Source organism: Medicago sativa, chromosome 4 (genome assembly GCF_051527215.1).
Source record: "Medicago sativa cultivar Bolivia chromosome 4, Bolivia_mono, whole genome shotgun sequence".
NCBI lineage: Eukaryota > Viridiplantae > Streptophyta > Magnoliopsida > Fabales > Fabaceae > Medicago > Medicago sativa.
Genome location: NC_140752.1, coordinates 11,582,195 through 11,708,522, shown reverse-complemented (window position 1 = coordinate 11,708,522; position 126,328 = coordinate 11,582,195). Strand labels below are relative to the sequence as shown.

Below are 126,328 nucleotides of genomic sequence, written 5' to 3'. Positions count from 1 at the left end.
GAGCACATGTTTCTGCGACATCTTCCCAAAACTTGAGATTTCTCTCTCTGGTGCCAATTTGAGGGGGTTAGTTTAGCTTCTTCAAAAAAACAAGCTCGATCAACGACTTGAGCACATGTTTCTGCGACATCTTCCCAAAACTTGAGATTTCTATTCTTGTGAGAGTTGATGTAAATCAATTGACTTTGCGGTGTTTTTCTTGCATAAACAATACTCAAAACAACTATACCAATAATCAGTAGACAAATGCGTTATGAAAATATAACTGAAAAAAATAAAATCTAAAAAACTAAGGAAACAAAACAAAAATATTCACAAACTTTGATTAATTCACTGGCCATAAAAAGTTATGCTTAGCGAATCGTTGAGAAAAGAAACCTAATAAAATCTAAAAAACTAAGGAAACAAAACAAAAATATTCACAAACTTTGATTAATTCACTGGCCATAAAAAGTTATGCTTAGCGAATCGTTGAGAAAAGAAACCTATATATATATATATATATGTATGTGTGTATGTATGTATGTATGTATGTATGTATGTATGTATGTATGTAGCTTATGTATAGCTCGTTGGGAACATGGGTGTGCTTAGCGAAAATCACAGAACAAAATTGAACATAAACTATGTTTCTACAAACTAAAATTAAACAAATTAGATGCACTCCCGACAACGACGCCATTTTGATAAAGGATTAAACTAGGTGGTTTCTCCAGCATAGTGGTAAGTTTGCCAATTTTATCAAACAAATAAAATATTGTATCTATAGAGACCGTGATTAGCTAGTTTAAGTTCATATTGACAAATTTTATGATTAGATTGTTTATAAAAGTGTTTGAGTGGTTTTAATCAAAGTAATATTGAATCAATATATAGATAGAGTTGTGTTGGGATTGAGTTTCAATAACTATTACTCATATGTTTCTTCTTAATCGGTTGAATATTTGTTATGCCTCAGATATAACTCCACCTTTTCCCCATCGTACGTCTCCGGCTAATGTTAACGACACCACATAACATAGAAACAACTGATTTACACGAAGGAAAAATAGTCGATTTTTTCTATGGCATTTGACCGGAAAGTTATACACGAATATAGACCTACCCGTGATCTATTGGGTGATAACACCTATACATAATCTAAACCATGTCCTTTATATAGCCAATCTTACTAGGGCCTGACTATATCAAAAGATCAATTGAGGAACCCTACATCATCGGCAAAGTATTGAGAATGGATTTAGACTAAAATTATATTGAAAACATAAATCATATACAACCAGCCAAATTAAAAGTACTACATAGATTCGAAGCTACTTACATCCAATCCCAACACAAGAGAGATTTTAGTTATCCATGATATGCATAACTATCAAAGATGAGTTGATGAATGTCAGACAAACATCAATAAGCTTGTCTCCAAGCTTCCTTAGCCCTCCAATGGCTTCAGTTACTCTCTGCCCTATTCCCCCCCCCCCCCCCCCCCCCCCCCCCCCCCCCCACAAAAAAAAATTGAGTTTTTTATGATAGATTTATTGCAAAATAATTCAATAAGAATCATTTTGCTCTCTGTAAGCGATGAATTAAATCATGCAAAATAGAGATTAAAGGGAGAAAAATGATTCGAATCATAATTTATATGGTATTATCTGATTCAAATCAAACATGTAAAGTTGAAGATTTTAAGAATCATTTTGACACTAACTTATTCCCATATTACAAATACCATAAAACATCATTGAAAACATTCTAAAATAAACTAATCAACCTAAGGAGCAACTTTAGTTTGTCACTATTTTTAGATAACAATGACCAACCCATATTTTTTTTTAAGCAACAAGAATCAATATACTTAGATCTATTTTGCACTATATAAGTAATGATTCTCTTTGAGTTTTTGGTGTTTCTTTTTTTAGGAGCCCAATTTTTTATTTATATTTGAACGTTTGGTGGTTAGTGAAGCTAAACAAAAGTTAGTTAGTTACTCGTAAACTTACTTTTTAGTTAATTTATAGGGATGTCTATTTTTTTAAAAAAATTGTGTGTTTTTTAATTAGAGATCCATTTTTTTTATATTTGAGTAGAACCTCCGATTTAATTGGACCGGCCCCGATTATATTTATAAGCTAAACAAGTTGAAACATAGTAACAATCTTACTTTGAATAGAATCTGTTATGTAGGATCGTGCTATTGTGTCTTTAATTTATTTGTAGATAGAAATTAAAAAAAAAAAAAAAAAAAGGAGTTGAAACATAGTAACTTCGGAAAATTAACTTACTTTTTTTCAAGCCCAAACAAGTCGTAAAGTTCTCAACTCTCAAGTGAATCCTTGGGAACTAGGGAACCCAAATAAAAAGCAGACACCGAGTAAAGAAAGAACTCACACTACAACACAAGGAGCTAAAATTTTAATTTCTCATTATCATTTCAAACACGAGTCTTGAACTGAATGACAACTAAGTTCAAGTAGAGAAGTCAACTGCGCAGTACGTTGTTCCTTTTCATTTTGTGCGACAACATTTATTTTTATCATATAGTATTATATTGTTAAAATTATAAATTAAATTGAAATTAGAAATAAAACTATAACTGTAATGCGGAAATCGAACTCTTGTTTGAGTGATAGCTTGCTGAGACAGGGATATTCACTAGCCTAGTGCATTATCAGTTCTCTAAAATTGTTCATCATAGACCGTCGATGGATACAGTCGAGATAGAGGCGGTGGTTAAGGGCCGAAATGGCAATAAAAGCTCCGGACCAGATGAATTTAATTTTTCCTTTTTTAAAAGATTCCGATCCCTTCTCCATCTTTAGGTAGGGGTAATGTTGAACAATTTTACACTCATGCTAGTCTTCCTAGGACCTTCGCTCCTTGCTTTAATTTGTTACTCTAATTCCTAAGGTGGGTTCCCTGATGCACCTAGGTGAGCTCTGCTCGATTTCTCGTTTTGGATCGCTGTATAAACTAGTGGCTAAGGTGTTGGCTGTTAGGTTGGCAGTAGTTATGGATAAGATTATTTCATCTAACCAATTAATCTGCTTTTAACAAAGGGAGACACCTATCAGTAGATGGAGCTGTGGCTTTGAGTGAAGTTATTGATCTGGCCTGAAAGACTATGAAAGATTGTCTAAATTCTAAGGTGGATTTTAAAAAGGCATGTATGATTCAGTAAGTTTGGCTTTCTTAGACATGTGGAAGTCTTGGATTCATGCTTGTATGTTCACTTGAAAGCTTTCAGTTTTGGTTGATGGTTGTCCGGCTCATGAGATACACTATAATTTAAAGTATATATTTTAAATATGTTTTTGTAACTTATAAATATTCTTACTTTTCATTTTAGCTTATTTCAAATAAAAAAACTTTCCGTTTTAGCTATCATAAATTTTTTTCTGACTTTTAGTCTTTCCAAAATTTTATGTCCACGATTTTCCTCCTTACTTTTAAGTCAAGTTATGTGTATCTCAAATTTTTTAATGTGTTACTGTAAAATTGTTTAGAATATTTATATGAATCTTTCCAAATTAATTAGAATTTTTTACCAAAACTTAGATAAAATTTTTGGTGAACTACAAGTAGAAGAATTTTTTTAGATGAATTAAAACAAAAAACGAAAATATTTATAGGGACATAAAACATATGTAATCCATCACCTTACATTTTATATGGGGAGAGAAATCTAATCTACACTATATATATAAAGAGAATACTTAGATTTGAGTTGACTTTTTCACTTCCAATTGTACGCTTAAACATCTTTGCATATAAGAATGTTATATTTGTGGTGTCATTCAAAAATATAAGAATTTATATGATATTTGCTATATTGTTAGTGACATTGCAAAAGATAAGTATTGTTTGTTATAATATAAAAATGAAAAATATATATACTTAGACTTTTAATCAAATTCAAAATAATATTAATTAAAATCAAAATTTCATAAAAACTATTGTTCATAATTTATACGTATTTGCACAATTAAAAAAGAGGGGATAGATGGGCACAGAGTGGTGGTCTGAACGTTAGTTATAAAAAAAGTAGATAAGAGGAGTGATATTTGAACAACCATTTGAGACAACTTTTGTGACAACTTTTTCTTTCCTCTCTTTTTCATTGGTAAAAAATAATAGAGAGATAAAAGAGAAGTGAGAGAATAAGAACATAAATGTGAGTATGAGAAAGTGCTGTCAAAAAGTGTCACAAAGTGGTTGTACAAATATCATCTCTTTTATAAAATAAAGTAGATAATGGTCGTCTGAATGTTAGTTATAAGAACGTTGGTTATAAAAAATAAATAAATTGCTAACTTTTGTCTCATCTCATGGACAAGTCCTGGTTTTCCTATATATATCTCTTTTATCTTGGAAGACTATCAAGCTCCATATTTGTTTCCATTTATAATTTAGCATAGTCGACATTTCATAAGGGCATGGCATTCATTTCCTCTGTGCCAACAATGGCTGCAGTTGTTACTCCTACTCCTAAAACACTTGTTCACCGCTCTTCTCTAATCCGCAGAAATTTTTCCACAGGTTTCATTATTAACTCCACACCTGCTAAAGCTTTTAGGCATCCCAAAACATATTTATTTTTCATGTATTAACAAATTTCATAAAGTTATAGATATTTTTTTTTTATGTATTAAAAAAGTCTCAATAAATAAAAAAGTAGAAGTATAACAAATGAAATATATCGCAAGTATATAAACATATACCAATTGACATGCCTGATTAAAATACTTTGAATCTCAGAATAAACAAGAACCATAAAATTTAATTAAAAAATGACAATAAAATACTATTATTAACATTAAAAAGATCTTTTTTCACTTAATAATTTTTTTTTATGTTTATTTTAGGCATCAATAAGGGTTGGGCGGGTTCTCGCTTCTGTGTTCCAATAACGGCTGCAGCTGTTATTAGTACGACATATGATGACAGTTCTGAGCTAAGTCGGAGCAGTTTTCCGGAAGGTTTTGTTTTTGGTACTGGCTCCTCCAATTACCAGGTACGTTTTGTAACATTGTGTATGTTACTATGCATGTGCAAATATGAATAATCATTGTTTAACAATTTTATTTGATTATCCTAAAGGCTAAGACAGCTCTCTCTCCATCTTCATTCTTTTGATCTCTTCCAATTTGGACAAAAATATGAAGTAATAGAAATAAAATTCATTTAATGTATGCTTTGGATTTTTGTAACGGCCATGCAAAGAAAAAATATGCTTAATGCCTAATGCTATAATATTTGACCCAAGAAAAACAAGTCTTAAAAAGAATGCTTGAAAGACCGAAAATTAAGAGAAACAGAAAGTAATATTTGATTATGTATGGGTTAAGAATTGGAGGTTAATCTGTCAACGGTATAATTTTTTTCGTGTTTTTTGTGTTGATAATGTAGTATGAAGGTGCTGTAAATGAAGGCGGAAGAGGAAAAGGTACATGGGATATAGCTTCTCATACACCAGGTATATATTATGTTTTTTTTTTTCCTTTGATAATTATAGTTTGGGTTAAGAGGGTTTCACCTCCCTGTTATTTGGGCGAAATTTGGTTTACCCTATAAAAAATTTAAATTAAGAGAGAGAAGAGAGGAGAGAAAAGAAGGATGATTATTTTTATTTTTAATGTTTTAAATTTTAAATTAATTAAATTAAGTCTTTAATAAAAAATTCCAGATGGAATAAAAAAATAGAAAAGAATTAAAAAAATTCCAACTCAGCGTGCCAAATCATCAGTTTTACACAATCATCACACCACGTAAGCATATTTGCACAGTCAGATAGACTCATGGGTGAAAATCAAAGAATCGTGAAATTGCCTATATGGCAGAGGGTAAACACCTATTAACCCTTATAGTTTTATTGATACGATCTATCCAAAAACCTAGATGGTGGATAGGCTACAAAGCGCCTTACAAATCATGACCACCCCAAAAACCACTTTATAAATCTATGGATTTTACTCAAGAAGCCAAATAAAAATGTTATTTTGAAAATAGTGTACTCTTAAGTCTTAATCACTTAAAAAAAACAAAAAACTTCTTTCAAGGGACTTAAAAGTTAATAAATTATGGTTATAACATAAAATTTCTACTATCTTATTCTTTAAAATGTTTACTTAAAGCATATGTTTTTTTAAGGAAAGAACTTAAAGCATATGTTAGCAAAACCGAGTAAAGATCCTCTCCATTTATTCAAAATAAATGGATAATGCCATTTGGTAAGAGATAAATACAAAAAAGTAGGTAGTGGATCCTACAACTAAGTGGATCCCACCACTATTAATTACTTTCAAATTTCTCTGTGTCTTTATATCTCCAAAGGAAAATGTTACTTCTCAAGAAAAATAGCTTCAAGATTTTTTCAAGTAATAGTTGGCAAATTTTAATTGGATGATTTATTTGTCCACTTCCTATTTTTCAGCCACACCTCCTTGAATTGTGGCAAATAGTGCATTGTGATTGGCTATTCTTTATTCTTGAAGAATTCTTGATGTTATTTTTCTAGAGATATAGCATTGCTCATCTCCAAATGGTAGAAATGAAGAAACTAATAAATGGAAATATCTTAACCCAACAAAACCTTATCTTTATATGGGAGTCAATATCTTCTCCATTTTGTATCCTCTCCATTTCTCCATTTGGAGAGATATAGACTCAAAAAAATTTGGAAAAAGTAAAAAACAATTAATGATGGTGGGACCCACTTAGTGATAGGACCCACTATCTATTTTATGTGTTTATCTCTCTCCAAATTGTGTCCTTCCATTTATTTTATCAAATGGAGAGGATCCTAACCCCTTTATATGGTGAACAAATTTACACGATATGTTTTAGGCTAAATGCATATTGATCTTGTAGTCTTAAGTGTTAGATGTTTCTAACAAGTTAAGCATTTAATTTCTTTTGTCAAACAAATTAATCATTTTAGTCTATAAAAGTATACATCATTACCCTTTAAAACAATATCTTACAAAAAAGTTTATGTGTATCCCATCTATCACTATGTAGATTATATCAAAAAATAGGTAGACAAATACTATGATCGGTGTTATTTTTTTTAATGATAAATGTTAGTATTTAGTTGTTAAATTAATATTTACTATTTCGTCTTGGGTTTAACCCAAGATCTCCAATTCCCTATTCCTTTGATCAAACATGTTGAGGCTACCAAATCCCCTAATACTATAACCGATCTACATGAAGAAGAATGTGTCGTGAGACAAGTTATAGGGCGTCATAGGGTTCCAAGAAGCCCTATAACTTGTTTGTAAATTATATATTAATCTGTATATTATCTATTTATATAAAACATGAAGCCCTATTTAATCTATTTATCTAAATGTTAGCAATAATTTTGATAAAACAATAATATTATTTTAAAAAAAATTAAAATGAAAAATATAATGTTACAAAAAATTTCTAAAACAAGGGACTCAAAAAGGATTGAAATATTTAATTTGATTTATAATGATTACATTGGGTAACTAAGGTGAAATGGGATGTGCCTGTCAGCGAGAAATATGTAAAATTGAACACGTACTAAAATTCAACAACATATACAGAGTGGGGTTCTTCTTTTGTCACTGTGTAAGGGAAACGTCATTTTAGAATATTATATCTACACATAGAAAAACAGCTCTTCCATGCACAGTGTAGTTATTATTACTATGGTTAGTTAATTTGCTGGAGTTCACCCTAGTAATAATTACTCCTTTTTTATTTTAGTCTTCAATAAATGGATATGCTAACATGTATTTCAACGGTATGTAAAGCTACACATCCATTTTCCAAAGATTTTTATTTTTTTCTTATTAATAAAACGCACAACTAAATCAAAACACTTCTCTCTCGCGCGAAACAAATAAGTGCAACACATTTATTCTGGTTTATAAGCTTTTGAAATTTGCTTTGCTCTTATGGATAGCAATTGTAAATGTTGAAGGTGTTTTTTCAGCCATACATAGTCTAAATGTCTACATCCTGCTACGGGGCAGAGTCATTTTTTTTGTCTCTAATGTAGTAATTGGTGTAACTGCACACAGGGCGTGTAAAGGATGGAAAGAATGCAGATGTAGCTATTGATCACTATCATCGTTACAAGGTATCTCCAAAGAGATTTAAAATTTCAGATTAATTGATACACATTGTTACTGTAAATCAAATAATTTTAGCTCTTCAAAAATATCAATTAATTTTGGTGATCAAAAGGTTATAATTAGTTGACGACGTAAAAAAGAAAGTTTACATGTTTAAACATGATATAAATTATACATCCATTGATGTTTTATGTTTAATCGTTAACTATCAGTTCAAAAAACATAATATAAATTATAAATATTATCAGTTCAAAAAACATAATACAGATTTTACTTTATGAATCTCTAATATTTTGTTACCAATTTTTTTGTCTAGTATATATGTGTTAACCATTTTTACATCTTAATAGGAAGATGTTGCAATCATGAAGTATATGAATACAGATGCATACAGATTCTCCATATCTTGGCCAAGGATATTGCCAAGTAATAGCAAATGTTTAATTTAGTTACATCATTAATGAGTTTTAACTAGTTTTATCTTCCATATACAATGACAACTCTAACAAATATGCAGATGGAAAACTAAGTGGCGGTATAAACCAAGAAGGAATCAGATTTTACAACAACCTAATCAATGAGCTACTTGCTAATGGTAATACATAATAATCCATACTTTATTAGTACATCATATTCGAGCAGTACTGCTATTTGCAGCGGAATATATTATCACGTACCTGTCCTGAATTCCTTGCCACCATTGGATTTAGTTTGGCGAAAAGATATGGGAATGGTTGGATAAATAGATGAGAACATGCTACTGTAAAAACTTAACACTTACAAGGCAGTCGTGAGGTTCTCGGGATAAACTATTTCGCGAGAAGTAGCATTATCCATCATATTCATGATGTTCAAGTTTATAATAATATAAATTGATAGAATTATTGATCCAGGTCAAATACCATATGTAACCCTTTTTCATTGGGATCTTCCCCAGACCTTACAAGAGGAGTACGAAGGCTTCTGCAGCCCGTATATTATGTAAGTATTGTGTCACATATTTTCATTCAAGAAATAATAAATTGATGATAGAGCATTATGACATTTTTTTATCCATAGAGTTGATACCTCCAAGTGGTATAAGGTTTGATTGTTTAATTTCTATGTGCAGAAATGATTTTAAGGACTTTGTGGAGATATGCTTCCAAGAATTTGGAGATAGAGTAAAGCATTGGGTTACTTTTAATGAGCCATTCTCTTACTGTTTGAGTACATCACATCGTTACAAAGCCACACACAACCAACTTCTTTCTCATGCAGCTGTTGTCGAATTGTATAAAACCAAATATCAGGTGTAACACTAAAAATTAGTAATAGATAACTTTTTTTTTGTTATGATTGTTCAAAAATTTACTTATCTTAAATTAATGGGAGCAGGATTCTCAAAACGGTGTAATAGGCATTGGATTAAACTCTCACTGGTTTAAACCATACTCAACAGACCCATTAGATCAACAAGCCACCGAACGCGCCCTTGATTTCATGTTTGGATGGTAATGACTATACTTTTTACCGTTTCTACGACAACCATGGATCACGACAAAATTGTGACGGTAATGTAAAATATTCTTTATCTGTTTGCAGGTTTATACAGCCACTGACAACAGGAGAGTATCCAGCAAGCATGGTGTCTTACGTGAAAGATTTACCAAAGTTCACTCAAGAGCAATCTAAAAGTCTTATAGGGTCATATGATTTTATTGGAATCAATTACTACACCACCATGTATGCTGCCAATGCAACGCAGGCATTGATTTTAAAAACTAAATCTAAATCGGGCGGCGCCGCCGGCGTCAATAGTGTTTTCAAAAGTTTTAACGTCGTTTTAACAGGTAAGATAACTATGAGTTATATAAAATGAAAATGGCATAAAACCATTGATTGAAAAAAAAAAAATTTGAACAAGCATTGAATGAAAAATTAATGTGTGATACTTGATTTTTTATTTCAAAATGAGAAGATAATTCCTTTGGTTGATATAAATTGTTTTCTGCTATGATTCATGACAGATGAGAATCATGATGGGACACCCGTTGGACCAAGGGTGAGTAAGACTCTTGCAATTATTGTTATATATGTGCATGTGAGTGAATGCCTGCATATTTATTTGATTGATGAATAACTAAACAATATGTGCAGGCTGCAACTTGGCTATATGTTTGTCCAAAAGGGATTCAGGACCTACTGTTGTACACAAAGGAAAAGTATAACAATCCTACCATTATCATAACAGAAAATGGTAATATTTATATTACACTCTTTTATTTTTTTGGTTCTTTCCTAATCAAATCAAGAGTCTAATAAACTAAAATTTGAAAATTCTAATAAATTTAAATCGTAGGTATGAACGAGGACAATGATTCAACGTTGTCACTAGAAGAGGCGCTCATGGATACTAACAGAATTGATTACTATTATCGTCATCTATATTATGTTTCGTCTGCAATCAGGTAGCACCCTTTTACTTGAATCAGAATCAATTACATTATTTTCTCATTCTAATTTTTTAGTTTTATGCATTTTAACTCTACTATTTTTTGTTGGTTTTTTGTGTGCAGGCGTGGTGTGAATGTGCAAGGATATTTTGCATGGTCCCTTTTAGACAACTTTGAATGGAGTGATGGATACACTGTGCGTTTTGGAATTAACTTTGTTGATTATGAGAATGGTCTTAAAAGACACCCTAAGCTCTCTGCCCGTTGGTTTAGGAAGTTTCTTGCAAAAAATTAGAATTAGAGCTTGATGTATGTCATCATGACCACCAATAATACTATATGAGCTTGGTCATTAATCAAGAGCAACTTTAATGTTGAATTGGTTTTCTTAATTAACAAAAGTATCTATCTATATGTTGCGTTCATTTTTAATCATGATATGTTTTGAAAAATGTAATTTAGATTTGTTTTATAAGCAAATATTTATTGATCACGAGAAGAGTAGCACAAAAAGTGCAAAGACATTCCACAATAGTGTACAAACCATATGGTATCATAAGATCATACCACAACATCAACGGAAAAAAGAAACAAAGCAGTACCTCATACCAAATAAGATATAACACCCTACCAAAACAACCCCCAACACAAGATAAAACAAAAACAAAAAGCAAAATTCCACTCCACATATGTTTTTGAGTCTTTTTCTTGATAAATCATGTAATTCGGAAAATCAAGATTTCTCATAGTTATGGAAGCAAGAGAATGAAGAATGATATGGTTTATATGATGGTAATGTTATGAATCTAATGAATTTGGGAGGAATAGATTCCCTCAAATACTTTGCGTACGGAAACATGATTTTTCATAAATCGTATGTAAAATAGTTAACTATTAAAATTCTGACATATGCTACAAAGAATATTGATTCAAACAATATAATCACTCGAAACCAATATTGGAGTTAGCCCTTTGAGGGTTAACTCAAAGAAACATAAGTTTTGTTTTTGTGGTGTCTTCTGGGTGCTTTCCTTAACGTGTTTTGGGCTGGGGGTTATCCCTTTGAGGGTTTTCTTTTGGAGCATCTCTTGGCGGCTCTTTCGGTGTATCTTGTACCTTTCTCTTTTTATATATATATTTTGACATTAAAAAAAAAAAAAACTCCAACAGAAAGTTATGTCTACATATTAATTTTAGAGCACTGCTATTTATCTAGAGAGTTTTTATCAAGAATTTATCAAGAAAATGTCTCAACCAATTAAATTTGTTATTTGGCGGAAATCAAGGGAGGTAATTGTGTGTAATTAAGGAAGGGTTTTAGCAAATACACTGTCTTGAAATTTTCTTGATAAATTTTGTCACTGTATCTATCATTTCCCTTAATTTTAATTAATTAGTTCATTGCAAATGACATACTTACATAAAGCTGTTTTTGTTAGCAAAACAAACTCTTACAAAAAGTCGTGTCTGCATATGAAAAGATGTTTTTGTTTTGATTGTTCTCATGATTAGATTATCAATTAATAGAAACAACTATAGCCTATTTCTTATATTTGATGGTTCATATATATGATTAGTCTATGGTGGTAGTTTTTTTTTTTTTTTGACGTTAGTCTATGGTGGTAGTTGCTGCTACGTTATTGGTAAATGAAAAAATTTAACCACCTACCATCCAACACCAAAATGTCCAAATCAATTCCCTTGCTTCAAACAAAAATGATCGCTATGGCCTATTTGGTTGTAAAAACAATAGCCAATTTGAATCACACCCTCCATGTGACATGATAGTTGAAAATTGGTTGTTTGTACAAATATGAGATAAAAAAGAATGAATACTTAGATTATATAAAATCAATCACTATATATAGAATAACAATTCCCAAAATAAACCATGGTTGTGCACATAAGAATCATAATACACATTTTCTAATAGAGGAAACAACCAAGAGATAAAGCATCAATAATTAGAACCTATTCAAAATTAACATTTTCTAATATGCCAATAACACATCTCATGATTCAAAAATAAAAACTAAAAGTATATCAATCAACTGCAGCAAACAAAAAGTACCAGAAACCAAATAAATCAGAATTTAAAAGGCAATGATACAAATTCGAAGTACTCCATTACATTACATGCCAAATAAAACAAAATAAGCTCAAGTAGAAATGTTTAATATATTAGCTCTTTCCCCTGCTCTATTGCATATTCAAAGCCTTTCACTTAGACACATTTCACCATCTCGATACCAAAATAGTTGCAAATGAACATCCGAGCAAAGAAAGTCATACGAGATACTCTTCAAGAACAAAAGTCATCTATGGAGTCTAATATAGAATTTTCTTCAATACTCTAATCTCTCTAGCTATACACATTATCGAAATTATGGGATATTTTGTACATTTATTGCATTTTTACCAAAATAATATATGGTTTATATTCTCAAACACACATTTCATCAATGCAAATGTACTTTCACTGAAATATTATTTGGTGTAACTTCTCAAACACACGCTATCAATGCAAACAAACATTTTGTACTATTCACATATATTTTTATCATTATTTCTCAATACACTCATTTTTCCCCTCCCCTTCTCACTCTTACACAGTAAGACAAAAGAAAAAATTGGTACAATAACATTTTCTCCATTTCCATCTCGTCCTCTGGCGAATGTTTCATTTTATTACTCAAGTTTCATTTTTATTCCTTTATTCCACTTAGGGTTGGAAATGAGTCGAGCCGAATCGAACTTGTCTGAGCTCGACTCGACTCGTTAAGAATTGGCTCGGCTCGAAACTCGACTCGAGTTCGATACGAACCTTTTTTTAGCTCGAGTTCGGCTCGTTAAAAGTTCACTAACCACTCGGTTCGGCTAGTTAGGTTCAACTCAATTGACAAAAGTTTTTTTTTGTCAAAATGTATAGATTGACCTTTTAATTAATTTAAAAAAAAACAAAATTGAACTAAATAAAATAAAACTACAGACCATTGCTGGTCATGGTCTTAAGACTACTTAGGAAAAAAGTAGTACAACGCACATATGTGTTTAGTTCAAGACCTCTTTAACACTATCAAAAAAAAAAAAAAAGGTTCAAGACCTCTTTTTATATCAACTCCTCCTGTCTGATGTTTTCGATCACCCCGATGTGGGACTAATTTTAGTGCACATATTAGTTTTTTTTTCTTTCTCTTTTTTATTATAATTATTGTTAATTAAATTAGTAATAATTCCTCTAAAAACAAGTACTTAAATATTAGAGGAATCTTGTAATAAACTACATATTTCGTCTTTTAATATTGGGTTAATTATGTTTCTAGTCCTTATAAAATAGCGACCTTGTAAGTTTAGTCCCTACTTAATTTTAATAGCATTTTTAGTCCCTATAAAAAAAAATTTACTTATAATTTTAGTCCCTGCTAAAACAAAGTTTGATTAATTATCCTTAAACTCTTAAATTTTTGAACGATTTTTTTGAGACAAGATTAGAACACTATGAAAGGTTCGTTTACTAAAATTTAGAATTTTCTGACATGAAATGAATTAAATATGAATTTTTTAAAACGACAAAAGTTAAAGATAAAAAGTAATAAAATCTGGATGTAGAAATCAAATTTTGCGATAATTTTTTGCGGACGAACTTTTAGTAATGTTCTAAACATGTCTGCAAAAAATTGTTCAAAAATTTAAGAGTTTAAGCATAAATTAAACAAATTTGAATTGAGTAGGGACTAATACTCAGTGCAGAAAAACAAAATTAGGGACTAAAAATGCTATTAAAATTAAGTAGGGACTAAACTTACAAGGTCGCTATTTTATAGGGACTAGAAACATAATTAAGCTTGTACTCTATTAATTTTTATTAAACTACCACACACACACACACACACAGATATATACATATATACATATATATATATATATATATATATATATATATATATACATATATATAAACATATACATATATATAAACATATACATATATATATATATATATACATATATATATATATACATATATATATATATACATATATATATATATATATATATATATATATATATATATGTATATGTATATATGTGTGTGGAGGACATATCAAGTGAGAGGACATTTTATTGTGAGAGATGAGAGGATTGAATCCTAGCCCTTGGATTAATCTTTAGCATGATACTGAATTTTAATAACAGCATCATAACTTCTAGTCACCCTCATCTACTTGTGCGACCTTTCCTTTCTTCATTAAAAAAAAAAAAGCCATTTTGCATCTTCTCTCTTGCGTGTTGTTGCTGCAATATTCTCTTTCAATTTTAACTTTTCCAGTTCTTGGGAGAGGCTTGTTTGCTGAATCAACTATAATTGTTTTAATTAAAATGAATCAAAAGTTTATTATTTACACACCTAACCTTTCTTCATCACTGTCACAAGTAGCCATTATTGACCTCGCAATTATCGTATTCTTTTCAATCTCAAAAATAACAATTAGTGGATAGAAATTCAATCTCAGATGTTGGATCAATTTAAATCTTGAACAAAAAAATAATTTAACTCATCCCATTAAAATTTGAATCGATATACAGTTCTTTTGGCATTGAAAGAAAACTTACAAGAGTTATTAATTATCTATCGGCTTGAAAAAGCTATGGAAAAAATGGGATTTTCATGAGATACAATACAAATAATTGGGTGAGTTACGAAATACGAAACAGAAGAGAAGGAGCAAAGCATTGGGCGGCTAAACAGAGAAGAAGATAGTACTGTGAGAGAAATATTTAATACGCTCAACAGTTCCTGAAACATATTAAATCTGAACCGTTGCTGTGAATCCAAGGGTTAAGATTTAACCCTCTCATCTCTCACAATAAGAGTCCTCTCATTTGAAATGCCCTCTATGTGTGTGTATATACATATATATATCTATATATATATATATATATATATATATGTGTGTGTGTGTGTGTGTGTGTGTGTGTGTATATACATATACATATATATATATATATATGTGTGTGTGTGTATATATATATATATATATATATATATATATATATATATATATATATATATATATATATATATATATATGTGTGTGTGTATATACATATATATATATAGGGTTATGTTACAAGCCACCCTTTGGTGGTGTCTTTTATCAAGTCACACCTCAAGGTGTGATTTTCACTTTTTAGTTATAACTTTGATAAAAGACACCTTCATAAAAAGTAGTTGGTGTCTTTTAACAAATGCTCATAGAGTAACTTGATAAAAGACACCTTCATAAAAGGTGTCTTCTATCATAACCCATATATATATATATATATGTGTGTGTGTGTGTGTGTGTGTGTGTGTGTATATATGTATATATGTGTGTGTGTGTGTGTGTGTGTGTGTGTGTGTGTATATATATATATATATATATATATATATATATATATATATTCTATCGAGCTATCTCATGAACCAATCGAGTCAAACTATATACAACTCAAGTCCAACTCATTTATTTAACGAGCTTGATTTTGTGCTCAAGTTTAGCTCATTTGGTTCATGAACCAAGTTCAACGAGATAATTGTCGAATATATCGAGTTTCAAATTATTGTCGAGTTGGTTCGGTTCATTGCCAGCTCTATGACCACTATTTACACGAGTAAATATATAAAAAGAAATGGTTTGCTTTTCTCTTTCACAAAAATTTATCACTGATACTTAAATAAATTGCAGAACAAATTATTGAAATTGAGAAATATAAAAAAAGATGTGATGCATATTAAATAAAAATGTAATACTTTGTTAAAAATATGTCATTAATCAATATACATGACCTATATTTTTTTTTTGACAAAATGACCTATATTTTTATACATATATTAATACGGATCCCTATTTTTTGTTGTAATTTATACAAATGCCTATATTTTTTCTCACATGACGTTACAGTGACCTTTTTTTTTTTTAAATTTTTTACACGTGACTATGTTTTTACTCTTATTTACTCCTCCGTCTGACAATATTAGTTGTTTAAGATTTGTGTATGATTATTAAGGAAATGATTAATTGTGTTGATTTCAATGGTAAAATTAGTAGCATTTACTAAAACACCCTATTATAGCGTAATTTATGAAGTGTGTATGTATGTATGTGTGTGTGTATATATATATTTAAAAGGAAGGCAATGGAGACTTATGAAGAAAAAGGAAATTGCACTTAAGGTACATTGCACCGAAGAAACGGTACAGAAACAGCTGGAAGGAATAGATTTTTATTTTTAAAGAACGGAAGGCAATAGATATATTATCACAATGAAAAAAAATTATTATAAGTTCCAATCATAAAAAAAAAACAATGGAAAGCATATATATATATATATATATATATATATATATATATATATATATATATATGGGTTATGATAGAAGACACCTTTTATAAAGGTGTCTTTTATCAAGTTACTCTATGAGCATTTGCGAAAAGACACCAACTTACTTTTAGGAAGGTGTCTTTTATCAAAGTTATAACTAAAAAGTGAAAATCACACCTTAAGGTGTGACTTGATAAAAGACACCACCAAAGGGTGGCTTGTAACATAACCATATATATATATATATATATATATATATATAGAGAAAAAAAATCTTTCATTAAAAAATAAAGTTTCATATATGCCTATTTAAAACATGAATTTTACTATGTAATATAATAAATGATAAAGGGTGAAAATGGAATTTAGTTAGACTAATAAGGGTAAAAATGGAATAAAAGATGATAAGCTATAAGTTCAAACGCTACTTGGAATAGCGTCTGAAAAATAGCTTATAAGCCCGTGGTGAAAAAACATTACCAAACAGAGCTTTTTTTTAGTCAAACGAGCTTATAAGCCATTCGCTATTCGCTATAAGCTCGTTTTTTGGTCTTACCAAACAGACCCTAAATGATTGAAAAATATCCTCTTTTAACTTAAGTACCGTCTTTACGCCATTCTTCACGTATAAAATAATGATTGGTTGTGCTCCACTTAGCATTTAATGATAGACTGGAAAATAAAATTATGTAGCTGATGAAGAATAATATGGAAGCCTCTAGATTAATAAAGAATAATGTGGAAGTCTCTAGAACATCAAAGAATAATAGGGAAGTCTCTAGAATACTAGAGAATAATAAGGAAGCTACTAAATACTCTACTAAATAAAATAAAATTAAGCACTAGGAAAAATCTTAATGTTTCTAGATCCTTCTAGTCATATGTATTAGAATATTCATATCTCTAGACATTTCTTTGTTTCTAGATATTTCTAGTTTGAAATGGAGAGCCTTCCTAGAGTAGTATAAATAAGGCTCACCACCAAGTGTCTTTATATACTCAAGCATTGAAGCATTCGAATAATATAAACTTTTCTTTGAGAATATTAGAGAGTTTCTCTATTCTCTCTACTTTACCTTTTGACAAGAGACGACCTTTATGAGTAGATAGTTATGCCTTTCGGGTTATCAAATGCTCCGAGTACATTTATGCGGCTAATGAATTAGGTACTTCGACCCTTTATTGGTAACTTTATTGTTGTGTATTTCGATGATATTTTTATCTATATATAGCAAAAGCAAAGAAAACATTTATGGCATATCCGACAAGTGCTCCAAACTCTTCGTGGGCAAAAACTTTATGCCAACCTCAAGAAATGCTCATTCTTGACCGATGAAGTAAATTTTCTTGGGTGCATCATCACTGCTGGAGGAATAAAAGTTGACCCAAGCAAGATTGAAGCTATCAACAGCTGGCCAACTGCAAAGTCTGTCTATGATATAAGGAGTTTTCACGGCTTAGCTTCATTCTACCGAAGGTTCATTAACAACTTTAGCTCGGTTGCCGCCCCTCTTACAGAATGCATCAAAGGAGAGAAATTTAGGTGGTATAAAGAAGCTGATAAGAGCTTTAAGGAACTTAAAAAGCATTTGACTAAGGCACCCTCGCTAGCCCTTCCTTACTTTGACCAAGTATTTGAAGTTAGTTGTGATGCTTCGAACACTGGAATTGGAGCTGTTCTCAGCCAAGAGGGACATCCTATAGCCTTTTTCAGTAAGAAACTCAACAATGGGAAGCTCAGGTACTCTACATACGACAAGGAGTTTTATGCAGTTGCTCGTGCTCTTCAACATTGGAGCCACTACTTGTTGAATAAAGAGTTTGTTCTCTACTCTGATCATGAAGCCCTCAAGCAGTTGAACTCTCAATAAAAGATCAGCCGTAGACACGCTGCTTGGAGTGAGTTTCTGCAATCTTATCCTTTTCTACTCAAGCACAAGGCAGGAGTCCAAAATGTTGTAGTAGATGCCCTCAGCTGACGTCATAGTCTACTTACTACTCTTCAAACTAAAGTTATCGGATTTGAGATTATCAAGGAGATGTATCCCGATGATCCCGACTTTGGTAAAGTTTGGAGTTCCACTAATCCTAGTTATCATAAGGTTATTACAAACATGACGGATTCTTGTTCAAAGGAAAAGCTATATGCATTCCCAAATTCTCTCTAAGGGAAGCAATTATTTGGGAGGCTCACGATGGGGGACTAGCAGGACATTTTGGGCAAGACAAAACAGTAGCCTTAGTCAAGGAGAATTTCCATTGGCCTAAGTTGGAAAGAGATGTCAATAGACACATCCAAAGGTGCAAAATTTGTCACTTGACCAAATTCAAAAGTCAAAACACAGGGTTATATACGCCACTTCCAGTTCCTAAAGCACCTTGGGAAGATGTTAGTATGGATTTTGTCGTTGGACTACCTCGAACTCAGCGACAAAAGGATTCCATAATGGTAGTCGTCGACAGGTTTTCTAAAATGGCCCATTTCATACCATGTCAGAAGATTAATGATGTTGTCCAAGTTGCAGACTTGTACTTCAAGGAAATTATTCATATTTATGGCATCCCAAAAACTATCACTTCCGATCGAGATGTTAAATTCATAAGCCACTTTTGGATAACATTGTGGAAGAAGATGAGTACTAAACTCCAATTCAGCAGTGCTAGTCACCCTCAAACAGATGGGCAAACAGAAGCAATTAATAGACTTCTGGGGAACTTACTTAGAAGTTTTGTGGGAAAGAATTTGAGGCAATGGGATCTTTTCCTTGCATAGGTTGAATTTGCCTATAATAACTCCACCAATCAGCGAGATAAGCATCGCAAGTTGCACACATTCAATGAAGGAGACTTGGTATGGATCCACTTGTGAAAGGAACGATTTCTTAACAAACCAAATGCCAAGTTATCTTCAAGGGCTGAGGGTCGTTTTAGAGTTACACAGAAAATCAATGATATTGCCTACAAAATAGAACTACCAGCTAAAGTAAAAAATGTTGTAGTGCAGGTGACTATGGAGTCTTTACTACCTTCAATGTTGCTGATCTTTCACCATACTTTGGCGGTGACGAAGACTTTCGACTCGAGGACAAGTCTTCTCCAACCCGGGGAGAATGATGAAGAATAATATGGAAGCCTCTAGAATAATAAAGAATAATGTGGAAGTATCTAGAACATCAAAGAATAATAGGGAAGTCCTAGAATACTAGAAAATAATAAGGAAGCTACTAGATATTCTACTAAATAAAATTAAGCACTAGGAAAAATCTTAATGTTTCTAGATCCTTCTAGTCATATGTACTAGAATATTCATATCTCTAGCATTTCTTTGTTTCTAGATATTTCTAGTTTGTAATGGAGAGCCTTCCTAGAGTAGTATAAATAAGGCTTACCACCAAGTGTCTTGATATACTCAAGCATTGAAGCATTCGAATAATATAAACTTTTCTTTGAGAATATTATAGAGTTTCTCTATTTTCTCTACTTTACCTTTTGTACTTGAGCCAATATCGGTGTGAAGTTATTATGTGGTTGGGTTGGTTGTGTAAACCTAAGGTCTAAATGTTCTTGGGAGGGGGGTTCAGTTTGTGTAGAAGGTTTGGGGGGTTTGGTTTTTGTAGAAGCTTTGGGGGTTTTGGTTTGTGATAAATTTTCTGGATCTTGATATAGGTGTATAAGCTTACACCGAGCATTGCATGAACAAACTTTAAGCCAAACTGATTAAATCCCAAACTCATAAAGTCAATCAGTTTGATCGAGAAATGCATACTTTTTCTGTCGCGATACTGTCGACCACAAGGAGTGAAGGCTAAAGGAAACCTTCAAGGTCGACCTGCAGGCAGAGTGGTTTGATTGTGGGAAATTTTAGGCTTTTCATGTGCCTTGATCACATGTCATAGCCGCATGTTCCAGTTTTAATCATGACTACCAACGACATATCCATCAAGTTTACCATAGTGATAGTGTATTTAATGTCTACAATACCAGGTTCGAAGTAATTCAAAACCCTTCATATCGAATCCAATACGAAGGGAAAGTTCTTTGCCATGATGAGACAATGCGAAGACCAAAAAAGGGTCGTCCAAATAGTACTCTTGTTATGAACAAAATGGATGTGGTCATTAGGGAAGGCACACTCGTGGCCACGTCATCAACGTGTGCCCAAATGAAATGGCACTCCTATTAGCCAATCAAAAGTGAGGCATTTTGGTATTTTATTTTTCAAGTAGGGCAGTTTGATATATAAATACCACAATAGAGGCAGTTTGGAAAGAAAAAAAGACTCAAATAAGGGTAACTACTTTACTGTATGCATTTGCATAAGTACACCAAACCAGCGTATTTTGGTTAAATAAAGTGCATAGGTTAAATTTTCACGCCCTTGGAAATACTCATCTATGAATAAGTTTCAGAATAAATATTAAAACAATTTCTATTAATAAATTGCATGACACAAACATTCTGATACACAGTAATGCTACGTTAACAGCTCACTGAATTTGAATCTATTGAATTTCCAAAAATACACAGTAAGTTATAACTAGAAACACTAAATAGCCACACCAAAACAAACAAAAGGGAGCAACAAGAGACCAATAACAAGTAAAGTAGTTATTAAATGAAACATTTTGATGAAAACTCCTATATTCCAATAACAAAGTTCAAAAGAAAACAAATTAGCCACTGCGGGATGAGTAATATGTTTGCACGATGGTGAGAACCACGAGCAAAGCAGCTGCGACAATTCCTATGAATTTCCAAACTGTAGGTATATAGTACACGAAAATTTCACAAATTTGCCTACATTGATGCCAAGCACGTATAGGAAATTTTCGCAACACTTTTGTGACTTTAATCCCCATGTAGTCATACACATTCAACCTTGCACAAATCTCACTATAACTCAAATCCATTTGCTCGGCTCCTTTGGCAATCGTTCGAAATAATATCAACAATTTTTCATTGCTCATTTTCAACTCATTTACAATAACCCCTTTTTTCTGAAGCAATTCAATGTCATGTTCACAACATATCAAAGCATTAAAGAAAAGTGCATAGGATGTGTATTTGCATCTAATCCAAATTTTGCTTTGCTCCCAAGCAATCAAATTCCTCCACCTCACTTCCGTTGTTTCTTTAATATATAGCGGTGGAATATTCAACTCTCCATAATCACTAAAACTTATATCAAAATCAAATATATCCACCAACTCATGTTGATTTTGATTTGTGATATTTAATTTAGCAGCTCGAATCGTTACCCCAGAAGCACGAAGCCTTGTAGCACAATATAACAATTCTAGCTTTGCTTTTTTTTCCTTCATATTTTTTGTTTTGTTCAACTGTAGATATGTGCATCAAATTAAGTATATGAGCACCTCCACAACTATTCGTCAAAGGGTAACCAAAGGCTAAACGAACTAAATTAGTAGCACGATGATCGTCTTTGCGTTCACTACCATCAGGAAATACCTTCCTAAATATCTTCTTGAGAACAATGAAGGGAATTTGGTTCTCAAGCATTGTGACATCGTTTAAAACAGATAACATTAACACCTTATCATCTGCTTTAAAGATTGAATCATTGTTATAATAATATTCGTCTTCCATGTACTTTTCAAGCTCAAAAAGAAACTCCAACAAAAAACAACCATCCACCATCATTATTTTGGCTAATTCTTGTGATTCTGTTGTTTCGCAGATGTTGTTGTTGCTCCCACCATAGCTAGCACAAATCACTTTATCTAACCTGAGAATGTCATCGCCACATTCTTTTAACCTTATCGCTGATGTTCTATTTTGTTCTTGTACTGGTGATTGCCGGTTAAGAAGTTCGTACATGTAATTCCATTTGGGTTCTTCCATTAATTGAAGGTGTCTGGTGGCTCCTCTATGTAAGGGTCCTATGGAGATATTTTTTGGTTTGTAAGCATCTTCATTTGCTTCTTGACGTTTTTCTGGAACGTTGGAAATGCTACATAATTGAACTTCTGCGTGATTGAGACAACCCAACATCACTTCAATGGGAACTATCCAACTAGAATCAGAATCAGATTGCATCTTCAATACCAAAAATAAGAATAACAAAAATTGGGTGGAGAAATGTGCTAAGCACTAGAATAGGAATTTGGAAATAAATTTCAAATGATTAATTAAAAAGATTGGATGGAATGAAGAGAAATAATTGATTAAAAACTAAACAATCAGTGTAGCTTTCCACTCTTCTTGTTTCGTTGACGACAAAGCTATTAAAATAAGTAACCAAAAAGAACCACCAACCACAACTTAAAATAAGGTCATGGATTATTAGCATTTGAATAAACATGTTTCCCTCTTGCACACAAAACAACAACTTCATAATATACAACTATTTTTATAAATTATAAATTTGATGACTAAGCTGCGAGAACAAGTCTATGAAAAATTAATATTTATGTAAAACCATGTGATCAACTTAAACTAAGGTCCCGAATTCTTATCCGGTCCGTTTTTATGATTTTGGTGGTTTAAGAGCGAATTTATAATGTGAGCCCTAATTAATAAGTTTATATAAAAATGAATTTTTAAAGTATGATTTGTTTTTTTTATATGAAGAGGCTAAAATGAAATATATTACCACGACAGTTGGCCCTCCTAGCACAAGATGTACTTAGGAGGAAACACCAAAAAATACAAAGAGAGTGTCAAATAATATTTACAAGGCGCAACACCGAGTGCCAAAAACAAAAGCAAAAACGAAAGAAAACAAATATTAGCCTATACTGAGGATGGTAAATGGACTGAGCCACCAACCATGATTATTGAAGGGAAGAGTAACGAGTTTCACCTTCAACCACCTAAAGGTTACTAACTTGATCTTGTCCACCACCTGAGAAATAGAACTTTCCATAGCATTAAAAATTCTGTTATTTCTTTCTTTCCATAATTCCCACGTTGTTGCAAACCACCTGTAATATCGATCTCCTCGTCTTAGTAGCACCACCAATATGACTAAAACGAATAAAATGATCTGCCACAGTAGTAGGCATGACCGCAGATACACCTATCCACCGATAAATATGGTTCCAAACAGAGCCAAATGAATTACAATGTAAAAATAAGTGAGAAGATGTTTTCACCAACTCCTACACAAGATTGAGCGTCTATGTCAATAACTCGACGACGCAAAGAGGTTGTCCTTGGTAGAGAGTCTATCACGAAACAAACGCCACACAAACAGCACCACCTTCAAAGGAACATCCTTGATGATAGTTTTATTATGTTAAGAAACAAACTAATAAAGACACTAAACTTCATTCATACTAAAAACAATGATTTTTTTATATTTAATATCCAAACGTTCATACAAAACAATTTTATGGAACATTTCTAGATATGCAAAGTCACTAATAAATTTGTGTACATCAATATATTCTATCATATCTTTTCGAATATGTAAAATGGATATCTTTCAATATTGGTGATATATTCAACACTACTATCATGTTCTTCGAGTTTCTCACTTAAATGTTTTCATTCACTCACTCCGTCATTTACTAAATGACTCATGTGATTGCTGTTTTGAGAAGTCAACAATTTGCAACAAAAAAAATAATATACCTTATCTACATGTTTAGTGTAAACAAACCATTTTCTTTCAAATAGGCCAATAGGAATATGAAAACAAACCATTTTCTTTCAAATACCTTTATCTACTCAATTTTCTGAACAAAATATGAATATGAAAAATGCGTAGAAAGCCTGTCTATATGAAATGTGAGATTCAATTCTCTAACAGGCCATTTTTCAATTAAAATGTATCTAGTATTGGCATCAAGAATACCCCAATTTCTAGGATCGTAGAGATCTAAATATGGGAGTGATCAACGAACCCTACATCAACATTTGATGCATCAAGAACATTATCATTGTCATTGATGAGATTGTCATTATTCAATTTTTCATTAGATTGTTCTAGATTATCTTCTTCTACGACCAATCCATCATTATTCGAAGGCTCGTCTACTCATTTACAAACAAATATATCTATTGCTCCTTTTTGTGATTTATGTTAATTTTAACACTCAATTTTTCTTCCTTTATTCACTACCAGATGCTTGTTTTCACGATAACACTATACGATAAATTAATGAAACAAAACAAATAGATCATAGCACTTGAATCGTGCTCACAATTGAAGTTGCCGCCAGAACCCTTTTCTTCTTTCCCTTTAAGCTACCGTTGCAATTTTGTCTTTCCCTTGTGTGCCTTTCTATTTTGGTATACAATATTGTTATTGCAAATTAGGGATTTGATCTCCCAATAGTTCGGTTGAATAAACAAGCTTTTTCCCCTTCCACATAACAACAACTTTATAATATAGAAATGGTTTGTCCCTTCGGAAACAATATAGAAACGTTTTATATAAATAATTAAAAAAAAAATATGATTAAGCTGCAAGATCGGGTCTATGACAAATATATATTTAAATCAAACCATGTGCTGGGCAAGAACAGGTTGTGAGCACAATAATTTCTGTAAGATTATTGCTTCTCTGTTCTTGTTTTGAACCTTTATTGGGCTAACATGTCGGTAGCATCTGAATTAACTTGTAAGTTGTGTTGGCGTATTAGAACATTACCATTTTGCATCTAAGCATATATAGTGTTAGTGTGCTATTAATAAAAGTTTCTTACAAAAAATAATAAAAATACATATTGAAATGAAGTCCATTAAGTCTATCTGGAGCTACATAATTTATAAGATTTATTTAAATTTTAACTAATTAAATAGTGTGTTTACAACACTTCTCTTATACAATGTTCAGGTGCATGTGTCGCACATACCATTTGCAAATGGAAATTATATATTTGTTTTTTTAGCGCAAAAGACTTTCAATAGATAACTAGGACTCATCTTTTTTATTAAAAAAAAAAATTAATTAAGTAAATGGTCCCTATAAATATTCAGAATTTTGATTTTAGTCCCTACAAATAAAATCACACTTTTTAGTCTCTGTGACATTATCCTTTAGCATTTTAGGGACTGAAAATGCTGATGTAAAATTTTTATAAGGACTAAAAATGTTGATGAAATTTTTTAGACACTAAAAATGTTGACGAAATTTTTTAAAGGAATAAAAAGTACGATTTTATTTTGCAGAGACTAAAAATAAAATTCTAAATATTTATAGGGACCATTTACTTAATTAACAAAAAAAACAAGGAGTCTTTTTTTACTAATAAAGAGAAATATTTGGAATCTTTTCAATATGAATATAAAATGTTTATTGTTAGCCAGTGTAGATGGTAATGTATCTATACTATACTAGCGTTCGTGTCCGTCTGTTCGCTTTTTCTACTGCGTTAATGTTATATTTTTTTTTGTTTTTTTATAAATTAATATATCGTATGTCATACACAAATATTATTTATTTAAAACTATATAAAAGAGTAAAATTTAAAGCTTATATAATAGAGAATAAAGGATATGCTCTGACAGTGTAAACCCAACTTTACACAGTCATCCAATCAAAATCCATAATTTTTCCATGTAATATTAAACTGATTTAATATAAATTAAAAAATCCATAATTAATCAAAACAGCAATGAACGTGGGTCTCTTCGTTGCTTCCACACACCATATTTTCATCTTAGTGTCGTAAAAGCAACACGTCGCTGTTAAGGTGAAAATATGAAGCAACCGTTTAGCAATTTTTGGAATTAAAGGTAGCTGTTAAGGGTAAATGTGAAAATAAAATAGGCCACACCAAACAAAAGTATTCCCTTTATAATAAGTATAGATGGATAGATATAAAGAAAATATATAAATTTGGGTTGTTTTTTTCCTTTCTAATTTTACCCTTTCATTAAAAGTATTTTATTAACTCTTTTATCCTTTATACAATATTACTTATATTTTTAATTTAAAAATAGTTAAATGTCATTAAAATAGGAACAACTTCACTACAATAAGAACAATATTATCTATAAAAAGTATAAATAAAGTAGGAGATTTTGGGTTAGACTATTTATTGTTCCAATTGTACCTTTAAGCAAATTTTTCCTATAATATTGCTATATTTTGGACATTATTGAAAAAGATAAAATTTTATATTATATTTGTTATATCATTGGTGTAATTTAAAAAGATAAACATGTTATTTCAATTTGAAATCACATACATTTATATATATAATTTTAATCAAAATATAATTAATTCTATACAAAAATATTATTCATAATTTACAACAATTAGCACAATAAAAAGAGCAGACAACGGCTGAACGCTAGTGTTGGCTAAAGAAATTTACACATACACATGTAATCATCTCATGGTCGTTGGTGCGCAACGGTTGGTAAGATATAAAGTATTATGATAAAGATTTAATTTTTTTTTTTAAGAACGAAAAAGATTTAATATAAACATGATAAACAATTATAATATCATTTGTTCGATACACTCATGATAATATTATTTTATCATATTATATTTTTGATACAGACATCATAATAATATGATAGAATGTATATCATATATAAATTGCGAAATTAACCTTGTTAAATGATTTTGAATACCAAATGAAAGGAACTTGGCTGCCCCCAGAAAAATAGAAGAGCGGAAGAGAAGGACTCTATAGGATTGCCACCTCTTGACATAAACGTCACCGATTGGAAGAATCTTCATGTTAGGCAGAGTACTCACTATGAACAACCGGGTTATACCCAACTCTACCCGACACGCCTCACCACCCCTGAGACTGGTGCGTGAAACATAATTCAAGTTGACTCAAGAATGTGTAGAATTTATCAAAACAACGAGAAAGTGGAATGAGGGGTATAGTGAACAATAGACCCCCTTCTACGACTGGACCATAGAAGTGAGGTAGTAAGTTGGAAACACGTCTACCCTAAACCAAGCCTTATCTTGGGGCATGAAAGGGAAGTTAAACTTTTGCTGATCATGCTTCCTAATGACATCCAAAAATGCCCCAACAGCTAAAAGAGGATGAGAAACTAAACCTCCTCCTTCTCGACGGATTCGGTAACTCTGCCTCGTCCCCGCGATGAAATAAAAAAAAATTAATAAAAAAGAAGTTTGTTAATGCCCAAACCCACAATTTTCCCAAACCCAAACAATACGGGAAATTAATTTCCACCATGTGTATTTTTCAATTGCAAAACAGGGAAAGGGAAATGTTCACAATGATTAAAAGTTAAAAAAATCTCAAAAGGAAAGATGACATTTAGAGGCTTGCATATTACATGTCAATAATTCTCTAAATTTGGGAAAGGTTCGGGGTCAATACCTATATACTCTTAGAAATGGTGGTTGAGTCTAACACAACCCCACAAAACTGGCTTGTGAGGTGATGATTGCCTCCACTTATAAATACATTGTCAAACCATCACCTATCTGATGTGAGACTCTTAACATATACTTGTTATTCGCCTCGTACTCGTATTTTAAAATCTGGGAAAGCTCAAACTCATACCCAAACTCAATCAAAGCGGGAAAAAACCTGTCAAACCAAGGTGGATTCAGGTGGATACCAACGAGTACGGGTTTCGTTTCGATGCCTAATCAAAACGGTGCCAGATAGTCTTAGATTTGGTCGAGAACTAAGGTGTGACTCAATTATTCACAATGCTTGTTCCCAATGAATTATACTTAGTTATTTTCACAACATATGATAAAATTGGAATGTGCACCAAACTTTTCGATGTAATAAAGTTCTAAGTTATCATCTCCATATGGATTGTTGTATTTGACTCGACATTTTAAATAGCAAATTGGAGGGTTTTCAAGATTGGTTCTTTTGCAAATAAAAAGTAACGGTTGAAATAAAGTGATGGCGGCGATTAAGATTCTTCGATTCCCCTTTTATGTATTTATTTGATTGAACATGTTCCTAGATCATGTACGTACTATTTATGAGTTCTGATCACGACACCTAATGAAGTAAGACCTTTTACAGCTACGGTTATATAGGCCCCTTTATGCAATATTGCTCTTCTAGGGCTAATAGGGACTTAAATTCTCACGAGTGTTTGGGAACGTTACGCATAGTCATACAAGATAAATTCCTGATCTCTTGGCAAACTGACCTAGATAATAATATATTGGTCGTTCCAGGTTGAAAGGTGAACTTAATCAAAATTCAAAGCTAGGTTCGATTCAATCTCAAAGGAACTAAAAATTCATAACGATATATATTGAATAAGTATAATTCAAATGGTATAAAGGGGATCATGAAATAATGAGTGTTCTCTTTCTATGGAGTCTTCAGAGGATGTTTGGGGTGCAAGGACCGAAGAAAAAACCATTTTTTTCTTCATGTGATTTTCATCGATCCTTGACATGAACTTGGGACTAGGGACATAATTTGCCCAAATTATTTTGTCTTAAAATCTTCATTGTACTTGATCCATTCGTTTTAATAACTTCCATGATATTTCTTAATTGGCCGAATTACATATTTTTTATGTTAGTAAAAAAAATCAAAATACCTATATGGAGTTGTTTGGTTATGGAAAAAAAAAAAATTACAAAGACTCAAATCAAGCCATTAAAAAACATTTCCCAAATCATTAGTAAGTCACACTAAATCCTCTAGAAAGTTAAACTTAAACTCTTGCTTGTCCTTAATTAACAAAATAACTAGATGCTAGAATTTTCAATTTTAAAATCACATACCTTTTTGAGAGGGTGATCAGATCCTCATTTTGTCCCACTTATGACTTTGAATAACTTACCACATTCATTTAATAGGAACAAAATTAGAGAAGATAGTTCATGCTCTCACCCATATTCAACCCGCTAATCTCTTCCTCACCAAATCTCATAGGAAGTAGTGTTGGTCATGGCAGGTGTTATTCACTGAATTAAAATGTTAATGCATTTCGCCATAACAATCATACACACTTTAGCGGTATTTCAAGGCTCTAATGTGGTTTACTTTAAAGTGGAATATATTTGATAAAGGGGAATGCTACAACACACCCACTCACTTTTGTGAAGGTGTGTTTTAGCAAGGTACACCTTCTTGAGTTGGACAAAAACACCATTATTTTTAAATTAAAAATAAATAAAACTGGGGATAAAAATGTCATTTTACTTTGTTGTTTCCTCTCTCCTCTCTCCATCTTCCTCAACAGAACGAACACTGTGAGCTTGTGAAGAATGAAGAAAATGCATTTGGTCATGAAACATCTCAGGGATATTACCTTACGAGAAATACAAAATCAAAGAAACCCCAATTCATATTATGAATTAAAAACGAGAAATTAAATTAAAAAATTTGTTTCGTTTTTAAAAGAACACTAATTAAAAAATCTGAATCTTTTTTTATAACAGAAATCTGAATTGGTGTGTTTTATGACTTCTCAATCGACTTCTGCTATTCTTGAAACAACATCGGTGTAGATGACGCCGAATCAAAAACCAGTGTGACGAAGTGTGAGCATGCGGTAGAGAAACTCGAAGTTCTGGTAGCGAAGATTGCTCCGGGGAAGAGGATCAAAGGGAGTTCGGTCGTCTCAATTGGTGTGGTGCTTCTCCAGGAAATATGAATTGCACATCGGAGAAGGGAAAAATGGTGGAGAACATTAAAATGTTGGGCGGCGTGTTTAACTAACGAGGAAGATGGAGAGAGGTGAGAGGAAACAAAAAGTGAAATGACATTTTTATCCCCGGTTTTATTTATTTTTAATCTAAATATAATGGTGTTTTTGTCCAACTCAAGAAGGTGTACCTTGCTAAAACACACCTTCACAAAAGTGAGTGGGTGTGTTGTAGCATTCCCCTAAACATAAAAAATAACTAACCTTCAAATTATTTGCCATAACAATGTGGGGTACTAATAGGATTAATTATTTACTTTCTAAAGAGACCAACTATTTTATTGATTGACTCTTGTATTTTTTAGACCAATTTTTTATGGCTAGTCCACATTTTTCTTTGATTTTTTTATAGCAACAAAGTGCTACTAGTACCCCCTCCTCAAACTTAAGATGATTTTAATTCAAAAGAGAAACCTCAAACTTTGTTTCAAACCAATACCAAGTAAAATGATTATCTTATCTAACTCTATAGAAATAAAATACATATAATATTTTAGGTTCAACAACTTGTAACATGGTACTCCATCAAAATAAAGAATATTGTATGGAGGCTCAATGTGGGTTAGCAAAGGATAAAATATAATAAGGGTGGCTTGATCGAAGTATTAGATTACTATATTCGTCCTTATATATAAGACTCTTTTGTCAAAATTATGTGAATTAAGAAAGTTGATATTTGTATTAAAGTTGTTTGTAATCAGTATTGTTTTTACAATTTATTAATTTATGTTTTCAACATGGTATTTATTATTAATTGAAGAAATATGGATATGTAGATAAAGAAATAATTAATCTAGTGGGAAATAGCAAAAGGGTCCAATAAAAAGGGACAAAAAAATCTCAAAAGGATCTTATAATTAAGGACATAGGTAATATCAAACAATGTGCCACATGTGTGTACACATACAACCAATAGTCTATAGAGAAGAAATGCAAGCTCGAGCAAGATAAACATTCATACATGGAAACTTATATGAAAAGTAATACGATAAAAAGAGAAAAATATTTGGCTCAAAATCTCATTGATTAAGTTATAGAGAAAATAGATGGAAATCATGATGAATATCTCTTCGGCAGCATCCCCCTCAATTATAATTCTCTTGAACTTATTGAAGTAGGTTAGCCATCTACCGGAAAATACTTGGGTGACATAATGTCACCGTGACATTAAATCTGGGCCACACAAATGTACTTATGGATGTGTTGTGTGGCCCAGATGCAAATGGCAATGTGTGTTGTGTGGCCCATATTTAATGTCACGGTGACATTATGTCACCCAAGTGTTGTCCCCATCTACCTTGGCGATAAGAACAACTTTTTTTATACAAAAATAGTTTCAAACTTTTGAATTTGAAATATATACAAATAAAGAAGGCAACGTTAAAAGCAACAAACAATAAATTATCGCATGATATTTGTCTAAGACTCATTAAAGATTGAAAATTGTCTAGAAAAAAGACTCATGGTGGGTTGCCTCTAGGCATTGTTTTTTAACATTTCTTGTTGTTACACTACGAGAAGGAGGGGGGCGATTATTCTCGTTTCCTCCCGTAATCAACTTGACACTAGTCACCCCCTTATTCTTTTTCTTGGTATGCTCCTAGAAAACGGGATCCTTCCCATTATTCCTATTGAATGGAGTACTTCCCCGAGAAGGTTGTTGGGCTGACACATTCAATATTCCTCTAGTTAAGGTTATATGGGCTTGATCCACAATGTTGGTCGTGATGACTTCTTTCACCGTGGATGGAAGCATCAGAGCGTCAGATCGGAGAGAGAACGATTTCCCGGGACAGCAAGGGAAGGAGTTCCCTTCCCTAATGCATTCCTCGTATCGACTAGCTTGTCAAGGAAATTCATGCGTTGTGAATTCGATGAAAACTCACACCAATAACAAACTTGATGTGTGGAGCAAGTGATAATCAAGCAAACCAATACAAGTGGGTAACAGTTATAATCACAAGCCAAAAGTAGAAAACAGCGAGAGAAAAGAAGAGAGAACACAAAAGAATCTGTTTACCCAGTTCGGTCCAAATTGACCTAGTCTGGGGGAGAGAGCAGCCCTCCATTTCACTATAATGATGAGTAACTTTACAAAAGAGATATCAATGTGTTACAAGAATAAGTCTCCCGCCTAATTCTACCTAAAGCCCCAATCTCTTCTCATAACCAAGAGACTCAATCCTAATAGTGTTTCCCAAGGTGAATCAACCCTCAAACCCTAGTGTTTGTTCCAAAGAGACAAACTCTATACAAACCCTAGTTTTGTTGTTGTCTTTCTAAACCTTTGTTTCCGCCCCCTCTATCTCAAGGTTTACTCTGATACAAAGTCTATATTTATAGTAAAAGAATCATCAATAAAATTGGAACAAATCTAGGCTCGAAAATACGTTTCTGTTTTATTTCCTACTGTCAAAATCGGCCACCGAATTGCACCATTCGGCCACCGATTTTTGCCGAACCAAAGGCCAAAAACCAGAGTGCAAAATCGGCCACCGAGCCCTGCAAAATTTGCTTATACAGAATATGTATGTATTTGTAGACCACTTTGCTTTTAATGCAATGCATTTTACATTTCCTTTAAGTTTATGCATTTAAACTTTTACCCTTTCCTTTAATTTTATCTTGCTTTTACTTGCAATCTCAAATCTATCGAGAGACAGTGCCTTTTTTACTCTCAAACCCGACCTACTCTCTAAGTAACCTGAGTGCATTTCGTGGCCTTTTTCAAACCGTTTTCGATCAAAACCTTTGCACAACATGTCCTGAGATTTCTAGTTCGGTCTCGCTTGTAATAATCAGAACTAGCCCGCAGTTTGCCGAAAACACTGACAAACACTATGATTCGAAAAATTTGCTGATTAATTTTTTTAAAATGGAAGTTTTGGCAATTTATTTTGGGACTGTTGTGAAAGTGACTCAAAATTGGAGTTTGGAGGCCAAAAATTGATGTTTGCTGAAAGTACAAATCGGGGCCCGAATGGCAAAAATCGGGGCCCGATTTTGGCTGTCTTTGGGAACAGTTTGGTACTGGAAAAATCGGCGCCCGAATGGTAAAAATCGGGGCCCGATTTTACGTGCTGTTATTTTTCAGAAACGTATTTTTTGGGCCAGATTTGGTACAATTTTATGGGAGTTTCTTTTACTATAAATATAGGCATTGTATCAGTGTAAACCTTGAGAGAGAGAGGGGGCTGAAACAAGGGTTTAGAAAGGCAACAACAAAACTAAGGTTTGTATAGAGTTTGTCTCTTTGGAACAAACACTAGGTTTTGAGGGTTGATTCACCTTGGGAAACACTATTAGGATTGAGTCTCTTGGTTACGGGAAGAGGCTGGGATTTGGGTAGAATTAGGCGGGAGACTTATTCTTGTAATCCATCTCTTTTGTAACGTTACTCATCATATAGTGGAACGGAGGGCTGCTCTCTCCCCCAGACTAGGTCAATTTGGACCGAACTGGGTAAACAAATTCTTTTGTGTTCTCTCTTCCTTTTCTCTCGCTGTTGTTTTCTACTTTTGGCTTGTGATTATAATTGTTCCATACACTTTGATTTTGGTTGCTTAATTATCCCTTGCTCCACACATCAAGTTGTTATTGGTGTGAGTTTTTCATCGAATCCGCAACAATTGGCGCCCACCGTGGGGCAAGGTCAAAGGATAATCTAGTACCATGGGTTCGAAGTGGGATATTGAGAAGTTTACCGGAGATAACGATTTTGGGTTATGGAAGGTAAAGATGGAAGCGGTGTTAATACAGCAAAAGTGTGAGAAAGCTTTGAAGGGTGAAGGTGCGTTACCGGTCACCATGTCACGTGCGGAGAAGACCGAGATGGTGGACAAGGCCAGGAGTGCCATTGTCTTGTGCCTCAGAGATAAAGTTTTGAGAGAAGTAGCAAAGGAACCAACCGCGGCATCGATGTGGGCAAAGTTGGAATCTTTGTATATGACAAAGTCTTTGGCTCGTCGGCAATCCCTAAAGCAACAACTTTACTTATTCATGATGGTAAAGTTAAAGGCCGTCATGGAGCTACTTGTGGAGTTCAACAAAATCATTGGTGATTTGGAGAACATTGAGGTGCGTCTTAGGGATGCGGGTGCTCTGATGGTGTGGTGTTCTTTGGAGGATGAAGGTGATGTTGGTCACCTTGGGATTGATGCCTAGTGGAGCGGTGTTCGTCTGGAGAGACGTTAAACACTCAACATCAGCCTGGAGAGGCGGTGGTAAGAATACTCATGATCTACCTGTTGAGGTGGAGCTGCAAGGTTGAAGACATAGTGGGATGTACGCATTTGCTAGTTGAGGTAGAGTACGCTCAGCTTGAGGTGGAGTTGAACACACCGGTAATGGTACGGCTATGGAGGACCTTGGGTGCTATGCTCTATGGTGAGCAAGGGATTTCTTCATAAGGTTGAAGAATGTACTGCACAGCTTGCGGGATTACCCTAAAAAAAGGCCAAGGGTGATTGGATGCAAGGAGACCTTCAAGGAAGCGGGAGATGTCCTGTGTTGAAGATGTCATGGTGAATGCTTGTGGGACTACCTAAAATACCTAGCGTAGTTAGACTGCAAGGACCTTCGAGAAGGCGGAAGACATTCCGAGGGCTGAAGGGATGGGAGGTGTATACTTGTGGATTACTCTAAAAGCCAAGGGTGATTGGGAACAAGTAGATCTTCAAGGAAGCGGGAGATGTCTCGTATTGAAGAGGTATGGTAAAGGCTTGTGGAACTACCTAAAATTCCTGGCGTAGTTGGACTGCAAGTACCTTCGAGAAGGCGGAAGACATTCCGATGGCTGAAGGGATTAGGGTGCAAACTTGTGGAGCTACTTGGTGTAGTGGGAACAAGGGAAAGAGCAGCAAGGTGTTGATGTTAAATGGGCATCATCACTAATTTGGAGTCAAGGTGGAGATTGTTGTGAAAGTGACTCAAAATTGGAGTTTGGAGGCCAAAAATTGATGTTTGCTGAAAGTACAAATCGGGGCCCGAATGGCAAAAATCGGGGCCCGATTTTGGCTGTCTTTGGGAACAGTTTGGTACTGGAAAAATCGGCGCCCGAATGGTAAAAATCGGGGCCCGATTTTACGTGCTGTTATTTTTCAGAAACGTATTTTTGGGCCAGATTTGGTACAATTTTATGGGAGTTTCTTTTACTATAAATATAGGCATTGTATCAGTGTAAACCTTGAGAGAGAGAGGGGGCTGAAACAAGGGTTTAGAAAGGCAACAACAAAACTAGGGTTTGTATAGAGTTTGTCTCTTTGGAACAAACACTAGGTTTTGAGGGTTGATTCACCTTGGGAAACACTATTAGGATTGAGTCTCTTGGTTACGGGAAGAGGCTGGGATTTGGGTAGAATTAGGCGGGAGACTTATTCTTGTAATCCATCTCTTTTGTAACGTTACTCATCATATAGTGGAACGGAGGGCTGCTCTCTCCCCCAGACTAGGTCAATTTGGACCGAACTGGGTAAACAAATTCTTTTGTGTTCTCTCTTCCTTTTCTCTCGCAGTTGTTTTCTACTTTTGGCTTGTGATTATAATTGTTCCATACACTTTGATTTTGGTTGCTTAATTATCCCTTGCTCCACACATCAAGTTGTTATTGGTGTGAGTTTTTCATCGAATCCGCAACAGGGACAAACCCAGTTTTGCCTTCCTATTATGTTGTCCTTAGTTGGGTCTAAACATCAACATGTTTAATCGGGTTCATGGACAAGTTTGGATCACATACAACTCGTCCTTTGTACACCCCTAGTCAATACAATTACATAGATACTTTTTTTAAAAAAAAAAAATTCTAATGTTATTTTTTGACAAATTAATTCTCATATTATCGTTTTATCAATAGAACTTAATTCATCCCTTAAAAAAAAAGAATTTAATTCATATACCATATCGGTGTTAGATATTTTTTCTACCGTCCATCAATCATAACAGTTAGATCATTAAAAGAGTTAAACTTTTATCATAAACATTTTTAAAGTCGCACACATATTTAGTTGTGATGTATTAACAATTTAATTTTTTTACACCAACGCTGCATCAAAATTAAACTCTTCCTAATAATTTGTTTGTGGGGGAGTTTAAGCAAGTGAACAACAATGATGGCAATTCATAATAGATAGAAAGTCAACTTAGAATAAATGAATCACAGTTCACAACAAGACAATATCTCTCCAACGTTACTTATATTTTAAATTACAACACAACTTGTTTCTCAAACTGATATTAAGTTATTAATTAATTAATCATGATCAATTAGTCAATTACGTGTTCTTTTGACTATAGCCGCGAAGTTGCCTCCATCCGCGCTATTGTGAAGCCCCATGTTATTATAAAACCTTCAAATACATATTCTTAAACAAACAACAAATTTATCACAGTTTCAGTGAGTAAGATAAGGGGGTCTTCATTCAAAGGTGTGAAAATTAGGTATGTTTTAGCTTTTCATATATGGATGTTATATTTTGCTGCTAGTTCTGTTATTCCAGTGTTTCTATTTTTTATTTGCAGTGTTCAGATTAATGTTTTCAAAATCGGATCAAACTTGCCGGTTCATTGATTAAACTTGAGAACCGGCAATTCATCCGTTGGTTTAATTTCAGTTATACCTTTTAATTGGATCCATTTCCCATCTCATAGTTCTTTTCGTTTAACGAATTAGAGGTAGAGGAATCAAGTTTGTTGCAAATGTTGGATTTAAAGAGTATGAATCATAACTTTAGAAGTTATGATTTACGTTTTATACAATTCGATAATGTCTTGTATTCGGATTGTTGTTTTATTAATAAAATTTGCTGTTAAAAAAAAAGTTATGATTTACGTTTTTCTGTTTTCATTAAATTAAGTTATAAAGTACAAAAAGGTTTGTTTTGAAATAATTTAAACCAATTTTGGTTAATTGGATTGTTTAAAAATTTGTGGTTCAATTTATGAACCATTAATTAATATATGGATTGATATTTTATTGTTCTAGCTGATTCAGTTTACTCATATGATTTGTTTAACCACATACTCTCTATATTCTCAAAGATAAGAAGAAGAAAAAATTAAATTCATTAAGTAATCGATGTATTTGATTTATAATATAGATCAAATGAATAAATTTGCGACTTTGTGGGGTCAGGTTCAATTTGTCATAAATTTTTGTTAGATTTAAATTTAAAATAGTTTTTTTAATAGATCTGAATTATGCAATATCTAATTTTTTTTGGTAGTGATATTTTTTTTTGGTAGTGTATGCAATATCTAATTAATATTACTTACATCATTTCCAATTAAATATTTTCACTTACCATTTATGGTAATTGTCCTTTCAAAATAATTATGGTAATTGTAAATATTTTTTTGCAAATATTTCCAATCACCCAGTATTTCCTTTCTCTGATTTAGAGAAATGATATTTGTACAATTCTGACAGTGTCTCTCTCGCACACTCACATTATGTTCTTATTTTCTCCCTTCTTTTTTCTGTCTCTATTGTTTTTTACCAATAAAAAGAGAGAATAATAAAGTTGTCATAAAAGTTGTCTCAAATAGTTGTTCAAATATCACTACTCCTAATTTAAGTGAAAATATTATTCTCTTTCTTTCTTTTATATACATTTCTCAAATGAATCCCTTGTCATGGAGTATTATTTTTTCTTGATCATTAAACAACAAACAATATGGGACAAAATAGTCCTTTTATCTCTCATAATTATTTTGATATATATACATATACTCCCTCCGGTCAGTATTATAAGCAAAACTTAAATTTTTAGATACATTAATTATTCAATGTATCTAAAAAAATGATGTTTTGCTTATAATAGTGGCCGATGGAAATTTATAATGTTCTATATGTTTATTTCATCTTAAATCTTGCAGAAAACTACCAAAATGCCTCCAAAATACGAAAGAAAACCTCAACAACAGCCTAACAACTCTGGGCCTTCGCTAATGGGTAGCATGTTCGGCAGTATGAAAGGAATGGTAACATCTTTTACGAATAGCTTTGAAGAAACAGCAAAAAACTTCGCAAAAACTACTTATAAGGCGACACAAGAAACCATTGATAGCTTTACAAAAGTAGTAGAAAAATCTGGAATAACTACTTATAAGGCGACACAAGGAACCCTTGACAGCTTCACAAAAATAATAGACAAATCTGGAAAAACTATTTTAAGAGTGGTAGAAGGATCCACTGGAAGCTTTACAAAAATAATAGACAAATCTGGAAAAATTATTTTTACAATGCCAGAAGGATCCACTTATAGCTCTGGAAAAATAAAAGATAAATCTGGAAAAACTATTTTTAGAGTTCCAGAAGGATCCATTTACGTTGATGATAGCGGCAGCTCTTTTGGACAAACAAGTTATGTCAACGGTGAACAGAAAAGATGATCAATCATTGCAATAAACGAACGCAGAAATTATTTTTGCTTTTAAATAAACATTTGTATTCTCATTAGGGTTGACATTTGTAATATAAAATCTTCAAAAATTTGATTATTATCTTTTTTTAAGAACTTCTCATATCAAGATCAAACATATCCATCAACTTATGTTAATTTTGATTTGTGCTATTTAATTTTGCTCGGGTCGGCTTATTACCCCTAAAACACGAAGCCTTGTAGCACAACACAACAATTCTAGTTGTGCATTTTTATAATGTTGTAAGTGTTGTTCCACTGTGGACAAATCAACCGGAGTGTATGAGCCCTCCTGTTGAACTATTCATTAAAGGGTAACCAAAGGCTTCACTAACTATATTAGCCACTCAATAATCTTCTTTGATTTCACTATCATCAGATATTACCTTCCTATATAACTTCTTGAAAACAAGGAAAGGAATTTGATTCTCAAGCATTGCTATTCAATTTAAAACAGACAACATATCTTTTTCTTTGCTTTAAAGATTGAGTCATTGTTATAGGAAGTTGTGGTTTGGTTCTCCATTAAATCGCCAACCCTAATGAGAAGCTCTAATAGAAAATAACCCACTACAAGAAAAATGACATATACCAATGGAGGTTTATAATGATGGACCAGAAACCATAGGTATAGAAAATATTTACCTACGGAAGTGGCCGTAGGTATAGACAGAGAGCGCTAATGAATCTGTCCAAAAAAGAAAAACAGCGCCCACCACCAAATTTTATACGTGAAAAACCCCACTTTTCCAAAATTTCCCGACCTTCAAATTGAAAATTTGAAATCCCAACTCCCTCCTTCGTCACGGACAAAAACTCAATACCCAACTCCTCATTCCCAAATTGAAATCGTTCGAAACTGACGAAAACACGTTCAAAACCTTTCCCAATTTTACCCACCTCATTCCCAAATGGAAACTTGTTCCGAAACCGTTTCATACGCAATTGAATGGTTAACCATCGGCTCAAATCGTTTGAAATCAAAACACAAATTAGTTGAACCAATTCCTCATTCACTAGTGCCCGTTGACAGTTCGAAATTGAAATTGAATTCCAATTCCTCGTTAAACTAGTTTAGTTCATTCACTCGTCCTTCGTTCCCAAATCGATTGAAAATTGCAAAGATTGAGGTAAGGTTTAATTTGACATGAAGTATATTAAGTTACTCTACAAGAATTTATTTGTTTTACTTGATATTTGAGTCAAAAGACATGAAATCATTCACAGGCTTTCATGCTTCATGACAGTTAATTTCATGTTGTAGGATTCATGAACTTGTATTTTTGTAATGGTTTTTTTTTTGAGCAACTTTTGTAGTGGTTAAAGAGAAGTAACCTTGACGCAACTGATAAAGTTGTTGTCATGTGACTGAAAGGTCACGGGTTCAAGTCCTGGAAACAGCCTCTTGTGTAAAACAGGGTAAGGCTGCGTACAATACACCAAATGGTGGGACCCGTTCCCGGACCTTGCATATGCGGGAGCTCTAGTGCACCGGGTTGCCCTTTTAACTTTTGTAATGGTTAAAACAGAAAATATATATGTTTTTAATTAGGGTTCTTTAGAGGAGGATTTGTGGAAGTTTAGATGGAAAAATGTGTTGAGCACTAGATAGGAATTTGGAAATAATTTTCACATGATTTAAAAGATAGGATGAAGTGAAGAGATCATAGATACTTACTTATAAATAAGGAGAAATAATTAATGAAAAACTAATCAAATTTCAGTGTAGCTTTCCACTCCGCTTCTTGTTTCGTTGACGACAAAGCTATTAAAATAAGGTCATGAATTCTTAGCAGTTGAATAATTTTTTTTTCCCCATTTCACACTAAACAACAACTTCATAATATACAACTGTTTCTATAAATTATAAATTTTATGACTAAGCTGCAAGATCAAGTCTACGAAAAATAAATATTTAAATAAAACCATGAGCTCAAGTTAAACTGAACAAGCGTTTTCCTCTTCCACATAACAACAATTTTATTTATAATATAAAAATATTTTATATAAATTATTAATTATATTATGACTAAGCTGCAAGACTGGGTCTATGACAGATATATATATATATATATATATATATATATATATATTTAACTCAAACCATGTGCTGAGCCTATTTGTTCTTGTGATGTTTCATTTTGGAGGCTAATTGCTTCTCTGTTTGTGTTTTGAAGCTGTATTAGGCTTAACATGTCAGTAGCATTTGAATTAGCTTGTAAGTTTTGTTATTGTGCTAGTGTGTTATTAATAAAATTTGCTTATATTACAATAAAAAATACATGTTCTCAACCATTTTCTTTGTTTTTCATTAATTATTCCTTCACATATTTTAATACTTTCGTTTGGTTAACTGTACATGCAAATATATAATGACCTATATATCTTCTCTAATTTGTGGCAGGAAAACTATACATACCTCCAAAAAACAAAAACCAAAGAAAACCTCAACGAACAACGACAACATGGAAGGATTGTTGGGGATCACAAATAGCTTTCAAGAAACAATAGATAAATCTGGAAAAACTATTTTTAGGGAGTCGGAAGGATCCAATGATCGTGGTTCTAGCGTCAGTTCCCTTGCACAATCAAATTTTATCTACAAGGGCCAGCACTCGCCTTCTACCTTTGATGAAACAGTAACTAATGCTGGCAAAACATTAAGGAGAAATAATAACGACGACCATCTCCCACCTTCCATCTTTGATGAAATAGTTACAAATGCAGACAAAACATCAAGAAGAAATAACAACGATCTCCCACCTTCCACCTTTGATGAAACAGTATCATATGCAGGCAAAAGTACATTAAGAAGAAATAATAACAACAACCATCTCCCACCTTCCACCTTTGATGAAAGAGTAACAAATGCAGGAAAAACATTAAGGAGAAATAATAACGACCATCACGCGGCTTCCACCTTTGATGAAACAATAACGAATGGTGAGATTGCAGGAAAAACATTAAGGAGAGATTATAATGGCCAGCACCCACCTTCAAACTTTGATGAAACAATAACGATTGTTGGCAAAACATTAAGGAGAACTTGATCAATAACCGCAATTGGTACCAATCTGAAACATCTATTAAGGAACACAATTATTGTCATAAATGGAGCGAATATATGCTTCAAAATAATTTGTAATGAAGGATATTTTAGTAGTCATATAGTTCATCAGATCATTTTTTATTGTCGCTTTTTAATCTTTTTACACATACCAAAACAACTACTATGAATTATTTAAATTTTAACTAATTAAAGAGTTTGTTTACATTACTACTTGCAGATGCCAATTATATATTTGTTTTTTGTTTTTAGCGCAAGACATTCAAATAGTTAACTAGGAGCCTTCTTTGACTAACAAAAAAAGACGACTTGAAGTCTTCTCAATATGAATATAAAGTGTTTGCTGTTAGAATTATTGTTAGCGTAGATGGTGCTGTATTTTTTATTTTTTTTTTATTTTTTTAAGGTGGTAGTGTTGTTTGTTGAAAGAAGAAATTTATGCATGCACATGTACGCAAAATAAGATAGATATATGATAAGATATAAAGTAAGATGAGGATATTATATAGACATGATAAACAAATCTCATACATCATGTGTTTGTTTATTGTAAAAAATAATCTCATAACACTTGGGAAGCATTTTGTGAATCAAATTTAAAATTTCATTTATGAGGAACGTGATTTTAGTTAGCTAAAAAATATGTATTAGTTTCATTTTGTTTAGTGTATATGATAGAGAGGTTATTAAATTTAGAGGAAGGCTTTGTTGTTATCTGAGTTAATTAGAAGGAGATTATTTTTTAAAGGGTTAATTATGTTTTTGGTCCCTACAAAATTGCGACCTTGTAAGTTTTGTCCTTACTTAATTTTAATAGCATTTTTAATCCCTACAAAAAATTTCTGCACTCAATATTAGTCCTTACTCAATCCAAATTTGTTTAATTTATGCTTAAACTCTTAAGTTTTTCAACAATTTTTTACAGACGTGTTAAGAACGTTATTAAAAGGTCCTCCGAAAAAAATATTGCAAAATTTGATTTCTACGTCCATATTTTTGTTACTTATATCTTAAACTTTTGTCGTTTTAAAAAATTCATATTTAATTTATTTCATGTTAAAAAATTATAGATTTTAGTAAATGAACCTTTCATAGTGTTCTAAACTTGTATAAAAAGAATCATTAAAAAATTTAAGAGTTTAAGGATAATTAAACAAAATTTATTTTAGCAGGGACTAAAATTATAAGTAAATTTTTTTTGTAGGGATTAAAAATGCTATTAAAATTAAGTAAGGACTAAACTTACAAGGTCACAATTTTGTAGGGACCAAAAACATAATTAACCCTTTTTTAAAAGACTTTGTACTATATTGGGAATGCAAATGAAATACATACAATTATGATAATTTAGGTTATTATTTATAGCTGTTTTGTAGTTTGGCATGTTTGTAAGACTTGGCACATTCAAAAAGATAATGAAATAATTGACATTAAAGGAATAAAATTCTTAAACAAAGTAAAAGAGACATTATAATCTAATGGTAGAAAATATTAATACAGTTCAAAATGATAGGAAAATAAAAGCAGCGATAATTAAAATCAAAAGAAGATGCTTCATTACAAATGATTTTGAATTTTTTATTAGCTCATTTTTTTTTCCTAAACATGGTATACCAATTGCAATAATAGGTCACTTTGACTTTCCATAACTTGTTTCCCAATTGTGATCTACAGTAGAAACTCTTTAATTTAATGCTCGGTAAATTAATAAACTCTCTAAAATAATAAATGTGTCCGGTCCCGACTTGGGCCAATGTAAAAAATTGAAAAACTCGATAAAATAATAAGATAATAATTTTTTGGGAGATCCCTTTATAATTTTCGGTCCCAAGAAAATCATAAATTAATAATTCATAGAAACTGAAAAAAAAATATTAAGAATACATTGAACACATTTGTTCCTCTTGTTTACATTTACTGCACTTCAAAAGTCATTATTGATTTCCAATGCAAATGAACACAGTAGTTACTAATTTACGTTGAGTTCCAAGGTTCGCTGCAACATAATTCTAAGAGGCATAGACTAATTTGCCTTTTTGTTTGGTATGTACAGTATAATTACTTAAAAACTCTTTAAATTAATAATTATTAATTTATCGATAAATTAATAACTCTCTAAATTAATAAATTTCTCCGGTCCTGACACTATTAATTTATAGAGTTTTAACTGTATTGGAACCAAGCTAGAACCATCATGATAAGTGGATCTTTGTTTAGTAACTTTAGTTATTGAATACTCTTCAATTTTGATAAATCGTGGCTCATGTGTTCCTCCCTCCGATGGATGATGTATAGTAGTATTAATAAGCTGGTTTATTTTTGTAGCAACCCCTTTAGTGATCAGGCGCAAAGGGGCAGCGCACGGTTGTAGTTTTTCTGTCATAATCAAAAAGAGCAAAGGGGCAGCGCATGGTTGTAGTTTTTCTGCCATAATTAAAAGGAGAGAGCATTTATATCCGCATGTAATATCTATTAAATAACACATAAAAGCGAAAAGGTAAATTTACTCATGAACCAGCAGACAGATTTGTGTTTGCTGCATTCAACAATTAATCCACGTATTCAAGTAGTCAATGATCGTTTAATCGATTTTAAACAATTCAGATTCAAACACAAAATTTCGATTTAGTAAATAAAAATTTGAATTGAAATCTGAATCGTAACATCATCTCAATCTAACGATCATCGACGTTCCAATTGTGTGAAATACATGGAATTCTTGACTGCAGCAGTAAATTCTAACCCGAGCTGGTACAAGTTGTACCAACCAAAGTAATGTCTCAAAAAGTGTTTCTTGTGAAGTAATCATAGCAGACAATTTAATTAAAAATCGATTCCCAGTTTTAACTAACCAAAACAGAACACATGTGTAAAGTAGAAACTGAAGAAAAGAAAGATAAAGAACTAAAACATACCAAATTATCACCCCTTTGAATCAAGTACACTTATTTCACTCACTGATCAAACTGTGAGAAATTTGTTGTTTGTGTAAGTACATGTACTCTTTCGAGTCCTTTATATAAGAAATTTTTCAAAAAAAGTTTTGATTAATAAGAAACTTTTCAACAATTTTGTAATATACAAACCTTTTATATAAAAATTATAAATTTTATGACTAAACTGCAAGAGAAGGTCTATGGAAAATAAGTATTTAAATAAAACCATGTGCTGGGCGAAAATATAGAAAAAATATTTGATTAATAAAATTATGAAAAAATGATAATCCATTAAAATAGCTGACTTCAAGTCTTCTCTGTAAGAATATAAAAGTCTCTGTTGTTATTAGAAGAATAATGCAAAGAATAACATTGTTTAATACTGCATCTTCCATCTGTTTTTGTCAAACTATATGTTCCCTCTCTGCTTGTCATACTCTCATCACCGTTCTCGTCAATCTCTTCACCATTTACACTTTTGAAGCTGCCGTCAAAGTCAATGTCGCTCTCTATTTCTTCTTCCATTCGATCGATTTAGAATGTGAGGTATTTTCTCAAGTTGGTTGGCTTTGGCTTATACAAATGACAGTGGCGCTGAAGGTGGATCGTTTTTGAGGAATTCTCCGGTGGTTAATGGTTAGACCAAGGGTTTCGGATTCACTGGCGGTTGAGAAATTTGCCTGCTATTGTTGTTGTTTTTGTTGCGGAGGATCAATTTGTTCTTGAAAACTGTCATCACTAAGGTAATGGATTCTTGTTGTTGTTGTTAATTTTTGTTCCATCCATCGAATAAAGTTAATATTTTGTTTCAAGCATTTTAATTAGCGCTGAAACTCACACACTTTCTCAACTAAAGTGACTATCAACACAGGCTCAGACTATTTTCCACAAGATTCATTTTCGGACCGGACCCTTCCATTACAACCTTTTATACAAGAGTAAATAACAAAATAGAAATTGAATTTCCCATGGACACATCTTCGATTACAAGCTTTCATGAAGGAGTAAATAACAAAATGAAAACTGTTGAAAGATTTCCCTTCATGGACACATCTACCACCCAAAACTTTGATATAAGTAAGTTTATGAAAACTAGAGAACTGAATTCAGGGTCAAACAGTGAAAGCTTTGACAGAAAAGTGGATAAGTTAATGGAATCTACAGAACGTTTGGGAGGAGTATATTGCCCACCTGCTCGATTCCCACCTTTACTTCCTTCACTTCCATGTCACCTTCCTCCACTTCCACCTCCACTTCCTCCACTTCCTTCTAGGAAAGGTAGTATTGGAGCGCCAAATACCCAAATCAATGCAATTGGTAGCAACCAGCATCAATTACGAATCCCGATAAGTGAAAAGACTCCTAAAAAACTAATGGAGGTAATCATTGGTAGAGAGAACACAATAAGTGAAAAGACTCATAGAAAAATAATGGAGGCAATCAAAGGTAGACAGAACGCAATAAGTGAAAAGGCTCATAGGAAAATAATGGAGGCAATCAAAGGTAGACGTCATCATGATAGATCAGATTCTCTACTGTAAACTTTTTGATGAGAAAATTGCGATTCGAGATTGAATCGTCTAAATTTCAATATCAGTTTTTTTTACTAAAGAATAGCATGCTTAAAAGTTAGATTGTCGAATCTCAATTCAACAACCACTGTTGTCTTGAATGCGTCAAAAAATTGATTGCATGCATGCAATCATGATCTATATCATAAGGTGAAATGTACATCTCTCCACGATGATTGCAGTAATCACTGGGAGTTAAAACCTTGTTTCGAAGGTTAAGCCTTATTTGTAGTAATTCGTTTTGTTTAGCTGGCTTTTGCTTGTAATGTCTCTTTTGTACTTGAATGTTGTTATATTTGCAAGCTGTTTCTATCTTTGAAAAAGAAACATTGTCAAGAGACAGAGAAATTCAGCCGTTGTGAGAAAATATCTGTAGTCATTTTAATGCAGTAGCGGGGCACTTCAGTCGAATAAAATTGGTGAAATGTAAAATTGTATGTAGTTTTTGGGCCTTGCATACTTAGATTCGCGGTTGTTCTGTTTCAGTCTTTACAATAATGGATATCCGCTATAACACTATAGCATATTTGGGGTTTGGCGGCGCTACTCGTTACTATCTGGTATTAACTACTTAGGATATAAGTTTCGGATAATGATCATATTTCATTGATATTATTTTCTTATTTCGTTGTTCAGACATAGAGGTTTTTGAGTATTTCGAGTTTAAATATATTTAGCAGGAATTTGTGTAGGCATGGTAAGGTGCATGAGTTATTGGAATCTCATTTTAATTCATTTTTGTCACTGCCTTTCCTTTTCCAATTGCAATTTCTGACTACCTTTTCTCTTTCCAATTGTTGAAAAGTTTATAGTTCTATCTCTATCTAATATCTAACTTTTTTTTTTTTGAACTGCTATCTAATATCTAACTTACCCATTGGTGTAAATGAAAAAAAATCACAGTATAATCCTTAAGTATATTTTAAGTTATAATTAACAATATCAAAATGCATCAAGACTGTTAGTACATCCGGCAAAGCAAATCTATCAAGGCAAGCTATAGGACTGAAGCACCAATGTTCTATTGCATATTCAAAGCCTTTCACTTTGACATTTCACCATCTTCAATTCATACCAAAATACTTGCAAATGACCATCCGTGCAAAAAGAATGCCATATATGAGATAGTCTTCAAGATCAAAAGTAATTTATGGGCTATTTTTACATGCCTATTTTTACTCATATGCTATGATAACTTATTTTTGTTGGTAATATATATGGAGTCTCTAAACCTATAAAATCCTGTAATTTTCCAATACTTGTAATTTTTCATAAAATTAGAGCGCAATGCGTGTCCCGTGCTCATGCACGGGTATCTTGCTACTCATAACAAAAAAGAAATAATTTATTGACAATAAAGGAATAAAAACTCTTAAAAAGGAAAGAAAAAAAAAAGAGACATTATAATTGAATGGTAGATAATATTAGGAAAATTCTATGGTGAAGTCATGAAAATGACTTTTTTGGTGAAGTTAACACTATAGCATCAAAAATGTAGTGAGTAACACCCCACTGTTTGTACAGTGGCATCAAAAGTTCAGTCCACATAGTATCATCAATTCATCAGAGTAACAAGAATACACTTAATCTAATTTTATCCTACCTTGTTTTAAGTGTAACATCCCACAAAGTGCAACACTTAAGATTATCATATAATATCATCAACTCTGTTTGCATGTCAAAGATGCCAACGATAAAATAGTCCCCGTAAGTCCAAGATGATGCAAGCATTACTAGATGAATTACTATTGATCATTAATCAGTAACCAACAATTTAAAAATGAATCAAACATTAAGATCAAAATTAACTTTTCCAAAAAAGTCAGTTTTTTGACTGCACCGTAGAAGCTCCCATAATATTAATACATTTCAAAATAATAAGAAAATCAATGCAACAATAATTAAAATAAAAAGAAGACACTTCATTACAAATGATCTTGAGTCTTTGATTGACTCAAATATTTCTTGTAGACATGACATTATTAATGCATTCCTCAATTGATGCTGGTTGGTATACCAATTGCAATTGATTGGTCACTTTGAGTTTCCATTACTTTTTTTTGCTTTTTTCAATGATTGAGTTTCCATTACTTGTTTGCCCATAATCATCTATTGTAACCACGCTACTTGCGCATATTTCTTGTAGACATGACATTATTAATGCATTCCTCAATTGATGCTGGTAGGTATACCAATTGCAATTGATTGGTCACTTTGAGTTTCCATTACTTTTTTTTGTTTTTTTTGCCCATAATCATCTATTGTAACCACGCTACTTGCGCAACAGTCGTCTACTACTTTCTTGTGATCTATTGGTGTTTCTTCCTCCTTATAAAATGTACTAGTAGTAGTATTTATAACCTTGTTTACTTTTGTACTGAACCCATTAGTGAACTTCAACACTGAATCTTTTGTAGTTTTGATACGATTATTTATGTAGCCTACATAAGTGGCAGGTTTCACCTCCCAAAATTTCAGATTAAATTTAGGTTTTGGATTAAAATCCTGGTAATCCTCGTATCCATGAAAGGTCTTGGGCATGGTTGTAGTTTTTCTGCAAGAATTAAAAGGAAATAGAGCATTTATGTTTGCACGTAATAAAAGCGAAAACGTTGACTTTTTTCATGAACTTGACGGATTTGTGTTTGCTGCATTCAACAATTAATCCATGCATTCAAACAGTCAATAATTGTTTAATCAATTTCAAGCGATTCAGATTTCAAATAGTATAATGTTTCAATTTAGTAAATAAAAATAGGGTTAATAGGTTATTTTTGGTTTTACACCCTGTAAAATATTTTTTTTGATTTACCCCCTGTAAAATATTTTTGTTTTGATTTACCCCCCTAATAGTTCATTCAAAAACCAGAATTTCTGAAGAAAAAAAATAAAAAATTGGTTTTTGAATGACCTATTAGGGGGGTAAATCAAAACAAAAATATTTTACAGGGGTAAATCAAAAAAAGTATTTTACAGGGTGTAAAACCGGAAATAACTTATATTACAGGGGTAAAACACTATTAACCCATAAAAATATGGATTGAAATCTAGACTGAATCATCATCTCAATCTAACTGTCATTGACGTTCTGATTGTATTAATACATGGAATTCTTGACTGTAATAAACATAAATTTGAACCCTGCCTGGAACAAGTTGTACCAAGCAAAGTAATGACTTAAAAAGTGTTTGTAGTAAAGTAATCATAGCAGAAAAACAAATTAAAAATGCATTCCCAGTTTTAACTAACCAAAACAGAACACATGTGCAGTAAAAACTGAAAAATAAAATGAAAGATGAAGAACTAAAACATACCAAATTATCACCCCTTAGAATCAAGAGCCACTAATTTCACTCACTGCTCAAACTGTGAGAAATTTGCTGTTTGTGTAAGTACATGTATTTGCAGGTTTTATAATAATAACAAGGGAAAATTACATTTACCTCCCCTGAGGTTTATCTAAATGTAACATACACCCCCTCTAGTTTTAAAATAGACATTGACCTCCCCTGAGTTTTCATCAAATGAACAAAAACAACCCTTCCCTATTAACACCATTATTAGTTTTGAAAGACGGTTAACACTGTTTGTTTCTCCCTTTCTCCGTTGAATTAAAAACAGAGAGTAAACAGCTTGATTACAAGAATGACAAGCACAAACCAAAAATCAAAACCAAAACAGCACCAGAATTTACAAAAAGGCATATGCTCCCACTTAAAAGACCGGCTACCGAATACTTGGCAGAAACCCAACTAAAAGGCAGCTTTACTAAACCAGGCTGCTAACCAAACCTATTACACCATTTGATGTCAAACCAAAATAAGCAAAATTGGAAGCCAAATTAAGGAAAATTTGATATTTATCTTACAATAGTGGTTTTGGTATTTCCTTAATTTGGCTTAAATTGGTTACTCCATATCATCAAAGGGTCTGCGATAAATTAAAATTTGACCATAACCTTCAAACCCAATAACAAAATTAAAGGTTCAACATAACAGGGAGACATGGTCTAAGATTCAGATAAGGGATATTGAATAAAAAGAGTTCAGATCTTCAAAATACCAAGCCAACATATATATAGTGCTTGATTCTAAGGGAGAACAAGTTTCTAAGTAAAGCTGGTTGGAGAAAATGAAAACGCAAAGTATCAAGCTACCAACGCGAATGTTTTCTTTTTCTTTTTCTGCAGTATAAAATTAACGGGCGTTTGTAGAGTTAAGCAGTGGGGGAAGTTGGTGATTTTTAAGAAAATAGAGGGGATGTAAATTACATTTAGATAAACCTCAGGGGAGGTTAGTGTAATTTCCCCTAATAACAAAGGGGTTCACAATGACGTGGATGGAGGCAAGGAAACTTCGCTGCTAGCCGAAAAAAATATGCAATTGACTTACCTATATTGATTAATTAATGAATACTCCACTTTAATATAAAAAGAAGACAAAATTGTAGTAGTTTTTTTGCGCTAACCGTCTGATTCTCAAGAGAAATGAGCAATATTACCATATTGATCTAGAGTTCGACTGTGAGGTAAGGATAACCTGACCAACAAATAAAGAGTATAAACTTTCCCCTTAAATAAGTTTTTTCCCTTTTACATTTTGTTTGAGGCATTTTAGCCTTTCAAATATCAACAATTACATAATTTACAAACCATTCATATAAAAATTATAAATTTTATGACTAAACTGCAAGAGAGGGTCAATGAAAAATAAGTATTTAAATAAAACCATGTGATGGGTAAAAAATATACAAATAAAATATTTGATTAAAAAAATTGTGAAAAAATAATAATCGATTAAAAAGTATTTCAGTGCTGGCCAACTCTACCGAATGGAATTAAAATAGCTGACTTCAAGTCTTCTCTGTAAGAATATAAAAGTCTAATGTTATAAGAAGAATAATGCAAAGAATACATTATTTAATACATATATTTTAAATAGACTTTTTGTATTGGTTTGTATGGATCACACTAAATTAGATGGATCACACTAAAAGAGTGTGATTAATAGAAGATCGCTTGTTGGGATATGCATTTCAAAGAGTGTGATTATCAATAGAAGATACTTTGTTTAATATAGTTCGATGCTTGTTAAAATAATTATTATTCTTTCGTTCAAAAAAAAATTATTATTATTCTTGATCAACCTCATTGATAAGACAAAATTAAATCCTTCGAAAAAAATAAAAAGTCAAAATTAAAGAAAAGGAAAAGTTCTATGATGGTCTTGCGTGTTTTGGTTTTGTTCCTCTTCGAAACGGCGGTGACTTTTTCGTTTTGAACTGTTGCGTGTTTTATTTTCCGTTGGTGTGTTGTGGTGGAGTAGGTCACGGAGGTAATAGGAGGTGAAGGTGGTGATGACGTGGTGGTTTTGCAGTGGTGGCGACGATGCTGTTTTGGTGGATCGGTGGAGAGAAGAGTCCGACTTGGGGTGGTGTGGTGGTGGATCAGGGATCTGTGGTTGCGGATCTGCGGAGTGGTGATGGATTTATGTGGTGGTGGTGGTGGTGATGAAGTGGTGATAGAGAGCATTGAAAACATCGCAGCTGTTTTCGTTGTTGTTTTCGTGGTGGTTGTGTGGTGGCTAGGAGTGTGTGATGGTGGCTGATGGGAGGGTCAGTGGGGTTTATTGGTTTTCGTGGTGGCTGGTGTTGGTTTTTGGTGAGGATTAATAGTGGTTTTTGTGGTGGTTAATGGTAGGTTTGGTGGTGGTGCTTGTGGTGGTGCTTGTGGTGGCTAGTTGTGGTTATGCTTTTTGTGGGTTTTCTTCTATGAGTTTGTTGTTAATGGGGTTTTCAAATACACGGATGTTAGACAATGTGGCTTGTTTAAGGTGCGGTTACATGAGTTTTTAGTAAGTTTGATGGTTATTTTGGAGAGGTTTTTCAACGGTTTGGCACAATATTTGTTTCTGCTATTGCTCAAGCGTTTAGACTGATTTTTGGAGATGACTTCTTGGTTTGATGTTTCGTTTTTATTGGTTTCCAGGGGAGGGTGTTTTTGATTTGTTTGTAGAAGTTTGCTTTTGATACATGAGTGTTTGTTTGGGTGTTCCGTTCCGTATATATATACGACACATTTTTCCTTTGTATGTTGCTTTTTAAGTCTCCTAGCCTAGCATTCCTTGTGCTTGCTAGGATTCTTTGTGGTTTAAATAAAATTCATTTTAGCTTCTTAAAAAAAAAAAAAAACACCCACCATTAACAAAACTCATCGTAAAATAAAATTGAGAGTTACTTTAAAATAGAATATATAAAAAACAATGCTTTTTTTTGGTAAAAAAAAAAAACAATGCTAAATTGTACCTTTGGTCTCTAATTATTTTTTCAGTTTCATTTTGGTCCTTTAATTAATAAAAGTTTCGTTTTGGTCCATTAACTTTATCTTCATCCGCCAATCCGGTCTTATTAATTATGTTAATTTTTTTTTGTCAAAGTGTTAATTTTAACCTCTAATGTCTAAGATGAACCAACATTAAAAATGGTTCACCGTAGACCTTATTAATTTTTTTAATTTAAATCGATTGATCTTCTTTATTAAAAAAGAGGACCATTGAATTATGCATGGCTAAGTTATGTTAGAGTGAACCTACAACAATTAATTTTATTTCCTATTATTCATCTTCTTCCTTCCTCTTATATTCATCGTCTTCAACATCACATTCATCAAGCTTCATGAAAAACAAAAAATCTAGAAATTTATCAACAACAAAATCATCATCATCAAGTTTAAAGTTGTGAAAGATTTGGTAAATACTTATCTCTATTTTTTTAGGATTGAAGTATTCTTACTGCATCCTATATATCCAACCTCCTTCTGTCCTGTTTTGTTATGCTCTTATGGTTAGTTGAAATGGGAAATGGTTATTTTTCAACATAAGAAGCGTCAGGTAAAACTTTAAAGTTTGTGGGATCAAGGATTTTGAGAATTCATTTTCATTGTCTTGCAAAGATTCATTGATAAGAAAGAAACACAGAGATGCTATCCCTAATAAATATAATTGGAGAGCAACTATGAAACTGGTACTGATTCATTCAGATAAGTGTGGACCCATCAAGCCAGAATCAAATAGGGGTAACATTGTAGTAGAATGACATGGAACTATCTCTTGCAAGAGAAGTCTAATACATTTGATGCATTTAAAAGGTTTTAGACACTTGTTGGGAAGGAACATGGATGTGAACTTAAGGGTCTTAAATTCATAATATCCCCAACACAATAACATTGATTCATCGTAAAAGAACACACACAACGAAATTTCAATGGAAAATTGATATAGTTAATTAGATACAATTACAAACTAAATAAAACCCAAAACTTTTGGTATAGGGCTTCGTTAATGAAAAAGCTGCAACACAGTGAACGAGTGTTTGTCATTCTTCACAAAAAAAAAAAAAAAAATAGAAAAAAACCTTTTGGCAGAACAATTTGCATGATTATTTAAATTGAAGAGAAGAAGAAAAAAGAAAATGTTGCCTTTGGAACAAAGAAACGTGTATGTGTATAAAGACGGGGATCGAATGTTGGCAAAAGGGGTTTGTTGTTAGTTTATGTCGGATCCTTTCCCAATTATGATTTGTGTTGTGGTATTGTTATTACAAAATTATGTGTTTGCTTGAGACAAAAATAGGGTTGTCCACTTTATCCCTGTAAAACACCGCCAAATCATGAAATTGAGAGATATTAAATCAAAGTTTTATGAAAATTTCAACGACAAAAATGATTTTTTTACAGGGACTAAAATTAAATTAACTCATATTTGCACAAATCAAATGCATAATTAAGCCATTTAGTATTCATTTAGTAAAACGTAAACATGATTATACATTTCATACGACACTTTGATTTTGAGTCAAAGGTTAATAAGTGCAACATTTTGATTAGAAATCCTATATGCCAATTACAAGTTGAGAAGAAAATAAACTAGCCACTACGGGATGAGTAATATGTTTGCATGATAGTAAGGACGAGGAGCACAACAGCTGCGATTACTCCTACGAATTTCCAAACCGTAGGTATATGGTCACGTATCAAAATATTGTACCAGTTTCGCCCATAGTAAACACAACTATCAAAAAAACACCTACATTGATGCCAAGAGCATATAGGCCATTTTCGCAAAATTTTGGTAACTTTCTTCCCCTTGAAGTCATACACATTCAACCTTGCACAAATCTCGCTATAACTCATATCCATGTGCTCGACTCCTTTGGCAATCGTTCGAAATAATGTCAACAAATCTTCATTGCTCTTGTTCAACTCATTTACAATAACACCTTTTTCTCGAAGTAATTCAATATCATGCACACAACATATCAAACCATTAAAGAAAAGTGCATAGGAAGTGTATTTGCATTTAATCCAAAATTTGCTTTGCTCCCAAGCAATTAAATTTCTCCATTTCACTTCTGTTGTTTCCTTAACATGTAACGGTGGAATATCAAGCTCCCCAAAATCATTAAAACTTATACCAAAATTGAACATATCAACAAGCTTATGCTGATTTTGATTTGTGCTATTTGATTTAGCTCGAATTAATACTCCAGAAGCTCGAAACCTGGTAGCACAGTAAAATAATTCTGGTGCCGCTTTTTTCCTTTCATGTTGTTGGTTTTGCTCCACTGTGGACAAGTGCATCAAATGAAGTATATGAGCACCTCCGGAAATATTCAACATAGGATAACCAAAGGCGTTACGGACAATATTAGCAACACGGTGATCATCTTTGATTTCACTATCATCAGGAAATACCTTTCGATATAACTTCTTTAGAACAATGAAGGGAACTTGGTTCTCAAGCATAACTACATCGTTTAAAACAGATAATACCTTTTCCTCCGTTTGAAGGATTGAGTCATTGCTATATGATGTTGTAGTTTGGTTGTCCATGTAGTCGCCAAGCCTGATGAGAAGCTCCAATAGAAAACAACCATCTATTATCATTATTTTAGCGATTTCTTCTGGTTCTTTTTCTTCGACGATGTTGTTGTTGCTCCCACCATAGCTAGCACAAATCACTTTATCTAACCTGAGAATGTCATCGCCACATTCTCTTAACCTTATCGCTGATGTTCTATTTTGTTCAGGTATAGTTCCTTGTCGGTCAAGAAATTCGCGCATGTAATGCCATTTCGGTTCTTCCATTAATTGAAGGTGTCTGGTGGTTCCTCTATGTAAGGGTCCTATGGATATATTTTTTGGTTTGTAAGCATCTTCGTTTGCTTCTTGAAGTTCATCTGGAACGTTGGAAATGCTACATGCTTGAACTTCGCCATGATTGAGAGAACCTAACATCACTTCAATGGGAACCATCCAACTAAAATCAGATTGCATCTTCAATATAAAAAAGAACAACGACAAAAAATTTGGTTAGAGAAATGTGGAGAGGTATAACAGGAATTGTGAGAGAAGTCAAAGAAATAAATAGTTTGTATGAAATGAAGAAATAATTGAGTAAAAACTAAATAAACTTCAGTGTAGCTGCAACTTTACAATATACAGCTATTTTATATAAATTATAATATTTATGACTAAACTGCAAGACCATGTTTATGAGGAAGTAAATATTCAAACCAAACCATGTGCTGAGCAAGAGCATGATGTGAACACGCAATAATAGGGTCAATGAATAAACAAAATATTTTGTTTTCCTTTCCACATTACAACAACTTTTTTTTTTTTTTGACGAATCATTATAGCAACTTGATAATATACAAATCTTTTATATAAATTCTAAATTTTATAAATAAATTTTTATTTTTTTTTGAAGAAGCTAAAATGGAATTTCATTACTCACGAATCCTGACAATTCAAGCACAAGGAGTGCCTGAAAACAGGAAAGTCAATACAATTACATCAATAGTCTAGTAAAAGGAACAAAAGCAAAAAGAAGCTCATTACAAAAAGAGCCCCAAACAATTGAGAGGATTTAAACACCACATGTGATAGTTAAAAGCAGTGTTTCTGTTTGCTTTCATCCACCAGAAAGTTTGAAGCTTAATTTTGTCAAGCAATTGTTGTATTGATGACTCTTGTTGACGAAAAACCCGAGCATTTCTTTCTTTCCAGATTTCCCACACACAAGAGAGCCAAATGAGATTGAAAACAATGCAGACACTTTTTGAAAAGCCGCCTAAACTTTCAAATTGGTAAAAATGATTTGCTACTTGCGCTGGTTGAACCATTATGAAGCCAAGCCAATGCAAAATGGCATCCCAAATTTTCCCAAAAAAAGCACAAGACAAGAATAAGTGATTAAGGTCTTCCATCGAACCGCACCCACCCACACAAGGTTGAGTGTTATGTTGAAGAATGTGTCTCCTTGATAAGTTGTCCATTGTTGGTAACCGGTTCCGAAACAGTCGCCAAGCATATATTTAAATTTTATAAATAAATTGCTAGATCGGATCTATGAAAAGTATATATTTAAACCAATAATTGATTTTGGTAAAAAAAAAAAAAAACCAATAATTGATTGATTAAACCTATAAAAAAAATAATAGATTTAAAATTCCCTCAAAAAAAATAATAGATTTAAAATATTAAAGTCAATCGAACTGTCGCAAAATTAATTTATATATGTTGCTTCCCACTTTGCCTAGTGGAAATTAAAAAGAAACGAATGATAATTATGTATTTGTTTTAAACATGTTCTTCTTTGACTTCCATAAAAAATGGTATTATTTCAAAGAATAATTTGACAAAAATGGTTAAGTTTGTATAAGAACTTCTTCATTTCTTACATTTCTTACATTTGAAAAGATAATGACACAAAATAACTTGAAAACAAGTATAAAATAATCAAAGATAATGTGTTCTACCATTTATTTTTATAAATGAAGAGAATCTTTATTTTTTTAAAGTGGTTTTTAAAAACTAAACCATCAATATAGTTTAGTTCAAAATCTGAATTGGGAACTATGAAATGACACAATTAAAATTAAAACTACGAGATTAAAACCATACATTTATAATTATAACTGTTATTATTATCAACAATCATGTGAATGCTTCATAAGATGCAGATAGAGAAAACATTATAATTATAACTGTTATTATTATCTTTTCATCTTCTTAAAGACACTAATAAATTTCTTCTATTAAGAATACATGGTTCCACTGTCTCAATATAAGTTACTTTAACACAACTTAAAAAAATGGTTAAGTTTGTATAAGAAAAAGAAATAATGAATTACTCTCCAAAATCATTCACTAGTAGTATGGGAAATATAAATTACAAGAACAAAATAAGATTAACAAATAACTAATGGTATAACAGAAAGAAAAAAAAACAAATTTGTATTGAAAAACGACATTGTAAACTAACATTTGTTGAGCTATCACAGCAATACTCTAAAATGTGGATTATTCACAACTGCCAAGAAACTCATATTCCGCCAAGATGACAATGAACTTGAATACACAACATTAATTAGCAGTAAACACAAACTTTAAAGAAATGGAATCAAAAATACTGAAGAGCTAATACTAACGTTTTGAACTACAACGTTTGCATAAAAGTTGCTTGTTCAAATCATCTTCTGCAATACTGTGTTACAGGAAGTAGATAAAGATGAAAAAGTTCAAGGCTCTTATATTGCTCCAAAGCAAGGAGTTCATGATTCATGTTTGTTGAGAAGGAGCTGTTACGGTATTCAATTATGGAAGCATTTTGTTAAACTAACAACTTGCCAGAGACCTTAGCGAAAGTACATGTTTACTATCAAAGACCTAACTGATAGTAAGTATGCACAGTCGAGGACCTAACAGTAAGTTGGTGTTTAATGGAAGATTAATTTTGAACAAAAGATAGAATTAGATGACATTTTGGGATTTGAGATTTAGGAATTTGAGATTCAATTTGGGGATATTGATTTTTGGTTCAAGAACCAAAGTGACCATTTTCTACTTTCACTTTAGTCCCTGTGACACCTCATATGTCATGTCATCATAAAACATGTGTCTCATCATCAATTAACAGAAATATTTAACGATAGATACTAAAGTGATAACGGAAGTACAGAATCAGAGATTTCTTTGTATTTAATCCTGAGTCAAAAACCTATGTGACAGCGAGGTACAGAGTCGGAGACTAAAGTGACCATTTGCAATTTTTTCTATTTTCCAATTCTAATGATCCATTTAGCACACCAATGCCCATCACTCGTTGACTTTTCATGTGGCTCCACAATATTAATGCATACAAACATAGTGGCTCCACAATATAATGGTCCATTTAACACACCAATGCCCATCACTCGTTGACTTTTCATGTGGCTCCACAATATTAATGCATACAAACATAGTGGCTCCACAATATTAATGCTTTTGATATCTTATCTAACCATTGACCAATAGTTATAATAGGTAATAATACAATAATTGATTCAATAAATGAAAAACAATAATTTATTTAAAATGATTTTAAATTAAATACTAAACTAATAAAAATAAATTAAAAACTTAATTAAAAAACTCTAAAAATATGATATGAGATAATGTCATCACCCATTAACCCGAAATGATCACCACTCAAAGCCACATAAAGAGATCTCTTGTGCAACGCACCCCAAAAGAGTGCCCTTTAACAAATCTTAATCGTTAGATCAATCTGTAACAGCCTTTTGCGCCTCACCCCATGTTTATAGGAGCGATTACAATGTTCCCAACTATATAAGTGTGGCTTCGTGCCACGCTTAAGGTACGATCATATTTTTACACAATTTCTCCTCCTCAATCTCACACTACTTGTCTGAGTGCTAACCTATTTTGTAGATTTTTTCCCCATTAAAGAAGGTCGAGCACTTCCACTAGTCATCCATATTTCTAGTCTACTCCAATACAATAGATAGTCAACTAAGAATAAATGTAATAACAATTCACAACAAGACAATATCTCTCCTACATGACTTATATTTTAAATTACTACACTTTTTTTTTCTTCTTAAATTTATGTCATAGTATTAGTTAATATTCATGATCGACTAGTCAATTGCGTGTTCTTTTAGTCTTGGCAGTCAAGTTGCATCCATCCACGTTATTCTGAAGCCCCTTTGTTATAAAAACCTGCAAATACATGTACTTACACAACAGCAAATTTCTCAAGTTTTGATCGGTGAGTAAAATAATGGTACTTGAATCGAAGGTGTGAAGATTTGGTATGTGTTTTGTTTTTCTTCTTTCTATTTTTAGTTTCTACTTTTCACATGTGATCTCATTTTAGGATTCTTACCACATCATATATATCCAACCTTCTGTGATCTGTTTTGGAATGAATGTTTTGCTTTGATTCTAGTTCTGATATTCCGTTGTTACTTTATTTATTTATTTTTTTACTTGTGGGTTGTGGGATTGGTGGAAAGTTACGATCAATATTTTAAAAATCGGTTGAACCGACCATTTCAACTAGTTAAACTGTCAATTTGTCGATTAGTTTGATTTCTGTTATACCTTATGGTGTGTTTGTTTGTTTTATCAATATAATGCTCTAATTATTTGTGAATTATTAGTTTGATGAATTAACTCTATTTGCAAATCTATGATGCTCATCTCCTCTTCTTACTCAGAAAAACTAGCAACATGCCTCCAAATAAAAGAGGAAAAACAAATAAAAGACCTCGACGGTATGATCCAATAGAACTCGAATCAGCTCAACAGCCAAGCATTGATCACGTCGAATCAGCTCACCAGCCAAGCATTGATCACTCAAACGGGACAGAATCATCAAGCAATCTCAAGATTTCATTACTTTATAGAATCATCAACACCATAACAAGATTTTGGAGGAGCATCGGGAAAAATTTGAATATCTTTCAAGAAACAACAAATAAATTTGCAGATAGATCCGATGATTACCCACCATTTAGATTGCCCAGCTTTGAAGAAACAGTAACGAATAGTATGATGTCGAAAAAGAAAAAAAGAACAGTCAAATAAAATAGCAATGTCAACATATGGAATGGCAAATTGATCAATCATTGCGGTTGGTACCAACTTGTAGCGTATCAGTTTGGTACCAACTGCAAAATAAACATTCGTGATATCTAGAAAAATAATGCAGTTAGTCAATGTTTCAAAATAATTTGTAATGCAAGATCTTTTAGCAGTACGTGTGATATATTAACATTGTCAAGAATCTGATTTTCCAGGTTCAACAATCCAATTTCCTCTATAAAATCCACAATCCTATTTTTGTGTGCACTATTAATTATTTCTATCAATATTCCCTACATTTTTTGATGAATGACGCAAGTGTGAATCTTGGGAAAACAACTAGTATTGATAATATTTCTTATGCATCTCCACTTTTTAGGATTTCTTATGTATAAATAGGGATTCATTTGAAATACTATTTTGATTTACAACTTATATCTTAAATTTATTCATCTCTTGAAATTTCATAAATTTATGATGTCTTATTTTCTGATCTTTCTGAAATTCATATATGAAACCGCTCGAATCCCTCATTTTATCTTTTATTTGTACTATTATTACTCTAGGAAATCTTACAGAGAAAGAGAAGAACAACTCAATGGATTACACTTCCAATTGTTCCAGCTCCAAGATATTAATTTTGATCTGTTATACAATTTATTCTGTTGTGCCTTCCTTTCCTTCATAGAAACAATCGTTCCTCCACAACCAGATGCACCAAACAACAGATAACCAAATTATATAGTGTTACTTCCTTTTTGTTTCTTCCTCTAAGAACGCTTCCAAACTGCTGAAAAATGCAAAATGCAATTATCGTGCAGGGCTGATTTGAACCCGAGCAACCTACAATTAGAAAAAACTTAGGTGCATTTTCCTAATTGCTTTTGGTATGGTTTGTAACATAAAATACTAATAAGTATAACTATCAATGATCTTTCAACTCCACAATTTTCGCGAAGTTGATTATAACTACAAAAGGTGAATTTTATATGAAGAAGCATATACAAAATGCGCCTAAGAAAATGCACCTAAGTTTTGTCCTAAAAATGAACCCTCTAAAGTCCTTTCAAAGCCCTCCATTCTTATCATTGTTAACAATACAGATACAAAATAGAGAAAGTGAGAATAGGAACAACAAAGACAGATAGAGTTTCATAAAATATCAATAGCATGCATTACAAAAAGTTATTAGAGAATATATAATAAAACTTAATGGACTCTAACTTACTACTATAAAGGCCTAATAGCGTAAGCCCAATACTCTATATCTAACAATCATTTCATATTTTTTTCTTTTCAAAATCTTCCCCTCCTCTCTTAAGTCCCAAACACATCCTAAAGGTCTGCCATCCGCAACCTGTGTTTGCATTGGACAAGTATTTCATGTGCTTTCTTCTTTAACAAATCTGCTTGAAGCAACAAAAGTGCACCTCTATAAGCCATTTGCCCCCCTAACTCAATCTCAGCATTTGGTTTTCTCAAAATCTTCAAGAGAAATGCTGCATCAGATATTTCAATGGCCTCATCAATTGAGAACGTCCCATTATTCTCTGAAAGATGTTTCAACCGTTTCTTAATGCTTCTCAAATTGGCTGAAACATCGTCATATATCTCTCCGTTTCTGTGTCGGTTGGATAGCTCATCTTCTGCCGTAAGGCTCAATGACTTGAACTCAATGTCAATTCCTTCTTGTGGCGAAAATTGTTGTTCTACACACAAATATGTGATTTTGTTGGTCAAATTATTTATTAGACAAATATACAATGCTCCAGTTTTAGTCCCTTGCAAAGTTTTTTTTTTTTTTTTAAAGAAATCTTTTGCAAAAAAATTTGTTTTTGTTCTTTATTAATTAATCTATAACATTTTTAAAATGACAAATTTTAGTCATATATTAAAAAATTTGTTAAAGAGTCGTATATCAGACAAAATATGGCATGAACATCTGTTTATAAGTGAGAACAATGTTCACCTTACAAACTGATTTTGTGGTGTTGTGTTAGACTCAACCACGATTTTTAAGATGGTATCAGAGCCTCTCCAATATCCATTAGGTCATCTGCTATCGGACCACCCACAATTTATGTCTATGAACCAAGCTCAATAGTGCTGGTCGTGAGGGGGTAGTCCAACATCAGACAAAATATAGCATGAATATGAGTTTATAAATAAGGACAATCCATATACCTCACAAACCGGTAACCACGATTTCTTGGAAAACTGCATACTTACAAAGACTAAAATTATATTTAAATCTTAATCATAATTTACCTGATATAACCCTTGTTTGCTTGGGCATGCTACTAATGCGTGCTGTATGACGTCGGTTTTTACTTTTACTTTGCATTGCAGGTAAACTCCTACTTCGCGATGAACTTGGTGATCTTGATGGACTACGACTTACGTATTGGCGGGAACCAGATTTATGACGTCTACTTGCATCTGAACTTGGCCTGCAAAAGTGAGATAAAATATAAGTTTTATTTTGATACTCTTTACTACATGTTTAAAGAAAATGAAAACTTTCTCTGTGAGTTTAATTCAGTTGGTAGAGATATTGTATATTATATGTAGGGATCAGTGTTCAAACCTTGGATACCCCATTTCTCCACATTTAAAAATGTGTGAACTCCGGCCACTAAACTACTTGACAAAAAAATAAAATGAAAACTCCCTTTGCTCAAGTTATTTTGATACTCTTTACTATATGGTTAAAGAAAATGAAAACTCTCTTTGCTCAATAATGATGATAGAAGGGGAGAATATTGTGTTGGTCACCACATTTGAACACTATTTAGACACACATGTGTAAAAAAATATAAAAAGATAAATAACCTCTATGTTTAAATTGTGTACCCAAACAAGACATGGTTAAAGGAAAAAGCTTAATTTTGCGATGTGTGTAGTGCGAAATTCAACGAACAAATTATAACCATTGGATTATATACTTGCTTTTGATCTGCTTGATTTTTATTTACTTTCAAAATGTTAAAAACAGTTTGTCACCAGCACGTGAAGGTGAGAAAAACACAAGAAGGGGGGTTGAATTGTGTTTTTGAAAAATTCTTCGTTTCTCCTAAAAACTGAACACACTGATCAGAAGCTAAGTGAGACAGCTTCTGAAGTGATAATCAGAATCTAAATGCAGCGGAATAAAACAGAGAGAGAGAGAAGAAGAACGACACAAAGCAATTATACTGGTTCCTTCCACAATCCGGAAGTAGTCCAGTCCCCCTTGCACTTCCAAGGAGATTTCACTATGAGTAATATCTGATTACAAATGCTCAAGCACACAAGCAAGAGACTTCCAATGCTCAAGCACACAAGCAAGAGACTTCCTTTGCTCAAGAACACAATCAAGAGACTTCCTGCTCAAGCACAACTGCAAGAGACTTCCTAACTAAACAAAATTACACAGAAAATTGTTTAAGGTTGAACACTTGATATACAATCAGAGGTGCTCACAATACAAATCAGATACAGACTCAATGGACTTAAGAATTTCTAAGATATGACTTTGAGACACAGAAATTCTAAGTGAATGCAGAACAATTTCAGCAGAGGTTTGGTACTTGTGAAAATCTTGTGAGTCTTTCGTTCAGCGTTCTTGCATTACCAATTCTCTAAGTCTTCACTCCTTTATATAGAGGTGTGAGAGAGACGTTGTGAAATTGCCAGCACACCAAAGAGTCGTTGTTGAAGCTTGATCTTTCACCAATAATCTTTTGCCTGATTTGGCTGTTGTCCTATGAAGAACAAATTTGAAATCCATTCCTTATCCAAAGGAACATCTATGCAGGCGAAACCGTATTCTGGAGCTGTTTTCTTGTCCTGTAGTGCGGACACAAAACAGAGTAGTGGAGAACGTGGTTGTACAATTCGTACAAAGTACAATGTCAACGCTTTCGTCCAAATTGCAAACACACGCCTTCAAACACCTTTGAAATGACCGTTGCAAACTCCACTAATCCTTTGTTTGTGTTTTCGAATCCAATAGACAGCTTTTGCATTGATGATTCTTCAATTCTTGATTCTTTGCAAATCCAGTTGATATTCAGCTTCTGGTGAAATGGCTTCTGATGAGGCAGCTTCTGATGATGCAGCTTCTGATGATATGACTTCTGCAGCTTCTGATGACGCAGCTTCTGATGATGTGGCTTCTGGACCTCTTGTCTTCAGAAGCACTATTCTTCAGGAGCAGCTTACTTCAGGAGCGCTATTTCTTCAGGAGCGCTTTTTCTCTTCAGTAGCAAGATGCCTTCAGGAGCGTCCAAGCTTCAAATTTTTGTTGTTTCCATAGCTCTTTATTTGCTCATTCAGAACCAATGATGATGTAACTTTATAATTATGGTCCTGTACACTTGAACAAATATTAGCTAGTCCAATTTACAATTTTTAATACCTTGTTATCATCAAAACCCTTTAAGGTTCATTGTTAAACACATTTTGTTCCAACAATCTCCCCCTTTTTGATGATGACAAACAAAAGTATTTAAAATTGATCAATTGTTGTTAATCTAATTAACAAGTTGACTTTGGGGTTCTGAGGTTTGTAAGCTCAGAATCTGAGGTTTGCAAGCTCAAACTCCCCCTGAGTCTGATAGTCTTTAAGGTGAGCTTTGTAAGCTCCCCCTAAGTTCTATCCAGGTTAATTAAATTCATTTTTCGCACAATAATATTATCAGAGCTTAAAAACAAAATTGAATCATTGAAAGAATTAATTTATAGATAAGAGAAATGGTTCAATTAATTTTACTTGAATTTTGATACTCCTTCGTTCGTTCATAGCTTATACCAATAAGGTAAGAAAAAATGATAGAAGGTTTTCAAAAATTTCAAATGCCATTAATGGGGCTCAGAGCCTTTAAATACTTGTCACATATACTCCCCCTTTTGTCATTATCAAAAAAAAATTAAAATAAATTTAAGCATAAAAGACAAAAAGATATGAGAAAAACTCAAACAGGAGAGAGTATAAAAGAAAATGAACTAAATAAGTCAGAGCAAAATATATGAACATGTATATCAATTGTCAGAAGCAGCTAAACAGTCAGAATCAGTAAGCATTCAGAAGCAAGAGAAATAAGACAAGATGGTTTCAGAAGCAAGGACTAAGAAATTTTAAAACAGACAACAAACAAAGAAAAACACAAGGGTGTGCAACTAAGGGTTGGTTTGTTGTTGTTTCTTCATCTCTTCCATTTCTTCAATCTTCTTCTTCAACAGTTCTTCAAGTTGTTGTTGCCTCTGAAGAAGAGCTTGTTCCCTTTCTCTAGCTTCTTGCTGCTGCTGTGCCATCTGTTTCTTCAGAAGCTTACACAACCTGGCTTCTCTGGTCAAGTAATCCGTTTCAAAGAAGAAAGGTTGGTTTGCCAGGAGCAGTGTAGAACTTCTTACTCTAAGACTCTGATTCAGATTTTCCATTAGCCTACTGACTGAAGCTTGCTTGATTCTGATGCATTTAACCCTTATGCTTTCAATTAGCTCAGTTGCCCGGTTCTGAAGAGATGCCCAGGAGTCATCATATGCACTTGTGAGATCAATTGTCCTTCGTTGATCCACAAGATTATGCAACTGACTCAGGATTGAGAGAAGCTCAGAATTAATATATCCAGATTCCAGGATGTTTGAGGGTGGTTGTTCAAGGATTTCAAGATCAGAATCACTGATTTCCAAATCTTGAACAGGGTTAGGAACTGGAATGGTAAAGTGTGATTGTGTGTTTGAAGATGAAGGCTGGTCAGAATCAATGTGAGTGGTGGAGGTTGAGTCTTGAACATTGACTAGAGAGATGTCAACATCCATGGGAGTTGGTTCTGGAGAGTGTTCAGGTAAAGGTTGAAATTCAGTTTCAGTTGGTGGTTGTTGTGGTGAAGTTGTTGTTTGATTGTTGAGTTGGGGGTCAATGATGGCTATTGGTGATTGTGGGGGTGTTGTGGGTTTTTGTGGTTCAGGTGTTTGTTGATGGGGGTTTTCTGAAACAACATTTTCAGAAGCAGCTGCTTCTGGAGTTGTTTCAGAGGCCTTTTCTGAAGTAAATTTGTCTATGGGTAACTCACCTGAGTAGTGGAGAGCAAGATTGTCTAAGACAGAAGTGTCTTCTATTGGTTCAGGTGCTGATGGTGAAGAGGGTGAAATGGGGAGAGAGGTGACTGGAATCTGAATTACTTGATCTGCAGGGCCAGCTTCAGAAGTGATCTTCTGTGGATCAGCAGATTGAGAAACTGCTTCTGAAGTTCCCTCTTCTGGAGCATTTTCAAAGACGAGCATCATATCGTCTTCCTCATTGTCTTCAGTAGGTTTACCAGCAATGGCTCTTACTTCAGCCAGTTTATCTTTGTAGAACCTATCACAGTCCTCCAATCCCAAAGCCTTGAGCTTTTCATCTCTTTGATGAGTGTATTGAGCTTTTTGATCCTTTCTTTCTGATATAAGATCAGCAGCACGTTCATCTGCCATCCTTTTCCTTATTCCTGTCATCTCAACCATAGGACTCACAAGTTGAAGGGGAGCCTTCTTCTTCTTCAGCTTGGGATCAGCCTCCTCTTTCTCTATTTCTTCAAGAGCTTCATCCAGCTGCTCTTGAGTGATTACCAAGTCTGCCTTACCTTTTCTCCTCTTCTGTGGAATAGAAGCAGCACCAACCTTCTGCATCTTTCCTTTTTCCTTGATAAAAACAGGTTTAGCAACTTCTGACTCAGTACTAGTTCTGGCCTTCTTTCCTTTAGTAGGAGCAGCTTCTGATTCAGAACTAGTTCTGGCCCTTTTCCCTTCAGGTGCCTCAGAAACAGCAGCTTCTGACACAGCAACTGCCTTGGCCTTCTTGCCTTTCCCTTTAGCAAGAGCAGCTTCCTCCTGAGACCTTGCATCTTCCTCCAAGGCGTACTCAGCTACTGATTGAACTAGGAAATCAGAGTCACTTTCCTTAAAGATGGGAGGAAAGTCCCTGATTATCTCAGTTTCAGCAGTTGTCATTTCTAACCACTTTTCATCTTTAGGGGCTTCTTTGATGAACTTCATAGAGCATAAGCTCCTGCTACTGATAGTCCTTTCAGCAGTAGAGACTACGAAACATTTATCAGAAGCACTTCTTGTCCTTTTTAAGAACTCCAGCACCCTTCCTTGATGAAAGATTTCAGAAAGCAATCTTCCATAGGGTACTTGTTTTCTTCCTCTTGTAGTGCTTTCGTTTATGGCCCAGCAGAGATGATCCATTACATATCTGGGGAAGTTTATCTTTTCAAGATTGGTCATGAAATAAATTGCTAGCTTCTGTTGGTTGTTGGGTTGGTCAGACCCTCCTGCTCTTTGAAAGAAGCAATCATTACTGAATTTCACCAACATTCTGTTGTGAATCTCCATCTCTGAAGGCTTGGCATCTTTCTTCCCACCCAGAAGAGAGTTGTAGTAACCTTTTAGCAGGACATCTTCCTTCCTGACTATTTCTTGGAATCTTCCCTCTGCATGCATCCTACAAGCTTTAGCTATAACGTCCTCAGTGATGGTTATAGGAATGCCCATCACTTCAGACCTTATTTCTAAGCTATCAAATGATGTAGGATTCATATCCATGACCATTTTCCCTTTCTTTGACCCCGCTTGTTTGCTTACGACTTTTGCAGGCTTTTCATTGTACACTTCAGCTTTTAACCAAAAGTCCTTGACCAAGTTCACATATGTTGGCCCATTTAGCATCTTGAAATACTCAGACATCATCTGAGTTTCTATCAAACCTTCCATGTTTACTTCATACTTCTTGAGTGAAGCAAAATCCACCGGTGACTCTACTTGAACTATTAAGGATTCCCATGGAATATCCATAGTCTTCTTTTTGTAGATGGACCCAGATTCTGATACGCTTTGCTTGTTTGATGTAGATTCTGAAACTTTTGAGCTTGATGATGCCATTTGATGATTTACGAAGATTTGAAGAAGATGAAGATTTTAGGGTTCTAAGGTTGAGAGAATGCGCTTACTTCGCAAGAGGTTTGAGAGCAAATGTGTTTGTTGTGAGTGAGTAGTGTGTGAATTGTCAAAGTGTTAAAAGTAAAACGATTGCAATTCAAAAGAAACAAACAAACATAACATTAATGACAAAATTGGGGGCGCGTGAAAAGTACTTTCAAAGCTATTAAATCATCATTGCCCTTTTAGTTATACACCAACACATATAGGCCACGTAAGAAGTTCACAGAGTAACTACCAAGTTAGTGGGCCAGAAGTTACTTTTTAAAAGGTAACTTCCAACGTTTCCACTAATTCAACTATTCAGAAGCAACAAATCCAGCTTCTGGACTTCAGATGCTGACGTCATCATCAGAAGCGAGTTTTCCTCAGAACCTCAATAAAGAGCTTCTGATGGACTACCGCTTCTGAACTAACTTCAGAACCTAAAATCCTATTCAGGAGCAAGCAAGCATTTAATCAGATACAAAGTGCATGTTCAAATTTTTCTTTATAAAATCAAATCTTTCAACAGTTAAAGGCTTAGTAAATATATCAGCCCACTGATTTTCAGTATCAATGAATTGTATATCTAAAATTCCTTTTTGAACATAATCTCTGATAAAATGGTGTTTGATTTCAATGTGCTTCGCTCTTGAATGCAAAATTGGATTTTTAGACAAACAAATAGCAGCAGTATTATCACAATAAATGGGAATACAGTTAGCAGTTATCTGATAATCTTCCAACTGATGTTTCATCCAAAGTAGTTGTGTACAACAACTTGCAGCTGAAATGTATTCTGCTTCTGCTGTAGACATAGCAATAGTTGTTTGTCTTTTGCTAGCCCAGGATATAAGATTATCACCCAGAAATTGACAATTGCCACTGGTTGACTTTCTTTCAATCCTATCACCAGCATAATCAGCATCACAGAATCCAATTAGCTTATAATCTAAGGATTTCCTATAAAGGAGTCCAAGATTGGTCGTTCCTTTCAAATACCTGAAGATTCTCTTGACAGCAGTCATATGAGATTCTCTAGGATCTGATTGGAATCTTGCACACAAGCATACACTGAATAAAATATCTGGCCTAGATGCAGTGAGGTATAACAAAGAACCAATCATACCTCTATACAGCTTCTGATCTACTTTAGTTCCTTCATCTTCTTTGCTCAGGTTGCACGTAGGATGCATTGGAGTGTTCATCACTTTACAATCTTCAAGTTTGAACTTCTTCAGAAGCTCCTTTGTGTACTTTGATTGATGAACATAGACTCCATCTTTGCATTGATTGATTTGAATGCCAAGGAAGAACTTCAGCTCTCCCATCATGCTCATTTCAAATTCATCCTGCATTAACTCAGAAAATTCCTTGCAAAGAGATGCATTAGTAGATCCAAATATTATATCATCAACATATATTTGCACAACAAGAATATCTTTCCCAAGGGTCCTTCTGAAGAGTGTAGTGTCAACCTGTCCTCTCTTAAAATCATTTTTGATTAAGAAATTACTTAGTCTATCATACCAAGCTCTGGGAGCTTGTTTCAAGCCATATAGTGATTTCTTCAATTTAAAAACATGGTCAGGATATTTAATATCCTCAAATCCAGGAGGTTGCTTAACATACACTTCTTCTTCTATGACACCATTGAGAAATGCACTCTTGACATCCATCTGATATAATATTATGCCATGATTAACTGCATAGGAAAGAAGTAACCTGATTGCTTCCAATCTTGCAACTGGAGCAAACGTTTCAGTGTAATCAATGCCTTCTTGTTGACTATACCCTTGTGCAACAAGCCTGGCTTTGTTTCTTGTTACTTCACCTTGCTCGTTCAGCTTGTTTCTGAATACCCATTTTGTTCCAATAATGTTCTTGTGCTGAGGTTTGGGTACCAGATCCCACACATCATTTCTTTGAAATTGATTCAACTCTTCTTGCATAGCTAGGATCCATCCATCATCTGAAAGTGCTTCATCAACTGTTGTAGGTTCAATCATTGAGATTAGTCCAATCATTGACTCTCCTTGTCTGAAATGTGATCTTGTTCTTCTTGGACTATCTTTGTTTCCAATGATTAGCTCTTCAGGATGTGAAGACTTGTGTTTGAATGTGTTTCTGGGAGGATCTTCTTGATGTGAGTCATCTTGTGCTTCATCAGAAGCAGCTTCATCTTGTGCTTCTGATGTGGGTTCAGCTTCTGGACTATTTTCAGACTCAGCCATCTGATCAGGTTCTGGAGTAGCTTCAGGAACCTGTATCTCTGCAAAACTTTCACCTTGCTTTGAAGTTTTATCTTCAAGCTCTTTGTCATCAAATTTAACGTGCATAGATTCTTCAACACAGAGTGTTTCTGAATTATACACCCTGTATGCCTTTGACCTTTCAGAGTAACCTAAAAAGATTCCTCTTTGGGCCTTGGCATCAAATTTCTTTAGGTAGAGCTTGTTGTTCAGAATGTAACATGTACATCCAAATTGATGAAAGTAAGAGATATTGGGTTTTCTTCCTTTAAAGAGTTCATATGCTGTTTTCTCCAAAATAGGTCTAATATAGATCCTGTTTTGAACATAGCATGCTGTATTCACTGCTTCTGCCCAAAAATGTTTTGGTAAATTGTTTTCATGAATCATGGTTCTGGCCATTTCTTGTAAAGTTCTATTCTTTCTCTCTACAACCCCATTTTGTTGTGGTGTTCTAGGAGAAGAGAATTCATGGAAAATTCCATGTTTTTCACAAAAAGCTTCAAATGGCTCATTTTCAAATTCTCCACCATGATCACTTCTGACTTTCAAAATTTTTGATTCTTTTTCAGATTGAATTTGAGTGCAGAAGCTACTGAATACATCACACACAACATCTTTACTCTTTATGAATTTCACCCAAGTCCATCTGTTGTAATCATCAACAATGACTAATCCATATCTGCTTCCATATAAGGATGCAGTACTTACTGGTCCAAATAAATCAATATGGAGTAATTCTAAAGGTCTTGAGGTTGAAACAATATCTTTTGTTTTAAAAGATGATTTCACAATTTTCCCTCTCTGACATGCACCACAGAGTGCATCTGAATGATAGTCAATGTCTGGTAGCCCTTTCACAAGTTGTAACTTACTAAGCTTAGAGATTAACCTCCAGTTAGCATGTCCCAACCTTCTGTGCCACATCCATTTCTTATCATTCACTGATAGTAGGCAAATCACCTTCTGATCAGCCAGTTCAGAAAAATTGATTTTATAGACATTGTCAACTCTCTTTCCTTTGAACACAATGGATTTGTCTTCCTTGTTGATTACTGTACAGTTGGGTTTTTCAAAAAGCACATCATAACCATTATCACAAAATTGACTAATGCTCAAAAGGTTATGTTCAAGACCATCTACCAACCATACATTATTAATTGAGGTAGAGGAGTTACCAATAGTTCCTGTACCTATGATCTTGCCTGACTGGTTGCCTCCAAATTTCACATTTCCTCCCTCTTTCATTGTTAGGCTGAGGAACATGGACTTGTCTCCTGTCATGTGTCTTGAGCAACCACTGTCTAGGTACCATGATCTTTGCTTTGGCACTGCTCTTAGACATACCTGCATCATTGACATTTTTAGATTTAGGTACCCATTGTTCTATGGGTCCTGGAAGGTTAGTACTTAAGGCTTTACTCTTCACTTCTTGTACCTTGTGCTGTGAGTTGGGTTGCTTCTGATTAACCATCACCTTAGGTTTTGGTACTTCAGAAGCAGTAACTGTCTTCTTCTGAAACTTAGACTTCAGAACCCCAGATTTTGGTTTCACCAGACTCTGAGGAATAGGTTCTGATCTTTTCAGGATCCTAACCTTTGAAGTTTTGGAATCAGATTTGATCATAGCCTTTGACTTAGAGTTCTTTGGCTTTGAAGTAATCTTAGCCTTAGAACTAGAAGCTTCAGGTTCTGATTGAACAACAGTTTCCAACTCAGCCCCTTCTGGTACAAAGAATGTTTTCAGACCTTCCTTGATGCATTCACAACAAGACTTTAGATTGGTTTTCTCCAGTTTCACTTCTGGAAAGCCAATTCCTCTGCCATTGTTCTTGTAAATGCTATAAATCATAGAAGCTACTCTGCTTCTGTCAATGCCAGATATAATAAAATCTTCAAGAGCAATTTCATGGTTACTTAAAGGTTTTTCATTACACTTTTCTTGTAGCTTCTGACATAAGAACCTGAGCTGATCTTCATATGTTTTACACATGAAGTCAAAGCCCCTAAGTCCTTGTTCAGAAGCTTTCAGATCCAATAAAGTTGATTTTTGCTGTTGTACCAAATCAGCATATTTTTCTTTTAAATCCTTCAACTCATTGGTTCTTACTTCAAAATGTGTAAGAAGTTCTTTAAGTGACTCAACAAGTTCATCTCTGGGAATTTTGGAATATACCTCATTTTCATCTTCTGAGTCTGAATCTGACCCAGCTTCTGAAGTTGCTGTTGCTACCAACCCAACAGCTACCTTTGCATCTTCATCAGCTTCCTCTTTATCAGATCCAGATTCACTACCCAAATCATCCCAGGTTGCCATTAAACTCTGCTTAATCTGCTTCTTGAGTTTGCTTGGTTTGAATGTAGACCTCTTTGACTTGTCCTTTGACTTTTCTCTTTGAAGATCAGGGCATTCAGCAATGAAGTGTCCAGGCTTCTTACAGTTGAAGCATCCCTTCTGATCTTCTTTCCTTGAGCTTCTGGAGTTACCCCTTTTGGAGAGAAACTTTCTGTTCTTCTTGGCCAGATATTGAAGTCTGTTTGAGAGCATGGCCATTTCTGCAGCATCTGGTTCAGAATCTGAACTTGACTGTTCTTCCTCTTCAGATTCAACCACTTTGAGAGCTTTTGATGACTTGCCTTTGGATGGAAGAGCTATTGATTTACTCTTCTTAGTAGACTCATGTTCATTAAGACTTAACTCATGAACTTTGAGAGAACTAACAAGATCTTCGACACTTAAAGTGTTTAAATCTTTAGCTTCCTCAATGGCAGTCACCTTCGGTCTCCATCTGGCAGGTAAGCTTCTGAGAATCTTGCTTACATGATCAGAAGCAACATAGCTCTTCTTTAGAATCTGTAGACCAGAAACTAAGGTTTGAAACCTTGAGTACATCTCCTCAATAGTTTCATCATCCTTCATTTTGAATAACTCATACTGATGTACAAGCAGGAGAGCCTTTGCTTCTTTGACCTTCTTGCTCCCTTCATAATTTGAACAGAGAGAAGCAAACATAGCTTTAGCAGTGGATTTGTCACTCATCTTCATGTATTCTGCTTTGGGTATGGCAGTGACAAGAGCTCCTCTGATAATATGATGCTTCTTGTAAAGTTTCCTCAGTTCTGGAGTATGTTTCTTTCTATCCACAGCAGCTCCTTCTTCATCAAGGACTAAACCACCAACGCCGTCTTCCAGAATATCCCACAATTCTTCATCTAGGCTCATGATGTAACTGTAAAAATTGGTCTTCCACCAAGAGAACTCTTCAGCATCTCCATTGAACTTTGGAACTTTTCCAACACTGGTTTTCTTACTATCACTATAATCATGTGAGACATTTTTATAGCTAGTATCACCATCAGGAGGAGGAGTAGTCATGTTTTTCTCAGATCTTTGACTGTTGCACGGTTAAGTGATACACAACAGACCAAGGCTCTAGATACCAATTGAAGGTGAGAAAAACACAAGAAGGGGGGTTGAATTGTGTTTTTGAAAAATTCTTCGTTTCTCCTAAAAACTGAACACACTGATCAGAAGCTAAGTGAGACAGCTTCTGAAGTGATAATCAGAATCTAAATGCAGCGGAATAAAACAGAGAGAGAGAGAAGAAGAACGACACAAAGCAATTATACTGGTTCCTTCCACAATCCGGAAGTAGTCCAGTCCCCCTTGCACTTCCAAGGAGATTTCACTATGAGTAATATCTGATTACAAATGCTCAAGCACACAAGCAAGAGACTTCCAATGCTCAAGCACACAAGCAAGAGACTTCCTTTGCTCAAGAACACAATCAAGAGACTTCCTGCTCAAGCACAACTGCAAGAGACTTCCTAACTAAACAAAATTACACAGAAAATTGTTTAAGGTTGAACACTTGATATACAATCAGAGGTGCTCACAATACAAATCAGATACAGACTCAATGGACTTAAGAATTTCTAAGATATGACTTTGAGACACAGAAATTCTAAGTGAATGCAGAACAATTTCAGCAGAGGTTTGGTACTTGTGAAAATCTTGTGAGTCTTTCGTTCAGCGTTCTTGCATTACCAATTCTCTAAGTCTTCACTCCTTTATATAGAGGTGTGAGAGAGACGTTGTGAAATTGCCAGCACACCAAAGAGTCGTTGTTGAAGCTTGATCTTTCACCAATAATCTTTTGCCTGATTTGGCTGTTGTCCTATGAAGAACAAATTTGAAATCCATTCCTTATCCAAAGGAACATCTATGCAGGCGAAACCGTATTCTGGAGCTGTTTTCTTGTCCTGTAGTGCGGACACAAAACAGAGTAGTGGAGAACGTGGTTGTACAATTCGTACAAAGTACAATGTCAACGCTTTCGTCCAAATTGCAAACACACGCCTTCAAACACCTTTGAAATGACCGTTGCAAACTCCACTAATCCTTTGTTTGTGTTTTCGAATCCAATAGACAGCTTTTGCATTGATGATTCTTCAATTCTTGATTCTTTGCAAATCCAGTTGATATTCAGCTTCTGGTGAAATGGCTTCTGATGAGGCAGCTTCTGATGATGCAGCTTCTGATGATATGACTTCTGCAGCTTCTGATGACGCAGCTTCTGATGATGTGGCTTCTGGACCTCTTGTCTTCAGAAGCACTATTCTTCAGGAGCAGCTTACTTCAGGAGCGCTATTTCTTCAGGAGCGCTTTTTCTCTTCAGTAGCAAGATGCCTTCAGGAGCGTCCAAGCTTCAAATTTTTGTTGTTTCCATAGCTCTTTATTTGCTCATTCAGAACCAATGATGATGTAACTTTATAATTATGGTCCTGTACACTTGAACAAATATTAGCTAGTCCAATTTACAATTTTTAATACCTTGTTATCATCAAAACCCTTTAAGGTTCATTGTTAAACACATTTTGTTCCAACAGCACGCGCATGTTTCATGGCCAATCCACACTGTATTTGTTCGCACTAAATAGCAAGTCTCATAGTTAAATGACATATATTTCTTGTGTGTTTAAATTGTGTATACTCAAATACTTGTCCCCAAATAAGACCTCTAAGAGGATATGTATAAAAGTACAAGATATGAGAATGAGTTACAAAACAGGAAAGACCAAAAACCACACTTACCAAATTTTTGTTTTTTATTAGGAAAATAATAAACAAAAAAAAAAAACTACAAACTAAGAAATTGATATCATGGACTCTTTTATATTGTTTTTTATAAACTATTTAATTGAAGAAGAGAAACAAAAATTCGTCAGTGCCATGTTATTAATAATGCTTTTCCCATCTTCATTTTTTTTAAAATAGATAAAAACAAAAAGGTTCCCTATTTGGTTTAAGGCAGAAGTTTGGATGTTATGGTTGTTATAAGGAATAAAATTATTTTTATGACAGTAGCTACACATATTAAAATTATTTTTCAACGTTGCTTCTCCGACTTTGATTTATGTAGATGAAGCAGGCCAAAAAAACAATGCGTGCTGACAACAATGCTGAATATTTCCTCAAAAAAACACAATGCTTAATGTAACAGCTTGGAGTCTTGTACTCCCTTCCTTAATAACAAGATTTCTTATTAAAAAAAAAAAAAACTATATTTCCTGTTAAATATATGTTTGTGTCATCAATTTAATCAAACATATACTTGACAAAAATCAATTAATACTTCCTATACATCTTATGCGTCTCTTTAAAGTACATATACAAAGAAAAACAATAAATTTTATTATTTTCATGCAATTATTTGTCTTTTATTTTTTTGATAACATATACAATGAATTTTTCCTTTATAGTATTTGATCTAATAATGTTTCTATAAAAAATTGTTAAAGATAACATATTAAAAAAAATTTACCGCTATCTATTTTTTTACAGTTTTTTTTTCTTACAGAAGGAGTTTCACCGCTATATAATGTTACTAAGAACTTTTAAAATAGAGTGATGTTATATCTCACGAGAAAAAAACTCACGAGAGCGTCACGAATCAGAATTTTCCAATGACAATTCAACATTTAGCAGCAAACATGGTGAATTGGCGGAATTCAAAGAACCAATTATAATATGCCATATGTGAATCAATTCGCTTGCTATTCCTTCGCTTCAAATAGCATTTTTTTTAAATAAGAGATAAATTGTAACAAAATAATTTTTTAAAATCAATCATACTATATTAAAAAAGAAATGTTTAAAACTAATAATTAAACTATAATGTTTAACCTGTTGACGGATTCCTTCTCCGTTGTTTCTTTGCCTATTGGTCTATCTTCTTCCCAAGGTCTACTAGAATGCATCAACTCCTCCACGGTCGTACTAAAAGAGCCACTTTCTCCATCGCTTTCAGATCCTCTACAAAGCATATTAGTTTATAGTACTTTAGTATATTGTGCAAATAAATATGAGCAATATACACAAAGTGCACATGAATTATAGCTATAAGGGACATCACAAGAGGAAGAGGAAGTCTATATCCTTTTGGGAATGGATTCTCTCATGTCCAATTTTTGTTATGTTGAATGAGAGAGAGAGAGTATGTTTCAAAGTGGGTGAAAAAAACTAGAACCACTCATATTTTTTTCAACTTTGGAGGATCCTCCTACAGCGTCTAGATCCTCTCCATTTACTTTGAAAATAGGGATCGACATTTCCTTGCATAGTTGAATGACATGTGGAGAGAGGATCTAGACGCACAGAAGACATAAGATGCAACCCGAAATCATCAATCAATATATAAAGATGGTGAAAAGTGTCCAAGTCTACATAATAACATTCAAGGTAGGGATCATAAAAAAAGAAGAAGAAATATTAAGGTAGAACTTCACTACTAAAATGAGTTATATTAACGTTGATACATGTATGTTTCTTATTTTTCTTCTTTGATTTTCCACTCATATTTTAAAAAAGTGCAAAGTATACCTGGATCTGCTGCGAGACATGTCTTTTGTTTGATTGGAATCACTGTGCCAAATCTATAATTTCGAAGGAAGATAACTATAGCTAATATCACTTTGGGTTTAATTCGGAATGTTATTGCTTATTTGCTTGTTTAAGGACATATATTTCAGGGTTTATATTAACGAAGAGGCTATATTATAATATTGCTTGATGCTAATATTGACTCAAAAAACAAAAAGCTATAGTTAAAAATTGTGCACATCCCATTTCATTTTGGACTAGAACATGCAATTTAGTCGTCTCTTTTCATTCTTTACAATATTAATGCTTAGTTGGTCAAATTTATTAGGCTATATCTTTAAATTTTCGAGGAAACTTATGCATCCTACTCTTGTTTCGTCTTAAGATATTTTAGTATATCTCATTGGATATTGTTAAACAAAAATATCTTTTTTAAATTGGGATATACTAAAAGACGTAACGAGTAATGTTTAATAACTCAATTGGGATATTGTATTATATACACATGGTTATGATTCAAACCCCGAATTCTTCACCTATTCATATTAAAGGTAAATTTTTAACCACTAGACTACTTGAAAAAACTTGACAACACATCTATTGTTTGTTGGAACCGTTTTCTTTTTTTTGGATAATAGCACTGGTTTTTTTTAGTCTCTAACAATAATCAAGATTAATTAATGTTTTTTTATAATAAAAAAATGGGTATATTAAACTTGCAAAAGAACAGTAATATCATGCAAGGAAACTTCCCAAAAGAAAACAGTAAACACACCTAATCAACCTTTTCCGATTAGGGTCACTCTCACAGCTCATGCCAGTGTAAAAGGTAACTAGGGTCAATAAGTCGTGTTTTAATAAACAGCTTAATAACATATGATTGGTCTTGAGAACTATTGGATTAAGATGAAACAATTCAAGATTCAATTTAGATTTAAGTTTTTTTTTTTAAATATTAAATATTTAGTTTGAGTAAAAACTTGTTTGAAAAAATCTGATTTCTGGATAGGTTAATTCTATTAAGCTATACTTACCATACAGCCGAACTCTGGATTATCAAACCCCGTTCTACTATGAACCGAATAGTTAATACAAAAAACAAAAAAAAAACTTGATGACCGCAAACCAATCATGGTGTTGAACTTGATAAATTTCATGGGTACTCGTACTACCATCAAACCTTTTATAGCAAAAAAAATGTTCACTTTGGTTATATCGCCTTTTAGAGCACTTCGGCTCTCTTCATTTGTCGCACGACCACTAATGGGAGCTAACCTATTTTGCACCAAATCCCAAATGTCTTGGATTCCGAACATCACCTTCATTTGCTTGCTCCAATTATTGTAGTTCTTCCCATCGAGAATAAGAATATTTGCTGGGAAGTTTCTGATTGGATGTGTAGCCATTGATGAATCTCTGTGATCCAAACAGGTCCAGATACCAGATATTGGAACAAGATAAACTCATTGAAGTTTTATGTATTGCACTCAATCACAATTTTCACTTAGGTTGAAGAAGATTAGGGTAATGGGAGAGAAAGAGTAGGGAGAGAGTTTATGAGTGCAAATCACACACTTCACTACCTTGTTTACATACACAATTGATGTGAGTTAGTTCATATACACATGTGACTTATAAGTTATAACAACTCTAACTACCATCAAACCTGCCATAACAAAATAAATAAATAATAATCCTACAAAAGCTAAGCAAGCTTATTAGTTGACTAATTTTGAATTAATTCCTAACAAAGCTAATATTTGGATTTTTTTTTTTTTAAAGATAAGTAAAAGTGATTCTAAAAGTATAAAATTGATTTTGAATATTTATCATCAATTATCAAATAAATTTCAACATGACGTTCTTTTTTTTTCTTGAGGGGAACATGAAGTTAGAATCCAAAACTTTTGCAACAAACATAATTTTCAACATTGAATTTATTTGTTAATTCATTGTTACATGAAACTAAGGAAACAGGTCAATTTACATTAAAACAAAGATACACTAACTTAATTGACCTATGCATTCCATAGAAAAGTTATTGCAACACTTAATAATACACTATTTTTGTTCAACTCAACTAATCTTAAAGGAGTGAATAAATATATAAAAAAAATGGAAAAACTATGCAAAACCCAACCATCATACATCAAATAAAGGGGGAAATTATTTACCCTTTTCCCTCATGTACAATACAATGTATCGAAGAAATAAGATTGTAGCTAAACTTTACTATGTTGAAGTGATTATGTAAGGTGACTCTAATGACGTGCATGAGGGGGTGGTGCATGAGGGGGTGGTGTTGGGGGCTTGCATTGGTAGCATTTAGCAAAAAGTCCAAATGTGTCAATTTGTCTTATAAAGTTGGTCATACTAGCCCATCCTCCAAACCCAAATCCAACAACCAAAACCCATACCACAATGAAGGCATTCAAGACATATACAGCTGTCCAACTTGGTAGGAAGGAAGGAGGCTTCTCAACAGCATTCTGCAAAATGAGAAAATTGTTAAAGCATAGCAAAAAAAGAAATGGAAGCTAGTTTACTAAGTAATGAAGTTTGAAGAAGATGAGCATCATAGTCCTCAGTTACTTGTGACACAAGCAATTGAAGCTTAAGATAGTTTTAGACTTAGAAATTCTGTTGTAACTACTTTGCTTAAGTTTAGGAAAGTTAGTTATGATTGAGTGTGGTGGAGATCACAGTAGTTTATGCTGATTTATCACTGAAATACTATAAATACTTGTAATTACTTCTATTGCAAGTTACGATGAAAATAATGGTTCATTGAACCAATTCTCTGATTTTTCCTTTCTTTTCATTGTTTTCCTTTCTTAACAAATGAGTGAAGAGATGAAATAGGATAGGAAGTACCTGAGTTGATAGATTTTGGTAACTGATTAAAAGAAATTTTGTGTTTATTGGATGAATATTTGTTAATCGCGATTTTGTAAACTCTGTTTTGTAAAATTGATAGTTAAAGTAGAGTTTGAGAGTGAAATGGATTTATGTATGAATATTTTCAATCATAAAACAAGTTTGATTCAAAACATAATGTAAGTTCTTGAAAGTTGAATCCATATCAAAATTACATGAACACTTATAATTTAATAAAATCAAGATTTGAAGTTATAATAAATTTTGATTCTTAATAATCAAGCATTTAGAATTATTTCAAAGGTAACAACTACTTGAGTCTTAAAGGAAGGGATTGTCTAGGCATACTAAAATCATGATTAATATAAGCAAAATCAATTTTTACAGTTCCTACAAATCAAGGGTCATCCAAAAGTAAGGACAATCCCTTATTTACAATCTCATCTTTTGGTACTTGACAAATTGTCTCTTCATGATTTGTTACTAAAAAATCCCACCTATACCAAACCATGTGATACCTTATAGTCCCTTCCACTTCTATTGTATTACTAAAAAAATCCCAAAAAAGGGAGCAACAATTATGCCAAGCAGAAAGATTTAACAAGATTGTCAAAAAAAGTATCTATGGGGTTTAAATTCTATATCCAAGGAGGCCCCTCTAATTTCAATCACCTTTCTCCCTCCCTATATGAATTATTAAGGGAGGAAGAGACCAAAGATCCAGTCAAATCCCCCAGCTCAGCATGAGGCATAGTACAATAATTCAACTGCATCAAATAACTAAAAGAAAATGACCCACTAATTGCCTCAATTCTTCTTGTAATATTTCCAAATCAAAGCCTTAAATGCTTTTGTACATTTGTTGCTCCCATTTTTTTTTTCTAGTACATAAGTAGTGAGTTGTGACCGTCTGTTTGCAAGAGATCACACAATAATGCCTATGGATAAGTGAAGGTATAATTCAACTGGGGTAACATATCTTAATCTGACTGTGAACCCACTCATTAATAGTAGGGTACAAGTACCATAAACAAGATATGGTTGTGGGGCATAAACAAGTACCATAACCCGTCTCTTTTATGAAATACATAACACTACTTGATATTAGTATACTATTTTAGTTTAGTGGAGCTGAACTTAAATTTCTTAGATAATAAGGTATTTAAATTCTAATTTTTTAGATGGAAAAAACGTAGTTGAAAGGGAAGATACCACTATAAAGGTACTAGTCAAACAGATTCTCTAACGGAGTTTATTTAATTTATTGGCAAGGTCGGAGAGGATCTAATAATTTCCCTGCAAACACATGGTCTAAATACAAATCCAAGTTTTAGCTACAAAACTTGTACCACAAACAAAATTGGACAACTCGCATTTTGACTCTTTCTACTTTTGAGCAAATTTATCGAAGTCAAAATGTGGTCGTCCAATCATCTTGATTGGGTGGCTAAGTTAAATGTATGATTTACTTATTGCGAGAATTTAAATTTCACCTATTTTTCATTGTTATTTATTTATTTATTTAAGGTGTATCAATATGATATTAGAGGATCATATAAGGAGACAAAATTAAAGATGGTAATGGTTTACCTTTCTAGCAGAGGCTGTTCTATAAGTGAGCATATGAGCTAAGGCAGGAATGATGTAGACAGTGAAGCTAACAAGTAAGGCCCCAACAGCTGAGTTTATGGGTCCAAAGAAAGGGAAAATTATTGCCAAAAACCATATAGGTATCACCACTGGTAATCTTACTAGTGCCCTCAAACATATACTCTTTGTGTCATGCATACCAATAACCTTTTCCCACACAAAATACAATGGAGTACATGCAAACCCAAATGTGATGAACTGCATTCATTTTAGAGAAGAAAAGTTGAAGTTAGTTTTTTTAAATGATATGAACCAATGGTGCTTTTTTCCAACAAAAAAAATATAATGCTCATTTTTATAAAGGAAAAACTAATTTGCAAGTTCTACACAAGTTATATCCTTGTGAAAAAAAGACACTTTTCAATAGACTAACTAAAGAAAGAATTGACAAATGCAGTATTAATCTAGGTTATTATGGGCATAAAGATAATGTTTATACTGTATTTTTGTAGTATGAATTTATAGATTATATATATAAAAGATTATAGTACCTTGTAAGTGTTATTCATAAATTTAGTGTATATATTTCTTTCTTCTTTTAAGAAAAAAATTAAAATACAAACCCAATGTTTACACTTTTGATCCTCTCCGTCACTTTTCTTCACTTTTCTTTCACTCTCTCTTCTAACTCTCTATATCTCACTTAATCTTACTCTCTCTCTCCATTATTTTTGTATTTTTAATGAAGAGGCAAAGTGAAATTAAGAGATATAGTGTTAGGAGAGGGAATGAGAGAAATTGAAAAGAGAGGATCCAAGTTCATGATTTTATTTTTATATTATCAATTATCTTAGAACAATCTAGTTCATTTTAATTAGCATTTTTTATTATTTTTTGTTTTCGTGTCAATACATATACTGTCTTATAGATTCATTTTGGTTTGGACCACCAAATACGATCATTTTTTCCACCTTTAAATTAGATTGTTCCATCAAATCTAATTATGTTCCATCTACAGATGGAACATAATAAAGTTTGATGGATCATCTAATCTAAAGGTGAAAATAATGGGGTCTAAGATTGACTTATATATTTGATAATCCAAAAGGAACTGACCATGTCTTGTATATTTTTATTGTTTTGCCATGATTATTAAAATAACATTTCTCTTTTAAAAAAAGATAATTCTTCATTAAGATGTGACATTTTATGAAATTTTACACAATGATGACTAAAAAGATTACCTGATGAATGAGCATGAGGATAACGGCAGCATCACGGAATCCATTTTTGGGGAGAAGAGAGAAAGCATTGGAATGGTTTAATAACTCATCACCAAAAGCCCAGTAAACGGCAACAGCTGAAGGAAGTGTTAATGTGAAAACGTACAAAGTTGCCAGAAAATATATGTACTTGAACTTTTGAGGTTTCCACATTGCATGCATAATCTCTCTGCAATGCAAACGTGTGTGTATGTCACAATAATTGTTCACTTTATTATAGGTACAAAAGATCTAGGCACAAAAATAATAGGAATGAAAAAGGTCACATTGAAATTTCTAAAATTAGGAATCTTATCATGTTTCCATTTTAGTTTCTCTAAAAAAAAATTCTGATTTTTTATCCTTTAATTATTTTGCTTTTCAATTTTAATCTATATTATTGTACAAAAGTAAGTTTTGTGTTCTAAACGATTTTTTTATGAATTTTATGATTAAATAATTAAATTATTTAAGTAATGGTATTTTATGATTTTATCAACGATATGTCATCAAAAAAAGTCTTTTGGAACACAAAGCATGAAAAAAAATCAATTTTGTCTCGAAACATTTTTTGACAAATTTTGTTAGAATAGGTTAGACTGGAATTGATAAAAATTAATTTTACATTGAGCTAAACAATTTACACTAACTTTAGTAAAAAAAAATCAAATATAAATTATTTTACTTTTAACTCAATTGCAACCAAGTGAAATTTTTCATGCTAACCGCGTTATTAATTGAACAACTGAACCGATATGATAGCAGATACAACGAGCTTCACAAAGAGTAGGAGAAGAAAATAATTAGAAACATGAGAAAGAAGAGGGAGAATAGATATTATATTGGTGCTACTTACACTGTCACAGCATGTCCACCAAACGTGTAGAGTATGTTAGTGGCTCCGGTGAAATACAGCACTAGCTTTGTTGGACCAGAGTGTACCACATTTTCTATCTGTAAACATGATTTGCAAAGATCAAAACATCATATTGCATATATGATTTTCAGAAATGGATCCTCTCATCTAAAATGGCGGTCCAATAAAATCTCATCCATTCATTACAAAGAAGAGAGAAAAAGATATTAGGAAAAAAAATTAATTTTAAAGGTAGAGATCAAAAATCATGAGAATTTTTTTGAAGAGAATCAATCTCCTCGATTTTTGTTTGAAATATTCTCAATCAAGGTCTACATCTATTAAGGAAAAAAATGATGTCTTGGACTCTTTAGTATTTGAAACTGACAATTATTTTAAAATAGAAAAAAAAATGTTGACAATTATTTTAAGACGAATGAAATATGAACATAAACAATGGGCCTGTTTGGTTTGGCTTCTGAGAAGCAATTCTAGCCCAAAATCAATTCTCTACAGTGCCAAAAGCAATTCTAGCCAAAAACAACGTGTTTGGTTCAGCTTTTCAGAATTGCTTTTGTCCTCCAAAAGCAATTCTCCATGAAGCTACAAATCCTAGCTTCTAGCTTTTCTAGAATCAATTCTCCTTGAACAACGTGTATATGTTTGTATATTTTATTATTACAACACGTTATTTTACTTTATTGCCCTTTATCAATTCTCATTCTTTATCAATTCTCCTTTAGCTATGTCTATTTTAGTAATTATACATTCAAAAGCAATTCTACATAATTGCATCCAAACATAAATCATTTTGTTTAATCAATTCTACATAATTGTATCTAAACATAAATCAATTCTCTCAGAATCAATTCTGTCAGAATCAATTCTATCAGAATCAATTCTCTCAGAATCAATTATATTCAAAGCTGAACCAAACGGGCAAAATATCAAAACCAACTTAGGCCTTCACAACTTTTAATGCACCGGTCCACAATTTAAAACCTTAAAATTAGAACAATGATATTTGCATACCTTTTTATTTTCAAACATCCATTAAACACTCATTTTTCTATTTCTTTCAATCACATCATCATTTTATTGCATCATTCTAATCTTTGAGTGCTTTTTATATCTATCCAACACTCAACCATTTGACCAGGATCATTTTTAATATTTAATTTTTTGAATTGCTTTGACCTTAAGAATACCAGAATTCAACTTTTTTGAGTAAAAAAAATTCTTTCAATATTAATTGTTGCAACTTGCAACTCAAGGATGAGAATTAATTTACCTGGCCATTAACTATAGCAGCTATAGCCATATACCAAGCAGTATAAGTGGTCATTCCAAGACCAAGAAATGACCAAATACGATAATTGTGGAAAGAAGGTATGAACACAGTTGTAGCACAACAAGCTCCAAAAATATAAGTCCAAGTCCTTTTGTCCAATTTATCATTTATGTAATATATATTACTGCATATTGTAATCACAACAACCAACATTAGAAAGAAAAAAAAAGTGTATAATAATTAATCAAATGAAAACCTATTTTTTATTACTCAAATTGCATTTAAAATATAAGTTAAGATCTTACCTTGCACATGCTATAAGCTGAATGACAGATCCAAAGAGGAGAAAAGTGCAATTGAAGGCTAACCCCAATGCTTTCCAATATCTACCTAGTAATCCATCAAGAACTTCAAACCACTGAAATCCACAAAAACAATGTTGTTTCAATAGTCATATTAGAAACAAATATGCATATGCATGGGAGAACCAAATTTTAATAAAAAAAGGTCAACACCCAGAAATGGATTTGTTGTTGTAACTACGTCACACATTTTTTAATCTCGACGGTCCAATCTAAATTGAAGGTCGAGATTATTTAAAATTGATTGTATTGTTTGTAATATGAATTGACTGATTTCAAATCAACAATCGAGATTGATTACTGCATGTAAATTCGTGTTTTTTCTCTTGTAGGGAATTGAATTTGAATTTTCACTATCAAGGCCACGTTCGGTTTTTTATATCATCGCAAATGTGAGAGAGGCTACATTAGTAATAATTGACTATGATTCTCTATAGTGTCAAGTATGACTATGCGACCATTACCACAACCACAATTTAAAACCCGGGAAAGAAATAAACTCTAGACATGAGATAGGAAGTACATAAAATATGTAGAATGGTTTTCAATAGTTCTCTCAAACTATTGAACTTTAACGAAAACTCATTAACCATTTTCGCTCAATCCAAAAAACTAACCTGGATGACATGGTTCTTGAAGTTAACATTTTCTTTTTCCTTTCTAGCACGGTACTCAACATAGAGTACACTAATTAGATAAGCTGTCCAGCTTCCAATAAGTCCATAGAATATCTGAAACACTATGCCTGATACCATACCAAGTTGTGAGAAAGAATATGGAAGTGTCAACAACACTTGAGCCACCTATAAAAAAAATTAATATAATTTTAGAATTAAATCATCATAAAACTATAAAAAAAAAAATGAGAATTTTTTTTTGTGTGTGGAAATTTATAATTAGTTACTTGATTTGAAGCACAACTAAACCATGCATCCCAAACAGAACCACCATGCCATAAGAAACTTTTGAAATTGAACATGGATTGGTCTTCTGCTATATCTTCTAAACTTGAACCACCTTCTTGTTCTGTCTCATTGATGTTTGTAACAATTGCTTCCTCTGTTTGGTTTTGAGACAACATTGTCTTTGTTATCCACAAAAATAAAATGGCACTGTCTTAATCTTTGTGGATCTGAAATACATAAAAAGTGACACTATTTGTTACAAAAATCATGATCATTACACAACCCCAGATCCATATAACTCAAAATTCCTTGCAGAATTCCAAAAATAAAATTTAAAAAATTCAATTAAAAAATTGCTCCATTTTTTGTTCATACTATTGTGGCAGAGGAAAATATTACTGTATTTTTACATTAAATACAAAGAAAATCTCAATATCAAGCTATAAAATCAGAATGAGGACTTACCCTTTTGAAGATTGAAAACTTTATAACAATAAAAGCTACTTATTTAATGACTCCAGCCACCAATTGGCACAGAAAAAAAGCTGTGAAAGAGAAGAATAAAAGTTGGTTTTTTATGTATTTTTGGTTTCAAGAGACTTTGAGATTTTGAACTATAAAAAGGCTATTTTAGTTACTATATATGGTACACATAAATGGATATAAAATGTTGTTTTGGTTTATACTTTATTATATATATAGAAAAATAAAAAGTAGTGTGTATGTGGAAGAGTGAAGCAACCTAGTAAGTACTAAGAAATAATGTTTTTTGTTGGTTTTTTGTTGGTGTCTTTTTCTGAAAGGAGAAAGAAAGAGATGAGAGGCATGAGAATCTACTTCACTGTTTGTTCTAAATTCTGATTCGATTTTTGGTGGTGAGGGCACTGAATTTTGAGATTAAAAGGACTGAGATTGAGACACTGATCTAATCAGTATGAGAAATGAAGTGAAGGAATCCTCTGTATTTGTATTTGTATAGTCATCAAAAAGTGGTTTCAACGGTTAAGATTATAAATTAATTAATATATATTTTTTATTTTAAAGTGACGCTGATCTTTAAATTTGCATATAGTGTTTAAGATGAGATAAGCGTCTAATCAGTGCATGAATAACATAGATAACTGTTATTTTTAATGTACTATTTTAAGATGTGCAACTAAATGTATTATTTGACGAAGTGTTATATAAAGATGTGTTATTTGTAGATGTGTTGATATAAAGATGTGTTATGCAATGTCACTTTTGGATGATTTAGGGTCAATCCCGAGGTCAAAATAGGATTTTTCAAAGTTTCTAGCACTTATACACTCGCTAAGCTAGCCTAAGGCTCGCTAAGCGAGCAAAACATCAAGTTTCTGGGCATTTTTCTCATGGGTGTATCTCTAGGCGAGCTCCCTGCTCGCTAAGCGAGCATGACAATAATAGTGTAAGTTGTTCTGTCAGTTATGGGTGTAGGGGGTGTCTTGGGCGTTCAAGGGCATTCCTTTGACGCCGATTCGCTTCTGTTTTGGGGCTTTGGTGACGGGGGGATGAGTAATTAAGATGAATTAATGTTAATAAGTTGAATTGGAATAAGAATCATGATGGTTAGAAAGGTTTTAAGGATTTAATTTAGTAACATGATTCGGTACAATCGATGAAATAACTTCATAAAAAACTTGGAATGCAGTAGTGTATTCAATTAATAGGAAGATGGGCTTAATGAAATGGTTTTCATTGACAACCAGTGAGGGAAGTGAGGAAACTTGGCAATTTTTAATAATAGACAATAGGCGACGAATTGAGTAGAAGATGTAGTTAAATGATGGGCAGGAATGTGATGTCTAAAGAAGTTTAATTTGTGAAACATGTAATGATGTGGAAAGAATGTACTATTTTAAGATGTGTAACTAAATGTATTATTTGACGATGTGTTATATAAAAATGTGTTATTTGAAGATGTGTTGATATAAAGATGTGTTATACAAAGATGTGTCATATAAACATGTGTTATCTAAAGATGTGTAATTGTTGAGTCATATAAAAATGTGCATTGTTGAGTCATTATTTGGTGTTCATGCATTCATGATCAGTCCGATTTAAAGATGTGATTTAAGATGGAAGATAAATCAATAACATACCTCGGATATCCAAAACTTGTACCACATGCATATAGAGTCGAATTAGGGACATTGCATACATAACTGCAAGTCTATTTGAAGATGTGTAATTAAAAGATGTGTAACTATTTAAAGATGTGATATTCAATGATGTGCTTCTATGTGGGTATGTGTGAATGGTATGTATTTTGCTAAATGCCTACTTGATATTCTTAATTGATGTTGGTTTAAATGTGAATATCATTTGGTTGTGACGTATACGTGCCTAAATGTAATTGATGTGTCTTTTTATTTGAATCTATACACGTGCTTATGCATCTCATATGTTGTATATATTCTCATCATCTATTGGACTGTACCCTCGCTTGGTATAGATTCGTAGGAAAGAGAAACTTGGTAGCAGTGAGTCTCAGAGGATGGTGTTGGAGCCTTCTCGTTTTTATTTATCGTTTTTGGGAGTCTTTATCGAGTCAATGCTCTGATTAGTAACACTAAGAGTTGAGATTTCATTTAATCTCATACTTTGTTCCAGAATTCGTTTTCGAATTCAATTTTGATGTTGATACAATGATTGTATAATCCTGATTGGAGCAAAACATCTGAAAACTACACACAAGGCAAAATTGATTTTTCCATCAATTTTTTCTAACCCAAATTTCAATGCAAAACTTGTGATTGCAACACTTTCACATTGAAGAATTCTGTTATTACTCAACAAATTCAAATTTAGATTTTTAAGGGATGAGGTCAATTCAGAAGTGTCTTATTGTATCTTTTATTAAAATTGATCTATCTTTCTTATTTAGTTATTTTTAGAACAGACAAAATTGAATTGGTCTAATTTAGAATCGTTCGATAGATTTAAATCTTCTATATCTTATGGATATATCACGAGATAAATAATCATCCCGGTCCTTAGATTTACTTAAGGCTTTCCAGTTGATGTGGAAGACCAGACAATGCTGCAACCATATAACATACTAAGAACTCTTATCACCAGACCAAATCAAAAGCTATGGTACAAGTTGTTGAAAAAGCGGGAATAGAGAAAATAAAGGAATATAATCACAATACAAGAATGTAACGTGGAAACTTCAAAGCCGAAGAAAAAATCATGGTTGTTGTCTAATGACAGCCATAGAATAACACTATATGAAATTTTTTTACAACATATAGACTACTTTTAAACACCAACCGACCCTGGTAGAACCACATCTTTCAAAGCAAATATCTAACGATATCTCACAACACTCTAAAACAAGAGTATAAGAGAAAGAGAAAAAGAAAGTCGGATACACACTCTAAAATTGGGATCCTTTCACCTTTACAATTCTAAGCAATGTAAAATTCTTCGATGTGTATATTTTCAACCAACACCAACATGTCATTTCCTAATCTATATTTGATACTGTATATATGTTATAACTTGTATATGTGATTTAGTTATTCTGTTAAAAATTCCAACACAAATAACTCCTCAGAGTTTGACTCTAATCCTCTCTCATTTTATATTGAGAGAGCACTAAACAAGATCGAAAATATTGATAAAATACGTATCAATTAACAATTTCCCATCAAGTTCTATTTAAGTTAAGTAATTCACAATTAACCTCAACCGAAAATTCACATTATTTTGTTTACAAAGAAACTTTCACAAAAGACAACGTTGTTTTAACGAAAATTGGAAGTTGCTTAAATTTAGCCTACACTAGCATGTGAGTAATGGTCTAAGAGACTAAGACCTAATGGCAATCACATGGTTACCTATTTGACCAAGTTTCTTTAAGAGGTTCATTATTTATTATAGTTTTGGTTGAATATAATTAAAATGACGCCGATTATAAAAATGTGTGATTATATATCATTGGTACAAATTGATAAAATATATCAAAAATATAATAGTGTACAAATTATAATAGTGTACAAATTTATTTCTTTTGAGAAATTGATAGGGTGGTTGATCTTTTAAAAACGATACATATATGGGTTTTTGTATTTTGTTAAGTAGTTATCGTACAAAATATAAGTAAATTTAGCATCGATTATATTTCACCAAAAGTATCTCATTTTCACTTTTTCGTCATAAAATAGTTGTCAATTTAGAATATCAATGATATATTTTTATTTATTTTTAACTAATATATCTTTATTTAATAAATTTCATTCAACTTAATTATCTACGGTGAAAATTTAGTGGTAAACACTCTAGTAATTTGAGATTCTTCTTATTTATAACTTCACGATTTTACCTATAAACATAAAGTCCTGAAAAGCGACTAAGCTGTTGTTTCGTAATTTTTTGAAGATATATGTAAGACGTTAAAATATGATTTTTCACCAAAAATTATATTTTTCCAACAAATGACGCATAAATTATGAATTTTTAAAGCGTCAAAAAGTCTAAAAACAAAACAACGGAAATTTTGACCTGAAAATCGAATTTAGAGTTGGTTTTTTGTAGACACCTCTATAAAGATACATAGAGAGGGTCTACAAAGTTTCGTAGAAATTTTGACTCGATTAATTTTGATTTTACAACCAAAACGAGAAAAATTGCAATTTCGCCCAGAGTAAGCATATACTCACAAGTCAAATTTAATTCCCTAGTTTTTTTTTTTTTGGTCAAGTTATTCCCTAGTTTTTCTATCATGTTAATAACATCATAAAAAACACCACCACTAAATTTTATAGTTTTTAGAGAAGGGAAAAATTAATTATGAATTTTCAATCCCCATAATTATGAATTTCTTAAACAATTCATGATTAATTAGTTTCTTTTTTAAAATCTCCAAAATTTTGTGGTGATTTTGACCTGCGAGTATATGTTGAATAAGAGCGAAATTGCAATTTCACACGTTTTGATTGAAAAATCAAAAGAAATCAATGCATGGTAAATAATGCTACAAAACTTGGCAGAAATGTCCATATATTTTTATAGAGGTATCTACAAAAATCAACTCATTTTATTTCTAGGTCGAGACTTTTGTTGTTTTATTTTTGAGTTTTTGGCTTGGAGGCTCAATGGCGAGACATTCGTTTATGCAGCTTATTTGACTTGCTTGTGTTTCGGTTAGGTGGAGCGAAAGAAATAATAGACTCTTCAACCAAAAAGAAAAATCACTAAAAAAGTTGTTAGATAGTGTAAAATTTCACAATGTCACTTTTGTTTTTGGCCATCAGAGATGGTGGTCATGCCTGCTTGTATGTTTGGGCGTTGGTTAATCTTGTCTTTTGTTTTCTTGTTGAGCAGACTTTGTTTGTAAACTTTAGTCGTCTTCTTTGACATATCTTGTGCGATTGAGGCACCTTGTTGGGTTGTTAATATATCTCATTTTTCTTCTTCAAAACAAAATACCATGATAGTTAGGCTGGGCATCATGATATGTTTGAACCTCAACGCCTCAACTTATGTGTGTGAATTTATAACGACTTTGTCATTTCATATATCTAAAAAATAAATATAATATCATGACATCCAATGGGGACTTTAAATCCAAATTTATTTTTCAACAGCAACTTGAAATCCGTAACTTACTCTGAGGGAATCGAAGATTTCAAATGTTCACATGCTAACTGATCTGACACCAAAACAATACACATTTCGTCCTTCATTAATTTAACAGAAAACCGTCACAAAATTAATGTATACTTACAGCTAACGACAGATTGGAGTAAGAGATCGAATATATCAGCTTGCAGAATCATGTGATCCACTCTCTGCATATGGCTTAATGTTTATCACAAACATATGTGTATGTATCACTTCATCATTAATTAGCTATACATAAAAAAATTGTGCCCTATATTGTATATGAAAATGCTACTCCCTCCGTTTCAAAATGAGTATCGTTTTAGGTGTTTACACACATATTAAGAAATGCAATGATTAAAAGAAAGAGAATGGTTATTTTACCAAATTATCCTTATTAACTATTGGTTAGTTTTAAAAGTAATACTTTGAAAGTAGTGTGCAGAGTATTAATTGGAGGGTATAATTGAAAAGAAAAAGTTATTATTGCATTGGAAACTGAAAACGACATTCATTTTGAAACAAATTTTTTTGGCTAAAGCGACACTCATTTTGAAACGGAGGGAGTATTATTTTTTTGCAAAACTGGCCAAGTGTGCATGCAGTGAAGGCCACTTCGGGTCTTGTTGTTTTTGGATTTCCAAACTGTTGTATTTGGATTTCCAAATTCTATTATCTACCGAAGTTGTTACTAGGTTGAGTCACGACCAGGTCGCTCTCTTTAAGACGTTTCGTGGCACTACCCAAAATTGTGCAAGGTAGACTATCAACCACGCCGCCTCCAGGATAAAACAAGCCCAGCTACAACTGTGCGGTTAACTACTGCACCGTAGAAAACCGTTCGAGAATTACACCCTCAAATATGGTACTAAGACCACTCTTTAATACTGAAACCACTTTAATATGGTATTGTTACCACTCTATTATGGTGCTAAGACCACTCAAATATGGTGTTACCACCATTCTAACCTTAATTTCTCCAAAGTATCAATATGGCACTACGACCACTCAAATATGGTGTTACCACCATTTCTCCTCAAATAAAATTGAATAATTTTTATATACCGTTAAGATCATTCTTGATTCCGACGGGACATTGTTTATTCCAAATAGGGACTATGATCTTAACAGTACTCTTTATTCCGAAGGGACATATATTATCGAAGGGACTATGAACTTAAGACCATTCTTAATTCCAAAGGGACATTAAACCGGAAAGGGACTATGGTCTTAAGAACACTCTTAATTCCGAAGGGACAGAAAGGAGTAGAAAAAGGAGAAGGACTTGTTAAACAAGTCGAAGGAGGGAGAAGAGATGAAAGACTCGTCAACACAAGTCAAAAAGGGAGAAGAGAGAAAGAGTTCCCGACAACTCAATGAAACTCTTTGGTGTGTGGAATGCACTGTGTGAGCTCTCTATTTATAGAGAAAATTCATAACTAATAAGTGAGAAACTTTGGGAACAAGTAATACATTACTTTGTCATTAAGTAATTCACATATTAGATCTAGTACAAAAATATCTCAATAATTGAGTACCAAAATATATTAGATTTAGTACAAAAATATTTTAGCAAAACTTGGAGACTAAGAAAGCACTTTCTAATAATGATTAAATTAATTATTTAATTTATCATTTCCAAATAATAAAATATATATCAATATATATTTTTCTCTAGTGCTTACGTACCCCCATTAATTAGAGGTACACCCCCACTATATAAACACTACTAATGTGTGTGTTCCATCCGATGTGGGACTTCCACTTTTTTCAATTCACACAACACTAGTTCTACCCAACATGAGAATTTGTGTTTATAGTCTTTTTACTCAATTTCCACACATGTTCCAACAGGTCAAAGGCATGTTGATCCTTAAACTCTAAAGTGGCTAGGGCATGGTTCTTTTATTCTTGCTAAATTTGATGCAATATTAATGCTGCGTTTTTAACCAATACCAATCAAGAGGTATTGCTATTTGCCTAGGAGATGAACATGGTGCTTTCATTCTTCCTAAATTTGATTGTTTTGCGCTGAAGTGTGAGGTGCATATTTGTGAAATTTTTGGTTTTCATTCAGCTCGTAATTGAGTTCTTGAGTTTAATTTGGAATCAATAGACTTTGAGTTTGATACTAAGGTGGTGGTAGATAACTTCTCATTTAATCGGAAAATTTTGAATGAGTTCAGCGACATTATTTTTCTTTGTTAAACTGTTTTAATTTTCTCTATCAAATGAGGTTGCTTATGCTTTGTAAAGGCGTTTACATCTTTAGCTAGTGTTCAAATCCTAATTGATACTCCCTCCGTCTCACAATAATTGTCTCTTTAATATTTTTTATTTCTCTCAAAATAATTGTTACTTTACATTATCAATGCAGCATTTATTATTTTTTTTCCATTATTATATCCTTATTTAATGAATTTCATTCAATTTAACTACTCCACTAACTACAATTAATAAGGGTGTTTTAGTAAATGATATTAATTTTACCATTGAAATCAACACAATTAATCATTTTCTTAATAATCGTGCACAAACCTTACCACTATAATTTAGAGACGGAGGGAGTAGTTGATTGTTTTAAACACATTTTGATTAATGATAAGCTAACTTCTCGTAAAAAAATAATATAAAAATGAGTTTGAATATCACACTTAATTGTGTGGTGCTAAAATCAATTTTGACAGTCGATTCTCAAATCAATGGTGAAGATCATTGAAGTTAATTTTTGGCGGTGTTATTAATATAAAAAACAAAATGAGATAAATTAATTAATAATATACTAGTATTTGGACCCGTGCGATGCACGGGAAGTTGATTATCTCATTAACTAATAAATATGGTAGTTGATCATGAAATGAAATAATAGTTGTTGTCTAGCATGAGTTAATGCTTCGAAAAGACGACGACAACAATAACAACCAAACATTATCTCACTAAGTGGGCTTAACTACATAGATCAAAATATGTCATATTATTCTATCATAAACCATATTTAGATCCAACTCATTAATCTATAAATCTTTCGTGATAGTTTCTCTTATAGTTCTTTTAAGTCTTCCTATACCTCTTGTAATATGACCATCCTCTATTTAATCTACCCTTCTTACGATAGAACCTACATGTTTTCTCTATACATGTCCAAACCACCTAAACCTATTTTCCACAACATTTATACTATAGGTGCTACTCCAACTATCTCTATAATGTTGTCATTTCTAATCTTATCTCATCTAATCACCACACATCTAACGCAATATTCTCATCTCCGCACACATACTTTATTCTCGTGTTGGTTCTTAGCCGCTTATACTTTGTTCCATAAAACATTGTTGTTCTGACTGCTGTTTGGTATTTTGTCACTTCAACTTAAACGACACATTTGTATCACAAAAAACACATGAGGCTTTTCTCCGTTTCAACCATCCAACTTGAATACATTGATTTACATCTTCTTTTATTTCTCCGTCATTTTGTATTATGAACCCAAGATTTTTTTGTTGAAAGAATGAAATTAAGATATTTAAACTGTGTAACTTGTATGAAATGATCTCCAACTTTCACCTCTACTTCATCTTTTGCTGAAATTACATTACATATACTATATCTTGCTTCTACTGGAACGAAGGTCTTATGTTTCTAAGACTTGGCTCCAAGTTTCCAACATCCCATTCAATTCTTCCCTTGATTCTCCAAATAAGACTATTTCATCTACAAAACCCATACATCTTGGTGCTAGCTATTGGATGTAGTTAAAAAGATAAGGGATTAGGGTTTACCATTGTTCCAATCCTTGTTATGAAAAATACAATGATAGGGATTAGGGTTGACCCTTGGTCCAATCCTTGTTATATAAAAGTCATTGATAATGCTTCCAAAAGAAAAATAAAAAAAACCCCGAAGTAATTTAGACTTCAACAACATTTTTGGCTCAAAAAGTTGTCTAAGAGACTTAAGAAAATCTATAAATAATTAAGATACACAATCATTTTCTAAAAAAATAGAGAAACACCAAAAAATTCGGAAGGAAATGTGCAACAACTTTTTTGTTTCCAAAAAGTTGTAGTTACGAACTTTTATAAATAATATAAATAAGATTCGCGATCATTTTCTAAAAAAAGAAAGAAACACCAAAAAAAAACAGGAAGGAAATGTGCAACAATTTGATTGGCTCCAAAAAGTTGTCTAAGAGATTAAGAACTTTATAAATAAGTAAGATACGCGATCATTTTCTAAAAAAATAGAGAGACACCAAAAAATTAGAAAGGAAATGTACAACAACTTTTTTGGCTCCAAAAAGTTGTCTAACAGACTTAAGAACCTTTATAAATAAGATAAATAAGTAAGATAGGCGATCATTTTCTAAAAAAATAGAGAAACAACAAAAAATTAGGAAGGAAATGTGCAACAACTATTTTGGCTCCAAAAAATTGTCTAAGAGACTTAAGAACTTTTATAAATAAGATATGCATATTTTTGTGTTAATGCAAGAAATCTAAATCTAAATCCATTAAAATGGAAAAAACTTGTATTAAATTTCAAATTTGACGCCAAGTTATTCAAATCTAAATCCATTTATTTTACAAAAGTCTTGAACCTAGTACAACCAATTTTATCCTTGTGATCCTGTTGAATGATGTTTGAAATAAACTATCTTAACACACATCTCAACAGTCTCTCTTTCATTGGTTGAACTTCAAATAAATCCTACCAAATTATGTGAATCCATATAAATTTGATTGTAACTCGTAAATTTTAAGTAACAGAGGATAGTATATTAAAATGTGTGTTAAAGTGTACATTAATTGTCAGCACTATTCAATAATTTTTGCTCCAACTAATCTTAAGGATTGTGGGCAGATGTGTTCAATTAAGAGCACCTATAGCTACCACCTCCTACGGACTGAGTTTCAACAATCATGAGCAAATAATTGGTGCGTTTAACATATTCAATGATACTAAAATGACCACCTGACAATAGGTTGTAATTTCTTTTTTATTTTTTGCTGATAATTGGTACTCCATGTTGCACAAGTTGTAATGATATTTTTTGAATGCTTCTACTTATACCTTATAAAGTCAATAGCTATAGAATAGGTAATTAGCCATGGGATCATGTTATATATAAGGGCACTACTAATAAGCATTAATTTAGATTAAAATTAGAATTTTTTTATGAAAAATATATATTTTTGAACTTCTAAAAGCCTAAATATATTTTGTAAAAAAGAAGTCAAGTACAAAAATTTTAAACAAAGTATTTTTTTTATATTGGTTTGTTCAATGTTTTAACTCGTGGTGGTGCAAGTTCTAGTTTTTGGGTGATGAGTATGTGATTTTTGTCGATTCGAGCATAGTTCACGTGTCGGAGCATAGTTCACGTAGCTAACATTCCCTCCCCTAGGATAAGCTTACATTAGAGTACTCCGCTCTCCTATTATGTTAAAACTAGCAAAAAAACGGGCACTCCGTGCCCGTCGTGCTAACGTTTGAAAATTATGAACGATATTTTTATTATGAAATTTTGGTTTTGATTAAAAGTAAAAATATGAATGTTTGTTGTTTTTTTTAATGACACGAACAACAATCTTTATTATAGAAAAAGTTGTTTAAGAGTATAATTGGAATAATGAAAAAGTAAGTATAAATATACTCATCTAGTTTGTTATACTTTTTAAATGTAAAGGAATATATATATATATATATATATATATATATATATATATATATATATATATATATATATATATTCATATCGTGTTTGTTACATTTGTTTTATTATTTAAATTTATTCTTATCTATTTCTTACTTGTGTTACTTGTATTTAAAATTAAGGGTATTTTTGGAAAGAGAATTCCAACCCAAAAGTGTGCTGAAAGGGGTAGTTTCCGTTATATATAGTATAGATATACACTTTTCTCCCTTAAAAATAAATTGAAAAAATAATACTCCCTCCTCTATGAGATGTTTGAATTACAGTCCCCTCCCTTGAGAATTAAATATATATTACACTTTAACCAAATCTAACATAAATATTTTTTTTTAAGGCAAACATAAATAAATTTTGTTAATAACAACTAACTTTAAGTCACTATTTTATGTGAAAACAATTTCAAACCACCGTTTAAGAAATTAATTTTTATTTCTTTATAACTCAAAATGTGAATGATAATTAACTTTAAATATTTTATTAATAATTTTATGATTTTATAATGTAAAATTTAATAATTTTATTTTAACAATTTTAATAATTTGTCTTTTTTTTTTTGGGAAATTCAATATTTACATTTTATTTTATTTTTCTTTATAGTTTATAGGCTTAAATAAGTAAAAGGTCCCTGTAAGTTGGCGCGTTTTTGGTTTTAGTCCTTGTAAGTTTTTTTCTTGCGAAACAGCCCTTGTAATTACCAAACGTTTTGGAACTCGTCTCTGCCGTCAGGTTCCGTGAAAAAAATGCATTGCTGGCTAACGGACGCTTACGTGGCACATGCTGATATGGCAACAGTTGCCAACTGGGTTAAGTAGAGGGACTAAAACCAAAAACATATTTTTACATAGGGATGTAATTAACAAAACGTAAACATCAATTTTTAAAAACCACTCTTTCCTTCTTCTTCCTCTCTGATCTTTCTTTCTTCTTCCTCTTTCTGAGTTAAAACATAAACCATACCAAGTTGGCTTCAAAAAGAAAAAAAGAAAGTAAAACTACACTTATTGTTGTGATATGATTTCCTAGTGGCTTCTCATTCTCTTTGTCCCTCTGTGCTCTGCCTTCCAATGATTACCTACCCTGCTTTCTTCACTCCTTGCCCCTTCAAAATCCCTTGGCCCAAGTGAAACTCAAAGTAAGAACAGAGGAACCATGAATTGAACATGAATGAAAGTTGCGTGCGTGCAAGTAATCATTTGCTTTCATTTGTGATTTTAAGTAATGACAGACAAAAAGCAATGCCTCTTATTTTTTGACAGTGTCACATACCAGCTCTATGAAAGCAATACCTATTATTTTCCTCATATCGTTTCTGTCACTCCTTACTGACATAACTGGAATGGAAATTTTGAACGCAGCATAAAGAAAAAAGAATGAAAATCAAATTACCACATCACTCCACATTACAAGTTTACATTATAGTATTATTGAACATTGTTCTCAAGAGGAAGTAATACAGTTTTTTATATCCTACAATAATGAAATGGAAAGAAAGATCTTCGACCCCTGTTAGGCTGTTACTACTGCTATTACAATCTTCATGGTAACAATCGTCATTTTGATTCCTATTATTCTGTTGGATGATGTCTTGAACATCCACATCAATACACTCATCACCCATTATGGAACCACGGTGGCACTTCCATGGTTTCAACTGCACCACCTTCATCTCCTCCTCCGTCTTCCTAGTTGAAGAGTGAGTTATACTCATTGATTCTAGTCTTTCCCTTGACTCATTTTGCCCTTTCTTTCTTCTTCAATCCTGTGTCTAAGACACAGGTTGCGAGAGGAACATGGGACCAAACAAGGCTGCTACCTGTGTCTAGGACAAATGATAAGGTTTGTGGTGGTGTTCCAAACTTGAGGTTTATTGAATAACCACCATAGCTTTTGGAGAAAATTTGTGTGTTGGTGGAGGAAGAGGATTTGGATTTGTTGTGATTTGATTTGGATTTGTTGTGATTTGATTTGGATTTGTTGAATGATTTGCCTGAAAATGTTGGGCCCAAATAGAGGAAGAAGAAGGAAAGAAGAGAGACGGAGAGTGAGTGAGAGGAAGAAGGAAGAAAGACCAGAGAGAGAGAGAGAGAGAGAGAGAGAGAGAGAGAGAGAGAGAGAGAGAGAGAGAGAGAGAGGAGGAAGAAGGGATTTTAAGTTTTTAAAATTCAAAAATTGAAAATTACGATTTTTTAAATTAGTCCCTATGGTAAATTGCGTTTTTGGTTTTAGTCCCTATACTAACCCCAGTCATCAACTAGTGCCAACTCACGAAGTGCCACGTATTGCTCCGTTAGCCAGCTCATCGTTTTTTTCACGGAATTGAACGGCAGGGACTAGATCCAAAACGTTTGGTAAATACAGGGTTTGTCTCGCAACAAAAAAACTTACAGGGACTAAAACCAAAAATGCGCCAACTTACAGGGACCTTTTTCTTATTTAAGCCTAGTTTATATTATGTTGTTAACAATGTACTGAATCAGAAAGAGATAATAAAAAATGATTATTAGAATTTTGATTATATTGAAATGGACTAAAAAGTTTAGGCTAAAGTGAACTTTTCACCCCTTAAATTTTAAAAAGTTGCGATTTTGGCCCCCTATGAAAAAAAAATGACAAAAGTGACCCCCTATGTTTAGGGAAATATGCTCTTTTGACCCCTAACATAAGGGAAATATGATATTTTGACCCCTTATCTTCTCAAAAAGTTGCGATTATGGCCCCTTTTTTGGGACACGTGGCGTCTTCTCAGCAATTTTGGGACGAAAGGGGCCAAAATTGTCATTTTTTTAAATAGGGGGCCAAAATCGCAACTTTTTGAAACTTAGGGGTCGAAAAGTGCACTTTAGCCAAAAGTTTAATAGGGTGAATCGAGTGTAATCTTTGACATTAGAGGAGAAGGAAATATAAGCAATGTATAGGAGGATAATGTAATTTAAGCATCTACTCTACGATCGTGTAACTTACTGGAAAAAGAAAAAAAGGTAATATAATGTGCGACTCCAAAACCAAGATGGAGAATTTAAATGCCAAGGGAACATATAATGCAACTGTATGACTCCTTTAAAATAAAATCTGGTCCCTATGATGATGGATCACATAAGGCTGTCGCATGAATTATGCTAGCAGATTAGAAATGGTCCAATGGAACAGAAAATTGTGAATTTAATTCGAATCCCTTTCAAAAAATAGTGTCTTATCTTCTTCACAAAAACTGTGGTCTCCCCCTTATCTTTTTGACAATGGAGGAATTTATTATGAGGCCTACATGCATGAAACAACTCCCGATGACGGTGAAACGATACTGATTTAAAGGCTTTATACGGATTGTCTCTGTGAGCTTAACTCATTTGATATGGACAACGTATAATATATGCAAGGCTATAGTTCGAACCCTAAACATTTCACTTCTCCATATTTAAAATGTGTGAGCTTCAACCACTAACACCACAAACTAGGTAAAATGAGACAAAATAAAAAGTTCGTGTAGAAAAATGGGAGGTGCAGGTACCAAGCCCTTATTTAGAGGACGGAAAGCCCAATCAATATTTTTTTGGGTTAATAGGCTTTTACCCCCTGTAATATAGGTCACTTTTGGTTTTGCCCCCTAGGAAAATTTTTTTTTAGATTCCGTCCTCGTAAAATGAAGATTCTTTGGTTTTGCCCCCTGAGCCAGTTGAGTCAGCAGAATCTCCTACGTGGCATGCGACGTCAGCAGATTCTGCTGACGTGGCGCGCTGACTGTATAATTATTTTTATTTTTTATTTTTTTATTGGGGTACACGTGGCATTTTTATTTTTTTTTTAAAAATTAAAAAAAATATTAAAAAATTCTGGAAAAATTTAAAATTAATAAAAAAATTTAAAAAAAATTAAAAAATTCTGGAAAAATGAAAAATCAATAAAAAAATTGAAAAAAAATATTAAAAAATTCTAGAAAATTGAAAAATTAATAAAAATGAAAAAATTGAAAAAAAACGGAAAAAATAAAAAAAAATCTGGAAAAAATTAATAAAAATAAAAAAATCTGAAAAAATTTAAAAATTCTGAAAAAATTAATAAAAATTTAAAAATTCTGGAAAAATTAATAAAAATAAAAAATGATTAAAAAAATAAAATAATCTAATGAAATGAAATATAATGAAAAAATTCTGGAAAATATTTAAAAAAATTCGAAATTTTCAAAAAAAATTAAAAAGATTAATCATTTTTAAAAAAATGAAATTTTTGAAATTTTCATTCGTTTTTTTCGAAATTTCGAAATTTTGATTAGTATATATGTCGAGCTTAGGTTTTTTCCCTTATTCTCGGTTTATAAATACACAAAAGTTCCCGGTTTATAAATACACAAAAATTTCCGGAAAAAATACTAATGAAAATTTTGAAATTTCGAAAAATACGGTTTTTTCAGTGTATTTTTTCCCTTATTCTCGGTTTATAAATACACCAAAATTCCCAGAAATTTTTTGAGAAATACTAATGAAAATTTCAAAAATTCGAAAATTTCATTAAAATTTCATTTTTCCAGAATTTTCATTAAAATTTCGAAAATTTTTATTTTTCCAGAATTTTAATTTTTTTAGAAAATTTCGAAATTTTATTTTTGCCAGAATTTTTTAATGATTTTTCATTTTATTAGATTATTTTTTTTTCATTTTTCCAGATTTTTTAAATTTTTCAAGATTTTTTTTATTTTTATTAATTTTTCCAGATTTTTTTAATATTTTTTTCCAATTTTTTATTAATTTTTCATTTTTCCAGATGTTTTTATTAATTTTTCGATTTTCCAAAATTTTTCAATTTTTTATTAATTTTTAATTTTCCCTGAATTTTTTAATATTTTTTATTAATTTTTTATTTTTCCAGAATTTTTTAATTTTTTAAAAAAAAAACAAAAATGCCACGTGTACCCCAATAAAAAAATAAAAATAATTATACAGTCAGCGCGCCACGTCAGCAGAATCTGCTGACGTCGCATGCCACGTAGGAGATTCTGCTGACTCAACTGGCTCAGGGGGCAAAACCAAAGAATCTTCATTTTACGAGGACGGAATCTAAAAAAAAAATTTCCTAGGGGGCAAAACCAAAAGTGACCTATATTACAGGGGGGTAAAAGCCTATTAACCCTATTATTTTTCTTCCATTAGTCATAGGAGAGAGAAATGCCATTGTCAAAAACATTAGATAATAGATGGTAGGACCCATCTAATTGAGGAAGTAAAAATGGAAAATTGCTCTTCCCCTATTCATTTTTGTTCATTTTCACGGACAATACTTGGGTGCCATTAATGGCACCGTGCCATTAAATCCTGGCCATTGATGGCACCCAACACACATCACACACACACACACTTGGGGCAATGTGTGGCCCTGATCTAATGGCATGGTGCCATTAATGGCACCAAAGTACCACCCCATTTTCACCCAAACTATCAAAAATAACCCCAACTTAAGTTAACTCAATTTTGGTATATAACCAATGTGAGTTAACTCACGTTCTGAACACCAACGTGAGTTAACTCACGATAACAAGTCTAATTACTCACGTTGGTGTTTGGAACGTGATTTAATTCACATTGGAATTATTTTTGTTAGTTTAGATGGGAATGAGCAAAATTGCTTGCGAGAAAAACAATTTTTGTATAAATGAGCATAAACATTGAGCAAGGTATAATAGAATGTGGGTGCCACTTATGTATGGAAGGAAGGAATATGATATTTTTGACATCTTAGTTATTTTTGACAATTGATGTCAAAAAAGTTTTTTTTTTCGTTTTCTTTTTGTGATAAACTGGGGAGTAGATACTCTCTCGTGCAGTCAAAACCAATTGAAAGGTTAGGATTTTACTAGACAATCTCTAGCGAAAAGCTCACGGGAGAGAATCCATGTTCGATAAATTGATGTTGAATAAGTTTCTCTTTAATTTTTGTGTATAATTTTAAAATACTTGTATTTTATAAAAGATAAAAAGTAAGAAATGGATAAAGATAAGCATATATTTACAACATGTTAATATGATGATTGTATTTTGATATTCAAATAACACAATTGAATACTAAGGGAAATTTTGGACTTAAAGTCTTACCACGTTCTCTAAGAGTTCAATTTGCTTTAGTCTCTCAACCGATCAAAGGTCTATCACCTTAGCTGTGAATGGATAATCCTTTCACCATCACAAATGTATGAAAGATAATTTTATGATTTTGATTGGTATATTACAACCACCCTTGTTTGCGCATTTAATGTTATGGAGAAGGACAATTCTCTAGTTTGTAATTTGATGAGTGATGATGGCAGTAAGTTGACCCGGTGTCTACATGCTACATCTCTTCTTTTTGTTACAAGGCTACGACAGGAAAAAAAAAAAAAAAAATACACTCTAAATACATTTCTATGGAATCAGGTTTTTACGGAGTTTGCTACTAGAAGGTCCGATAAGCTCAACGGAGACAAGGCATATGGATCATATGAACTGAGGAAGAAGAGGCTCCAATCTTTACTAAGAAAAGGCAACTATTTCCTTTGCTAAGTGTGTCGGCGATGGAGATGTTACATTCAAGGCTGAGAAGATCTTTGATGTCTTGAATTAAAGTAGCATACTTGTGGAATTATGGAGTAGGCTCCTTGAGAATGTTAAGTCAATGAAGAGAATCCAAATAGCAACTAATAACGTGGTAGTTCATTTCTCTCGCAAATGAAAGCCCTAATGGATAGCATGAAGCTCAGCTAAAAGGATGTCAGTGCCACCTGCAATGTAGCCTGAGAAACATTGAAAAAACGTGATGCGAATTTGAGCTCCAAAATACTCATTTGAAATTGTCAAAAATCGTGGAACAATATGCATACATCACAACACGACTTGAAGCTCTGAAAGTCCATTTTGAATTGTTCAAAATCGTGGTATGATCTGAAGGCATCGTGATGCGATCCTATCTAGTTAAGTAGTGATGCGTGGATTAATGAAGCAATCGCGACACAATCTATGAGCATCGTAGCATGATTTCGACGAGCCAAACTTGGTCTATAAAAGTAAAATGCAAATTCTGAAGAGAGGTTTAAATTTCCAAGGTTCTAAAGTGCAGACAAGTTTCCAAGTGACGAAGTTTTAATGTTTCTACACCATTGAAGGTCATGATTCATCTTTTGATTAGGTCTTAGACAAATTTATTTCAAGTTGTTTGAATCATGTAATTATTGAACACTTTTCTACGCAATAACAAACCTAGTATTATTCAGTTATATTTGTTCTTCATGCTTTTTATATATTGATGAATATACGAACTGATCTTAAGTCTTAAATGATTACTTTTAAACTCGATCTGATATGACTGTTGAATCAAATAATAGCTTTAGACGTATTGTATTATTTGATTGTGATTTTTTAAATTAACAAAATTAAAATCTTCAACAATTACAAACTCACCTAAGACAAGGTTTTTCACAACTCATCGTGGAAAGTGACTCCAAATTGTTATCCATGTTCTGGCAAGTCAGATTTGGAATCTTACTGGAATACATAGGTAGGTTTAGATAAACGACAACTTGCATGAAGCAAACATAAGTATGGATTGGTTAGCTACGTATAGTCTAAACCAAGATTCTTGTGTCCATTGTTTTAGAGATATCTCTAAAAAAGTTGCAGAGTATCTTATTTGAGGACATTTTCTAAACTTGTGCATAAGAATGTTCGTTAATTTTATAGCTTTTTTTCCTCTTTGAGCTTTGCCCTATTTTCTTTACCCAAAAAAATATAACTTGACAAAACTTCGGTGCAATAATGTACTATAGCCTATGTGACTAATGTACTAGAGATCAATTTTTTTTTTTTTTAAGAGAAATAGAGATCAATTATTTTGGAAGGATGTGGAAGACAGACATTCGTGGGGGACCCGTGCCCACATAAGACAGCTGCCCAACAAACCGGGAAATACTTCCATGACATAGTTTTGGTGCCATTGGTGCCATTGGGAAAATTCTGGCCATTGATGTGTGTGGATGTGTGTGGGGATGTGTGTGTGTGGTGGAGATGCTAGCTATGGCACCAATGGCACCAAAGCTATGACACCAAAGTGCTACTCCAACAAACCACAGTCATCTTCACACAATGCCCACATCCTCATGGCTCCACCCTCATTCATATCCACTCCCTTCGTAGCTTTGTATCTTCACACACTACCCGCGTGCCTCGCCATCAACCTGTATAAAGAGGGGTTAGGCAACATTGGTGGTGTTAGCGAAAACCGGCACAGAGAAAATAAAGGGACTCAATCACAACACAAAAATATAACATAGAAACTTTAAAATCAGAAGCGAAAAAAACTACAAACTGTTGCCTAATGACGAGTTGATATGTCAAAAAAATACGAAAACTTCAAAACTAGTTCATTATAATTCAACGTAATCCAAGAATTCTTACGCAAACAATATAGCTCTAGGTTTTTTTTTATGTACCAAAGAAAAAAATCTTAAAGTTTCTTTTTAACAAAGTGAAGCTCTACTTTAATTTTTCTTCTAAGGAAAAATAAAGCTCCAAGTTCATTGGTCTATAAAGTGAGAATATGTTAATGGTTGCAGAAATATATAAATCACTCAACTAGAAAAAGAAAGAGATTATCTACCCAAAAAAAATGAAAGAGATTTTTTAAATTTCCTCGACAAACCACTCACCCAGCCATGTCACTATTTAAGATGGAAACCTCAATTTATTCCACCTTAAATGACAGTTTTTTTTTTTTTTGACAAATTAAATGACAGTTGAATAGTTGTGCTAATAGGCTTAACATTTTTCACCCCTATCTCTTCATGCCACACTCTCACCGTTAGGGTGCATCTAAGAGTGATAAAACAAAATAACTTTTTAAGAATACTACTTTAGTTTTTCTTATTTTTATAAACTAAGTATTCTATGTGTAAAATTGCAGAAATTCGCGTTGAGTACGATTACAATGAACAATAAAAAAAAAAAAAGTGTTTTACTATTGTTGCATTTATATAGAGTTGAATTCAAACTCAAAACTCTTTTATTAAATTGAAAGTTACTCAAACCATCTCATAAGAATTTGAATTCTATTTTTAAGTAAAATAATTATTTATCATATTTTAATTACCTCTCGGTCCAACTCCAAATTATTAAGGGAACATTCCCCTATAAATTGGAGTATTAACACAAAAAAAAAAAACGGATGGAATACTTTTTCTCTTAATGACCTAAAATTAAGGCTTTAGTAGACTTTCCCTTCACACTGCCACATGACTTTGTACTCCCTTTGGGAGTTTTTTTTTTTCGGCTTTTTATTGAACAAATTGAATAATATTGAGGGGTCATTATCATAGGGATGTTAATGGATATCCATGGGTACGGATAGTATGATATCCGTGCCCGCCCCGTTGGATAAATATGAAACCCGTGCCCGCCCCGTACCCTCGTGGGTACCCACTATGCGGGTATCCGTGGGTATTGAGGTATCCATGGGTATTCATGGGTACCCATGGATTTTTGATATTTTTTTTGTACAAACAATAACTTTCTCTTAATTACCAAAAAAACTTCAACTTTTAAATATTCATACATAATTCATTCAAAATTTCATAAATCTTACATAATTCATAGGAAATTCATGATTTTTACATACATAATCTATATGATATGTTTTATGATATGAATGAAGTAGAAACATGAACTTAATAAGATGAATTAAAAAGATTGAAAATAAAAATAGGTTGTTAATGAGGAATCTTAGGTGGGCGGTAAAATTTCCTTCAATAAGATAACAATTTAAGTAATAAGATAAGACATATAAAGATATTTTAGTGATTTACTTAATTTATTATCGGGTATGGGTACCCGTGGGTATGGGTACAACCAAATCCGTGTCCGTATCCATATAATAATATGTAGTCAAATACCTGTTTATTATACCCGTGGATACCCGTTTAGCTACCCACCCCGTGTCCATGATGGATTTTACCCACGGGTACCCGTGGGCATGGGTATTTTTACCACCCCTACATTATCAAGTGCAGTTTGGTTTTATGGAAGAAGTTAGTCCTCTACAATATTATAAATTAAACTTTTAAATTTCGACCAAAAGATATGTTCACATGTCTAACAAATTTTAGATTAAGATTGCATGAATAAAGAGAACATAAGGAAAATAAAAAAAAATCGGTGTACTCTCTCCGTCCATTATAAGTGAGTTTTTAGTTCATTTCACACATATTAAGAAAAAAAAATTATAAGTAAAAAAGAGAGAAAAATAGTGTTGAGTGTCTTATCAAGTATTGGTTCATTTTCTATTATCATAAATGCAAAATATAATATATTAAATTGGAAGTGATGAAATTAGTATTAATTAGAGTTATAATTGGAAAAAGTCGTTAATATTGAATTGAAAAGTGAAATGAGTCATTTATTTTGGGACAATTTTGTTTGCAAATGACTCACTTATTATAGAACGAAGGGAGTATCATTTTCAATATCAAGGTCAAGTTAGTTAAATCTTCAAGACACTTTATTATACATGTTATAACTTGACAACATTAAAGTCCCTTTTGTTCTCCCTTTAAAAAAATTCGAATCATGTTCCAATTTCTATGTGAGTTGACTTTAATATAATCACTTTTCATACTAACCGATGCGCTCGACTTCCCAGGAGTATGACTTGGTCGATCAAGATCATAGATGTGATCTTTTACGAACTCTCACTTTTGTCGTCGGATTTCACAAAGCCATTTACAACTGAGCTCCCCTATATGTAGGTGGTTACAACCGCAACAAAGACATCACACAGTCACCACTTTTCCACCGACTCATTCATGGGTCATCTCTATGATCTCTCTGTAATCTCGTAGAGAACTACCTCCGCCATGAACTAGGGTAGCTCTGTCATATTGGAAAACTCATTATATACACTACATTGAGTGAATATACATCGATTCGGTTTACACCAGATCAAATTGGATTCAAGCCCATGATTCATCATTGAATTAGTCCTACGAAAATCTATAGTAACCAAACTGGTAGATTTGGCGAGACAAATTAAGTTAAAGATTTTGAGTGTGGATTATTAGAGCAATACGGACCGGATAAACAAACTGAAAAAATTAAATAAAAAAGTTCTTTAGAAAGTTCTTATATTCATATGAAGAATCAAAATTCTTTAGTAAGTTATAAAATCAAGGAGGAGGAGGAGCAGGAGGAGCATTTCCGGTTGGTGGTCTAGTTTGAGAAGGGGAAACCATGGATCCCGTAACTTCAAATTCTCCAACAACGATGCACTCGTTCCCCTTTCCAACTTAGGACATGTATAATCAGAGGGTAACTTATGAGAACCATCGGAGTGCAACTTCCGATAGTTATGTATGTAAATGAGCATTATTTTAAACTTTGGAGTGACTATGTGCATTGTGGGGGTATAAAGAGCAATTCCCAAATATTACAAGGAAGAAGTTCAAACTTCAAATACACTTGGGCCTCATATGAGTTATACCTAGGCCTAGTGTGAAGTGAGTTAATTTTTTTGAGGGGTCTAATTAGTGCCATATTTTTTTACTTGAAATATGTCATCTTAATGAAATAAATTAAAAAAATATCCAATTTGAATCTTGTAAATAAAAAATTAGGTAATGAAAGCAATTTTCCCTTTATATGAATTCACCTAACTTGAGCCCCATTACTGGCTGGTTAGAGTCTTGAACGAAAATAAAACTGTAGTCATAAGATGGAGAAGCATAAATGGGTTCAAGTGTGCATATGACTAGTCATGTTCCTTAAAGCAAAATGTTATTTGGTGTCCACTATCTAAAGTTTCACGAAACCAAAGCCGTTTCCTTGTTCCTAAATTAGAGTGTGGTTGGTGTTCCTTTACCCGGTTAATAACAATAAAAATTAAAACCCTTCAATAAAAATAAATAACAATTAAAAGTGCGGTTGAATCTAGCGAAAGAGATTAGACTTCTACAACATATGACGATCCAAATTTTTTTTTTTTTAACTAAAAGATATAACTATATTTAATGTCCGAACATCTCAAATATGATTACTTTCAGTTGATCACTAGTGCAAAATTGACATAAGAATTGTTTATATTATACCTATTTTATAAAAAAGAGGTGTGAAATAGAGTTAAGGTGGCAATTTTGTAAATATATCAAGAATTTCAATTTTAGTGGTAACCTTCAAAACCTAATTTTAAGAATAACCAGGTGTTGAATATAAAAAAATAGAAGGTGGCAAATTTGTAAATATTATTTTATACCTTTTTTTTTAAAAAAAGTGTGAAATATATTTTTCTTTTTGAAGAAATTAAATTAGTTTATTAAAATTGACACACGAGAGAATCGAACCGGAGACCTTTAAAGAAGTATACTCTAATATCTCAAATCAACACCATCATATCTACCTTTTTTTTTTGGTAACATCCAATCTTAAGCCAACTAAATTGTTTTTTTTTTTTGTAGTGTTACCTTAATTTTTTTGGTAGTGTGCCAACTAAAACTCTACCACTTGCATTATTTTCCACTCCAATTATAATAATAATTGTAATTATATGTAACAAATATATTTTTTTTGACGGTATGTAACAAATAATTATACTTTTTCCCTCACCAATCAAAGCCTTCAATCGAACTACCCCTCTCCAATCAAAGCCTTCAATCGATTCTCCAGTTACTCAACAAACCCTTTAACCCTTCAATCTAACTCTACTGCTCCTCAATCAAACTCTCGCGATTTCCATATTTTGCAATCGCTGTCCAGTTTCGCAATCAACTCTCTCGTCCTACGGTATTAAGTTCTTCAATCGATGTCCAATTTACTCTGTCTTAGTTTTGCAATCGTTGTGTTTTTTACTTTTTATGTTTTCCCTTGGTCATGGTCATTTGCACTTTTGAAGCTCTGTTAAGAATGGTGTCTCTGTGAAAAAATTAACAATTTTTGGTTTATTGAAAATGAAAAAAAATAGTTTTATGTGAGTGATTTAGGTAACCATATTGATGTGAGGGTTTTGATGTTTCATATGGTATTGGCAATTTTTGTAGTCTTAGCTGAAAATTGCTCATGTTGCTTATGTTCTATTCTGACCCGAGTTCATTGATAGTTATTAAAGTGAAAACATTTGCGATCTAATACTTTGTTAGATAGATAATATGCAAGGGTTGTAAAGTTCATGTTTAGAAGAAATATTTTATGTAAACAGATTTTACAGATTATAGGTGATTATTATTCTAAGGTAGTGATATAATAGTCTGTTTTAACAGTTGAAGTGTTATTTAACAAGAAAACATATTTAGATATATATTGCAAAGCCTCACTAGGTTCTTTATTTGATAATTTAAGTTAATTGTACCTAAAATTTACACAGATATGAAAACAAATCTAGATATTGCATATGTTACCAAACAATAATTGAATACTAGTTGATTGCTTAGTAGAATTTCTGAATTGGTAGTTCAATTGTATATGAATAAATCTCTTTTGGCTGTGATGAAATCCACAACTAAGTCTAATCGATTGCTTCCGACTACATTTTATTTTTGTTTGTTTTTAATTGGCATGCAACCATAATACCCCATTCCCCATTCTCTTTTGATTGTTTGTTTTCAGTTGACGCTTCCATTCCGAAGCGGCTCCGTTTCCGCTCCCCAAGATTATTTGATGTGTTTTGTGTCTTATATAGTTGAGTTTTTTTCTTTTTGCATAATTAATAGTGTGAATATGACTCATGACTGGAGATATTTAGTGTGTGAGAGTGGATTTTAAATGATTTTAGGAGATATTAAGATAATGGATGACATGGTTATCATTATAAACTTGCGGTGTGTATGGTTTAGAATGATAAGTATTAGGTAGGTGATGGAATGGGATCCGGTGGATTGTTTGATTAGGGGGTGAGCGGTTTGTCGGGGTTTTATTCTCAGTTGTTCTCTGCTGAGTTTCTGTTGTTGTTTGGACCAGGTTGCTGCAGTTGGCATTTTGTTGAGTTATAGAATGTAAAATTTAATTAATAAAGTATTATGCTTTAGTCAAAAAAGTTTAATGATGTATGCTGAACTAATGATGTTGCCACTATAATGAGGTTTATTCATATTCATGAATCTGTGAAATATTATGAGTATTGATAAAGTAAATTAGAATAACTTGTGTAGACATGTTGGTACATGGCTCTTAGAATCACATGATTTGGTTTGTATTATGGTTTATGTAATTGTGAATGCTTTTAAGTGGTTTCTTGGATATGGTGCTGGTGAAAATCATGGCTCGTAGAATTCATATTCATAAAGACCATTATAGATTTCATTTTCATAGAGACCAAAAGAAGAGGTAAGCTAGAGACTCATCCTCCTAGATGAAAACCATGGCTGCTTCTTCTGAATTGACTTTCCTGATTTGTCAGCTAAATCATGTTTAGTTTAATTTGAATTGACATTGAATTTAGCTTTAAAGCTTAAATTGATTTCATTTTCTTGTTTGATTTTTAAGGTCTTGATTGCAGTAGGTAGTCCTTTAAATGAAAAGGCACATGTTTGCCGTTTGATTTATGTTCCATGTGTAACTGCTTCTGATCGCGAGTATGAATTTGATACAATTCTAAATTATAAACAAAATTTTTATGATGTGTGGAGATTATAAATTTACTCTTCCTATTCTCTTAACCCTCGTCTCTCTTCAACACCAATTCGCCATCCCCCTCTCGCGCAGCCGTGTATGGTATGGGGTTGAATAAATGAAGTTTCAGATATAAAATTGTTCTTGCTATTTTTTTTCGAAAAAAATTGTTCTTGCTATTATTGTTAGTTTGCTCTGGATTCAACACTGCTTTTTTGCTTCATATCGCTATTTAGATCATATTTGTTTTTAGGAGCATACTTTATGATCTGTAACTTTGGTACTTAACTACTTACATGTTTATCTCAAAGGTAGGTAAAGCCAAAGAAACCATGAATCAAACTTCGTTTATTTCATTTTCTTTATGTGTAATTTTTTTTCCAGCAGATGAAGCATCTGATACATCCGGGTCTTACCTAAACAAGTGGAAATTTATATGTTCTTTTTTACAAGGGAGTCATAGAAACTCTTGCAAATTTTTATCATGTGATTTCCATTCAGGTATGGTGTTGGTTTCATTATTAAAACATGTTTAAGAGCATCATGTTGATACTTTTTTGTTTTCTCCATCTTTATAACATCTCTTTGTATTTTACAAGTTTTCATCTTCAGTTACAAGTTTGCCATGTGCTGGAGTGATTCCCTTGCTCTCTGTTACAGTCCCTCATTTACAAGTTTGTACATTTTGTGGAAGTAATGGTTGTATTGTTTAGTAAATTTTGCTGGCCTTGAAGAAAAAGGATTGTTACAAAGATAGAAGCAGAGAAATTTTTGAAAAAGTATCACACTTTTCTCATGGGTCAGTTTCATAAGTTTGAGGTAGGTGAAATATCCTAGAGCTTTATTTGCATCACTATCATTCCTTATTTTTGCTGTTATGTGCTGTGTTTTGTTTAATTTTGTGTTTTCAGTTTGATTTCATTGGAAATGATTAAGTACAAAATACACAAGCTTCAAGTATGAATTGGGTCATTGGTCGTCGAGGCCTTTGGCATTAGGAGCAAGAAAGGTGAAATTAGGAGGCTGCGGAATGGAGGGGACGTTTTGATTGTGGGATGTGAAGCATGGGGTTGTGTCATGGGTAAGAGCAATAAGCGTTGACTTATATAGTGTTACTAGTTATGTATAGTTATGTATGGGAGGAACTTGTGGATAGTGGATTTAGTGTTGGAGGAGTTGATATTCTATAGGTTATAAGTTAATGAGGGTGTTATGGAGTAAATTTTGATTTATGTTTATGTTTGTGTCCTGACTGGTTGTATTTTATTGTAATATTGTCTTCAATGGGATTCTTAAAAAAAAAAATGTCGAATGGTTGTATTTAATAGTAATTTTTTTTTAATTGGTTGTACCATTAGTTTGATATTTTATATTATATTTGGGCTATTGAGATGTTATTGTGTATCTAATTTCCATCAGTTAACCAATTAATTTTTTTGAAAAAATGGCAATTATTACTGCCATAATGTAATTTTTTTTATATAAAAAGTCATATTTCACACCTGTTTTCTACTAATAAAAAGGTGTTGCATGGTTGTTTTCACACATGTTTTTGTGTAAAAAAGGTGTGATAAATACTCATATCACACCTGTTTTTTTTACAAAACAGTTATGGTAAATGGTTTTTATACCCGCTAAAAAACAGGTGTCATATGTCAAACTTACAACACCCACTGATATAACCCCGGTTCAAAAACAGGTTTTAAATCTCCAAAAAACAGGTCTTGTATCCCTGATTTGCACTAGTGGATGAAACCTATAAAAAAATTGAAAACCTAAAGTTCACTTTCCTATGATTTATAGGTTTGAATTTTCACTTTTTATTCTAAAGTGTCTAGTGGTCAAACTCATACACATTAAATGGTGAGAAGTGGGGAACGTTTGGTTTGAACATGTGCCTAAACATATCAAATGTTCTTGCAATTTTATGGGACCAAATTTATAAATCAGTCAGTATATCGACAGTTTAAGATTTTTGTATATAAATTAAAACGTTGTCTTAAATTATGAATATTTTTAACAAACTTATTTATTTCATTCTCACTTTCCAATGCAAAAGAATATAAATATTTCATTATAAATAATCTCATTAAGTAAATTATCTTAATCATAGCTAGGGGTTACTTGAACAATAATAGTTAATTTTATCTTGAATTTCTAAAATCCTATTATTATAGAACAAAAATAAAATGATCAAACAAGTAAACAAAAAATTGAGGGAGTAGTTGAGATTCGTGACAATGCACTTAAGATTATTAACTTAGAAGTCACTACAACATATAAATCCCACTAGAATTTCTCAATTTTTGTCCCAATCTCACACTACAAATACCCTGATACACTCGATCACTAGTACCACCATTAATTATACTCCCTACAACATTAATCACACAAAAAATTACAAGAGCTAGAAACACACAATGGAGAATAGAGATGAAGATGTAGTAGTAGGAGCAAACAAGTATAGAGAAAACCAACCAATAGGAACTGCTGCTCAATCTCAAGACAATGAGGCTAAAGACTATAAAGAGGCACCTTCAGCACCTTTATTTGAGCATGGAGAGTTATCATCATGGTCTTTCTATAGGGCAGGGATTGCTGAGTTTGTGGCTACATTTTTGTTTCTTTATATAACGGTTTTAACTGTTATGGGTGTGAATAAATCCAGTAATAAATGCTCCTCAGTTGGTGTTCAAGGGATTGCTTGGGCTTTTGGTGGAATGATTTTTGCTCTTGTTTATTGTACTGCTGGTATCTCAGGTAAAAAATAATACACACTAAATTTAAATTTTTAAGTATCACTTTCTGCAATTTAGTCCTTAAAAAATATAAAAAAATTAAGTCCCAAGGTATATTAAATCTTTCATTTTGTTCGCTAAAGAATAATGATTTCGGACCACCAATGTCCGACTTTAACTCGAATTACCAATGTCAAGACTTGGACTTGTCAATCTTGATCTAACGGTCCAAATTGTGTGACCGTGTCAAATGTGTGTTTCTCTACCTGCAAAAGGTTTGGACTCATGCGCGATGCAACAACTAAAATTAATTCCGAGCAGAGTAGTCACTCTTCACTTTTCAAAGTGTTCAATAAAACCTTAGATTTATGCTAACATATCATGTGTCTATTTACTAATGCAGGTGGTCACATTAACCCAGCAGTGACATTTGGACTTTTCTTGGCACGCAAGCTATCTCTAACTAGGACACTGTTCTACATAATTATGCAATGTTTGGGTGCTATTTGTGGTGCTGCTGTTGTTAAGGGCTTCCAACCACGTCAATATGAGAGACTTGGTGGTGGTGCCAACACTCTCAATAAAGGTTACTCCATAGGTGATGGACTTGGAGCTGAGATTGTTGGTACATTTGTTCTTGTTTACACTGTCTTCTCTGCTACTGATGCCAAACGAAATGCAAGAGACTCCCATGTTCCTGTAAGCCTAAATAAAAATGTTCATTCATTTTCTCCGTGAGCTTAACTCAGTTGGTAGGGACATCGCATAATATATGTAGGGGTCGGGGTTCGAACCTCGAACACCCTGTTTATTCTCCTTAAAAAGAGAAATTCTAGCCACTAAGCTATTTGACCCAAAAAAAAAATGTTAATTCACTAATAGATCATCCTTTATGTTAAATATATAATTACATAAAATTCACAACTATTGAAAAATTAGATTAATTGCCATGCAATGATACTACACAAAAACTTTACATATTCATTAAACCAAACTAGAAATCCAAATCTTACTAATATATATATCATACACTATATGTATATTAAAATTTCATTATTATATGATTCATAACTATTGAAATGGATACATGTTGTATTTTGATGATAATTTTATCTGATTATAAGCATTTGAATTACTCAGATTTTGGCACCACTGCCAATTGGATTTGCTGTTTTTTTGGTGCATTTGGCTACAATTCCAATTACAGGGACTGGTATTAACCCAGCTAGAAGTCTAGGTGCTGCTCTTATATACAACAAGGACCAAGCTTGGGATGACCATGTTAGTCTTTTTCATCTTTATTTTTCTTTTTCATTTCCATATTTTAATTTTATTTAGAACATTTTATTTGAATTATCAATTTAATCTCTAAAAGCATAAAATGCGACAATTTGTTCCTAAAACATAACAATTTTTTTAAGTAGTTCCAAAAATTTAACTTCATTGATTACGTTAGTCCTTTTGATTCGGTGAATTTGGTCACATTTTTTTTTTCAAAGTAACAAATGTGATAAGATTCCTAATGTTAGAAATCATTTTAAAATATCATTAAATTTACCAATTATCCTACTATCCGGTTTTAGATATTAAAGCAATGAGTTTATTTATTAACTCTTCAGTTTTTAGAGAAAATGAACCCTAGTACTTTGAGAACCGGAGATAAATGAACTAAAGTTTGATCATAAAGTGTTTCAGTCGAGCTTGAATTCATATTTTTTTGATCGATTTGACGTTCAATGAGATTCATTAACTACTTGATTAATTTTATTTTTTGGAGAGCCATTACTACTTGATTAATTAATTATTTAGTATAGGTCTATTTTATCTATATACATGTAGCCTATAATAATTGTGTCTCTTGTTAAGATGTTAACTCACATTACATTATTTTGGTGCAGTGGATTTTCTGGGTAGGGCCTTTCACTGGAGCAGCACTTGCAGCTCTTTACCATCAAATAGTCATCAGAGCCATCCCTTTCAAGTCAAAGTGAGGCAACATTGAAGTTGAACCCATATGCCTTAAAAGTAATAACTATAGTTGAATCCAATACAGGGTTTCCAATTAGTTAAATATATTAGTAATATGGTTTCCTCCACTATGAATTTTATTTATTTATACATAATTTATGTATTCATTACTTATGTATGTGTATGTGAAATCAATTAATCAAACTTATATTGATATGGTAGTCTGGTTTATTTTACACTCTATTTGTCATCTTTTTGCTTTTGAAAGTTCTTTTGTCATCATCACACCTAACAAACTGTGGGTATAAAAAAATCTACTATAATCCCACCAAAAAAAAAAAATATACTATAAAGAAGATGTGTAGTTTAATTATGCTATTGAAGAATACAAGGGTTAGCATCACATTCTCCAACACATTTTTTTTATTCAAAAAAAAAATAAAAAATTCTCCAACACATTTTTTAATATACTCTTTTTTCATTATTTAAAATTTACACAAGTTTCACTAAATTATTTAGGCCTCATGTGAATTGGAGTAGTGATATCTTAATATATCCTTATATCTAATCCTAGCATACAATGCAAACCTAATTGGAAAACCCTAAACCTAATCTATTTGGCGGCAACTTTTCAAATCTAAATGGTGAGAGGGACAAGCATCATCATTAAGTGCGTGGTTACAAGAGGTGCTCCCAACCAATTCCCTGCCAAACTCTATTAAATGTGTATTATTTCCCATGCGTCCCTTTTCCTCTTCCTGCAACTACCAAAAACTTAATTCTATGCATAGTAAATGACAAAAACTTAATTCTATGCAGTTTTCCATAAGGAATTCTTGCATTAAACTACCAATGGTATTCTATAAAATTATGACTCCATCTTTGTTTAATTGTCAAGAATAAAATTTCAACTTTGCCATTCTATATCTCATTCGTACAATTCTCAACACACTCTCCATTGTTATTGTCTTTTTCAATTCATTTTCTAGATTGTCTCATGAGTCATGACTCACATCTATTTCTTATTCTTTTTCATTTCTTATTATCTGAAAAGAATTGCTACAAAGTCCAAATTGGTATATCTCTTAAGGAAGGAGGTTGATGCGATTTTAGCAAATGATGACAGTTAGGTCCTGGTGATTGCCTAAATTCTAGCCCGCTGCACCCTGTTGGAATAACCATAACCTAAGCTTTCAACATTTCTAAAGTTCCCTTTTAAGCTTTCTGTTCGAAACGCGTTTGAATTCGGCAACGTAGAATAAAAAAATTCGCTCATATAATTATTGATTCTTATTTAGAGTCTGAAATTTGTTGGATGTAATTTTTGTGTCCTAAATCTAATTATGCTCAAGTGTTTAATGAGAAGAACTTCGTTGTTAAATCTTTTACATAAGCTATATCAATGGTGTTTTTACTATTTTTTTTTTTTTGGTTTCAAACTTTGAACAAGTTATGAGATACTTTTGGGTTTGATTTGTAGAAAGGAAGATTAATGGGAAGTTGATTTTTGATGTTTGATATACTTAAAGGATACCGAGTTATGATTTTTCTTTTTTATGCTTGAAGGATATTGTTCTTGCAATTAAATCTACTCACAAATCAGTGAAATTTGATCCTTAATTCTTTGTGCAGGAGGATGTAACTTTTTTTAAGCATTTGTTATGGTAAACACAATGCATTAGACCTACATTTTAGAATGGCCAATTAAAAGCCATAGTAAATACATAGTATTAAGCAGGTCGATTTTGAAGCCCATTAGCAAGTTTGTCTTCTCTGACATACCATGTTTCATCCCTATATAAATCAGGTTGCTACTAAATTGAAGGAAAAAAAGTTCATTTTTTTTAATGGGTTTTTCTTTTCAAGCATATTAATGTGTTTTTTCTATCATTTACATTTTTCTTGATCCATTTATGCCGTAAATTTTAAAATGTCATGAATGATAGTTACTTTTTAGGTTTGATGTACTTTTGCTAGCATAATATACTGATAATGATAAAAAAGATAGTAATAACAAGTCTTCTCATATGCTACAATATCATCACTTATTTGCTTGGTTGAATATAGCATGTGGCCTTTGCTATTGATTTTTTTAAAGGGTTAAATTCAATTGCTCAATAATCATTTCAAATTTATTTTTCAGAATTGTGATGCATTATTTTTGTTATCTAGGGGCAAATAGACATTGATCTATTGTTGCAAGGAAGATGAGCATTAGTTCAATTCTTGAAAGTGGAAACTCTATGCAAAGGAAAACTTCAAAATGGGCCTTTTTGGCAGAAGACATTTTTATGAAGTGTCTTAAGAAAAACAAGTTGTACATATTTGAGAAAAAGTACGAGTAAACAATTTGATTATTTCTTCTAATTCATGTTAAATGCAGTTTTATCTTGATTCTAATAATAAAAAGAATTTTCATAAAATAAAAAAAAAAAGAGAACTTTTGTGCTTTGAGTACTCTAAATTAAGTGAGTCTATTTTGTTACCGTAAAATAGCCTCTTTTCTCAGTTTATGAATTTCGCAAATGTTTGCTGTTTTGGAAAATGTAATTCGAAACTAAAGTTAGCACCAGCTGCTTAAAAAATGGAATGCAATGAATACTTGATGTGCGAGGACTCATTCGTATTATTATTGCTCTTTGAGCAAAATTTAATAATGATATGCGCGCATTTATTAGTTTTGAAATTGCTTTTGTTATATAGCTAGCCTAATTCAATTCACCAACATTGATGAAGTCCTTTTTTTTTGATATAAAAGAAATTGGTATTAATGCAAAACGAAATAATTACAACCACTTATTTTTTGGGTGTATCTCTCCAAAAATTGCATATTTCATTTATTTTTAAAAATGGAGAGAATCTTTACCCTTGAAAAAGATGGGTATTCCTCTATCCAAACCTTAGTGGGTTCGTATAAAGCAAAATGAGCCAAGTCATGGGCTCCTTTGCCATCCTTAATCCTATTCAATACTTCCATTACATTCCTGAACAAATCTTAGAGCTTTTAAATAGACTATACAAAAGAAATTGATAATATCTTTAATTTGATCTAAAACCGACTCAAAATGATGACATTAAAATCATAAGTTGTAATTGTGCTATAAAACATCGCTTTTGTCTACTACATTTACGATGTATATGACCCGTGCGGTAGCACGGGTGGAAAGTCTAGTAATACTAGGTTCACAATGCATGCTCATTATGAAACCCTAAACCTAATCCTGCCTTTTTTGAGAGGTTTAAAAAATCTTTCTGAAAAAGTCTCTGCAGGGAGTTGAACTCGCAACCCATAGCCTCCATCCAAACACTTTAACCACTTGACCAGTAGCTGTTTTAGTGTTATAATATCGCTTCCACTAATACATTATGATTGAAATGAATGAATAGCATATCATGAACAAACCAACAATGAATTAATACAGCAGTTGATATCAACAATTAAAAAGAATACACAAGGTCAAGTAATACAAGGCACAATTAACTTTTAATTTGACGTTATGCTTTTTGTTTCATTTTACGTTATACCTCCTTCACACATTCTTTACATGTTTATTATGGATTATGGATGGATGGATTCATTTCTATCACAACCTTTGAACATCTTTTTTTTTATTCCGTAACTCATTTTTTAATTATGACCATACACTCACTCATTATATATACAATCACTAATATGATCTCAATATTTTTAGTTTCTACATTGAAAACATTATGTATAAATAGGTGATTTTGTGCATCATATTTTGGGTTTTGTTCATCATCACTTTCAAGTAACAATTGGATAGTTTATCTTCAATTTTGTATTGTTGTTTTTCCACTCACTTCTACTCTTCATCTTTTGATTATCAAAGTCTAAAACAAGAGTGTTCTATTTGTGGATTGGAGTTTGCAATAGGACAATCTTTATGTGGCTACATGAGGAGACATAGAGCTTCAAATATGAAAGGAAATAACAATATTCACAATTCTAATAATACTATGTGGTGGCAGTAGTCTTGATTCGCTGCAAAAGATGAAAGCTAGAAACCAGTGAGTTTTGGTGTTGGATTTGGATTTGAATCCATTTTTCAATATTTCTTGGTATTAATTATATGACGATTTATTCATTAGTGTAGGTACAATTTTTCTCTTATCTCTTGATTATTAACTGGTTTCTATGATATGATAATTGATAGGGAGTCAAGTTACTCTTAGATTGATCAAATAGTTAAGCTTCAAATGTTTATTAGTCTATTTTTCGAACTTTCTTTTATATTTTTTTTTATTCCTTAATGTGTATGTGGATTTTTGTTTTTTTTTGTGAATTAGGATAAATGATGCTTCTATTTTTTATTTTGTTGCATCATTGATGGTGAAGAAGAAGCTTATTAAAAATGGTTGTTTATCGTCACTTTCTCCATGAAACTATTGGATGATTCCTCTTCAATTTGGTGTTATAGTTTTTCTTCTCTTTTTTACTCTTTATTTTTTGGCTATTAATTAATACAAATTGGTAATATAAATAAGGGGTATATTTATAAATAATACTGTTTTTTTTATAAAGGTGAAGACAAGTGTCTACCATTTTTTCGTATAAAAATAATAATAAACATATTACTCCAAGTATAATGATAGAGATAAACATTGTGTATGTGTAATTAAGATAAAGATAGATAAAATTGAGATGAATAAAGAATAGTGCCTCTAAAAACAATATATAGAGAAGGTTAAAGGATATGATCCAAGTTACACATCTATCTCTCTATCTTCTATATATTTATATATCTTTGAATTTGTACATCTAAAAAAAATTTACACTATTAATTAACAACTTGACTTTCCAATTATCTTTGAAGAATTAAAGAATTAATTAATTATCAAATTGAATAGTTTCCTCCACTATTGAAAAAAAAAGGAACTTCCCATTCTGCATGTCACACAAAATGAAAGGAGAAAACAAAGACTTACTTGACAGTTAGTACTATATACCTCAAAGAAAAATATGTATGCTACAATTATTAAATAATTAAATCCATATGTCCACATAAAATAAATAAAAAAACGTATACACTAATCAAATTGTCAGAAAATTTAGGAAAAGTCAGTCCTAACATGATAAGAAGATTAAAATGATTATGATATCCAAAAAAAGTTCCATTCATTAGATTGGAAACTCTAAAAATGAACATTTTAATTTTTTCAATAAAATCTTGCCCCAACTTATCTTATATATGCATGATTGCCCAACTCTACTACCATGATCATTTATGCTTTTCTGCTTTGTTAAGGTGATGTGGTTCTCCTTTTACTTTCCTTTCCTTATTTTTTGTGTTTGGGTATACATTTTCGGTCCATAAATTGGTTTTTTTTTTAAAGGAAAGGTCCGTAAATTGGTTGATATGTTTTCTCAAAAAGAAGTTCATATATCCCACACATATAGCATATAATATTATACATAGAGAACACATTATTTTCTTAGACTAATACAGTTTTATTTTCATAATTTATCCATAACAACAGAGAGAGGTGTGATCACTAAGATGTACTTTCAAGGTTTGATACTTACTATTAAAATTTGCTTTTAGGATTGACACATATGCAATTTGTATGACCCGTGCGGCAGCACGGGTGCAAGGACTAGTATGTACAACCATTTGAGACAACTTTGATGACAATTTTCATTTTCTCTCTTCTTATTGGTCCAAAACAATAGAGAGAGAAAAATGAAGAGAGAGAGAACAAGAATATAATGTGAGTATGAGTGAGAAAGTTGTCAAAAAATTGTAATAAAGTGATTGTACAAATATCATTTCTCATGTGAATTTTGGAATATAAAAGAGTGTTGAAAAAAATATGTAAAGCATTATGTTGCTATCACTATTATAAACTAAGGTATTCATGGATTGACCTAGGAAATCCGGTGATTTCATTTATATGATTAAGGATATTTTTGGCATGCACAACTAATTAGTTTTTCTTAAAAAAAAATTAGTTTCTTGCAAATTACTAATATATATGAATAGCACCCTACTCAGATCAACTACTTATTGGTAGTTGTATTTTGAATGAATGCATATTAATAAAACCCTATGAAAGCTACTTCAATTTGAAGAAAATAAAACACGATTTGAATGATATGTTGGTTCTAATAACTCTTCTTTTATTTAAAAGGAAAATGTTTACGAGTGTATATGAGACACGTTTTAAGTATTTTAAATGATAAGTTTTTATAAAAAGTTGTATATTCAATACATTGAAAATTATAACAATTAGCTTTTTTTTTAAAATAATTTCTAAATTTGTTATCCTTAAATAGTACTCCCTCATCGCAAAATCTAAGCAAAAATTAGTCAACAAAAATTAATGTATTTGGTTCAAAATTTGTACTAGATACATCAACTTATATTGATTTATTTTTTATTACATTTTAAGACGTAAGAAGTATTTCAGAAGCATTCGTTAAAAACCCTTCTTTAAAAATAGACACAAGCCATTGAAAAACTAAATTTCATCAACTTGATCAATTCGTGTGTGGCCGGTTTGTGGGGACACGTAGCATTCCTCCTTTGATAATAAGCCATATATAAAAAATATTAACATAAATCACAATTGTTTTCATTTCCTATCAACCCTTAACTTTGTTTGTATATGAAAATTGGTAGTACACAAATTGTCAATGTAAAATGTGACGAAATATTATGTTGGCCTATACGGGCATGATGGCCTCCTAATTTCACATCAAGATGTGAAAGAACATATATTAGAACTAATCCAACCGATTAAATTGGTGAACTCAATAAGTGGAGGGTCATATGATGTTTGTTCCATATATAGTCAATAAATTGGTACTATAATCTTTTACTCTAAATATGCCGTAATAACAGATACAACCATTCATTAATGTTGTGGAATGTGATGTTTAAGCTAGAAACCTAAATTCTATGCTTTAATCTATATTATATAAATTTAAGACCCTTTTTTCAAGTTTCAATATGGTATTGACATGTGGCACTCTTAAAAAACATTCTTGAGAAACCAAGCATCCTCAAACATTTGGATTTCAATAACTTTCTATATTTATATTTGTAACCATTTATATAATTTATATTATAAAAAATATGTTCAATGGAGATTGAGAATAAATAGTCATCTTATATTGGTTGTTTAATATATTATTAATAATGACAATAAATGGATTGAATATTTTTAATTTTTTGTGACGGCAACAAGTTTGTTAGACATTCTTAGAAAAAAAATATTTTTTTATTACAAATCGAAGAAGCCCGCAGAAAACTTAGGTACAATTCTTTTGGTGCTTTTGGTATGGTTCTTAACTAAAACTACAAATTTTTTGGATATAATAAACTCTGAGAAAATTATGAATTTAAGGAAATCAAAGTGAATTTAGTTAAGAACCATACGAAAAACAGCTAAGAAATTGTACCTAAGTTTTTTTCTAAATTGAATAGGTGCATTAGTTACTTTCAAATAGAACCATCTTTTTTAAGGAAATAGAACCATTTTTATTGGCACCGAAAAAAAATAAGATTATTTTGTTAATGTCGGATACGTAAATTAATAGTGACTATTTTTATTGGACTAAAATGTATACAACAATTAGTTTATCAAGAAAATGTCAGTTGTTTTTCTATTTTATTTCTTTTTTTTTTGTGTCAACTTTGTATCTCTCTATCAAATCAAAATGGCCCCAAAGATCGACTTGGTTTCTCATGTATCCCCTTCCAAAGAAAGTTGGAATATCAGGGTTCGAATCGTTCGTCTTTGGTTTGTGAGAATCCGTACATTAATATTTACTTTAAATGAGTTTTTTTTTGTGTCTACAAAAAAATGCAGGTCAACACATCAATACATTCAATAGAAAGTAATGCACTTTAAACGCATTTTAATGTTTGTCCAAAAGTTTTATTTTAGTTCAGAATTACCTAATATGCATAAAATAAAAATAATAATGTCTAAACTACCCCACAAAATATGTGTATAAATTAGATATCCATATCAACAACATTGCACATCACATGCTTCTATCATACTATTTTTCACCTCTTTGTTTTTCATTATTTGTTGTTTGTTGCTTTGTAAAACCAAATGACATCAAGTGTGATTATGTTCTAATGTATTCCATTTTAAAAAAAAATGGAATATCATGCATGGTTCAAATCGTTTTTCTTCAACAAAAAAAAATGTTTGCTTATTGTTGTGAGAGACATGTACAAGACAAACTTTCCTATTCTTTGGTAATGGTTTTTTGATGGATAACAAGGTTAATTTATGATTTATCAACATGTTAATTTTTTGATTTAACGTTAGTCATATTTTTTCCATTATTTTTTAAAAAAATCATTTTTTTAAGGTCATGTTTTTGAAGAAAAAAAGTGTATATGATTTATTTATATTTATATATATTTTTTTTTACGATTAAGTCATTTTTTTTAACAAACACAAGAATTTCATGGCTACTTTTGTGATATAAACTATTCCTATACAAATTTTTGTTATTGTCGTGATTTTTAATCATGCAATTTTTTTATAGATTAGGAGCCATTATGAATTGTCATGATTTATGTCTATTTTTCATTTTTTAATTGTCATTGAATCGTAAAAATATAAAAATATTTATTTGCATTTTGTCAAAGAAAAAAAATCAAAATATATGATTATTAATAAATTACCATTAAATTCTTTTTAATTAGCATATTAATGTTAATTATTACCATTAACTCACAAATCAAAATATTGAAGTTGAAAATCCCATAAATCAATATGATTACTTTTTTATTTAAATATTACGTTTTTTAATCCGAATTCAAACTTGATGTTCTCTTTCTAATCCAAATTGACATTGTTTGTTGAAAAATGCAACTAGAATTGTGTTATTTTCACTTTAAATGTATAATAGTCATTCATGAAAATTTTGCAATAAATCATAAAGTGATAGTTTAAAGTTTCATCAAATTTTTTTTTTACGGATAAAAAGTTAAAAGTGAAAAGAATATATCATTTTAAAATCATTAATGTCATTTTAAAATTGTAATATTG

At 32.3% G+C, this 126,328-nt stretch overlaps 5 protein-coding genes, 4 long non-coding RNA genes and 1 pseudogene across 11 annotated transcripts; 5 read left to right on the top strand and 5 right to left on the bottom strand.

Annotated features, from left to right (window-relative positions):
* The first annotated feature begins 4,375 nt into the window (after positions 1-4,375).
* Positions 4,376-10,949, top strand: LOC146926338 (beta-glucosidase 13-like). The gene is made up of 14 exons (XM_085758713.1): positions 4,376-4,533; positions 4,860-5,008; positions 5,404-5,470; positions 8,049-8,107; positions 8,453-8,528; positions 8,620-8,697; positions 8,996-9,083; positions 9,214-9,394; positions 9,480-9,595; positions 9,687-9,934; positions 10,112-10,146; positions 10,242-10,341; positions 10,444-10,552; positions 10,661-10,949. Exons 1-14 carry the CDS (start codon positions 4,431-4,433, stop codon positions 10,830-10,832), a joined length of 1,581 nt encoding a protein of 526 aa, XP_085614839.1. The 5' UTR covers positions 4,376-4,430; the 3' UTR covers positions 10,833-10,949.
* A 10,428-nt stretch (positions 10,950-21,377) lies between these two features.
* LOC146926337 (UPF0481 protein At3g47200-like) lies at positions 21,378-23,040 on the bottom strand (annotated as a pseudogene).
* A 17,999-nt stretch (positions 23,041-41,039) lies between these two features.
* LOC146926336 (uncharacterized) lies at positions 41,040-42,199 on the top strand. Its single transcript, XR_015008117.1, has 2 exons — positions 41,040-41,137; positions 41,324-42,199. It is a non-coding gene; the product is annotated as an uncharacterized LOC146926336 (long non-coding RNA).
* Positions 42,200-47,873: 5,674 nt separating this feature from the next.
* On the bottom strand, positions 47,874-49,916 carry LOC146926335 (uncharacterized). The gene is made up of 2 exons (XR_015034096.1): positions 49,808-49,916; positions 47,874-49,047 (listed from the first exon to the last, which is right to left on the bottom strand). It is a non-coding gene; the product is annotated as an uncharacterized LOC146926335 (long non-coding RNA).
* A 4,348-nt stretch (positions 49,917-54,264) lies between these two features.
* On the bottom strand, positions 54,265-58,145 carry LOC146926334 (UPF0481 protein At3g47200-like). The gene has a single exon (XM_085758709.1). The coding sequence runs from the start codon at positions 55,822-55,824 to the stop codon at positions 54,415-54,417; it is 1,410 nt and encodes a 469-aa protein (XP_085614835.1). The 5' UTR covers positions 55,825-58,145; the 3' UTR covers positions 54,265-54,414.
* Positions 58,146-59,022: 877 nt separating this feature from the next.
* LOC146926333 (uncharacterized) lies at positions 59,023-60,690 on the top strand. Its single transcript, XR_015034095.1, has 2 exons — positions 59,023-59,648; positions 60,057-60,690. It is a non-coding gene; the product is annotated as an uncharacterized LOC146926333 (long non-coding RNA).
* Positions 60,691-61,758: 1,068 nt separating this feature from the next.
* LOC146926332 (uncharacterized) lies at positions 61,759-77,522 on the bottom strand. Its single transcript, XM_085706890.1, has 4 exons — positions 77,503-77,522; positions 72,335-76,935; positions 62,692-62,873; positions 61,759-62,132 (listed from the first exon to the last, which is right to left on the bottom strand). The coding sequence occupies exons 2-4, from the start codon at positions 73,993-73,995 to the stop codon at positions 61,759-61,761; spliced, it is 2,217 nt and encodes a 738-aa protein (XP_085563016.1). The 5' UTR covers positions 73,996-76,935; positions 77,503-77,522.
* Positions 77,523-79,407: 1,885 nt separating this feature from the next.
* LOC146926331 (auxin transporter-like protein 4) lies at positions 79,408-87,622 on the bottom strand. Its single transcript, XM_085758712.1, has 9 exons — positions 87,111-87,622; positions 86,645-86,872; positions 86,358-86,543; positions 85,684-85,796; positions 85,379-85,562; positions 84,088-84,185; positions 83,214-83,421; positions 81,970-82,227; positions 79,408-79,991 (listed from the first exon to the last, which is right to left on the bottom strand). Exons 2-9 carry the CDS (start codon positions 86,819-86,821, stop codon positions 79,764-79,766), a joined length of 1,452 nt encoding a protein of 483 aa, XP_085614838.1. The 5' UTR covers positions 86,822-86,872; positions 87,111-87,622; the 3' UTR covers positions 79,408-79,763.
* Positions 87,623-110,591: 22,969 nt separating this feature from the next.
* LOC146926330 (uncharacterized) lies at positions 110,592-113,808 on the top strand. Of its 3 annotated transcripts, XR_015034093.1 has the most exons (3): positions 111,015-112,301; positions 112,974-113,087; positions 113,186-113,808. It is a non-coding gene; the product is annotated as an uncharacterized LOC146926330 (long non-coding RNA). The 3 variants fall into 3 exon arrangements; XR_015034092.1 differs by lacking the exon at positions 111,015-112,301 and adding an exon at positions 110,592-110,765 and having other exon boundaries at positions 112,974-113,808; XR_015034091.1 differs by having other exon boundaries at positions 112,974-113,808.
* Positions 113,809-114,940: 1,132 nt separating this feature from the next.
* On the top strand, positions 114,941-117,535 carry LOC146926329 (aquaporin PIP1-2-like). The gene is made up of 4 exons (XM_085758708.1): positions 114,941-115,346; positions 115,728-116,023; positions 116,465-116,605; positions 117,223-117,535. The coding sequence occupies exons 1-4, from the start codon at positions 115,007-115,009 to the stop codon at positions 117,313-117,315; spliced, it is 870 nt and encodes a 289-aa protein (XP_085614834.1). The 5' UTR covers positions 114,941-115,006; the 3' UTR covers positions 117,316-117,535.
* The last annotated feature ends 8,793 nt before the right edge of the window (positions 117,536-126,328 follow it).

Coding starts and splice junctions, on each gene's coding strand:
- LOC146926338 (XM_085758713.1), top strand. CDS start 4,431: ATGGCATTCATTTCCTCTGTGCCAACAATGGCTGCAGTTGTTACTCCT. Junction 5,009..5,403: donor CTGGCTCCTCCAATTACCAG/GTACGTTTTGTA, acceptor TTGATAATGTAG/TATGAAGGTGCTGTAAATGA. Junction 8,698..8,995: donor CAATGAGCTACTTGCTAATG/GTAATACATAAT, acceptor TTATTGATCCAG/GTCAAATACCATATGTAACC.
- LOC146926334 (XM_085758709.1), bottom strand. CDS start 55,824: ATGCAATCTGATTTTAGTTGGATGGTTCCCATTGAAGTGATGTTAGGT.
- LOC146926332 (XM_085706890.1), bottom strand. CDS start 73,995: ATGACTACTCCTCCTCCTGATGGTGATACTAGCTATAAAAATGTCTCA. Junction 62,874..72,334: donor TTTGTACCAGAAGGGGCTGA/GTTGGAAACTGT, acceptor TCACTTTTGCAG/GCCAAGTTCAGATGCAAGTA. Junction 62,133..62,691: donor GCAAACAAGGGTTATATCAG/GTAAATTATGAT, acceptor ATTTGTGTGTAG/AACAACAATTTTCGCCACAA.
- LOC146926331 (XM_085758712.1), bottom strand. CDS start 86,821: ATGTTGTCTCAAAACCAAACAGAGGAAGCAATTGTTACAAACATCAAT. Junction 84,186..85,378: donor CTGCTATAGTTAATGGCCAG/GTAAATTAATTC, acceptor TCATGTTTACAG/ATAGAAAATGTGGTACACTC. Junction 82,228..83,213: donor TCCTCATGCTCATTCATCAG/GTAATCTTTTTA, acceptor AAATGAATGCAG/TTCATCACATTTGGGTTTGC.
- LOC146926329 (XM_085758708.1), top strand. CDS start 115,007: ATGGAGAATAGAGATGAAGATGTAGTAGTAGGAGCAAACAAGTATAGA. Junction 115,347..115,727: donor TTGTACTGCTGGTATCTCAG/GTAAAAAATAAT, acceptor TTACTAATGCAG/GTGGTCACATTAACCCAGCA. Junction 116,606..117,222: donor ACCAAGCTTGGGATGACCAT/GTTAGTCTTTTT, acceptor ATTTTGGTGCAG/TGGATTTTCTGGGTAGGGCC.